This window comes from Lagopus muta, chromosome 8 (assembly GCF_023343835.1).
Source record: "Lagopus muta isolate bLagMut1 chromosome 8, bLagMut1 primary, whole genome shotgun sequence".
Lineage (NCBI taxonomy): Eukaryota > Metazoa > Chordata > Aves > Galliformes > Phasianidae > Lagopus > Lagopus muta.
In genome coordinates this window covers 8,178,733-8,322,911 of record NC_064440.1, presented here as the reverse complement: position 1 = coordinate 8,322,911, position 144,179 = coordinate 8,178,733, and the positions used below count along the sequence as shown (strand labels likewise).

At 40.8% G+C, this 144,179-nt stretch overlaps 1 protein-coding gene and 1 long non-coding RNA gene across 2 annotated transcripts; one reads left to right on the top strand and one right to left on the bottom strand.

The window, feature by feature from the left end:
- The first annotated feature begins 2,187 nt into the window (after positions 1 to 2,187).
- On the top strand, positions 2,188 to 4,758 carry EN1 (engrailed homeobox 1). Its single transcript, XM_048952930.1, is given in 4 exon segments — positions 2,188 to 2,695; positions 2,698 to 2,840; positions 2,842 to 2,872; positions 3,950 to 4,758. Coding segments are annotated over 4 exon segments (999 nt in total). The 3' UTR covers positions 4,267 to 4,758.
- A 23,527-nt stretch (positions 4,759 to 28,285) lies between these two features.
- LOC125696735 (uncharacterized) lies at positions 28,286 to 139,689 on the bottom strand. Its single transcript, XR_007378488.1, has 3 exons — positions 139,500 to 139,689; positions 37,460 to 37,516; positions 28,286 to 28,373 (listed from the first exon to the last, which is right to left on the bottom strand). It is a non-coding gene; the product is annotated as an uncharacterized LOC125696735 (long non-coding RNA).
- Positions 139,690 to 144,179: the final 4,490 nt, after the last annotated feature.

The following is a 144,179-nucleotide window of genomic DNA, read 5'->3' as shown; positions in this document are numbered from 1 at the left end:
GCCTCCCCTCCTCTCGTCATTGTTTTCTTTTGGGGGAAAATCGGCTCTTTTCGGGGCCGCCCCTTCCCGCAGGTGCCCGCAGGAGCCCCGCACGGAGTTGTGGCCACAGGGCGCTTGAAGCCGCTTGGAGCCCCCTCGGGGTCGTCGGGTGCCAGCGGAGAGAGCGCAGCAGCTGCGGCCCCGGGAGGCCGAGAGACACCAAATCCGGCCTTAGGGTTATGCATTATTCTTATTCTTTTCCATACACGTTAATGTTTAGGAACACAAAACACTGATAAACCACGCACCGGTCTCTCCATCCTTCCAAAACCCCTAATTTCCTTCCCGCAGCCCCGAGGTGTTCGCTCTGAGCTGAGAGCAGAGCACTGCGGGGTGGAGGGCCGCTCTCGGAGCCCGAACCCACAGACCGACCTCAGGCAGGCAGCTTTTCATCCCCCAAAATAGTACCAATGCCGCTCAGTGTGGAGCGAGGCAGCGCGGCAGCTGCAGGTTGGCCCTTTCCTTTCCCATTATTTATCGCTATATATTTTTAAAAACATGATTACTATTGTTTTCTAAAGGAATGAAAAACGAAAAGTTTCAACTCGAGGCCCTCTCCGTCTCTCCTTCCCCCGACATGGAAACACAAAATCAAAATTGAAAGAGGACGAGTTGAGAGCCTGCGGGGTTTACATGTATTTGGGAAAGTTGCAGGCTTTACTATTTGGGGAAAGCTTTACGATTTGGGGGCGCCCCAGATCATGGGCTCCCAGGGCCGGGGAGCGGGGAGGGCACTGCAGGCGGTAGGGGCGCTATAACGGGGGGCGCTAAAATGGGATGCTATGAGGGTGGAGACGCGAGGGGGGCGCTCTAATAGAGGCGGACTAAGGGGGCGCTATAATGGGCCTCTATAAGGGGCGCTATAATGGGGGCACTCTAACGGGGCTCTATAATGGGTCTCTATAATGGGAGCACTCTGAAGGGGCTCTATAATCGAGGTACTATAATGGAGTTCTATAATGAGGGCACTGTAAAGGGGCTCTATAATGGGTGCACTCTAAGGGGGCTCTATAATAGGGGTGCAGTAAAGAAGATGCTCGAAGGAGGTTCTATACTAGGGGCTCTACAGTGGCGCTTTATAGCGCGGGCATTCTAAGGGAGCTCTATAATGAATGGGGGGCTCCCACGGGCGTGCCCCCACCCCGTCGCGCCGCCACCACCGCCCCGTCCCGGCCCCACGCGGTATTTATCGCGGCGCCCCGTCGGGTTTGGCCATTGGGCGAAGAGCGGGGTGTCAGCGGCGGCGGCGGCGAACCATTGGCCGCCCCCACGTGCGGGGCCGCCTCACGTGCTTCCGGTGCGAGCGAAAAAAAAGTGTGGCCGAGGGATTTTTTTAGGGAGAGTTTGTTGCAAAGATCGGAGCTGTCAGAGATTGGCTTTTTTTTTTTTTTTCCTCCCCCCCAAAATTTTTTTTTGCGGGGGACAAAAAAAAAAAAAAAATACAAAACCAAATAATAATAATAAGGGAGGGGGGGTGGGTGGGAAGGAATTATTAAAAAAAGAATAAGAAAAGGAAAACAAGAGAAAAGGCGAAGGGAAAGCAGAGCCGCGCACGCCGCCGGGGAAGGGCTGCGGGGCCGCGGGCAGAGCGTGGCGGGCAGCGCGGGGCCATGCGCGGCTGCTAAGGGGTTCCGCGGGGGGCGGGCGCGGGGGGGGGCCGCGGTGCGGCTGCACGCGGGTTTGGTTTTTTTTTTTTTCCCTTTTTTTTTCCCCCTTTTTTTTTTTTTTTTTTTTTTTTTGCTGTTGGAAATATATAAGGGGGAAAGAAGCCCTCGAGTGTCTCCCGGTTTTGGATCCATCCGTGCGAGGGGGAGAGAGAGAGAAAAAAAAAAAGCTCAGCTCCGCTCCGGCCCAACAACGTGGATTTGGTGCTTTTTTTTTTTTTTTTTTTTTTTGGACTCGTTTTTTTCTTTTTTTTTTTTTTCTTCTTTTTTTTTTTTTTTTTCTTTTTTTTTTTTTTTTTGAAAATTTTTAACCCGCCACCCACCGCCAAAGCGGGGTGGGCGTAAAGTGGCTGTGTGTGGGGGCTGGGGGGGGGGCAAAAGGAGAAAAAAGAGGAAAAAAAAAAAAAAGCAGCAAGCGAACAGCGAGCAGCGAACGGCGAAGCGGCGATCTCCTCTCCGTCTCTCTCCGTGGCGGGGGCTGAGCATGGAAGAGCCGCCGGAGGGGCACGGCCACCACCGGGACGCGGCGCCGCCGGGGCCGGCGAACGGCGGAGGCGGCGGTGGAGGCGGCAGCGACGGCGACAGCGCTCCGGTGTCCCCCAGCCCCGCGCCCGCCTCCCCCGCCGCGCCCTGCCCCCTGCCCCTGCCCCGCCGCCGCCCCCCGCCGCCGCCGCCGCCCCGCACCACCAACTTCTTCATCGACAACATCCTCCGGCCAGACTTCGGCTGCAAGAAGGAGCTGCCCGCCGCCACCGGTGCTGCGACGGGAGGAGGAGGAGGAGGAGGAGGCGGCCGGGAACAGCGGGACGGAGCGCAGAGCGCAGGTAGAGAGAACGTCAACCCGCTGCTGGCCCGGCCGCCCCACGCGCCCTCCTCCGCGCTCCTCTGCCCGGACTCGAACTGCGCTCCCGACGGCTCCACGCCCGCCGGCACCGCCGCCAAAGCGAATCCCGGAACGGCCGCGGGAGCTGCGGGGTCTGCGGGGGCGGCCAAGCGCAGGGAGACGGCGGCGAGACTCCGGCGGCCAAGTACGGGGAGCACGGCAGCCCCGCCATCCTCCTCATGGGCTCTAATAATGGAGGAGCCGTGCTCAAGCCCGACTCGCAGCAGCCGCTGGTATGGCCCGCCTGGGTGTATCTGTACGCGGTACTCCGACCGGCCGTCCTCGGGTAAGGATAGCGCGGATCCCCCCCAGCTCTCCCCGTGCCCCTCTTCCCTCTGCCTCCCTCCTGTGGCTCTCAGCCCGGCGCGGGGAGGGTCCCGGTCCCCATCCTCCCTCCGAGAGCCCCGTTCGGATCTGCTCGGCGCCGGGGCCGTGCGGAGAGCCGGGTGCCCCGGGAGTCCGTTCCTTTTCCCCAGGCAAAGTGCCGTTTTTCGTGGGGGTCGCTCCAGCCCCGTGTAGTTGGGCCGTGAGGGCTGTTTTATGGGGAGGAGAAGGAAAGAAGGGCTGCAAACGGCGGCTGGAGGGGCCGAGCCAGGAGGGTCCCCCTGGAGCCGGGCCCGCAGCACTTCGTTTTTGCCACCGTCATTGGCAAATTAATTGCAAATTTTTTTTAATTTTTATTTTTTATTTTTAAGATGAGGGCTAGGAGATGACCCCCAGTAACACCCCGGTTTCTTCTCCCCCCCCCCCCCCCCCCCCCCCCCCACCCCTTCCCAATCCCCAGCGCGGTGCAGTAGGGCCGGGGCCGCTCCGCCGCCGTTATTGACACTTTCCATCGCCTTCAAACTCGGGAAAAGCCGCTTTGATTGACTGCGGTGATGGATTGAGCGATCGAGCTGTCAGGGCCCGCGGCTCCCGGCTCTTAGGGACCGTGCACTCGAGCTTTCCTTCCCTTCTTTTCTTCCTTCCTTCCTTCCTTCCTTCCTTCCCTTCCCTTTCCTCCGGGCCCGGGGAGGTATCCGCACGGCCGTGCCCCGATCCCCCGCCGCTCGGCTCGGCGCGGCCGCGCTCTTTGTGTAACCCGCAGCCGTCCGCGGGGCCTCTCCCAGCGCCGGGCCCGGGCGCTCCGAGCGCTGCGCGGTGCCGGGCTCAGACCGCTCCCGCTGCGGGGAAGGGAACGGCCGCGCCGGGAGCGCGGCTCCGGCCTACATCGAGGCTCGGCGGCAGCGGGCCGAGGGAGTTCCGCGGCCTCGGTCCTCCGGGGCCCGCTCTCCCCGGGCTGGGTCCCCCCCGTCGGGCCACGTTCCGTCGGGGCGGGCGGCGGCGGGGCCCAGCGCAGCGGTGTGTGTTGCCCTGCCCGCAGGACCCCGCACCAGGAAGCTGAAGAAGAAGAAGACGGAGAAGGAGGACAAACGGCCGCGCACCGCCTTCACGGCCGAGCAGCTGCAGCGGCTGAAGGCGGAGTTCCAGGCGAACCGCTACATCACGGAGCAGCGGCGGCAGAGCCTGGCCCAGGAGCTGAGCCTCAACGAGTCCCAGATCAAGATCTGGTTCCAGAACAAGCGGGCCAAGATCAAGAAGGCGACGGGCATCAAGAACGGGCTGGCGCTGCACCTCATGGCCCAGGGACTGTACAACCATTCCACCACCACGGTGCAGGACAAAGAGGAGAGCGAGTGACGGCCCCGCACCGACAGGTGCCAGGAACACAGAGCTATTGTCTATCCATAGTATAAGGACTGCGAACGAGAAAAAAAGAAATATGAACGCTTACAAAAAAAAAAAAAATCTCTATATAGCCAAACATATGACCTTGTATATATTTAATTTCAGGTAAGAAATATGTGTAGCGATCTCTATTTGCTGGACGGTTTCTCTCTCCCCTTCTCTCTCCCTCTCTCTTTTGTTCGTTTGTTGCTTTCCTTTCCTCCCCACGTCCGTCGCTCTTCGTTTTCGGTGTCCGCCTCCGCTCTTCCGTTCGATCCATATTTGTGTGTGTGTGTGAATTTCTGTCTCTCTCTCTCTCTCTCTCTCTTATTTTTATTTTTTTTTCCCGAGGAAAAAAAAAAATAAATCTGATCCACAGACTGCGAGGCTGAACGGCCGCTCCAAGCCAAAGATTTTATTATGTTCAGAAATCTGTAGTCTGAAATAAAGTGTAGGCTGTGCTCAGCACGCGGCTGCCGCGGCTCCTTCTTTCGGTGCGTGCGTGTGTGGCACAAACACATCTGTGCACGCACAGCGCTGCTGAGTTTTGTTTTTTGGTGGATCAGCGCAGTGAATTTTTAAAGCGATTCTCCTCTGTTTTAAAGCACTCCGACCTTTAATATTTTTCTTTCTTTTTTCTTTCTTTCTTTCTTTTAAATTTATTTTCCTATCATTTTATTTTTTTTATTCTGTTCGGGCATTATCCTCCCTTTTTCCTTTTTTTAACGAGGAACGAAGCTCTGTACGCAGAGCGGCATTCCCTCAGTCGGACGCTCGGAGCCAACGCGGCGTTGCCCCGCAGCTGCCCCGCTCCACACACGGCGGCTGCGGGAGGATCCGTGCCGCGGCCCGCTGCCTTTGCTCAGCCGCTGGGGATGCGCGGAGCTCATCACGCCTCGCTTCGGCTTCTCACCGCTTTTGAGGGCTTCCGAGGGCCGGGCTGTGCCGATCTGACGGGACACGAGACGGGGCTGCTGCTGCTTGCAGCTTCTCTGAACCCCCCTTCCCGAGGCCCTCAACCGGCGGACAGGAAGGGAGAAACGGGGAGAGCCGAGAGCGGAGCCCTTCTCCCGTGTGCGCTGCTCCCCGCGGCCCCTCCGAGGCCGTGCCCGGGCCGAGTGGGGCTGTGGGCTGTGGGGTGAGCTCAGAACGGGCTTACAGTGGGCCCGGTGTGGGCTCGGGGTGAGCTTAAGGGTGGGCGAGCTGTAGGCGCCCAGCACCTACAGGCGAGCGTGCGGCCCCCTCGGCCTCACCCCGTCGGAGGTTTTAGGGGTTTTCCCACAAGGCGAGGGGAAGGGACAGAGAGAAACGGCCTCTGGGATTTTTGTTTGATTTTTTTTTTTTTTTTTAAGCTATTTAAAAAAAAAAAAAAAAAAAAAAAGTTGTTATTATTATTTTCTTTCAAAACTATCTCTGCTCAGCGCCGCCGTCCCGCAGCGTGCTGTCACCGAGCTCGGCTGGAGGCTGCACTGCCTGGACAGACCCCCCTCCATCCTACCCCATTGCACCCCACCTCCTGGATCCCACCCCGTAATATCCCACCCTGCCGAGGTCCCCCTCTCCTCTCCGCAGGCCCAGGGGAAGGTTTGGAGGGTTTGTAGAAATGTTGCACAGCGCCATCTAAAGTTCTTCACTCTTTTCTCCCTTTCCATTTTCTCGATGAAACTGAAGCACAAACTTAATTTTTCTGCACAGAGCAAAGGGAAGAGCTCTCCCCAGAGGGACCGGGTTGGGGGCACTTCCAGAACCGGGTGATCCCACTCCTCACTCGCTGTCATCAGAGACAGGGGGGATGCAGAGAAATCGCCTTCCCCCATCCCAGCCCCGATTTAAATTCAGATCTCTGCCTTCGTCCTCCTTCCCGCACTTCCCTGGAGCTGCAGAGACCAAAACGTCAACTTCTCCTTAAAAACAGGGCGCCGGCCCTCCCAATGGATCTCTACCAGCTGCGGCCGTCGGATATTTCTGTGCGGTCGCAGAGCAGACGGGGAACCCGCACAGCGTGATTTCCCCGCCCAGAACGCGAGTGACATTTAGGTGACATTAAGGTGACACTAAGGTGACATTAAGGCTAGGGGTTCCCAGCATCCCCCTGCTCCCCACCCCGCCTACCTGCTGCCTCCTGGGCGCGGGATCGGCGTTTGACCAAGCTCGGCAGAGCCGGACCAGGCAGGGAGAAGGACGGTGGGAGGAATATAGAGCAGATTAAGGGGAGCCTAAAGAGGATTACTTAAGCAAATCAGGCTTGCTAGGATAATTATGCATTTAGGATTTCTCTGCGAGCGTTAGCAGAGCAAAGCAGACTAGGGAATCAGGTCTGGCCTCGTTGGGGACTGATGTACCCCGGGTGAGGCACAGCCACATGCGCCATCCCCAGCCCCACGAAAGGCAGACGAGTGGTGAGCGAGGCCGCCCCGTCCTCAGCGTCGGATGAGTCCGGCTGTGGCACGGAGCTGCGGTCAGAGAGCACCGCCCGCATAGGGGCTGGACGGGGCGTACAGAGCAACGTGCGAGCAGAAAAGCCCCGGAGGAAAACACATCGGAAATGATGGTCAGCTCCCCTCCACCACCCGCTCCCCGGAGGTAGCAGTAGGAGTCGTCCCCCTCCCTCCGCCACTCCCTGCCCGCGTCAGGCCCCACAGCAGCCCCGTTTCTCTCCGCTTCCAGGGCCTCCCGCCTGCCCCCGTCCCGCCGTCGGGGCGGCCCCGCGCCCGGCTGATTTGCATATGCAAATGAGGCAAGGGGGAGGGAGGCCACGTGCGGTTCCCCCCGTCGGTCCCCTCGGGCCGGATCGCAGATCCCGCTGCCTCCTGTCACGGAGCTTGTTCCTTTGTGCCGCCTTTCGAGGAATCAAAGCAGACACGGTTGTGACACGTAGCCCGGCGGGTCAGAGGTCAGCTTTCACAATCCCAATTACAATGATTTCTAATGATGTTTATCTTGAGGGCTCCGACGGCCGCGAGCTTTACAAGAGGGCTCCTTTCCCCTCCCCGCTGCTCTCAGGGCTGTGGGAGCTGCGCTGCCCGGCTCCGCGTTCCCCCCGTCGAAGGGCGCAGCGGCTGCGGGGCGGCTCAGAAGGGTTCCCCCGCGCGTCCCGGAACGATGAGAGCGGAGCTCCCGGTGTTGTACAGTGAACGTTAACACGCGCTGCACCTCTCCCTCCCCGTCGAGTCAGGTCCGAAGCGGCGCTAACCGTGCCCGAGCGGAGGTAGGAGCTCTGCTCGCCGAGCCGGCGCTCACGTTTGATTGTCCGGAGCAGCTATAATGTGGGGGTGGTGGGGCTGCAGGGACTCCCCGGGGCCGTGAGGTCTCGAATTGGGCGGTGGGGGGCAGAGGCGACTCCCGCCGGGGCTGCGGCGTCTCGGGGGTGAGTGCGGTTCAATCCCGTTTCATTCCGTCTTACAACTAAACTGCAGACGGACCGAAACGCTGCTCCAGAGCTCCCGATTTGATCTCAAACCGTTTGGGAAAAGCTTTGCCGGGCGGCAAAGGGGTGAAATTCGGAGCTAACAGAGGAGAGTTGTGAGTCGAGAAAAACAAACCCGTAACTTTTCACTGTCTGCCGGGTGCGGGGCACGGAGCGGCCTCGGGCGGCGCGTTGGGTTCACCTCTGTGCGCCGCATCCAATGCCTTAGGGAGATTTAAGGTGTATGTGGACTGTGTAACGCGGCTGTGCCCTATGGGGGGTAGTGGTGGTGGTGGGGATTCGGGAATCGGGCTGTGCTGTGCATTGAAGTCCTTTGCTCCGAGGTCTGATCTGTACGTGCACCAGGTGAGCAACCCCTGCACAAAGCAGAGCTCCGGTCGGTTTGTGTATGGTCACCGTCCACTCGGAGGGAACTGGGATCCGCAGAAAGCTTTTTTCCCTGCGTCACCGCCGGGCCGTCGGGGCTGGGGCGGAGGGGGAATGGAGGGACGGGGCTGCAGGGGTAAGCAGGGCCACGGGCACATTTCGGCTTTGTTTTGGTTTGGTTTAACTTTTATTTGTTTATTTGTTTATTTATTTTCTCATCCGCGCTCGGGCTGTTCGGAGCGCAGCGAGCAGCGAGTAGCAGCAGAACAGCCCCGGGGCGGGGGGTGGCAGTATCCCGGTGCCCCTCGGAGCACTTTCCCGATGTGCGGGACGAGACCGCACCGGGCAATGCGGGGCTTCTTCCCAGGAGAACACCGCAGGGACGCGGGGAGCTGCGGCAGTGACGGGGCAGATCCCTTGTTCCTTTTTTCCCCTCTCCTTTTTCCTTATTTCCCCCGCTTTTTACCAGACCCTCCCGTTTCCCCTCCGTTGTGAAAAGAGCATGAGAAGGAACTAACATTAACTTTAAGACCAGCCATAGTTTTTTTTTTTTGCTTCTTTTTTTTTTTCTTTTTTTCTTTTTTTTTTTTCCTCCTCCTCTCACCAGAGAACAATGCTCGCCTTATCTCCCCCCGAATAAATAAATCATAATTGCCCGACAGTTCCCCATTGCAGTAAACTTGACCAGCTCTTCCAATGATTAGTTCCGCGTTCTCCCCGCTCTGGTAAAAGTCTTGTTAAAAGTGATTAATGTTAAAATAAGCTACTCCTGAATGCATTTTCCAAGATCTTCATTGGCAAAGTGCGAGTATTTGAGCTTCTTAAGGAGACGAATCCATGAGGAAAGAGGATGGCTGCTGGCAGATAAGAGCAGAGGTAGTACTGCATTTTTGGGTACCAAATGAAACACCAATTACTCCTCTGCAGGTAGATCAGGTTGCTCAGAGCCCCATCCAGCTTGACCTTGGATGCCTCCAAGGATAGAGCATCCATCTCTTATAGATGGGAAACTGCAAGGGAAGAGCAGACCAGAAGAACCAATCCTCAGCACGCAGATAGCACAGGAGACATCCCCTCTGTGTTGGAACCATGGTAGACCTCATCACGCTTGAGAATCTTTAATTGGATTGGGAAAATGATCAGTAACTTTGATTTTTTTGGGGGTGGTTCCATGGAGTGGGCTGAGCTTTGCTTGGAATCTCCCCGAATGCACGTTCCTATGTCACTGAGCTGTGGTGGGAGCTCAGATGGGCAAACCAAGCAGAACTCAGGTCACTCTCCACACGTGCTGTGAATTAGGGTCAGGCTATGGGGTGGGCAGGGCAGTCCCCACCCATTGCTGCAGAGCAGAGCACAGAGAGCTTCACCTGAGCCAGGCTGAACCCACCTCCACACCAGCAGAGAGCACCAAGGAAGTCCTCATCCATTTCCAGCAGCACCCATTGCACAGGATGTGTGTATATATATATGTATATCATGGTGCTGCTCAGGTAGTGCCCCATCTTCCTCCAGTTTGTACTGCTGGAGCAGGTATGGATTTCACAGCACAGGGTCATGGCATGGAGCAATGGGTGAGCTAAACATCACAGCAGCAGCCAGGACAGTTCACACGCAGTTTTTACTTCTGCAGGTCCTTTTACAAACCGACTCACATACTTAAAGTGGATTTCTGGATTAATTTAAGGTTGTTTGGGGTTCTTTCTCTTAAGTGAAAACACAAGAGAGCTGTGTGTTCTTGTAGAAATGAGTGTAAATATGAATCTGTTTCTGCAGTGGTTTAGCATGCAGCTGAGTTTACCTCAGAACACATCTGTTATAGGATGTATCAAATAAATATATATGGAGTCACATTTTAGATACTGATCATGTCCTCCATAGATAATAATACCAGCTGGGGTTATTGCAGGTTCTGTGATGTAGCTGTTTCATATTTGACTCCTTAAAATATGTTTCACTTACTTGTGGACCACACAGGCACTACCAGGGCCACCTGGTATCTATTAGATTGCTTCAGCCCATGGAACAAAGCTAATCTGATAGCAGTGGAGAAGCTGGGAGCTCTGCCACGGCTTTCAGTGGCAGCAGGATGGGGCTCAGGAGGCTGAACTGTGAAAACACAGCTCCATATGACTGCATTCACATCCAGGAGCAAAACCCCACATGTACATGGCTGAACACGAATGACGTCATTAGTGTTATTACCACATATTAGGGGCTCAGTCCTGCTGGTGGTTTTCTTGTTTAAGAACTCCTTTATTTCAGCTTTTTCCTGCTCTAGCAGTAAGAATTCTGAGGATCAAAGTTACCCACAGATGTGCCCTTGGGTTCCATAGGAATTCTACACAAATGAAGCTGACAGTAAGGCAGGACTTCAGAATCTGCTTCCGAGCAGCTCAAAAGAGGCTTGGACATTCACTTAATTAGGACAGAGTGCGCTTACACTGAGAAATTGAGCACCTCAAATAAATACGGCTGCTCCCTATGCACAGAACGCAGATGGACTTGCAGACAACTCCTTGAGTCACCCAGCGCAGCTCCTGGCATCAAGCAGAGCAAAGGTGGTGCTAACCCAGCCCAAAACCTCTTGCCCTGATCTGGTGCATCTCTGATGCTGTGCTTTCATTATCCCAACGGGTGGCTGTGGTGCTTGCAGGGAGCAGCGATCAGCCCGAGTACCACAGCTCTTTTGTGTTGCTGTTTCTGCACAGGTTCTGCCCTTTAAAATGGGACCCAGGCGCAGTTTGGCGTGTTGCTGAGCTTATGAAAAAGTCGTGAACTAGTCACAGATTCACACAGCGATTCACAGGAATTATGTGAGCATTTCAGACAACACCAGAAGAGAGAAAACCTATAAAGGCAGAGTGTAGAGCTACCCCAATATCTGGAACCCTGCAGCTCCATGAAGCACAGCGTGGCCCTAAGCAGCACATCCTGCACTCCAGCATCTCCAGCAAACCAAAACAAAGGGCAGAAATGGGGGCAGGTCACGTCCTGTGCACAGCCATACTTCAGGCTCAGTGCTTTGCTTCACACTGGTGCAGGATCAGACTCCCTGCATGCTGCTTTCCCTTTTCCCTCCTTTTCTTTCTTTTCTCCTTTTCTTGCAGTTTTCAGCATCAGCCCCACAGTGCATCTTTGCTTCCTTTTTGCCATGTCACAGTTCCTGTCCAAAGCACATCGATGTGCCTAGACTGGGGGGTTTGCAATATTTCCAAAAGGGACGTTGCAGGAGGAAAGTTTAAAACCATAGGGCCCAATCCTGAACTCACTCAGAGCTGTTGCTTCAGTGGGAGCAGCCCTTGTGCTGCATGTGCAGGAGCTCTGAAGTTAAAAGGCGGCTGTTCAAAAGGCTGCTTTGTTTCTTGCTTGTACCGTGAGTTTCTCATGTAAAGTTCTATATATTCCTCCACAATAAATACATGAAACAGTTAATCCAATGTTATATTGTTTGGTAATATTTTACTTGCAAATGACCGTCGTTTCTTCCCTGCTCTGTTTGTTCTTCTGAATGTCTGTTTTACATTCTGGAAATGGAAGAGCCATTCTTTTAGTGCCCGTTGCTTTCTGATGATAATCGCTATCTCTGTGCCTCGCAGCCAGTCTATATTTTCGATCAGCAAATATTGAACCACGATGGTGAGGAAGGGCTGAGCTATGATACGGCCAAAACAAGCAAATAAAATCGGGCTCACTTTCCTTTTTCGTTGTTACATTTCTATTATTTTCTGGATGTTCCTTCCTTATGGGCTATGTCCTTCCATAGGCAGGATGGGGACATTGTGGCTGTCTTGTTGGGTGGCACCGCAGGGACAAGGGTTGGTGGCTGTACTGTGGGTTGGGGGCTGTAGGGGAGCCAGGACACATGGCTGGGGCTGTGGTAAATCTTCTTCTCTTGCCAGTGCGCAATTGCAGCGACAACCACTGGGCCAAACCCTCAGCACTCGCCCAGGCAAAATGCTGTTGACTTGAATGGGCGTTTGCAGGGAGATTTTGGGTAAGTCGATGTGGACTTTTGTCTGTGTGAGGACTGAAGGATTTGGTCTACAGTCTTTTACAGTATGAGGTTCATTAACATGCGGGAAATTCCCACACCCTGTGCAGGGCCCCTTTGTACCTCTGTTAGGCAGAAACTCCTGATAAATTGCTGCGTCCTCTGCTCAAAGCTGTGGGCGGGAGAGGAACTGAACAAACTCTGCATCGGCTAACAGCCTCTTCCCAGGAAAAGCTCACACAAAGCACAACCTGGGTCACCCAGCAGATCCAGGCAACGTAAGGGCCCCTACCCATCCATGTGCTCGAGCCCATTGGCATCATACTCCGAGGTCACTGAAATTATATGATCCCTTTAAAGCTGCTCTGTGCAACATGAGGGACACTCAGTTATGCTGGGCACTTGCTTGAGAGTGTCAATTAGGATCTCTTTGGGCACAATCATTTTTTAGAGATCTGTTTGGCATCAGTCCCTGTAGGAGATAGCTGGAGAGGCTGCTGCTGTCCAGGTGTCAGAATGAAACATTTGTTTTTGAGATGCCCTGTAAACCCGTCAGTGCAGGGCAGCCAGCTGGGTGCCGGGTCTTGGTTGGCCACCTTGGGAAGGGTCCAAGTATTGCAGAGAGCTGCAGTGCTCACTGCATGGTATCAGAAATGCAAACATTCGCCAGCGGGATGTATTGATATAGACACCACCTTATAAATAATCCATTTCACCTCTGGTGGTGGGAGATGCTGGAAATAATATTCTCTACCTTGGAAAGGTGTCATCCAAGAATTGGTTGGGGATTCGATGCTAGCCTGGTGTCACAACTACAAGAGGAAATAACCAGTCCAAATACAGCATTAACCCTCAGCCTTATCGCTCACAGATCCATCATGCCTTGCAATAATTTACCAATAAATATCCAGATGAACTGAGCAGTACAGAAAATGTAAAGGTGGTAAACATGCTCTCTGCTGAATTATTCCGTGATAGGCAAGTGGCTGGTGGCAGAGTTGAATTATTTAATGTTATTTTCCTGTATCACGTAAGCGAAGTATAAGCTTCATTTTTGGATTATGATTTGTATTATGAAATGCTTATCAAGTGTTTTCCAAAGATTAGTTTAGTTTTAATTAAATAAACCTTTCTCAGGAGAAAGCTCCCAACTACTCTTCATACCCAGAGGCGACCGTACTTGTTGTTTTTAATTATTTTTCACTGTTACCCAAACTGCTTTGGGTACTCCTGCCCAATTAAATCAAAGACACGGGCTTCTTATACACAATATGTTTAATATTTAATTTTAATTAAATTAATTAAATTGTTTATTTAATTTTATGTGCATTATTGTGTGCGGAGCAATGCAAAATTTATGATAGGGAGAATTTGTGGGAGCTTTCAAACAAGCTAATTACCGAGGTAAAAGGAGACTTCTGCTGTCTGCCCAGGGAGCAGGCGTTCGACCGTAAGGAAATAACCAAACAGACGTCGTTTGGATGAAACAAGAGGTGGTTGTGCAGCATTCAGAACTATTTGTTTTACTGTACTTTGCCTTGTAACCATCACTTGATTGTCTGCAACAGATATGACAACAGCCTGCTCCCACTCTCGGCGCAGGCAGGTGCTCAGGTGCTTAGCAGGGCCAGTAAACCTAACGCTGCAATAGCAATGGATGAGGAATATCGAAACCCAGCAGCTCGTGCCACACATGTACATTGTTGGTCACACCTGCAGCCTTTTTCCTCCCACTGCATTCATTTATCCCACAGGTAATATTTATGAGAGCTGCTGCTGTTCATTGAAAAGAACAGAAAACAGTCAACTGGCTTCATTCTTATCTCAAACTAGGTGTGTTTTTGGGTGGATTACATGTTGCCATAGATATTTTACAAAGGAAATTCTCTTTTTCACAATTTTCTCACTTGGTGGTGTGTTGTTCCGGGGAGTTCCATAGCATCACCTCCATTCTCACTATTCCTGGAGGAAGTTAATAGCCAAGAAAAAGAATTATTTTTTTACGATTTGCCTGACGTTAGCCTGCAGTCTGTGCAGGAACACAGCCCCAGATCAGCTGTACACAGTGGGGCTGTGCTGTAGGTAATGATGGGTTTGGAACAGGCCCTTGCAGCTGATTTTTTCACCCCAGAGAAGGCAAAACCCAAAACTGCATCCAACTGTATTCATGAGAAAGGCACATGGCAGTGTTTTGGCATTGCTGGGCATTGTTTTGGCATTGCTGGGAGTTGTTTTCCATGGAAAGGCAAAAGGAGTTAGGAGGATTCGTGACCAGGGTGAAGCAGTGATGGGCACTGTCCCTTTTTGCTTTCCAAGGGTTAAAAACGACTTCACAGAAAACATAACTTCTCTGAGCACTGTGACAATTAAAACAAATGTAAATAAATGCATTTGCAGGAATAATTCATAGAATAATTAACAGCTCCTGGGCCCCAAGAGCAGAATGGCTAAAAACAATCTTCCTTGAGCATCAGAGACATTCATAGAGCAATAGTTTTATTTCAGCAGATTAAATAGTATCATAAAAGTAGCTGATGATGCAGTAAATTAAAAATCAGACTGGGGCCGATTTTACAGCAGCTTTTTTTTTGGTCTAATACAATTACCCATTTCTGGCTAAACATTAGTTTTAAATCAACAGCGTTTGTCACAAAGAATTTTCTCTTGAAATTATGAGAAGAATTTAAAACAAGAGCAATATTACCAGATACAGAAAGCCTGGAGAGATCTTAATACTGAGGGAGCACACATCAGAATGGCTCCTCGAGATGCAGTGCTTTCCCTACTGCTTTCCCTGCTTTACCATGTGCTCGCATGGGCAGAGCACCCCCTGCACAACATACCTCATGTACGTGCAGACCGTACCAGGCACATCCTCTCCAGTTCAGAGAGATACTCCGTCAGCTCTGCTTGGTCAGACCTAAAAGAGGAGGGAACAAGCAATGAAGATGGGACTGAGCCAAGCAGGGGCTTGCTGTCAGCTGGCCACAGAGCCTCGTCCATCCTTTTCCTTCTTTGGGAACTTGTGAGAAGACACTGGAAAAAAGAACAAGTGAATCAAGCCAATGGGTTATGGTAGAGTGGGACATTTCAAGGTAGGAATGAATGGGTATGCCAGCAACCAAGACACACACAGCCTGCCCTGAGTGCTTGCAATAAAGCGGGGAGAAGCTTGAAAATAAGGTGTAAGGTGTAAATCAGGGCAGGCAACTTGTAAGGGAGAAGTGGCTGTCTGATTTACAGGGTAAATTATTGGCTTCACTAGATTTCATTATCTTCACCAAACTGTTCTTTATATTTCACCATGTTTATATTTTATTCAGAGAGTTTTTCTGAGAAGGAGACTGAGCACACACGCTGTCACCATTTCCTCCGATGCGTGCAGGGCTCCCGGAGTTATTTATAAAGGCAAACTTTGACTTTTATAGGCAGGGCAAGATTATTTTCCCTAGCTAAATATATGTTTTAGTAAGTGTGCTAAAGGTACTTTAATAAATGTGCATGCTATCCGATGAACTTACCGCAACAGCTGCTGCGTGTCCATGCTGGCATGCTGCTCTAAGATTGATGGTGGAGGACTGGTAGGAGACCCTATCTCAGCACCCTTAGCTTCCCCTGCACAGTGAATACATACCCACAGCACCATCTGTGCGCTCTACTTTTGATTTTTTCTGTTTCTGACCAAAACAGAGCCTTGCAAGAATTGGCTTTGGCTGATCCCACTGTTGTTACTTGTGGGGTCAGGGGAAAAGGCACATTGGGTGAGTTTTCGCCATGTTCATAACTTGGGTAGAGACCTCACCAAAAAAGAGGCAAACAGAAGGGAAAAGTGCAAGGATGGAGGTTTTGTCAGCAAAAACCTGATTCCTCAGCTTACAGCAAGGACAACCTGTCCCTTCCTGCTTGTCACTTCCATCAACATACCCACACCATGTGCTGATGTATATGCAATTTCTCATTAATCCAACACTAGTTATTTTTCCTGTCCTTGTTCATGTTATCAGCTGTGGCATTACCCAACGTCACCTGCCCTTTCTGCAAGATGTATTCCCAGGCTCTCCTGTGTCTGCAGCTTCACTCCCATAGTCATGGTTGTAGGAAGGGACATCTTAGAATCATAAAACCACAAAACAGCTTGAGTTGGAAGGGACATTTAACTGCAGTCTGGTCTAACTCCCTGGCAGTGAACAGGGACACCTACAGCTCCATTAGGTGCTCAGAGCCTGGTCCTGCCTAACCTTGAATGGTTCCAAGGACATGCCATCCATCACCTTTCTGGGCAACCTGTTCCACTTGTGCACCAGCTAACAGGAGCAACTTCCAAACCTGTGCCCCAGGTTTCATGGTACCCAACATTTGAGTCAGCACTGCGGGTCTTAAGACAGGGTAATTTCGACCTGATGGAGCAGAAACACTCCATGGTGTTTTTCAGATCCAGCAAGCAAATAGCACCTCTAGCATGGCCACCCCAAGCTGTCATGGCAAGGCTGTATGCTGCGCCACAAACTGTGCATGCAGTCTACACTACTTTTTAATAGGAAAATAAACCTTATTTATATTGTTTTAATAGAGGAATTGATTGCTTGGTGTCCTTTTAAAGCAAATAAATTTTAATTCTGGATTAAAATAGCACTTCTGCACTTGAAATCATAGTGAATTTACAGTGGCAACAAAGCTTTCCCTTTTAGCTCTTTATGGGTTTGTCCAGCAGATAATCTTCATGAAAGGCATTTCAGAGCATTTAACAGTGTATTTATCATTATGGCTGTGAGAATCAGAGCAACCTGATTGTTCCCACTTTATGGTGGTAGAGCTGAGGAAAAGAGAGCCAAATGATCTGCATAGAGTTGCATAAGGGATCTGTTACAGAGCTAGGGTCACCCCTGGGGCTTTCCTGTAAGACATGCTGAAGACTCAGTTTCATAGATGGGACATTTTGATATGCAAAATAACTAGTATAGGCTCTGGTTGAATGTGAAAACACTCAGAAATAGAGACTGAGATGAGCCTAAAAAGTGGGGAAATTGGTTGGTGAGGAGGGAGGCTGCTGATGAACTTCTTCCTTATGGGTCCCTTCCAGCTCAGGATATTTTATGATTCCACATACTTAGCTGTCCGAAACATGTTCTTTATATTCCCTGCAATGCATAGGATTTGGACTATAAGCAGAAGTCTTGTACACCAGGTGTAAGTCTAGAAGCAATTTTGCTTTGTTCGCAGTAGTGTTATTAAGCTCTTGCAGTAGGGGCTTACAGCTGATGTGCTGACAGGCTTAATTTCAGGAGCAATGTGATTAGGGCAATGGGAATGGCAGTGCTATGCCAGCCCTTGCTTTTACTGGCTGTGACGTTGAGGCAAAAACAAAGCCAAGTCCAAGAAACAAACTTTCTCCATCTGCAGACAACTTTTGATTTTGGAGGTGTGCACCAGACGAACCACAATGACAAGCCAATTCCAAACCAGTGGAGGTCCGCAAGTGCTTTTGCTAATATTTATTTTATGACACATTATAACCACTGTGTGCTGCTGTTGCTAGGACCCCTTGGGAAATAAAACTGGAGAGTGCAGTTGTGAGAGCCAAGAGGCCACAACTTTATTAAATGTGATGCAAACCGTGCACGTAGGGGCTCTCTGTCCTGGCTGAGGGCGGGCAGAAGTGGGGCTGGGTCCTTCACTCTTGATAAGAGAGGAAAACTCAAATGTAATGAGTTTGTGCAGCCTGAGTTCCAACCTCGTTAAAGTGCCATTTCCTTCTCCTTGTAGATCCATACCTGCTCTGGTCCTTTCCTAAATATTAATCATTTGTCTGCTGGGACCATGCTCATTTTCCATTTTGTTCCACCAGCATTTTTAGGGACTGAATAATTGCTCTCTGGAAGCAATTATAAACCTGGTTAACTCTTTCCTTTCACATCTTCTCTTCCAATCACATTGCTATGCACTGTTTTTAAGGGACATGGGAGGCTGATTCTTCATTCTCTCACTGTCTGATGGATCTTGGAGGTTATACAGAAAACAAAAACAAAAACAAAAAAACAAAAAAAAAAGAAAAAGAGGAAAGAATATTGATTCCTTCTCAGACTTTTTTGAAATCAGTGGGTTTTTTTTGTTTGTTTGTTTTAGTTTCTATGAGCGATTGAAAGTGTGTGCAAGGACTCAATGGTTGGCCTAGTGGCCTCTTACTGATGCTTATTTCTAGATAGGTTCCGACAGCTCTCCATAGATGATACATTCATCTCTTTCCTTTTATTTTTATTTTTATTTTTATTTTTATTTTTATTTATATTTTTATTTATATTTATATTTATATTTATATTTATATTTTATTTTTATTTTTAATCTACCACATAAGGGAATGGAGCTATGCACCTTTTCTAACTTAGTGGATTTTTCATTCAAATCCACTTGTGGGAAATGCCTATTTCTTCAAGTTTCAGTTACAAGAGGATGAGTCAGAATTCCTGTTTGAACAAAATACATGGCCAGAACAAAGTCCTAGCCTCCATCCTCCTGCCTTAAATTTTTACTCCTAATATAGGCATTCCCCAAAGTTTCAAGAGAAAAGCAACATGAAAGATGATTTTGAAGCAGAGCTCTTCGCCTGACTGATGCCAGTAACATGGCAAAGCCATGTGTTGATTGTAAATGTGTGGAGAAAAATGCCTGAAGTGAAGAAGTGTGCAGCAAAAAGCACTCTGAAAGTTCTGGTTCTTCAGGGGTCAGATCTTAGAAGCCCAAATTCAGATCCAGTAAAAGGAATTGAAGATCTCAATACTAATGAACTATTGCAGGATGCAACAGCCAGCTCCGGGGGTCCTGCTATCCTAGGGCATCAAAGGATGTTATGGAGCTACTGCTTCAGCTTGTCCTCCCATTAGAGGAAGGATATCTTTGCACTGACAGTGAACTCTTTGGATATTTTGATAAGTTCTGTAATCATCTCTTGCCACTCATTGCCATTATGATCCCTAAATGTCCTCTTCTGTGATTTTCTCCTTCTCAGAGGTTTCTGTGGCATTCAGTCATCTCTCCCTGACAAAGTGGGAGAACAGAGCATTTGTAGAGGTAACCTGACTCCACAGATTGGAGTGATGGTCACACAAAGGGCTCTGAGAACAATGTGAAGCCCTTAGGAACAACGCCAAGCATGGCTGCCATGCCCTTCACCATGGTGTCAGCAGAGCTGTGTGCAGCTGAGTGCTGTGCGCTGTAAACAACCTGGCAAATCACAGCTCCTCACACCATGACAGCTGAGTGTCTCTCACTGTGAGTTTTTTTTATTCCAATTACTGTCCTGATATGATCATTCAGATCCACAACAATTTGTACTTTCTGGAGGTGGAGTAAATTCTTGAGGGTTGAATGCTGTCCCTACCATGACTGCAGTCCATATGTTCTGTTGTTGGTCAGGCAATACCTGGGACACCAAAACTCTACCTCAGCCTGAGCCCCATGCAGGCGTCTTGCAGACCTTCTACTTGCCACTGATTTCCTTCAAGGAAGCAGCTGCTGAAGTCTTTCCATTCAACCACCTTTCCTGGCCACCTTGGAAATTTTCAGCTTTCAAGAAGACTTTTGAGAAGATTGTAGCAAAATAACTGGATGCATTTTGGCTCCAACTGCTACTGACAGGTTAACTTGGCAACAAGGCAGTAGGTAAAACCAAGCTGCTCTCTTTTGTTGAAGGCTTCTTCCTTGACAGAAGAAGAGTTTCTTCTTCTATTCTTCTGGCTGTGGCATTTCCAGCCAGCAGAGCAGAAGTCAGCTGTGAGATCCAGCTGTCATACTCCCAGCTCTTGCCAGCAAAGCCTGATGTCAGAAATATAGATGAAGGTATTAGGCATGCTTAATGGACTTGCTAGTCCCAGGAGAGATTTTGCAGCTCAATTGAGGACTTCTACCTGGTCTCTTTTCTTGTCTAGGTGGCACTATCTAGTGTGCACTGAAGAGGTTTTTGGCTATTGTAGTAGCCAGCTGTTCTTGTTATTTGTGCAAGGCAACAATACTGCATCCTTTTCTTTTGCATGTGAACCCTATCCTTAATCAGAGTTTGGCTTGACTACTCATACATTTATTTCCTTAAAACAGACATTTTGTATGAGGATCACTCTCTTAACTATTGAGGCTTTGTGAAGAGTTTGTGATATGCTGTCGTACTTCCTGAACCAGTTCACATGTAAGCAGAACCATACCAGCTGTTGGTGTAGTTTGAAGAGCTTTGGTGGTGAGTGGTGCAGACAGCAATGCAGGAGGTTTGGTCTGCTGGCTGGTAGCTGGGGTGACTTGAAGTATTTGGTCAGTCTGCTTCAATGAGTGCCATTAAGCATAAATGTAATGTCAAAGACAAGTTAAACATTGACCTTCTTGTTCACTTCTTAAAAATTGTTTTTCAGATCACTTCAGATTTCTTGTTTACATAAATCCAATCATTTCATGGCTGTTAAAGAAAACAATGAGCAATGCTGGCATATTGTGTTATGAAACAGATCTGCGTGGATCATCTTTTGGACACAGAGAATGTTTCAGTCTCTGCACCCATTCAGACTTTGTCTTCACTGCAGGATTTAGAAGATCCCAAATGTTGGTTCTGCACACAATAACTTATTCATAACTTCTTTATATGCTGCTATTCTTCCTCATAAATATACTAATAAAACTCATTATAGAAATCAAAGCCAGCTAATACAATATATCTGATGGACAGCTGTCTCTGGATGCATGAATTATAATTACATGAAGCAAGATGGTCTTATTATGCCAGGGCATCTTTGCTCTGAATAAATTTCTATTGCTGGTGTGTAATCCTTTGACTCAGACCAAATAGGCACTTGCCCAGACAAGTCCAACACAATATTATTATTGAGCTAAGCTTTCATTTTGTAGAATTAAATTAGAGAAGTGATGCTGCAAGTTGTGTCTTTGTGTGAGTGTGGCCTGTGCAGGCTGAGGGCTGGGGGGAATGAGAAGCATTCATCCTCCGAATGGGTCTTACCATCCCAGCCTGCTTCCAGGCTATAACTTAATGCCATACGCTGATTTAGATGTAGCACTTGTCAGCCAGGAATAAGACTATAAGACACAGACATCCTAGGACTTGACCCATACTTTATTGTGAATACGTGATTGAACTCTGAGCTGAAAGACAGACAGAGACAGCCATTAGTGTGGGAAGGAGAATTTGTTCTGCCATGTAAGATTCCCAAATATCTTAAACTCTGCTCTGTAATTTAATCTTAGGACTCTCTTAGCAAATTTCTCAATAGTATATGCCGAGAGACTTTTCCCAACTTATTTTCCCCCCAGTGCCTTTGCTTTAGCAATCTGCTAATAAAAATGGCTGCACCTATTTTTGAAACACCTCTTGGGACAGTCTCTTTGTGACTGTTTTTAGTTGGAGGGATTTCTCTTTTTACTCTTCTGATATTCATATTAACCAGAACAAACTGATAGTGAAAGCTGAAGCCACAATCCCATGGTAGGTCTCTTTATTTGAAAGGGATCGTCGTTAGGTTTGAATCAAGTTAGCAGCATTTACATGACAGCAATGGAATAGCAGTCCTCTACTTAGGCTGATCTCCAAGGGCAAACCATTGGTGAGTAGTTGCAATTCATTCGCATGAAGTGTTCTGACCCTTCACCAGGAAGCCACAATTATAACTGAGCAATGGCAACATGAGGGGCATGAAGGAAAGATTTGTGTCCTCAAGAAATTTAGAGAGCACCTACAAGCAGAAAGCTTTATAGCTGGGCATCACAGCTATCATACCAAAAGACAAGAGAAAAAGAGCATCTCTCCCTTGTTTACTGTGGGATTGTTTTGAGTAGCAGGCAGAAGCAAGATTCTGAACTTATGAAATATCCAGAGAATGAAACAAAACACTGGAAGAAAAAAAACATTTATTGACTTTACGAATGGAGATTTTTTTTTTTTTAATAAAATCCCAATACCTCAATTCCTACTAATAAAAAATGAATAGGCCAACATTATAGTTAGCAATAATTAAGTATCAAATGCACAGTGAGAAGCCTATACCTCCATTTACTATATGTAAGACTTAATTTAAATGATTTCTGCTTCACAAACATACTTAATATCAACAAGAACACTATTTACACTGATTTTTTAATTAAAGGAATTTAGTAATCTTTTATGCTTGCAGTTTGCCTGCAAGCAGATTTTTTCCCCCTTCAAATTTATTCTGTCAAAATAGTTAGACAAATTGTTCCTGCAAACATATTTGAATTACGGATTATTTGCCACTTGTGCCAGCAAGGTGTTTCTGCAGCTAGTTAAAAGTTGAGGATATATCTACCTTTGTCTTCTGAGCACCTTCCATTATCAAGTGGAGAGAAACTGGTGTCTCAAAAAGGTGTTTTTCATCCTATGACAACATATCTCCATTTATTCCCTATGGAAAACCCCTTACAGGCCTTGAGCCTGAAGTTTAGATGGCTGAGGATCTCAGATATTTCGTGACTGGTTGTGTTGGCTCTGGTACCATTTGAGGTCCTTACCAAGCTGATTTAGCATGTATGAACTCATGCTGCTTCTGTCCCAAAGAAATGTCATCTCTTGACTGAACTAATTTCAACTTTAGAGTAAAATTTACCATTTGTGAGCATTTGTATGAATGTATTTTAGGAAGCTTGTGTTGTGGAAAAGAAAGGTAATGAATAAAACATATTCTGGCTTGTAGTTTGGTGCTAGATTTGTGAATACAGTAATCCAGCAATTCTAGTGGAATGTGATGCTGTGCTTGAAGGGTGCAATACACTGATGCAGCAGACAACATTGGAAATTGTGTTGCAGTGAGGAATTAAAAAAGAAAATAAAAAAGTAAGAAAATCTCAAAAAGCTGTTTGATGTGGGAAATGTATATTGATACTCTGCATATACATTACTCTTTAAGGAAAAGAAGGAAGAAAGTAAGGGAAGAAGGGATGAAGAGAAGGAAGGGAAGAAAGAAGTATGGAAGGAAGGGGGAAAGGAAGTGAGAAAGGAAGAAGGAAGGAAAAAAGAAAGGGAGAAGGGAATGAAAAGGGGAAGGATACAGGAAAAGCTATGGTGATAGGTGAAAGGGGATCACTACGAATTGCATAAATTGTATTCTATGTAGGGCAAGAACCAGACCGGAGAGTGTGCAAAGCCCAGGAGTCATGAGCTCTGCCCTGGCCTTGCCTGCAGGCAGGATGTTACCGAGCTGCTGCTCCCAGGATCGCAATGTAAAGCACAGAACAGAGAAGGTGTTTTACATGCTTTTAAACACAGGGACTACCGATGCTGTCACTGCCTGGGTTTGCCGACAAACAACGCACCCAGCTGAGTAATTTATTCTCAGCGTATAATCTTTGACGGCTGAAGAGCAGAAAAGCTGTTTGATTCGTTTGAAAATCAGTGCCGCTGCAAGGTGCGAGAGCGGTATTTAGTATCTATTTTGAAACTGATACTGGAGACAGCTGATAAACTGCCAGAAGATGGGGATTGCAACACACAAAGCTAAAATGTGAAGGGCTAACAAACACTGAGGAAAGCCACTCGTAGGGGAATAGAAATGCGGTGGAGTTTGGACTCAATTTATTTTGCCCTTGTAGCCGTTTGAGTTCCGTAAATCTTGTGGGTCAACAGGTGTAGGCTGAACATTTCACAAGGGTGGGAAATTTTGTGCACATCCTCTGCCAGGTGGATTGCTGAAGATGGGGCTCCAGTGCCCTGATTTTGAAGGAATATGGAACAATTAAGAAGTAAAGATAATGGCAAATAAAGAACTGAAATTTTATGAGGCTCAAACTAAGCTGTGTTTGGTTGTGACTGAAGCTGAAGCCTTGGTCAGTGTTGCCAATAGTCACTATTTTCTTATTCATTATCCATTTTTGGAGACAAGGAAAGAAAGGCTTAAAGTTATCCATTTAAAAAGCATCAGTGCTCAAAGTGCCATTTTCACAGTCAGCTTTGCTTTGGTAGGATTGGCATTTCATCAAGCATAAGATGAAGAATAAACAAATAACTAATAGGTTAGTATGGAAAAAAAAGACAGTTTAAATGTCTCAGATATTTGGAAACCAGGACATAGTGGTGAGTATGCCGACAGTCTTGAGCAGCAATAAGAAACACATAATGAGGAAATTTGCCATCTGTCTAAGGATAGAGCTTGAGGTTGACCCAAAGGCTCTGAAGTAAAGGACAAACTCAACCAGAGGCTGGGCATGAGCTGTAGAACAAGAAACAGTGAAGATAGGAAGATTTTTATATTTTTTAAATAAAGAAATGAAGCTTTATACTAACTATATTTCCCAAAGATTAATGAAGGGATGGGCTTAGAAAGTGTTTTTTAAGTGATAAGGAAGCTCTGCACATACAGATGGAAATCCACATACAGATGGATTATTTTACTGTTGTGGAGATGAAAAGTGAATTTTTACTGCTGAACACAGCTGAGTCAATAGTCAACCTCCTCAGGAAGAGTATTTCTAGTACTGATGCAGACTGACATCGTCAGTGCATGAGCACCAGCCAGGTACCACAGTCCCGCTGAGGACTTTTTCATGTGAGGCATTATCTGAACATTTATCCAGGGGCTGTCTCTGCCCCTGCCACCAATGTCTCCACTTATGTGCCAGCCCAAGCCATGCTCTTGTTGTTGTCCATAACAATCTATGCATAGGCTTACAATTCAACATGCATGTGAGCGCTTCTAACATCCTCTATTAATATGAACAGCTGCAAAATTCAGACAGAATGAGTGAATGGGTGATGGGAAAGAGGAAAAAGGAAATTATGATAGAAAGCAGACAGCTGTGAAGACTAGCGACGTGCCCAGCTGATGGTATCACAATCAGTATTTCTGAAATGTGTAATAAGGGATAAATAAGTCAATAAATAAAATCGACCTCGAAAGGCCACTTGGGAAAGGTGCATAGTCTTGATTACCTAATTACAGCAGGAATATTACAGACATGGAAATAGTACAACAAAGTCCCACAGCGACTTTGTAGATCGGAGGCTCCAAAATGGTTAGTGAAACTAGGTCTGTAACCCTCAAAAAAGGAAAAGATTAAGAGGGGACCGGGAGGAGCTGTGCAGGGCTCTGTGGGGAATGGCAGAGAGCAGAGCTGTGGTTATTAGAGCTAATGTCAGACATGAGAATGAGGGGCAGAGTTCTAGCGAGGTCTTGCCCTGTACAAATGTAATATGTTTCTTTTTTTCTTCCAGAGGGTATATATTATAAGCTACCAGATGCTGCTCTAGAAGCAACCAATCTGACCACATTTCAGATAGAGAAGGAAGCATATGGAGGGAGAGGGGGAGAAGCGCTCTGTCGTGGGGAACAACTGTTTGCTGGAGGAGAGGGCAGGCCCAGCCTGGCCCCCTGCCATCGCCAGCATTTCTCATATCCCTGTGTAATCTTCTGACTTTTGATTTAGATGTTTCCTAAAAATGTGGCCCAGTGGTTGGTACGTACTAGACATTAGCCCAAGAAAAGAATGAAAAAACAAAACAAAACAAAACACCAACCAAAAACACAACACAACTGTACTGTATCTCATTAAAGAATTTTTAAAGGGAGACTCGGAGGCGCCATTTGCTTCTTGTTACTCATCTCTTGTCTCCCAGGGCTCCGTCCCGATGCACGGCCCAAGGGAGCCTCGCATGGAGGGGATGGTGGAGGTGGGCACCGGGGAACAGACGCTGCCCATAGGCACTGGCAGGTGAAGGGACGCAGCTCTGAGAGCCAGGATTGGGCCCGTGCTCGGCAGGCTTATGGCTCAATGAACAGCATTTTTTCCCATAAAACAATTTAAAAGAAAACAGAATTTATCTGTAATTATTTCTTGTTTTCTCCAACCAAACATTCCAACACCGATATTGCTGTAGGCGCAGGCAGCGCCAAACATTGGGAAGTGGATTTTGTAAACAATTTCTCAAAGCACTACAAAGTTTAAATATTAATTTGGCTGTAATTGGCAGAGAAGCAATTAAAAAGGCTATGAAGCCGACTTTCTCCCTCCTTTACTTTCTCCTCCCTTTTCATTTAACCACAGTATAGAAAGTAGATGTAAAACAATAGGACCCTGAGCTGTACAGCGTTCTAAGCCTCGCTTGCCTTAAAGCTACAATATGGATTTAATTTATATGCAAATGTAAGCAATAAAAAGCCAGGCACTGTAGAAATTACAGTATTTTTCATAGATGCTCCACCAGCACACAAGGCTGCCTTGATTTCCAACATGGAGCTAATTATTGCTGGTCACTGAGCTACCTTTTTCTTTTAATATCTCACTCTTTCTCTCCCTCTCCTTTTAAAGAATGTGTAAATTATTTTCCCGAGACGGAGAGAAAGAGAGAGAGAGAGAAAGAGCCAAAGATTGGGGACAAGTGAATGAAAACAGCCAGAAATATCTCCTGTGAGATTCAACATCAGGATAATTTCACAGTCTCGCTTTTTGACTGCTGTGTCCCGAAGCTGACCAGCACCATGCAAGGCTGATCAAAGGCCATCGGAAACATCAAGTAAGCCTAAATGGGGCTAAAGTATGCTAATAGAGAAGCTAAATGTACTTTAATCCCGGTATAATACAAGGTAACTCGGAGGCAGAGAAGGGCCTTGTTGCCTTTCCCTACTGGTCCCGGACCCCTGCGAGCCCTGAATAGAAGCCGCTTCCTATTCTTCGCCCGCCGGGGCGCGGGTCCTCAGATGCACACCCGTCCCCTCCTCCTCCGTTTACCCAGCGTCAACAGTCGGCTGAGCAAGCCTCCTCCGCTCCTTAGATCAGCACCCTGTGACCTTCCACATTTAAGCACAGGCCATTAAGCTAAGCTTTCCAGCTGTTGCCTGAATTATGAAGGATTTTTTTTTTTTTTTAGGGGAGGGCAGAGCTTAGTGGAACACTAGGCAACAGCCCCATGCCTGCACCCACCGCCACCCAGCTCGCTGCAGCCCGAAATAGGTTTTCTGGGTGAGGAGAGGGGCTGCTTTGAAACCGCTGCTACCCGTGGTTGTCTGGCTCTGTCCTCATTGTGCCCTGATCTCATTTTAGGGAGAGGAAAGGGAGCTGATGGACCTGGGGCTGAGATCTTGTGAGAATCCTCCTGATTGCAGGGCAACTTTCCTCTTAATTCTTCTGATTCATTTTTAGATGCTGACTTCAGTCCTTGCTGCGGGAGGAAAAAGGGTGGTGGTTCTGCCCGTGAAATGCCGTGCTTTGGTGGGTGCTTGCAAAACTACCACTTGCAAACCCCAGATTAAAAAGAAAACTGATGTAATTTTAAAGCCCGCCAACTGCCTTAGTGACTGTATCAGAAGATTAAAAACAAAGGTTTCATTGAAGCGCTACCTCCCACTGTGCAGCTGAAAGTCTTATGGCGGAGGCAAATGGTCCTAAATATCTCTCTGCTAAGTACAAATTACATACTGGATATATTAAGTTGTAATGGTGCATTTTCGGGAGTCACTTTGCTTGTGTGAGAGCATCAGTTAAGACTCCAAAAATGCTGACTGCGTGGCACATGGACACAAAAAGGAATTTGACTTTCACAAAAAATGTTTTGTTCATATTAAATGCTTTTTGCCTCTGCCTCCCCCCATCCCCCAGCTCAGCCTGGAGTCTCAAATGCCAGACCCAGTGTGTACAGTAACTCTCTCTGAAATCTGTGGCAGAGAAATAGTATCCTGGCCTGGCAAACTACTGTCTGCGCTTGCATTCCTACTCTTCGCCCCTCTGTGCTAGGGCTTGTAAGAACCCTTCAGATCAGCTGAAATGTAACTGAATAAAGATGCTCCAGAAAATGTCCTTTTAATGTGGAGTTATTTTCCATTTGCATAGGCAACATCCCTTAACTCAGTACACGTGCTGTAAAGCTTCACTTAATAGAAACATTCGCATAAAACTTAATGATTAGCCTTCATTCTGCTCCCAAATGATCAATAAAATGCTAAGTTAATACTGAAAGTGCAAAAGTGTCTATGAGTGTGCATAAACTTGCCTTACTGTGTTGGATGTAGGTAAATAGTATCTGTGGAAGCAGAGGAGAGCAGAGCTCACAGCTGGATGTGGGGGTGCCACTGGCAGTCCCAGCGGCCCTGTGCCCCTCAGCAGCTCTCCCTGTGTTGCACACACCCTGCTACAGCTCTGAAGATGTGCTCATACACACACTTCTGCATCACATAACAGTGGGATGGAGTAGAAAAATTACAAATGAAAATCTACCTACCTGCAACAGTCTCCTTTCATACCACTGTGATGGACTGCTTAGCAAATGGTGAGGTGGTGCAATTCTTCCGTAGGAATCATTTGCAACTAATAAAGAAGATAAAAATAGCATACATGAAAACAACGGATAAAAGTTTATCTAACATAACAATACAGTTTTGCCCAGACCCCTTTAGGTCTTTCTCATGCAAGTTACATAGAAGACCTAATTTTAGAAAATAAAATGTGTAGGATCCAGCAGGCCATGTTTGGTCATTATAGAGTTAATATTGGAAAGATGTGCTTGACAGGGAGCTCCTGCTAAAATAATTCAGCTCAATTCTGCTCCTTCTTACCTTTGTGGGAATAAATTCCCCATTTTTTGGTGCCTATATCTACATACCCACCCACCCACCCACCCAGCAGGGACATTACCTCCTGTCCTCCTCTAGGATGAACTGAACTGCAGTTGTGTTGTAATTAGCAACAGACTTGGAAAAGAAAAGCATTTACAGGACTCTCTTCTGTTCAGCTATAATTTTTTGAACTCTTTTTTAATTAACAGAGATTCTTCCCAACACCGATGAATCTGGACTGAAATCTTTTCACAAAGACCCAAGTGCTCTTCTCAATGCACAATACATTTTCAAGTCTATTTCTCCACTGCTCTTTTAAAAATAAAAACTTAGAAAAAAATTAAATGGTCAATGGAGAACGGGTGATTTCAGTCCCAAACAGTTCTAGTGGTACTCTTTGAAGTTACTGAAAAGCCACTAATTCAGAGGTATCAAATTAAAAGATATGAGGAGTCCATCCCCCGTACATTTCAAACCAAATTGAAGGAATTAATTTTTGTATGCTGCCGCAATTTACAAGATAACAATCATCTGAGGTCCAGTGGACAACTCAAATACATTTCTACTGAAACCAGTAAGCAAGTGCAGAGCTCACTGGCAGGCAAGGTGCAGCCTTCTATTACAGCAGGAAGTTATAAACCCTATTGAGTGACAGTAATTGTGAGAGCACATAGCAAAGCTAATAAAAAGAGTCTGTCATTAGTGTTTGTTAAACCATATGCACTTTAATAACAGAGACAGGGTAGGTGTGCTGTGCATGCAATCTAATCTATGGTTAATACACACACAAAGCAGACGATGTGGTGGACATTGTGCTTAGTGACTGCTAAGTTTTCCCACATTCAGCATTTTCATTCTAGAAAGATCATTGCAAATATAAAGAAGAGCTGAGATAAGGTTGTGCCCAAAAATCCCCTTCCCTCTGCTGTGACTTACAATGTACAAATCTGAGTCTTATACTTGAAATCTTTTGTTCCACTAACATTTCCTAGGCCTATTTTGGGCTTGTTTGGCATTCCTTTCTCCAACAAGATGAGGCAGCTTTACTCCACAAAGAGGTGGCAACGTTTCTTCTCATTCTGAGAAGTGAACACTCCCAAAATGCAATTCTGCATGCTGTAATATATGGAATTGTATATGCTTTATCAATATAACCTTATTCTGATATTAAAAAAGCAGGGAAGAAAGCCACCCAGTAACACTAAACTGGTTTACTTCTCTGAGCCACTACTCTGTGGCTCAGATGGGATGTTTACAATTTAGGTGGGTGGCAAATTCTGAGAGGAAGTACCAGTTGATTATTTCTCTGAATCATTCTTGGCCCCATGTCTGAAACCAATAGCTATTTGCCTGCAGAGCAACTAATTAGAACAATTAATCTGAGTAGTAGGACAAGCTGTGAGACTATAACCTGACCCAGGCACACCCTCCACTAACTCAAATTTTGATCAATGCTCAAAATACCATGGAAGGAGGTAGAGAAGCATTGGGGTATGCATGGGGCTGGCACTCTGGTTCTGTTTCTGCAGGGCTGTTGCTGTGACGTGCAGTGAGACCTCAGGCAACCCATTTTCCCCTCGTCTCTGAAGCAGGCCAATGATATTCGCTGCCTTGCTGAGCTTTGTGGATGTCAGCAGCATGTTGTGAATGAAAAGTTAAGTACCTTTCAAAGCCGGCCAAGAGAAGAATTGCATTTTTCTTCCTAATATCTATTAGCTCGGAGCAACAGAAGAATTCGCCTTGCCACTGGCTCTCTTGTCTTGTTTGGAGATGTGGAGCCAGCCCGATCGTACCCACTAGATATTTGTTTTCAGCGTCGCATGAAAGTACAGCAAAAGAAAGATCTTTTGTGGGGGTGACATGCCTGGAAATATACTTGTCCAAAGCAAACAGCTCTTGTTCTTTCTTCAACTAATTCACAGGAAAGATATTATTTTAGTCAAGAGAACGGTATCTATACTCCTCCATTTAGAAAGGGCGGTGACAGGTTTCCCATGTTGATTTGCGGAAGGTATAATTTCAACAGGAGCATCTGGCTCCTTTGTGAGCTTCAGAAGCAATTGTGTGGCGCTGGCTTTAGGTCGGTGGCTGGTTGAGTCATGTGGGCAGCCTTTGACGTGTCTGCGCTGCTTTCCTGCTCCACTTGGTTTTGTTTTGACTCCCTTTTGAGCTTCCTAAATATGCAGCCTTGTTCCACAGATTCCTTGGGACAGTTTCATTCATAGGTACTGACAAGGACTGCTGTTTCGCCAGGGCTAATGGATCCATTCTTACAGTGGTGCTGTGTGTTACATTAGCCGACAGCTGCTTTCGGCACGTTTTTTTTTTTAGAAATCCTCTTAGGGACAGGAGAAGAAGGATCTCTATGTAGAGGAGCTTTCAATCTTCACAACATACCATGCCAGGTTGTTTGAGAATTTACAACCACTTGTGAGCCTCCCTGGTACAATAACGCGTAGTGTGTTGCTTCTTCCTTCTTTAGACTGCCAAATCCTGGCTCTTATCTTCCAGCTATATTTATAGTTAAATAACCTGAACTCATTTTCTCTCTTGTCTGGTATTGAGTGATTTGACTTTTTTTTAAACTCAGTTTACATGAATGAATTCGCAGCAATTGTTTTTTCACCGAGGTGGTGTTAGCTTACTGCACTTGATGTGAGAGAGTGGTTCAAGGGTGTCAGCTACTTTGTCTCCTGCTCAACAAAATCTCTGGATCCATTGGGCACCATGCATCAGATGTGTGCTGTTACCCCTACCTCTGTGAGCAGCAGAGCTTGTCTACTTCCTTAGGTGTACCAAGAGGGGACCGTGACTGAAGTATATTTAAAGAGATAACCGGGAGACCATGGCATTGCCATGTTTAGTGTTCTGGTTATCTTTGGTAAGAAAAGAGACACACAGTGCAACTAGAGAAGGAAAGGGTATGCATGGGATAAGATACAAGAGGAGTCTATAACTTTAGTAAAATAACAGCAGCACCAAAACCATCAAAATATTATGGTACTACTGAGAAATACAAAATAATACATGGGGGGAAGCAACAGCCCAAGTACAGTATATCTGATCTTTTAATGTAGTTGGAAAGGAAAAACAAAACAACTGGCTCATTTGCAGCTAGAAAGTTGAAGAGCTATTACCAGGCTCTTTCCAAGTGATGATAGCTTCCCCAAAGTACTTTCTCAATTAAGCATCTCTAAAGCCATCCCAGCTGTTTCTTTGCAGACTGGAGCCACTGCTGTTGTGAGATCCATGTAACAGAGTGAGTTGTCTTACTCAGTAATGGAAATGCTATCAATCAAATATAGATGCTCTCTCACTCCTCAGATCCCTCCCACTGGCACAGAGTTTGGTTTCACATCGCCTAAATTGCTCTAATTAATGTAATCAGTTAAAAACATTCTGTTCCAATGTCACCAATGCCTTCCAGACTATACTGCCCAGTTAAATACATTAATTTTATTGACTAAGACAGTTTCTTGAGGTAAATCTAAATGAATATTAGAATCATTTTTAAAAATGATTAGCAGAGTAACATGTAAGAAAAAGTTTACAGGCAGTAATGAGATAATTGTAAAGAATGAAGACTAACAAAACCTATTGCTAGAACTGGACCTATTGCCAGACTCAGAACCTACGAACAAATCAAATAGACTTGTTTGCCCAAAACCAATGTGTCATGGCAAGGTGAATAAATGTGATGATGCTCATTTTATTACCATTCTGGAGCCTATATCCAGTTGCTGGAAGATAAAACAGATGAAAGAACAGATACTTATGATCCATTTCAATGTGCCACAGTGAAGGAAGTCACTCCCTAAGTCTGCTTACTTGGCTCAAGGTGTGCTTTACAGAAAGAAGCGGATGGAATCTACGATGAAGACTTTGGCATTGTGCTTAAACCATCATAAAGCACTATGGCCAGATGCAAAGTAAAAGCCAGATGAACGTTTTTTATCTGCTACTGAACTGTTTTGTTTAGAATCCAAAGAGCATATAATCTTCATCTTCACAAAAGCAATAGACATCTCAAACATGAAGCTACTATAAATAATGATCATTTAAACACATCCAGTCTGCCTTTGCCTCTGGAAAGTTGGAGATACAGGTGCAGGAGATCTCTGTGAATGTTTACTGGTTTGGTATGATAAGAGTGCTGACCCTCAGGAGGTCCATGGGAATCCAAAGGGTACTGATCTGGATAGAAAAAAGATGCATGGGACTTGAATCACATCAGTTTAAAACTGTACTTTCATTGAGATGTGTGGGAATAAAGAGACTCACAGGACAAGATGAGTATTGTATAGCCCTCCAAGAACAGTAGATACATCTGCTCATTTTTGTAATACATAATTGCCTACAGTATCACATTAGGAATACTAAGTATCCAATGAATCTTGGTCATCTACTTAGCAAAAATAGATATGAAAAACAATTTTTGTGTGTTGGGGCTTGAACAAAACCACATAAACACAGAAACTTGTAGGCCATTTCACAAACACAGAGTTATCTTTGCCCCCCACAGTGAGACCAAGTATCAAAAGACAAAGTAAGTACTCAGTACTTTTGCCATGCCACCATTCGCTATTCTCACAAGATGGAAGGAGACATGAAATGCCTGCTAACGAAAGTCAGGGTGGAAGCAAACCAAGACATCTGAATTTGGTCACCAGGAGGATTCTACTGTATCACTGACCAGACTTAGAATTTGTCTCCAGACAGTTTATAGCCACCAAAGCACATTATACTTCAAGCTCTAAATATATTCAAGTTAGTCATGTTGCAAAACCATCTTAAGTTGAATCTCTGAACGTTTGTAATGAAATCTGTCCTCTCTCTGAACTAAAAAATCAATTCTCTGGCATAGTATTACAACCAGCTTTGAGATAGATATCTGGTTGCTGTAGAATAGCAAATATTCAGGACATCCTAAATTTATGTTCCCAGTAAGCTGGATAATTATTTTCTTCTGTAGGTGTGTGACTCTAGCAATCTTGATGAAGATTTCATAATAACACAAGAGTTCAATTATAGATATTTACTTATTTCCAACAGCAGTGTTCAGATTAATATCAATCAGACTTGCTCAAAGTAGAGGTAAAAACAGCTTCCGGGGATAATGGGCTGTACACAGCAGGCTCTAAGTTTGCTAAAAAAGCTAATTCTGAAGTTGTGTTAGCAGTAGGAAGTTTTACAAGAGAGGTATACTGTAAATAAGCCATCACTATTCTAACTGAAAGTATAGGCAACTAGGTCTAGGAAGAAATGTTCTTCCTAAACATTACTGCAGTATTAAATGATTATTTGGCTTTTGTTAATTTCCAGCATACTACAAATAACGCTGCATTTTATTTCCATCATAAAGCACCCTAAAATCTGAGCTTATTTTCATCCTACAAAAATGCCAAAGATTCTTTGAAGCATTCATTTTGTAACCATGACTCAACTTTCCATCAATTATGTCATATGAAAAAATTCTGGAGAATACTTCAACAATGTCCTCAGAGCTTTTAAATACTCCTTGTGCCTATGAGACTCAGCTAAGAGCAATCTCATACACTCAGTGCATGCCAGTAGATTAATTTTGCAACCTTAACAGTATTGAAATAGGAACAGATAAAGGACAGTTGAGTAGCATATTGCAAGTGAGTGAAACTTGCAGAAGAGAGGGGCAGTGAGGTGAACTTGTTGGTCAAACGATGAAAGAAATGACTGAGGAAGGAATGGGTTTTAGCCACTGGAGTTTGTTGGGCTTATTCTTGGAAGCAGAGGGCTTCCAGGAAAGGCTGCTCCTGCACAGTGAGGGTACGTGCATTTTGAGCAGCTCTACACACACAGAGGAGTTACGCTGCTCTGCTGCACCTCACATCCCAAATCTGGTACTGCTCTCGCTGTGGGCTCTGAATCCTACAGACCCTGTCCAAATCCAGTACTGGAGCTTTCTCCATTGCTTTTACCACTGTTTCAGCAAGAGCTGAAGCCAAGAGATCATCTAGGTGACATGACCCCACATATGCTGCTCATTGAGGTGGGTGCAGGCCAGCATTTAGATTGATTTAGGTATAGTTTGGGTAAATACAAGTCATCAGGCTCAATACAGGAGATACTGGAGGAAGTTTTATGGCTTGACTTGTGCTGGAGGTTGGATCGGATGATCTAATGGTTCCCACTGGATTTAAAATCCACACGTGACAAAAAAGTGCTTGCACTAATCTTGATGATCTTACATTTTTCTTTCAGTTGTGCTGGCACCATGGGTGTCTGTGTGACTGTGATGTTGGGAAAACCTATCCTGAAGGATATGTGGATCTGTAGAAACTGAACTTTGGATTCTGATATCTTCAGCGGTTTGCAGAATTGCAGAATTCATCTTTTTCTTTCTCTTCTCTTCTCTTCTCTTCTCTTCTCTTCTCTTCTCTTCTCTTCTCTTCTCTTCTCTTCTCTTCTCTTCTCTTCTCTTCTCTTCTCTTCTCTTCTCTTCTCTTCTCTTCTCTTCTCTTCTCTTCTCTTCTTTTCTTTTCTTTTCTTTTCTTTTCTTTTCTTTTCTTTTCTTTTCTTTTCTTTTCTTTTCTTTTCTTTTCTTTTCTTTTCTTTTCTTTTCTTTTCTTTTCTTTTCTTCAAATACCTGCAGCAGCCACACTGAGTTTATCCAGCTTGGGGCTGGGCATAGCCTCGCGTGTGATCCTGAGTTAATAGCTTTCTTTTTCTTTTTCTTTTTCTTTCTTTCTTTCTTTCTTTCTTTCTTTCTTTTTTTTTTTTTTTTTTTTTTTTTTTTTTTTGCTAACTTGCAGCAAAGTTGGAAAGAAAAAAAAAAAAAGAAAAAAAAACAGCCCCCAAAACCACAAGATAAATCTGAATAATACATACATTTTGGGAAATGGTGAACTGTTCATGGAACAGACATGAGCAGAAAAACAAGCTAAATTAGTCAGATGATTTATTCATTGTGTATGATTCACTGCATTGCTAGCTGCTTCCTTCTCAAGCCATAGAAGCTAGTGTATAAACTGATACAGGAAGAGTGGGATCGATAGAGAGAAGCCTCTCCCTCCTCTCCAAGGAAAATAGGTCACCTGTCCCTGCTACACTACTCTCCAAGTGCAAGGCACATCTCAATAGACCAAGCCTTCATTTCCAGCTAATGAAGTTTGTGTTTTTCAGGGCAAAATTTGCACAAGGAGTGTTTCCTTCCTTCCGATCGGCTCTCAAACCCCTGCTCGCTTTGCCCTATTCCCTTCCCCCATCCTGACAGCTCTCATTGTTCCCAGATGATGGCTGTTTGCCGGTCCAGGCGAAAAAGATTTTGTGGTCTAAATTCAGTGTCCCCAAGACAGCTGGTGCTGTAGCGGAAGGAAAGCTCCCTGCAGCCTGGGGTGATGCTCAGCATGGGATGGCTGCTCCCAAACAGACCAGGCTGGAGGTGTCATTTATGACTGAGATGGACACGGCACTGATAACCAAGATGGAGGTGGACCATCCAGGTCAATGGGGCTGGTGGTCAAAGCAGAGGGATGATGTAGAAGCACATTTACAGAGACCTGCCCTTGTTCTACCTGATCTGCATAAAACTACAGAGATTGGAAGCATCTCTGAGGCCCCTTTTACCTCCTAAACAAGGAATGATATATTCTGTGGCCATGTCTCTGCTGAATTTCTTGCACACAGCACAACCCACTGTTTATCATGTGACTATTTATAAACTGCTGTGGAAAATTCAGAAATAGCTTGTTCTCATCATACAGATCTGAGTGGAACAGCTGGAAATACTGACCAAGCTGGATCTGCACAGAAATTACGCACAAAGCTCCTGTGGATGGTATTTATTAGGAAGCTGGTGGGGAAGAGTTGCCAGCTCTGGATGATAAATATATTGAAAACTTGGGAGAGTGGGGTTTATTTACTGGCCCATCTTTAACTAATTAGGGAAGACAAACAATTATGGGAAGATGCTGCTGGCTGGACTACCTGACTCACAGTGCAGTCAATGGGCTAATGGAGATGTTTGCTTCTGCACTGCTGGTCTGTGGTGCCCTTCCCCTGTGATGACTCTTCCATGGCTCACATGAGGCCAGGCACCTGTGTGGTGTTTGCCATCCAGCCTTTAGCAAGGGATTTGGAAAATAAAAGCAAAGCAGGAATCAGTGAGCCTACTAAGCAGCAGCCATTCCAAGTGGGGAGGTAAAGAGCAGATGGGGCTCATCAAGGCAAACTGCTCCCCAAGGGTGGTTTGGTCACTCCAGACTCTGGAGAGAGCAAAATACCTCTTGGGTCAATACTTTGGTCATGAAGTCAGATCTTCAGGGCTAATATTCTGGAGCAAATACTCAACTGCATCTGAGGGCTGCGCTTTGTCTACTAGAGGACATTTGTTATTATTAAATCACGGCTCAGGTGGAATTTACTTCAGGAGACCCACAGTAAACATTTGAACCTGCTGCGGAAGTTCAGGAAAGAAGGCTCATCTGTTGCAAGGATCTTCAATTATGCTCAGCTTGAATGAGATCCAGGCCCAAACTGATAGCTTACCTCCTAGCCTTTTGAGAAAATTGAAATCCAGAGTTTTGTGGCCAGCATGACATTCACACTTAAAAGATTTCTGCAAATCCTTCAAAAATCTACTCCAAAAATACATTCCTTATAGAATAATCATTTCCCTCAAGTTTGGCTAAAACTGAAGAAACAAATGAGAAGCATAAGCCATTATGCACATCAGAATTTTCTTTTCTTTGTTTTAAGCAAGCTCTTAATTATGTAGTTAACAAAAGCAGATGTAGTCAACAGGTGGATGGAGTCAAAGTGCCATACAGGCAGACCAACACAATTCTTGAAGTCCCCAGTTACCTGCAACCATGCAGTGATCTGTTGTGAGTGTGCACCTTGGTATGGAGGCTCCTCAGTCTGGGGAGAAGAGAAAGAAGAAAGAAGGAAAATGTTAAAATATGATTTTTCCTCTCTTCTACTTTCCTTCCCTTTAAAAAAAAAAAAAAATATATATATATGGTAAAATGTGGGCAGAACAGAAATATGAATTTATAATGCATGACAATTCAGCAGAATGGCAGACTATGTCAGCTATTGTGGTACCATATATATTTGTTCTATTTCATTGGGAAAATATGTATCATTCAAGTAACAAATCATTTGGACAAATGCAGCTACATGGAAAACACCCATTGCATGAAGACACTCATTTACAATGAACTGCGCACAGAGAGATGGCAAGATTTCCTGGTGTAGTTGGTGACAAAGGGCTGCCATGTGATTGTTTCTCTGGAGCTTACTTGTTGGTTTAAGTCACAGTCAGAAACCACTTCTTGTATACAAAGTTATGGGACAGAACTGACTCCTTTTCTGTAACAGTATTCTGAAGCAGTGGAAAAAAACATCACACTTGACAAATCAAGATGGGCAGCAGAAGGCTTAGCACCTGGGAGGAGGGATATGTAGGAAAGGATGGAGTAAGGCTTAAAATCACATCCAAATAATTTTGCTCGGTACTAGAGTAGCTTCCCAGCAACACATGTTGAGCATCCTTGAACATATCAGAGTTTTTTGAAAATAGGATATTAGCCAAAAATGCACTTTGATTATCTTACATTGTCTTTGAAACTAAAACTGAATTATTTTGAGTGGTCTGGCTGAAGAGATTTGGGAGAGAAAAAAGAAGAATCAAATAAGGAGTTGCCTATTAAATCGGGCAAATCTTTTACTTCATAGCCCAAATACAGAGACAAGGAAGGGAGATTTCTATTCCTTCCTCTCCTTGTGGGTCACAAACCTCTGAGCTTTGCTCCTGGGGGAACTCCTGAGCCCAAAGTCAGAGATAGTGCTGCTCCCAACTACCTCAACCAATTTTCTCTTTTGCATAAGCTATTAAACATCTCTGGATACAGGCAGCTGAATGGCAGACTCTTCACTGTGGATAGGCTGGTCAAAGATGGAGCTTTTCTCTTGTTGATGAGGCTTGTTTTGAGTAGGATGTTGAGAAGATGCTTAGCAATAGGCTGAAAAAAATCTCTAAATACTGAAATATGAGACATGAGAATTTTATCCTGGGAGGGTGACACTTTTCTTCCTCACTTTTCCTCCCCAGCTGACACTGGCAAGGGAGTATAAATCAAATCACGTAATTCCTTTAACAATTTTGGCCTTCTGTCTTCATTTACTTTCTTATGCTTTTATTAAAAAATAGTCACAGTGATGATCACTTTTGTATGCTGAGAGATATCCATGAGTTGTGAACTACTGAGTTTAATACAGCACGACCACTGAAGTCTGTATATACTTTCAGAGCTTCCTATCCAGCACTGTACACAAGACATCAGCTATTTTGCCCTTTCAGTATAAACTACTTTTTTTTTTTTTTTTGGCTCTTGCAATATATTATTAAAAATTGGGAATAAAATTAATTTATTTTTCAGGCAATAAATTAAATAGTGATGACTCTGGAGAAAATGTTGCGCATTACTTTAACCACAAAATAAATCCCAATGAAGATGACATGTTCTCATGTCCCAGCATGTACACTAGTCAGCGTATCTAAAAATGCACCTCATCTTTTAATTATATCTAGGCTTGGAGTTGTCATCTCTTTAATGGCAATCAAAATATTTCCACACGCAGAAAGAAAAGCTCACAGCCTTTGAAAATGTTTTTTTTTTTTTTTTTCTGTGAACATGAGGTGAGCAGATAGCCCAAGCCCTAGGATCAGTGATGCAAAGGCAGCGGCGGAGCAGGGGGTGGCTCTGGGAGGAGAGGGCTGCAGGGAGGGTTGGAGCTGCAGAAGGAAGCGCGGAGGTAAAGTTTCCCTTGTCTCCTTTGCATATTCATGGCATGGACCCGGCTGTTGAATCATAGTTTTCCTTTGCTTTCTTAACAGATTTCTCTGTGTTAATTAGATGGAAAATGTGGTAGTGGTTTATATAGCGCACATCCAAACTCACCGCTGGTAATAAATTAAAAATTCTTTAAGTGTGCCATTATTTTGTCAGTTCCAAGAAAAGGTTCAAAGGTAAATGTTGATTTTAGTACAGTGGTGGCGATTCTGCAAGTTTTGCCCGCAGAATACCAACATATCTTTCAGTGAATACTTATGAGCTATCGATTAAAAGAAAGAAGTTGCAGAGCTTGCGGTGCAAGGCATGATGCATGTTTGGGAAGCTGCGCAAATGTCTCTATATTAAATGTATTCGCCCGATCTCAAAAGATCATGCTGGAACTGTAAATTGTAACCCCTAGCAAAAGTGTAATGTTGATTCAAAGCAGGCATCTTTCTATTAGACTGTTTGAACAGATCTCCTTAGACAATGATCATAACCTCCCTCTCTGTTCCTTCACACATAGGTTATGATATCTATACTCTTCTCCCTGCACGTGACTCCACTTTTATGAGCTGTCTCGGGCTCTCCTCTGATTTTATGCTTGAAGCCAACAGGGATAACACGAAGCCCTGAACATAATGACAGCCTTTGCATTCAATCACTCCTTGCAGCAAAGCAGGGACACGGGAGGGATGTGAGGGATGCTGACTGGCTGAGGGGGAGCTGGACAGTGCCGGACGGGACTGAGATTGCTGGGATCCGTGTTTATAGGGCAATGCAGCGCAGATCAGCACCATGCCTCACTCCTAGGAATGTCCCCTCAGTGCACATCAGTCCCATCGAAACGAGCCCCGCTGTGTTGCTGGGCAGCCCACGTGCTGCCAAAGTGAATTACACTCGGTACAAAGCCACCTATAGAAAGAGACCTGTGTTTTTTTTTTTTTTTTTTTCCCGTGTAGAAATAGAAATGCACACTGATTTCTCATGCACGGTTTGGAATCTTTGCTTTTGAAAATGTGGCTTGCGGCTTGCTAATGTAAACATTTGCATTTTTGCACTCTGGATCTAAAAGCAGACATTTTCCAAAATATTGCTGGGCAGGAAAACTTCATCTTAAATTTGCATGCCAGGTTTCTTTTAATTTATTTTTAAACGACAATCCCTTATGTCTGTAATTGCGTATAACTCATACCAATTATAGAGGAGAGGCTGAAACTGCATCTAAGCTGCGTGCAATGCCAAAGCCGAGCCCACAAAATAATTCAGTGAAAAGTTCAGACTTTAGGTTGGTCACCAATAGCTGTTCCTAACGCTGTAAAACAGCTGCCGCCTAAAGTATGACCAACGAAAAATCTCCCCTCAGCATCATGATGGACAGATTTTAATACTTCAGTTATTAAAAATTAATAATGTTGCCCTTTAAAATATATTTAGGGACATACAAGCAAGTTTGTGAGGAAAAACATATTCAGACAAGAAGAAATGCCTCAGAAAGGGGGGTAAAAAAGAGCTCAGTCTGCACTTCTCTGTGCCTATGGGAGAGGCATGTAGGAGCGGGATCCACAGCCCAGCAGTTCCCCCACTTGCCGTGTGCTTGGTGAAACACAAGGGCAGCAATGACACTGTTGTGCTCCTGAGACCTCACATCCTCTTCTATCTCGGTTCTCGTGCTGTGTTCTCATCACTGGGGTTTTGCACCTAAGAAGGGCTAATAGGTACTAATTATGATTATAGTGCAGCTATTTTTGCTATACTTAGTACGGTCCCATATGCTTAGGGTTCTGGAAGACAAAGGAGACAAACTGAATGATTTTGGATGTGAAATTCATTTGCAGCGCTATAATTCCTTAATCTAAGATGAAAGGGTGTATTGGATGGGCTGGCCTATGAATGAACACACACTGAAACTCCCGGGTATTTTGTTTTATGTTATCTGACCCCCAAACTGAAGAAAATAGCAGAATCTAGATTTTTAAATTTATTTCCCTCCCTCCCCCCCCACACACTCTTGTATTTTTTCCTGCAGAGTTAACTATGCATTTGCAATCTTTTCAGCACACGCAGGGCAATGAGAGGCAGGCACAACACTGTGGCACGTTTGAAAAATGCTCACAGTGGTGAAGAATCAAATTTTTTGCTGCAATAACTCTGCTGAAGGCAGGGAGTCAGCTGGGGGGGCACTGAGCTGCCAGGAACTTGAGCAGAGCCGCCAAAGTTTGGGACAGACATAGAGCACAGCTTACCAAGGGAAATCTCCTCCCTCTGACCAAATTGCTCACGCAGTTTACTTTTAGCAAAAACTTTTCCTGCATCCTAGGAAGAGTTTAGCAGGAAAGTTTTGAAATTTCTTCGACTGTGGCACATAAATAGGAATGCAGTGCTTCTTCGAACATGAAAATAAATAGGTTAATAAATCTAGAATGATTCTGCGACTAATTCTGAATGAAGGCATAATTCAGAAAAAATATTTTGCTGGGATCAAACTAAGCCAAGGTTTTGTCCTTTTGTACAGTTCCAATTTCTCTGTTTCTTTCTCCCTTTTTTTTGCTGCGGGCCCAGGCATAATCTTACAGTCCCAATAAATGAAAAATATGCGTTGAGGGAATCAATACAGTGATTGCAGGATTTTTTTTTGAGCAAGGCTCTTTCAGTGGTGGCTGATTAATTTGTGTTTTATCTAACATAAAATTGTCTTTAGGTTTCACTCAGAAGTAAATCGTTCTTTTAAGACGTTCGATTTTGTTTTTAAATAATTAACAGAGAGAAAGGAGCTTTGAAACAGTTCAATTAATTTAACAACAATAGCCTTTGGAGGTATAGATACAACTGCATGCTCCACTCAAGCAATAAAATTAGCAATAAGTGCACACTGCGGAATAGGATTAGTGCATATCTCAACAGAGGGACGTGGCAGCCTCAGTGCAGAAGGAAAGTGCTCACACTCACTGAATCCCAGGAATATTCACGTTTCCTCAACAGCCTGTGTTGCTGAGCAATAATTTAAACTGCAAGTAGCTGTTAAAAATAGCGAATGAAATGTGGAAAACGCTCCACTTGGGAGTGAGGAGAACAGAATGCAAAGTTTTCTTTCACAAATCAGGTTGTGTTTATTTACCTTTCCCTCTCGCCCGCATGTTTCTATGGAATATATGTATCACAGCTATTTAAAAGTTTGACAGTAGGAGCACAAATGTCAACCAATGGGCATTATTCAGCATGAAACATCTGCAGCAAGTTGTGAAATCATCGTAATACTGTAAGGAATACGTTGAGCAAAAATTCCTGTGTCTAATATTGTTACACAATTTTATGTGATAAATGGGCAGAACAAATGCTCCTCAGAATTACATTTTTGTTCTACGTTATTCTGCAAAACTAATTGGTGGATGACCTTAGGATGGATGATTTGTTAATTTGCAGATGCCTCGCTGCTTTCCCCTCTGTCTCTGCTGCTTCAGGGGAGCGCACGGTCACAAACTCTGTGCGTACACAAAGCCTCTCTCGTAGGCATTTCTCAATCACTCATCAGACCATGTTTAAGCGCTAAATATATTTATTAGGCACACACATGCCCACCCACAAATGCAAGATACATATACATATCTACTTGCTAGACATTCAATTAAATATGTATTGTAAAAGGCAAAAGTGATTTCAAAGATTTGAAGACAACCGTGATGACAGTATATATTACTGTTAAACTCACCACGGCACATCTGCCAAGCAGACTGGGGACTTCTCCGTACATCTTTGCTGGGAAGCTGAAGGTAAACATCATTTGTTTGCCAGAACAGCGTGGAAAATATTTATGATTTTTAGGAACAGTCAGTGAGACATTGCTAAGGGAGCAATACATTTGGTTTTTAAATGAACTCATCTCCAGCAATCAGCTCTTAGCTAAATGAACTACGCCACCGAACACCTCAAGCCATCATTTTGGGTGTGAACGCTGACACCACAGAGGATACCTTTTAAGTACAATGCATTTATGAACTCATTTTTTTTTTCCCCGAGGTTTAAAAGCATAATTTTTATGCACAGCATCAGTGGCCTTGTTTAATAAATCTCCTCGCTGCCGCAGCTCACCTTTAGGAACGATGGAGAGTTTAACCACATGTGGGTAAAGTTTGAGCCCTTGGGGTTTTATGAGAGCAATATTCCTTTCCAGGGCACTGTCCGCAGAAACAGATCTTAACCTTTCCCTGCAGACAAGCAAGCAGAGAAGTGCAGAACTGAAGCAAGCTATGTTTAGCAGAATTTTACATACCATAATCTCTTTACCATGGTCAGACAAGGCTGGAATTTTCGAGATGATCTCTTATGGCACGGATCCATTCCAGGACAGAGCTGATTTACAGCTTAGCGCCATTCTCCACCCTTCACTGAGAGTAAGTTAAATGACCCAAGAATAACATTAATATGTACTATAACTAGATAGAATGGTGGTCTAAAGGGTGGTCCGAGGCATTAGCTTTCACCCTAGGAAACTCAAGCTCATATATTGCCCAGAAATACTAATAAGGGTCAAGTATCATTACTATTTAAAGAGGGCGACAATGCTGTGAGTTATGGGGATGTGAGGGAAGCAGGGCTCCTCTTCTGCCTTCCACCAGCCCCTTGTCTCTGCCCTGAAATGCTTTGAACAAACTTTGGGTGAATGCAGACTCATGTTTTGCGTGCTGTTTTGTGCCTGTTCTGGTTTAAAAATACCCACAGACCAATTGTTTTACTTGGTTGGGCAGATCTAATTAACCTCATCTGAGTCTGTGACAACCCTTTTCTCCCAATTCCCCCTTTCATCAGGGCAATGGTTTCAAAGTGAAAAAGCTGAGAGAAGCTGAAACTGAAAGTTTAAAATTACGTTAGTCGGGGCATGAAAATATTTCCAGAGAAACAAGAGAGATCAGACAAAACAATAAGTAGAAAAGTAAGATGTTGAAATTATTTTAAGACAGATGCCTTTTTAAAGTGTATTAAGAACACCTATCAGGGAGCCCGGCTCCAGCAGTTCCTCGCACAGGAGGCATTTTATCTCCACAACATCTGGCACTGTCAAGGAGGTACAGTTGTAGACCTTACCAGATGCAGACACTCCATACATAAAAGTGCACTAACAAATCATACCGTTAACAGCAGCACAACACAAGTGTTTCTTATACATCCATGAAGAAAACCGTTCCATGGCTATGGGAGAGCGTAAAGAAAAAATGCCACTTAAAAAAAAAAAAAAATCCTTAAAAAACAACCAACAAAAGAAAGCCAAAAACCCCTAACAGAAATTTCCTATATATCCTAAAACATGAAAATAACTCAGAGAGCTTTATTTTCAGGTTTTTTTTTCTTTTTTTTTTTTTCTTTTTTTTTCCTTTCCTAGATGACTGACAAGAAAGCTTCTTTCTTCAGGGTGAAAAACTCCTTGTCCCATAAATCTGTGTGGTTGACATATCTAGGTAAATTTGTATCCTTGCTCAAAGGGATCACTGATTTTATTCTCTATGGATTTTTCACTCACTCTATTGTGGAAAGTGAGTTGAGGCAGAAAAAAAACCTGCTTGATATTTGAAGGGAGGTTTACATTATTTTATATCATCCACACTGTTATGTTGTCACTCAGCTTCTTTTATGAACTGCTTAAAACATGATACTATACTACACAAACTGTGCCCATTTCTGAGTATGCCGTGTATTCCATATATTGAGGGTCGTGAGCCCAGTGCTCCTGTCTGTTAGATGAACGTGACTGCCTTCATCCCAGCATAAAGCATGGAGATATTTGGAAGTTATTTATTACATTTCTAGAAAACATAATCTATGTTTCTTACTTTATTTAATCTTTTTATCGTCATTATTATTGTTAATCATGGTTTCTCTGGAATTCTTTCGTTATTATAAATGAACATCTATGTATCAAGGCAGCCTCACCTGAGGTAAATCAGAACATCACTGACAATACCGTAATTGCCACAAACCAAGGATTTTGTTTGTTTGTATCCCTCCTTATGCCTTCAAAAAGCAGATGATGCGCTGTAGGACTTAGTCCTATATACAGTCCTGACAAAAAGTAAGGCAGAATTTCTATTTTTGATTAATTTCTCTGCCTGTGAACAATCCCCCCACCCTTTTAGTAGATGATTAATACAACAAGTAGGTCCCATCTAAGTATCCTTTTAAGATAAAAGCACAGCTCGATGTTTTGTACGGCATTATCACAACAAAATGCAGCAGCATGCTGCAACCTGGAGGAATTCCTTCAGTGCACCCAGTAGCACTCCTCTCAGAGCTGGAGCCATAACACGCTGTCAAGAGTTTGTTTTCTGTTCCTACAATAGGCTTCAAAATTTAATTTTCTACGAAATGTGTGGTGCCTCCTGGAACATCAGCGATTTTAGCTGCATGTGCTCTGTTATGACAGCAGTGATGGCGGTGGTGCATGCTAGGAGCAGGGATTAGATATGGGTCAAATGTTGAACCATCTGGATTTACCATGAAGTATCCCTTATTTTTGATACCTCTGTTTAGGCTCACTGCAAAGCGACTTCCCCTTCTCTCAAAAGTTTCTCCTTTCTTTTCTTGGCTGGTGTGTGCGGAGCTGCACTACTTCTACCACCCTGTGGCAATTCCATGCCATGACATATGTGTTGTGCAGCCGGGCTGCGGGCAGGCTGGGAAAGAACGTTGTACACAATTGTTTGTCTCCTCGGCTTTAATTCTAGGGGCAATTAAATTGTTTTGTTGGTTTGATGCACATAAGGTGCAGAGTGATGAGTAGATTCTTTAAAAGAGATTCCTACTGCTAAAGTGCTTTTGGATGTGTAACTCAAACAGTGTTAAAATACCCCCTAAAAGCTGCAAGGAATGGACTTTGGTTTTGTACCTGAAGTGCTAATGCATTACAGAGATAGAAAACCTTACAGACAACTAGTAGGCAGTACATCAGACACATATATCTGCTTCACTTAACATGTCAGGAGATGGTGGGTACAAAAAGTGAAGTTATCTCGATCAAAAAAGAAAGGCTAATGCAATTAAAATTTTCTCGCTGCATGCACATTTCACAAATTCCCTGAATTTTATATGGAGCAGATGGTGTTCAAGCAAATCAAGAAGCTGAAGCTGGGGAAAAAAAAAAAACCAAAAAAAAAACCACACAACCCAAAAAAAAACCAAAAAAAACCCACACCAATGGAGGAACTCATATATTTCTTCAAACGATAAGATGAACTGCAGATGTTTGTTGAGGAGTGGTGCTGACGCAGACGACCTAAGCAGCAGCAGCTTAAAAAGAAGAGTCCATTTGCGTTCAGCACTGGCCAACCACATTAGCTGTCACCGTGTGATTTATTAAGGCCACTTGCTAGATTTTATGTCGACAGAGAAATTGCGACTAAAAAACTCTAACCTGTGTTAATAGGGAACATAGCAAAATAATAGCTGCAGTGTACTCTGCACCCTGCTCGCACGTTTAGCTCTTTTGGATGGACAGAGATATTTAAGCAGCGTAGCTCACTTCCATCAATCTTTCAAAGTTTTGACCAAAATGCCTTCATGCTTCTTCATTTTGTCCACATGGTTCTCGGTAGTGCTGCTAAAATACTGTGCTTATCTGACACCTGCAGTCAAATTAATCCCTGGTTAAGCCTGACAAAGTCACTGAAAAGAAAACAGTTGTCTGCTTAAGAACTTGTGATTCAAACACAAAACCAGCTGCTTGTTAAGTGGTTAAAAAACATTACTGAGCGTTTAAAAAATAATTTCAAGATTATACTTGATAACATTTACAAAACCTACAATTAACTCAGTGTTTTACTGGGGGAAAGTCGCACCCTGATGCGCCAGTGTTTCAGAAAATCACATCTTCTCAGAACTTGTTGTAACTTGGCGGTAAATATTTACTCTAGACAGCAGCTTAGTATACAAAGTTTCAGCCCAAAAGCAAATATTTCATACCAAGTTTCAAATATATGGATTTTCCCATTTGTGAATGATTCAGGCAGCCTTTCTCCTCCCTTAGAACAGCGAACTCAATCTATAAACATAAATATACCATTTCAGAGGAGCAAGGATGCAAATTACACATCAGTGCAGCAGTCCTCAGGGAGTTTATTATGGGGTAATTGGACCAAACAAGGGCCAACTTCTGGCCTGATTTACAGTCTCAACATGCCTATTGACATCAGTGGAGTACACAAAGTCTAAGACAAGGAAGAATTTGGCTTTAAGGGGTTGGAAAGAGTTTTAAATTATTCCAGCTTAGCCTCCCTGGGCGAACTTCTGCTCTGAAGGGGCACCATTATAAACACAACTCACAGGCAGCTCGACTTGCTGCCTTCAGATGGGTGTAACTCTGATGCTTACTCATCAATCCTGAATTTGGCTCCTATAAACGATTATAGCTCTCTGCAGCTATTGAGTAACATCACTGTGTGGTTTTCTTATGTAATTCTTTGGGCTTGTTGCAATGCAAAGCTTCAGGCTGGAGGCCAAGACACACAGGGTACGAGCGGCTTCAGAAATAACCACCATTCAGGTTTGTTTGCTGCAAGGAGCTCGAGACGGAAACCACTAACTTAAGAAAGATGAAATAAGTAACAACCTCATGTGCAGCTCAGCTTTTATAAATCCTGCCTGAAATTACTCCAGTTTTCACGCAGTTAGGAAGAGAGTACAGGGACAGGTTGATATAGCTGTTGTGTTGGGGTCTTTGCTGTGTTGCATATGCTGCAATCAGACAAAGACTGCACTTCTCAGCAAGCATCTCAGATGTCATAAGACATGCATAGGAATGGGAGGTCAAGGCTACAGTTGTCAGAGGGCTGTGGCTGGTGCTGGGGTAAACACACTCTGGCCATGACCAAAGGCATGGGAGCAGAAGGCAAAGCCCCTACTCTAATGCCTATAGGTGGCTTTTGGTCCGACAAGGAACATACTTTTGGATACAGCTCAACCTGGAAATGACCCAAAGTGACTCCTTCACAGTCCATGGCAAGCTGCTAGGAAGCTTCTGTGCATGTGACCATTGTACATTGTCCACATACGTCCACATACATGTATACATGTGTACAATACATATGTGTGTATTATCATTGCCAATTGTCCACGCGTTTCAGGTCACCTTTTTTGTGGTCCTAGAATATGTAAGAGATGCTGAACTGCAACTCAACTCAAGGCCGATATGAAGTAATTAGGGGCATTAGGTCTATCTTTTGAATTAATGCATAGGTCAATGCCTATGAAATTACAGAGAGGATTTTTCTCATTTAGTACTGTGTTTAATTGCCAGTGGTATTTCTTCAGACCTCTTCCAGTAGCTACTCCCAGCTATTGTGTGCTACTGTGATTTTCACTGAGTTTGTTGTGGAAACAAAAGCTGACAGTTGAGTCTGAGTCAGATTTAGGTTCTGCCAACCAAAGAGTTTGTTAAGGTACCAATGACTCAGTCTTCTGCAGTTCTTGGGATGTGCCATCAGAAAGGTGAGATGTTTACAGTGTAGTTATGGATATTGCTAAACACAGGACATATCTGCAAGCATAGCTTAAGAACTCTTGAAGGATGCCTGGCTGTACCCCACAGATGGGCTGGTTCCGTCAGTCAGTAGCAATTACACGAAAGCTGGGTCTGTGTTCAGCTTCTGTGGCTGTTCACTGGCAGCAGTGGGAACCTCTGTGGATGGACAGGAGAGGGGCTTTTAATGGATTCTATTGTGCAATGGGACCCCCTGACTTGCTTTTGGATAAATTTGATATCAAGTTAAAAGCCAGAACTCATTCAAGAAAATGCTCAACACCAGAGGACTGGAATTTTTGCTGTGCGCTTTTGTGTTTGCCTACCAGGAAATTTTCCTTCACTGTAACATGTCCATCTGTGGGTGCCTCTTTGTGCCTTTCTTTCTACCTCATCAGGGGAATGGATTACTTTCAGATACCTGTTTGCACAGGACCTGAGAGAATGGGACGCCGATCTAGTCTGAAGGATAGTGCTTATTCTGCCAAGGCTATGGAAGACATTACAGGGGATACGGCAACACCAAAAAGGTATCAAAACTGACCTCCCTGAAATGCAAAATATACAAAAGAAAAAAAAAAAAAAGACTTAGATTCAACCACAGGTCTGGGTATCCTATCCTCACCCTTTTTTGTGCTGGTGACCACGATGCCAAGTTGTATTTTTGCCAAACTTTACAAACTCTTGTAATCTTTGGCAGTGCCATATCTTTGATGTCATTGCATCAGATAGATTCCTTGCCTGAATGTTGTGTGTCATTAAATAATTTATTAAGAAAAGTCATAAACGTAATTTAAATAAGTTTGCTATCTCAGCAAGCTGCATGTTCAGTCCCCATAAGCGTTCACATAATAAACAGTGCTGTAAAACTATTGTTGGTAATGCCTGTGTTATTCCTGCTCTTGCTAAATGCACTATGGAAATAAAGTAGCTCTCCTAGTGTTAATGATTGGTTAATTAAAGAAAACTTCCTAGTTAACATTTGGTAACAATGTAATAAGTAACTTTCAATTAAAATTTTCTATGTATGGAGAAAATGTATAATGAATAAATCAGTAAAGGCTGCATAATGGAAGCATATTAGTGGGGTGAATATATTCTTGTAACTCAAATTTCTATAGCACTTTAGTATTATCTTCTATCAGAAGAGAATGTACAATTACCAATTTTATCTTATCTTAGACTTATTATGAAAGAGTAGTAAAGGAAACTTCATTCCAGAAGCTATAATGTGATTTTTGATTAATAGTGGGATTTTTATGTAACAAGAATATTTCTCCTAGGCAAAGTATGCACATGTAGCTTTGCCTGAACTGACTTGTTTCTGGCAGGCTTTTCCCTGACAGAAGTTTTGCTTCTCTATAAGTGTACGTATTTGTCTGCATGTAGAGATGATTTAAGCATACAAGATCTAAAACATTCTGAATCTGAGCTACCTGAAAGGACTCACACCTTTATTTCATATTTTCATCCATTTAACAAGACTCACTAAACAACACCTTCTGCTTATCTTATGAAATGTCAAAGATGCAAAGAGAAATGTTACAAACCTGAACAAAATTAATCATCACCTGAAGTCTTCTAAGGGGGTCTCATTTGCCTGTACATGCATTAGAGGCTGCTACTGGGATCCATGTGTGCATGATGGTGGGTGTCCAAGAGACTATCTAAAATAATGCAATGCAGCCCTGCAGCACCACCCAGCTCCCCTCTGCCACAGGAAGGAGATGGTTCTGAGCATGGCAGAAATGGGAGTTTTGCTCAGTGCAATGTGCCCTGCATTTCACTTGTCCTTGCAAAGAAAGCTCTTGCTTGACCTGGGTGCATCCTGTGTCCTTCACAGCTCAGTATCTTTGGCCAGAATGGATTAAGTGTAAGTCGACAAGCTCACTGTGCTGTGCTGGCTCTCAAGGTAATGAGAAACAAATCTCCTACAGACTCATTCCAATACGTGACTTGATGCTCTAGCAATTTTGCCTTGGCCATCTTTCTTCTTTCTTTTTAAGAGAGACTGTTTCCATTTCTAGCTTCAACTGCTCTAAAAGCATTCAATTTTATTTTTAGCCGGAGTTAAGGGAGTTGTTCCGGATTTGAGCGAAAGAACCAAAATAACTAAATTTTGCCCGGCTTCCCCTCCAAACCCACCATTTTTTAAAATTTGTTTATTTTTTTTCCTGGTTGTTGTTGTTGTAGTTTTTCGTAACTGCATTTTTTTTTTCTTTTTTTTTCTTTTTTTTCCCTTTCTGTTAGTGTACATGAAGGACCATTTATCCTGCTTTTATTTCTCCCTGTATGTCTCAAGAACCAACCAGAATTGTTTACTGTTTTCTGGATTCTCCTTAATTTTCCTTCAGGTTGCCCAGAGAGGTGGTGAAAGCCTATTCCTGGAGACATTCAAGGTCAGGCTGGATGGGGCTCTGAGCACCTGACGGAGCTGTCGATGTCCCTGCTCATCGCAGGGGGTTTGGATCAGATGGCCTTTAAGGGTCGCTTTCAACTCTAAGGATTCTATAATTCTATAACTAATTCCAAAAATACTACAGGTTACTTTGATTTCACTTTCAATATGCTTTGTTTCCAAATGTGCCCCTGCTTTTATACCATAAATGCATGTCTATATGTTTATATATACGTATTCATACATATATTATGTCATATATAAAGATACTTAGGTATTTAAATGATAACTTTGGACTGCCTCATTTCTAATCAGCACTATAATAAACTGGCACTGCTTGGCATGTTATTATTTCCTATATATTTTTTCAGTCTCCATTGCCAATATTGCCAATATTCATCAGTTGCTGAGAATACATTAGGTCCTAATGTTGCTATTTAAATATAAGGTACTGCACTAAATATAAGGTTTGATTCAAATTCTACATTGATCATGGACATTCTACTGCTGTAAACAAGCATTTGTGTCAGATGAGATATACATGTGATGCCTGGTACTCTTTCTTTTGAACAAAATAGAGGTGTTTTTGCTCATCATTTCAAATATAAATAGGTTTGCTTTGAAGTGACCTTTTTATACTGTTTTAATGGCTTAAGATTTGTTTCCATCCTTGAAAATAAAAGCAGATAACCACAGTCATGTTCACACTCTTTTCACTCCATAAAACCAGCAGAATCAAACATGATCTGTCTGTACAACCAAATGGTGTTCTCTGCCAAACTGTATGGAAGTAATATCATTTCAGGTTGTACCAAAATTGGCTGAGTAATCACAGCCAGCAGTTCTTGGACATTAACGTTATAGCATACAAAACTGATGGTGATAGCATACAAAACTGATTCACTAGCTTCCCTGCTGCACTCTCCAAAGCATCTTTAAACATGGACAACATATGAAACACCTTCTTAAGGTGAAACACCTTACAGCCCAAGGATCCGCTGCTGCCATTTGGAAGCCACCAGCACCGCACAGCATCTATCAAACCCGAAAGGTGACCTTTGCCATTCAAGTTTCCAGTAATGCTGTGAACGTAGCGCAGATGCTCATGAACTTTTTCAGAAAATCAAAAGAAAATTGGGCCCCTCAGTTAGTACAAGAAAGATGATGGCATAATTTGAGATGTCTGTTATCTCACTTGGAATATAAAGAATCATTTCCAGCTTCCCCACCACAAATCTTTAAACAAATACAAACAAAACCAGTAGCAGATCATAGCTACTATGTAATTTCTTCTTTTCCTTCCACTGAAAGCATATAGAGTCCTCTAATTGTAAATTTTGTTTTAAAACAGACAGCCCCTTTAGATCTGGTATCTTGTTTTCAATAGCGCCTGCAAGGAAACCAACGCTGCTGGTTGCCACAAGAACAAAAGGCCAACATGGAATGGAAGATGACATCTTCACTTTTTTTATAGGTATCTGCAAATAGATTCAATAAGCTGCTCTCATTTTCTCTTTAACACCTCACCAAGAGTTTTCCACCGTGCCTCCCAGATCCCTGTTGTTCCCTAAGTTCTCCTCTCCCTCTCCTGGTCCCATTGGTTTGTGCTTTGACTCCATCCCAGGCTGGCACCCCTACCCTGCATGCACGGGGAGTCTGAGCAATACCCAGGTGGCACCGGTTGCCCCTATGTTAAATTAGCCTTAAAAAACAATTGACTTAATGACAGAATTGCAGACTTGTAGCTTGAGAGGAAGGGATGCTGAGTGGGGTCTTGTTGTTCAAACTCCCTGCACAGTGGTTTGCAAGCAGAAAGAAAAGGATGTAGACAGAAATAACAAATACTTCTGAATGTCACTGTTTGGCTAGTGGCTCAGAAGTAGAGTCCCACAGAAAGTTTCTGCTAAATGAACATTTGCCTTCAAGGAAATGAGAACAAATGACTCCCCCGACCTTTTCAATGTTTTGTCATGCTGCCCTTAGCTTCATTAATGTTTACATTTTCAACAAATTATTGAGTAGATAAAAATGCTGCAGCTCCTTATGCTCCATTTTGAGGCATCCTTACAGTGAATCAATGACCCTGGTAATGATGGGCCTGGTATAAAAAGCTCGTACATCTGCTGAATTAAAAGTTGAAAGAGCTCAAGAGATAGATTGAGCAAAAAGCAAATTCTGGGAACAACCCTCACCTAATAGAAAGTGCTAGTAAGTAAAGATTGTATTTTGAAAATAATGTTCACACTTTTCTTTCTTTTCTTTTCCACCCTTATTCTAACACAAGCCACATTCCACCAGGATTTTTTGTTTATGCTTCCTTTAATGTCAACTGTTGTGTTCACAGACAAAGCTCATCAGCAATATACACAAGTGTGAAAATCTCTGCAAGAATTTGAATGTTTATGACTTACTGTGGAAAAAAAATCATGTCCAGTTTGAAAAATGAGAATGTTTTTAATGTGGATAGAAAATAAAAGCCCAAGCAATCTGCAGTCTGTAGTTCAGACCTGTGCCTATTCCCTGCATGCATGGTACCTTGTACACCTGTGGGGCGATGAAGTACAACAGCAAATAGTCACGACGTGGGATTTCAAAATCAAGTATGAAGGCACAGATGTGAAAACAGACCACAAAGCCTGTGAGATATTACACTTGGTGTGATCTTTCTCTGGCTTAGAACTGATATAGGACTGATACAGACCTGATGTGGTGTAGATTCAATCCCTATTGGAATAAATGGAGCTAGACAGGAACAAAACATGAGGCAAAGGAGTGGAAAATTAAGATGATTATCTTAGAGTTATGAAAACACCATTTATTTGCAGAATTGACATACTTTGTGGTTTCTGTTGCTTGACTCTCCAAACATTTCCTTATGCTGAAAACGCACTTGAAAACAAGTACTTGCAATTAATTGTGATGACTGTTTATTTTGGAACTCTTCTTGTATGTTTTAGGATGAAGAAGGAAGCTTGCTGCCAGGCAAGAGGGAATCTTTGTTTTACTTCTTTATAATTTGTGGCCATGTCACCAGCTGATGCATGAAGTTACAGGAATAGCTGCTATTTCTTTTTCCTTGTGCAAATACACCAGGCATTTTCTAGCCCTGAGTTATTCATTATTTTTTCCCCCTCTCAAGACTTTGGCATCTGTTGCTGTCAGATAATTTGTAGCATGGCCCACTTGACCCTTAGTTCATAGGTCATCAGAATCTATATGAAGAAGGTTATTCTCCACTATTGTCGGTCAAGGGATTTACATCCTAACTCCTATTAATGCCTGTAAATCTCTCATGCATCAATGACAAAAGAGGGCCTAAATTAGAATCATATTTGCTTATGAATACTACTGGTGTACTGACACAATCCAAGCAGGTGTGGAAGAGGAATATCTCAAGCATATGAAGTTTCATGAAAAGTCTAAGAGGAATCCAACCCTGCAACCTTACAGGAGTAAAATTAGAGAGATATCTAGCAATATATTATTAATTATTCTGAGAAAAAAAAAAGTTTGGAGAGGTGTTGCAGCCTTGAGGCAACCAAGACATACAATGCAGAAGCAGTTGACTGACCAGTTATGCGCTAATAGAGAGAACTGTGCTGAGTATTGGAGTGGCTGATGTCAGGCAGAGGGATTCTGAGAGTAACTCAACATCACAGGCAGTGCAGCAGTTCATAACACAGGCAGAGTGGAGGGCTTATTATATGGAAATATCCGAAGCTAGCTCCTCCTTAACTTGAAGAGGGTATAAATACAACTGTTTAGTAGAGGTCTGGGCATATCCTACTCCAATACCTGCTAATAAAAACAATTTTATTCCTCCAAGTAAGGTAAATTAATGCATTACATGAAATCAGATGTACCTGTGTATTAAATGTAGTAAGTGTTGTTATTAAAGTGACTTCTTCAGAGGGGAACGAATCCCATGACAAATACGTTATACACTGTCTTTATTCAGTTGTCATTAAAACCAAATTCCTCTTGCCTCGTGAGAGTCTGTGTAGAGGAAGGAGTTCAAAATTTGGATGACAGTCACCCTAAATGCAGAAAAGTTCTTGGTAGCCACAGAGATAATTGAACTTAACATGCAACAAGCCAGAACTCAACCTTGAGTCAACCTTCAATCTTTGCCAGTTCTTCAGATAATTATAAACATTTGTACTCAGTTTTTTAAAAATGTCAAAGTCAAAGACAGTACAGTCAGTTAACTTGCAATTAAAAACAGTGCATACAAATAAATTCAGCCTTTTCCATGATAAAAATTAAGATATCTCATGACTACACAAATCAGAAGAGAACTCACAATTTTATCTCTAGCTTTATCTCGTCAGGATTATTTACTGCTTTTTTATCCTGGAAGAGCACACCTGCACATACTCTACGTTTTCCTAGATGGGATATAAAAGATATTCTTCTCAGGTTACTAAACTGAGGCACTAAGTGCCTTAAGAAGCAATCCTGACCTATGCAAGTAGTGCTTACATAGGTATTACGTAAGAAAATTGTTTTTAAATGATTCATTTATTTATTTCTTAGCTGGAGACTTACAGATATTTTCAGATAAACATTTGGATAGAGTGTCCCTTAACATATGATTTATCTATTTCAGTTTAGGTGTCAATTTTCTGAATATTTCAGAGGGAAAAAAGATAAAAATTACCTATCAACTTGAGTAGCAAAGTCTGGACCTGTTGAGGATGCCCTGTCCTATTCTTTATGTATGATGAATAACACGGTGCCTATGTAAGTATCTGTGTACATATATATAAAATATTCTGCATCATGGGATACATGATTTGGCCAATACAGACATAGAGAACAAATAAGGGATCCTCAAAAACCTATAAAATAAGTGCTGTACAAGATGTATACATGGGTTTAAGGATATGTCCATTTTTTATAATTATAACCCATCCTTTAATCTCCAGGTTAAATATTAGAACAAATCACTCTTTTGCAGGAAATAATAGAAAAACAAGGAAATGTAACTTAAGCACAATTCAATTAGATGCAAGGGAATTGAGCACCTCAATTCTTAATGAAATTAATGATCTTTCATAATCACAAATGGCCAGACCTTAATTTTACTTGCTATTTAAAAGATGACACCTAGAGTAAAGTCATGTCCCATAAACCATTACGTGTCTCTGGGATTCAGAATAGACTGTCCCTTCCTGAGTTAGTGAGAGAGTGTCTTGACACACCTTTAATGCTTCCAATACCAAGACAGCTCAATTATGACTAAAAGGTTTTGATTAAAAGGTAAGTGGAGCATCCCAAAGCCAAATGAGATCAAGCAAAGGATATTCATTAGCTATGCTGGAATATGGCATCAACCTGGAAATCTTATCAAAAGCTGTTGTTAAGTGCGACTACTTTGCATTTCTGCTAATTTAGTTCAAAGTATATCCAAGGCAGCAGAGGTTTTAGATTCTCTTAAATTTAGAGAAACACTGAGAAAGTTTTTCCTATTTTGACAAAATCTATAGGTTTTCTCCAATCTCATAACTTCTTTGTGCTAACCACCTGAATAATAGCTTATTTTCTTCTTTTTTGAAACTATATTTTAGGAATTTGAATTCAACTATCTAATTTACTTAGGGGTTTGAAAGAATCTGAAATAACGTATTGCAGTAGCCTGTTCTAGGTATCTTCAAACCAGATATCCCTCCAGCAACAGCCAATGGAGTTGGCATTGCTTTGAAAAGAAAAGAATCTCCCAGAGATAAAGGAAAACAACCTTCCACTATCTGGTTATAATCTATGAAAGATATTCAGATGAGAAAGTCACCCCAAATTTTTAATTACTGAAGTTGAGAGGATAAGGATCCTTGTGCAATATAGGATTGCAGAAAATGAAGAGGCCAAATGTCCTGGGATTCTGGTCTGACACAAATAGTTGCAGCCTGACTTTTGGCACTGAATTCCAAGATTGTATGAAAGGCATAAAATGAAAAAATGAATGAATCAACATTAAAAATGGCAGTGGATCACAGGCTGAACTACAGCAATATTCAGAGATGACCTTTACCCTATTTTGTGAACCCTGTAAGATTACCAAACTGAGGAATAATAACTATTTCTTCATATCCTTTCATTATACCTGTCTTCCAAATAGTTCTTGACAGCATCATTTCTCCAAACTTCTAGAAAAGGAAAAATTGTATGTACTGTAAGACTTCTGCTCCTTCCATGTGACCTTCACATTATAACCAGATGGTAAACTGCTGCATTTTTCTCTTAAAGGGCTGGGAAGATGCAGCCCATACTAACTTAATCTGAGGCTGATGAAGTGGTTTGCATTTGAGACAAAAAGATTAGATTATTGCACTATATTATTTTAAAGTCTTTCTGACAGTGTCTTGTGTTACTTGCTATTAAACTATGAATCATCTCTGCATACATACCATGGGACAGACTCTCCCCTGGCATAAAATGATACAACTCCATTGATGTCCATGGAGCCGCCCTTGCCAATGCCAGCTGAGGATCTGGCCCTTATCACACAATACACTATTGAAATGTCAGTCTTTGGAGCAATTCACCAGCTTGAACTACCTCACCAGTCCTGGTTAGTCATGCCCTGGGGGTAGCTGTGATAATCTCCATTCAATCTGTACTTGTGGAATGGAATTGTTTGGAAATAATGCTTTCAGCTGCACACCTTGCATTTGGGAAGTTTGCCAAGAGGCTTCTTGCTCTGTTTTGAAATAAAGACTCACATCTCTACTGAGATTTTGGCTCTATTCCCTATTGCTGAATTTTCAGTAAGTTATTAGGTGCATCATTACCCCATTTCATTTCCTGGCTGATCTGACTACCATCCCAGTGCCTGTACGCTGAAACCGACAAGATCCTTTCCTCAGACTTGTTCTTAAGTGCATCATCCAAATCCTGCACGATTCTATTCAAAGTTTCCCAGAAAACTTACTCAGATTCCCAAGAGAAAATAATGGAAGACATCTAAAGTGTTTGATCATTGAGCCTTTCATGTCGCTGGTGGGGATGCTGAAGTGGAGCAGTTGGGAGCAACAGGGGGCCTGGATTTTCATTCCTGCAATCTCATCTGTGGACTTTTTGTCTGTCCTCATACCTGAAGGAAAATTATCTGTTGTGGAGGATACACTTATTTATTTCTCTTGGATCATATAGCTTGCTGCAATTAATGAACAGTGGACTACACTGGCATCTTTTTATAGATTCCTTGTGTCTGCGTTTTTCAAGTGGAGGGAAGACTTTGAAGCTGTGAAATATCAATCGGTGGGTCCCTCCATTTTTTGTGGATCTCTTTGGTTCATCTGTAATATCCCAGAGCAGCATATCACGCTGATTCATATTTCTGCATTATTTGTGCTCAGCGTCATAGAGTTTTGCCTTAGGATCTTAGAAAAAGAAAATATAAACACATTGTCAGTTTTCCCTGAATACTGCACAGTGTTCCTCCTTTGAATTTAAACAGCTGGCTAAAAGCTGAGATTTATCTAGGAGTTTCGGACTGTTTTTTTTTTTTTTTTTTTTTAACATATTTGCATATTTTTTGAAGTCTCATTAAGTCTAATTCTCCTGAATGCAAGAAATCAAGCAGTATTAGCTTCCCTTAGCCCACACTTGTAGCGCTGGCAAATAATCTCAATCCCTCTGTCCAGACTTTGCGTTTACCTTCTGCTCCTTCTCCGTACACGATCTGTATCCCTCTTCAACCTATAGAGCCTTTATATCTGCACAGCTCAGATTCCTGACTGACCAGACATGTGCCTTTGAGTTTTGTGCGATGACATGTTTCTTGGGTTTGATTTGGAGACTGCTATAGTTTCATAAGTGAGTTTAACTGCTTCTTTATGGCCATCTGAAATGAAGGACAGCTGTTACACCTCAGGCTTCAATAACGTTTTGTCTTGCCAACAACAACTTCTTCATCACCTCATTGAACCAGCACTGGTCCTAAACACTCTCCCAGTTGGCTTGTTCTCTGGACACTAATACGCTTCTGTATCTGCTGTTTTCCTCTCCTCCAACTGCTCTGGTATTTCAGAGCAACAGACACAAAAGCGCTCGTGAATGATGTCAGTGAAATCCCCTCCAGTGCTTGTCTTTCCTTTGAGTTGTAAAAAATGTGTGCTTGCTGTTGCTTCAGCTGTTTTGTTCCGTAAAGGAGCTTTGCTGCTACTAATATCAACTATTTTAAGCATAGGAAAATCATTACTTCTGTCCAAGAAATTGACTTGGATTTGTTTTGGTGTTTTTGCACATATAGCCTAAATGCTTCATGGTTGGACTAGATGATCTCAGTTATCTTTTCCAACCTTAATGATTCTATAATTCTACAGCTGCTGCATTCTGAACAAGTGATTCACCAACCTGCCCTTTGTGACACCATGTTATCTCCAAAGTTATTCTTATCAGGAAAGGCCTTTGGTGAAGCACTTTAAAAAAAAAGATGGCAAAATGAGCATCATCACAAATCATGAGTGTCCAGTTCAACTGGCTTCACTGCTGTGCATCTGAAATGCAGCTTGTTTTTAAGTGCTGCAGAAGCACATGACTAAAGGTTAGTTGAAATTTTTTGCTCTGACTATATGGGGAACTGTAGGAGAACACATAAGAGAAAGCAGAGACAAAGGGCAGGAGGATAAGAAGTATGGGAGGTATGGGTAAAATTCCAATCTTGCCAGGTCTTTTATGGGGAATTGCACTGATTAGGAAAAGAAATGTAGGATGTTTCCATTGCTTACAAGCATTTGAAAAGGTTAATTGGACACTTCTGATTTCCTTTTAGTTGGCTGAAGGAGACCTAGTGACAAATATGACAGTGTGTTAACACATGGCATGGATCCAACAAAAGCCCTTCAAAGACCTTGCAGACCTTGTGTGGCTGCTGGCAGAGACCTGGCATGGTCCTAAGATGATTCTTTAGGTCTCCTTGCAGTTCTGGAGATTTGAGTGTTTACCAGAGCCTCATCCCTGATAAGTCAGTCGGGAATCTTCATGCTGACCTCACTGAGAAGTGGACACAATCATAACAGAGATGTTCAGATTTTTCAGCACAATATCAGTAACAGGTTTGCTTCAGTCCTGGGAAATGAGACACTCAGCACCAACACATTCAATATTAATCTTGTCATGCGCTATGCTACCTTGCTGTTCTTTGAGTTGTTCATACAAAATATGCCCTATTAAGCTAGTGCTGACATCTCTCAAATGATGACCAGGTAGTGGAATATACACAAAATACAAAATACTCTTTCTTCAGAACACAGAAGGATTTTTGACTTGCTGTCCATAGATAAAATGGCACTATACAATCAATGTGTATCTATATATACATTGCAATATGTATCGTGCACCTACGAAAATTAACTTGGAAAAATCAAAGAAAATAACAAAAACACACCCCAAGTGTAAATGAACTTCCATTATCTACGAACATTCATTTTTGCACGGGATACTGTCAAAGCATCAAACTATTTGAACACTAACAGTTTGGACTACTGGAAGGATTAGGGGACTTCATCAGGGTTATTTCAAGCTCTTCACAGGCATTAATTAAAACTGTGAGAAACTCTGTGCTCTTGGTATTACTTACACCTATTTAACACTAGCTCACATGCCATATCTAAGGTCAAGCAGCAAAGCAGTAACAAAGCAGCAGAACTGTGATACCAGTACTCCTGAGACCTGCTTGAGCTCTTGGATATTATCTCCTACCAGACTACACTATCAGTTATAGAAAATAGCTTTTGATCTCTCGGAGAATGATCTGGCTTCGGTAGCTATTATTATCATTGCTATAAGCCTGCGTGAACTTCAGCAAATGGCTTTAAGAACAGATAAATCCAAACTGAAGAAAAAACCCAAACCTGTGAAAATGCTATCAACAGGCAATTTTGTTAAATCTGGTTTCACTTTATTTGGGTTATATAGTTCATTTCATAAAAACCTTATCATAAAGGTCTAAATCTGTGAAGAATGACATTAAGCAATACTTTATTACCTCTGCTGGTCCATTAAAATAAATTACATCTATCCCTTCCCCTATTATTTCAGGGAGTGCAAAGACTTTGATGTATTTTGGTGTAATTGCTTGGGTAGCAAAGGTTTATTCTCTAATTGCTGTTGTGTAAATGAGACATTTAAGGAGCAATCAGCTCATCAGCCCATCATCATACTACATAAGCAATACATACCCTGCACATTTTGTAATGCATGACTTTTCAACAATTTTATTGGCACTTTTTTTGGATAAAGACAGCTGTCAGATTGCAGCTGGTTTTTCCATACACCATAAGGTGGTCCCTGACTTCCTAGTTTATTAACAATGGTGATTCATTACAGTGACAACTGAGACAAACAAATTACTTAGAAATTATGATGAGGTAATTCTGCTTCTTGGAACCTTGGTAATGAATCACTGTTATCCCTCCCTCCCTTGACCCAATTTCAAAATCTTTTACCTGTATAAAATACTGTGATGAGAATTGTGTCTAATTATCTCCTAAATTTTTCTTTTAATTGCTAGAAGGATGCCCATTCTTGAATGAGGAAGGTACCCATGATGTAATAGTGTTAGAGAGTCCTTGAAATCTAGATTAATTATTAGTTGTGTGGACTTCTGAGAGTTTTTGATGTGTTCATTTGCATTCACAAAGATGGCTTTTTAATTAAAGAGAGTTTTTGAACTTATACAAATCAGCCTTTTGCGAACGTCCCTAGAAACGTGAAAAGTGTTAAAAGTGAGAAGAAGTGCAGTTTTTCTGAAACACTGCCACAGTTACCAGCACTGAATAACCAATAACACTTGAAATATTAGAGCTCGTGCTAGCAGCTCTAGCTGGTCTGTGATATAAAGTAGAATCATTAAAGCTTGTATTTGTGTACTAGAAGTGCCTGGCTTCCTAATCCTATAGAAATGTATCTGTAGAAAAGAGGGATACGAGAATGTTCGATTTTCATGTTCATTGATTTTCATTTTGAGCTTCCACTCTGGTGTATATGTTTACCTTTACCTGAATGCTTGATTTTTCCTCTTTCTAAATTGAAGCCTTATTCCCAATGACTCCAATTTTAAACACTTCCTCCCTATAGCTCTTGTGATTTCTTGTTGCCACCTGAGACTTTTTTTTTTTTCCTTTTTTCCTTCTTTGAGATCTAGCAAACAAACAGAAAGCTTTCTGCATCCATGTCTGTGTCACAGGTTTTCAAATGGTAGCATACTTTCCATGTTACTGCCATCCAACTCCTTCCTAATATCTACTTCACAGTTTAGACGGCTGCTGCACACTGAGTTCAAGCAGATGTCTTTACTGAGCATTCCACACTGATGCCTAAATCATCTCCCTTGGAAGTTCACAACAAATTCAGTTCCCAGAAGTGTGTGCAAATATTGTCATTTCTAAAGTAAACTATTTTGTAAGTAATTGCATTTTTATCTGCCAGAATACTGTCTGATTTCCTCATTTTGTGAGATCCAACCAATGCCACGCATACACATCCTGGCCATTGCTGGTCTCCCACTTCCCTTTTCAGCATGTGAGAAGCACCAGCCCTTCTCTGCACCCACGGTCCTGTTTCAGCAGAGAGCCACGGTGAGATGGCCCTCTAAACCACTCACATTCCTGTCTCCTTCACTGATCTTAGTTGCACGCTATCTGATAACTTGATTGATATCTTGCTCTTAACTGGGTCTTTTGAGGAACTCCAGGATCTCTTTAAAACATACACAAAAACAGTCTTCCTGCACCTCCTTATTTTTAAGCCTTTTCAAAGAGCTTAGCCAGAGAACAATAAATTAATTTATTTTAAATCAGTAATACTCATATTCATATAGCAGGATTGAACCACGCTTATTTACATTTATTTCCTTCTATTTTTTCCTTCAAGATAAACTTATTCAGGATGCTCACCATTATCATGGTCTTTTTTTTTTCTTCTTTTTTTTTTCTAATACATTTAAACCAGACATGATAACCAGCTATCTGGCCAACTAGCGCAGTCACTTAGAGCACATCTACTTCATAATTCATTTCTGTAAGACATTTACGGGTAAAATCTGCAACCTACTCTAGGCAGTCTGCTTTAGCAGCGCGTTGGACTTGATGGTCCTCAGTTCTGTGAGATTCTGTTACCTTTGATCTTAATTTTCTCAGAGTCAACTACAGATTTGACTGGAAAATGACATTCCCTGTTTGTACTGTAAGATCCTCTTACATTTCCTCCGTGCATGATATAGTATCTGAACTTCATGACTACACAGTACTCGTCTTCCAGCCTGATGGCAAATGACCTTGTACACTACTCTGGTTCTCATATCATTTCTGTATTTCTTCATGTTTTCATTTTACAAATTTATTTTCTATTCTAAAGAACTCAAAAAACTTACTTGAGCAACTGGTTACTTGTTTTTCTGGCTTTCTTGCAATTCTCAGAGACAGCCCCGAATAATGCCACCATCCAGAATTCTTTCCTTCTTGGCCTTACTTGGCATTGATTGACCTTTGAAATGAATAAACTTTTGCACCTTGGTGTTTGCCTATTTCTTTCCTGGTAGACTTCCTGCTCTGTAATTTTAATTGGAGGTGAAATGCGATCACTATCCACAGTTCCGTGACTATTTCTTAAAATATACTCCAAGCTGAATTATTTTCTTTAATTTTCCCTTCTGTAGATTTCTAAGAAAAGAAACACTTGAATATCTTTCTTTAATTTTACCTGTGCACACATCCAGTTTTAAGCTGCAAAAATCCCCAAGTCATACTTATTTATACTATGATCCCACTGTTACTTTCTCCTTCATTTTGTTTGGAATAGAAGTAAGAGTTCAGTAGTATAAAATGCAAGCAAGTTAATGACCACTGCTGTCTTCACTATTTTCTCTCTAACTTCCTAGTAAAAGAAGGATATCAAACAGACATTTTTCCGTATAAGATTTTGCTTTATACAAAATAGACTCAATTGGGAACATGAAGCAATCTGTAATTTTCTCTAAAATCACAGCGCCGATCAGCCCCCCTTTTTTTGACATCTTTGTGTAAGTATTTCAGTGCTGGGGCTGGAGCTGCTGAATGCAGCTGGGGACATGGAGAGTGGAGGGACAAGGTTGGCACGACGCCCCCAGCCCTGGCTGCCCACTCTTCCTTTTTTCTGCCTCTGTCTCTCCACGGAGAGATTCAGACCATCTGTGGAAGCCAAACCTTCCCCCTTGTTAGGAAGTGTCTGCCCTCAGCCTTGGAAGAAATGTTGCTTCCCCACTGGATTGTAGACGTTTACCTGGCCTGACTTTAAATAGAGATTTTACCTATATGATTAGAGTCACAGTTTGTGCTGAATCTGATTACTTGATCTAGCACCTTCATTGTATATAGACTTCATCTGGTTTTAACATTTCCTCAAATCTTTGGTTTAAATAAATCTTCCTCAAATATTCATGCTCTTCCTTGAAGGCAGTCTGTTTTCATGTTCCTTAAAATGTAAACCATCCGTGCAATGTAAATGTGAACCTCCAGGCAATTCATTTTCTAATTTGTTTTCTCCCGCATTGGAAACTCAAGAACATGTACTTCATTTACATCTATTATTACTATATTATAGATATTGTTATTATTATTAACATTACTATTATTATTTACTCTGGGGGTGATGTGTTCCCTCAGGCAGATAAATTTTAGATTGAAACCAGATGTCCAACGAGTTGATGCCACGTAAATTTTTAAGCAGGACTGAAATCTTTCCCCCAAATTCACAACACTACTGACAAACTTATGCGACCTTACGTGACAAACTGGTTACTGGCCATGGCAAGTCTGAGTAACATTAAATATCTCTTTGTGATTGGACTAAAAAAACCTTTTCTTGCCACAATTTTAAGTTATTTAAATACAGAGTGAAATCAGTAACAAAACAAGTATAGAAGGGAAGAGGCTACAGCAAGATCAGAGAATAGAAAGGTACATTCGGAAGCCATTAACAGCCCAATGCTACTAAGTAAATCTAGCTTTAAGATACTCCCTCCAGGGAGGATACTTCAAAGATACTCAGATGAAAAAAAGGCAATTTATTGGCTAAACGATCTTCTTAGAGGCCCCCAAATTTCCTACCCAGCCCATTTGTTTTTCATTCCACTTAAATTTTAAAGTCACCTTTGCAATTGCTCAAGATCTTTAAGGAATTTTTTTTAGAAATTACACTAATTGGCCTATTTTTACTCCCCTCTCTTTGCCCTCAAAGACTACGAAGCTTGGTGCCTAAAAATAAGTCGGAGTGAGCTGAAGTCTGTGATCTCCAGATGGCTATCAGCAAGAGACTCCGCTTTACACCCGTGCTGCGTGCAGGTACCTGTGCTTCCCCACAGCAGCAAGTTTAACCATTGCAGCATCACTCTCAGAAAAGAGCAATACTGGAATGTAGGACACAAGCCAGCTCCTCGCCGTGGCTATTTCCTACTGTCATGAGAGACTGAGGGCTTCAAAGTCTCACATTAGCCCTCCTTGCTTTGATTTCGTTCAGATCTGCCGTGCAAAGCAGAATGTTTCAGCGGTTTAAAGAAGAACCAAACAAATCCCTCTGCAAAGATCTCATAGCAAGCCAGGCTATTTTTTGTGCTCCAGTAGAAATGAAAAGGCAGACTTTGGAAGTAAGATAAATGCCAAATAAGATAAATAAGAAATGCAGAAAGATAGTTTCAGTAACGAAGAGATTGATACTATCCCAACAAGCTACCATTATTTTATGCATTTTTGTCAATAGTTTGTATAGCACTGCTGAAAATATTGTAGTTAGTAGCTAATTCACTGCTGAAGAAATACGGCAAATTACACCATGTGAAGATGGAGGGCTATCTCTGTGTCCCCATGTTTGGGTATTGAGAGACACCCAAAGCATGTTCAGATGCTGAGTCAGCAGAGGGGCTCTGACAGACCCAAAATGTCATCATCTCAGCAAGCACACCAACCTGTGCTTATGTGATTCGGTTGATATTCCGCTTTCCCTAAGTGGCCTTTGTACTGTGAAATGGAGGAGACAAAAGGCATGACCTACAGCTGGCAAGAAGGTGAGGACCAAGTCACACCCATTAGAAAAACAAGTGTGGGCTTAATGTTACCTATGTTAATCTCACTAAATTTGTCTGTGTTATGTGGGGACTTTTTCATAGGGCTAATAAACAAATCAGGAGCGGAAAGCTCTCAGCATGTACACTTCTGTTCTTCATGGAAATGTTTGTTCATTTGTAGTTGTATGAACAGAAAATGGAGAAATGCATTAATGGAACTTTTAAAAATTATTATTTAGCACTACAGTTCTTCCAAAACATGCAAATGGGCTAAGCTTGAATCATGTGCTGAGGATATAAACAAATACAAGTTAGGAACCTAGAACAGAGGGAAATGGTTTCAAATTAACAGATGGGAGATTTAGGTTGCATATAAGGAAGAAGGTTTTCACAGTAAGTGTGGTGAGGCACTGGCACAGGTTACCCAGAGAGGGGACATTTGTAGGTCAAGCTGGATGGAGCTCTGAGCACCTGATGGAGCTGTAAATGTCCCTGTTAACTGCAGAGGGGGTAGACTAGAAGACCTTTAAAGGTCTCTTCCAGCTCAAACGATTCTATAATGTTGGTATTCCTCTTAAAGAACCTTGACGACTTTAGTATGATTTTGAATATCATATGGAGGACAGCACTGTCAGGAGAAGTGTTTACCTGCTTCACCTATGTAACATAGCTCTATTCCCATCTCAGCCCTCCCATATTTAGTGAGAAATGGGTTTTTAAATATTCAACCAATTTGCTATCAAAGTGAGGATTTAACATGTGATGAACTAACATGGTGCATACCTGTAGCAGAAGAGAGTTTCTGGCAACCAAGTATTAAAACTGTGGTGGGTGAAGCCCTGTTTGTTTCCTAGGTATCACAGCTTCTCAGCTTATGCTGAACACTTCCTCTGTGCTCAGCCTCATGTTAATTTTTAGTCATTTGCAGTCCTATAGAGATCAAAGTCTTCTGTCAAAATGCAGTTTGCACTGAAGTAGCCATTTAGCAAACACAGAGACATTTTTCTCCTCCAATGTCTTGCAGTTTAAAACTAGCCTGAAAATGATTTGTGAGAAAAACTATCCTACAGATTTCTGCCTTTTGATTGCCTGAATTCTTAATAGAATTATACTAAAACCATCAATTTTCTGTGTATACATCTATAAAATGCACTCCATAATCAATGCCCTGCAGAGTAATTGAGCAACAAGAAATAAGCATAGGAATACTAACTAAGAAATGATTATAGAAATAATCAGTGAAGAGGTTCAAAAGATCTGAGTTATCAACTCATTATCAAATACCATTCCCTTCTCCAGCTAGAAGACATTTTACTAGATAGAAAATAATTTTGTGTCAGTTTGGGTGAAATAAAAGAGTTGCTTCAAATCTTATTAAGAAACCAGGCAAAAATTCCAAAACATGGTGTCTAAGAACGGAGGAACAGCTGAAAGCAGTCAGCAGCACAGCCCTCAGGTGTGTATTTCTGTGTTTGCATGAAGGTCAGATCACGGCAGGGTGGCAGCAAGGAACTGCAGCCTCAAGAGAAGGGACTCTGTCCTCCCTGCGTCAAAGAGAAATATTACTTGATCTATCAGTGCTTCAAGTCTCTCTGCCTTTCAAATAAATTCTTCCCTGTTTTGTTTGTTTGTTTTTAAATACGAAAATGGTAATACGTAAATTTCAAAACCCAAGTTACTTTGGTTTTCAAGCCAAAAAGGACTGATCTGTACAGACAGCGATCTGTGATATTGTTGAAATATTTCAGAGAGATTGCATGCCTGTTTGCCTAAAAAAAACCCCACCAACAAACAAGAAGAAAACAGAGGGGTTCTGTTCTCTCTAGAAGATTTTTCCTTCAAAATTAGATTTGTGTCACCCCCTGAGAGATGCTGACTCCAAACTCTACCAATGGAAAGGTCTGCAACCTGTAGCACTGGCAGCACATAGGATGTCCCTTTACACTCATCATCAGTGGCAGTGGCAGCAGTGGGAAATGGGGCACCCCGCAGCCCTTCTCCATCAGACAGCAGCACATCCCACTCTTCGTTGCCCTACGTGCTCCTCAGAAGCCCACACTCATCCCTTGCAAACATATTTGCTACTTCAAATCTGCTTTCCCCAGGGGCTATTTTCTTTATCGCAACAACATCTTTGCATTTCCTCGGCTGCCACATATCATCCTGGCATTTTATTCAGCCTGGGAGAAGAGAGACAACACCTCCACCTTTCCCTTTCAGTTCCTTATTTCTCAATCTGGAGCCTTCTGAAAAAATTCCCCATGAGAACTGTGCGCTTATTGCTGCCGTATATTTTTATCTTGCCATTTTATACACAACGAAGCACAGATCCCTCCTGTACCACATGTTCTCACCTCTGGCCAATGCTTCTTTCCATTTTTAATTACCATCTCGTTTACTTGTTATGACTCTATGCAGAATCACTGACACTAGAAAACACACTGCACATTGCTCTCCTGTCATTGAGATGCTGGCTAGACTGACTGTTGTCTTGGCCATGGGGATGGGATTCTATCCAGAGACCCTAAGCAATTATCTTTCTCCTTCCCCATGGAGCTTGGAGCATAGTATTGGTAATTAAATTCATACTTCTGTTTGTTGTGATTTTTTTTTCTTTCCTATATGTTCCCATTTCCCAGAAACCTTCAGTAAGCCATTTACTGCCAAGATGGGGAAACAGGAGCTGAGGCTGGTTTGGTTAAGATCAGGAACTCAATCTGGATTTAATAGTTACGTGGCAAATCATTATGTAATTTTATTTATGTACTTGCAAAGAAAAAAAAAGTGTTCTAGATGTCTTGCCGAGAAGCTGAGAGTTTATTAAGCCACATTCACAGTTTGCTACTTGCAAACTTGCGTGGAATGTGTTATTTTTAGGGAAAGGTACTCAAAAAGCCAAAAAATGGACTGCCAGCAGTTGAGGAGAGGAAAGGGAAGTCCCCAGGGAAAACAGAACAGTGTTTCTGATCCTTTCTGATCCTTGCTTGCTGCACATGCTACAAAAACAAGCAAACAAATCTCGCACTCGGCATTTTTGAGTCACTTGCCAAACTCCACTGCTGCTGGCTGCCAACCCCTATCTTGGTTTTCAACTGCCCAGGCCCTCTCCTTTCTGCCAGAACTCTTTTTCTTTACAGCTGTGCCATCTACTTCCACCAGCTCCAAATTTGTTTCTCTCCCAAACCCGTTTATTATTTCTCCATTTCATTTCACTAAAGAAGATCTGATTCAAGGCCCATTGAAATCCTTCCATTGATTTCAATGGGCTTTGAATTGATCCCAATGTTTTTGTTTCTTGCAGGCATCCTCAGCTGCTTCTCACTCAATCTTTCTTGTTTTCATGCAAAGTTCCTTTTATCCCTTTTCATCCAGCAATGCAATATGCCACAAAAACCCCTCTCCTGCTCACTCCACATTGGTGATGGTGGTCAGAGTGTTAATGTGCAAGAGGAACTGGGGAAGGCACTGGCATCACTGCACAAAATCCTTGGCTGGCATTACAACCACCATCCAAAAGGCTGCACATTTTCAATTTAAAGACAGCTACCATGTTCTGCATTATTTCCTGTTTCTTCAATAGCTGTACAGAAAATGACAAGATTATCAGCTGCATAGGAGACGCTGGAGATAGAGTAGAGAAGCCAAAGTACTGGAAGTGGAGCAGGGAATTTTGTGCGTGTACTGGGGAGTGGATAGTCAGACCTTTGCACATCATACACAGCACAAAAATCAAAGGGAGATATATAGCTTGTATACTTGTCCCTGAAAATACAAACATATGTAAATAAATTTTCCTGAGTCACACAAGCGATTGTTATATCTCTTTCAGTAGAGTAAAACCCCAGATGCAGGAACTGTTTTTGGCCTATCTCCATGAAGCATACTTAAGGATTTTCTCCTCTGGTAAATGTTTTTTGTTTTTCTGCTACATTTTTCCCTTATGCAGAAGACCTACCTGCCTTGCAAGGACTTCTGTCATTGCAGCTGTTTGCTTGTTTGAAAAAAAGATCAGCTTTTAGCGGCTAACCAAAGCCTTTGTGCTAAATTCCAGTGTAATCACTTTCCTCACATACTGTTAGGACAGCGCTGTACATCATTTAGACCCAAGCCTACCTCCTGCCCTCTACAGCCAGGGCTGGTCCACATTGCTGGGAGCTGAGACACAAGTGCTGTGCGCACTTGCATGATGTACAGCCACACAGAGCAGACCCCATCAAAGAGCAAAGTTCACCCCATTTGTAACGCTTTCTCTGCAGTCTGAAAGGTGGGGGCTGGCTGAATGTTGTGGAGGCGTTGATAATTTGAAGTGTTAATTTAATAATTCTTGCAAGTAGTTAGGTTGCCCATGATCCAGTAAACACCCTCTGAGTTTGTGGCTGCTCCAAACCCATTGAAATCAGCAGGAGTCTCTCTGAACTATTGAATTACAGACTTTCCTCGGGGTTGTGTACAATGCCACAGACTTAATTACCATGTTCCTGGCTGGGATAAATATGCAAATGGACTTTTCAGCTGGAGGGCCCCAAAATACAGGTTGGACACATGGCAACTAATGACTTGATTTGGGCTATATGCAAACATTTGTCAGCTGAAGGCCTGAGCCTATTCCCATGGAAGCAAAAGGCACAATTATTACCAGCTCCAGGGAGAGCAGGACTCAGATGCCTCCTTTAAATAGTGGCCAGCATTTCCATGCAGCTCAAATCTGTCAGCTGCCTTTCCTCAGCCCTTCCTCTTTCTCCTCTCCCTGATCTACTCTGATAAGAAAACGTCCACAACACAGATTTTATCATAAATGCTGGAGATTTATGCACCCACAATGTTTCACTGCTGCAGGGCAGGCCTCTTACTGCACACACAGCTCCAGCCATACCCAATGCAGTGGTGTACAAATAAAGAATGAGGAGCTGCAAATCAGCATCTTGAATCTCCTAGCACTCTCCTTGGTGTCCCCTGCCCAGCACCACTCTGTTACGGTGCTGAGCAGGAATTCTGACTCTCTAGTTATCCAAGCCTTCTCATATGGCTGATGATGAAGGGTGGGAGAAGATGCGGTCCCACAAATACAGCATGCTGACTCAGCTCGGTGGGGCTCCAGGGCCAGCTGCAAGCAGCCTTGTTCAATCAGCTGCTGTTATGGGACAAGAACATCTGCTGGAAACATGATGTCCCTAATAATTCACAATTCCCCTACTGTGTTTATTTACATCCATTCTGTGACTTTGTTCTATCAAAGAGTTAATAAGTACCATTTCAGCCCTAGGCTTTTGAGAACAGTTACATCTAGAGATACAAACCATGATGCACGTTACTTCAGTAGTTTAATGTGGGATTTTTCATCAGTGTAAGAAAATCTGGAGTATGTGCCAGGAGCTGGACACAATGATCCTTATGGGTCCCTTCCAATTTGGGTTATTCTATTACTCTATGTGCAAGTAACATTTTTTACACTAACTTCTCATCAAGGGGCAACAAAGCCATGCAGAAACCTACGGCAAAGCAGCATGAGCAATTAGAAAATGCTACATTTCTGTTAGGTCAGGTGTAGCACTGTAGTTTAAAACAAACCATTTTGTGCTATATTTGGTATCTTATTTTTCCATTTACCCACTGCCAAACACAAAGGCTTCCTATGTCAGAAAAATAACCTGTGCTTGGATAACAGAATGTGAAGATGTTCAAAATGAAATATATTCAGTCTGTTTTACTAGAAGCTTAAAGGAAAAAGGGGTTCCTGGTTCTGTTCCATTCACTCCAGCAAATAGATAATTAACTGAGAAGAATAAAAAATAAAAAAATCACTTATTTGTAAGTTGCCATTTAAATTACTTCAATTTGTGTTAGCAAAGACATCTAAAAATGGAGATTTGAAAATGTGATGGCAATAATATTACAGCAACAATGCAGCACTCATTCCAAAGAAGTCACAAAACATTACTGCACTATCTGACACTGCAAAAATATCCTATAAAGGGAGAAAAAGAGGTTCAGTGGGGAGAGCAGAAGACAATATGAAGGAATCAGGAAAAACAACTGACCTCTATTAACTCCACTTCTCTTGAGTACATATATATACGCATTTACTCCAAAGCAGCATATAACACTAGTCAGAGAAACAGGGGTACTGGCAAGCAGAATAATTTGAGAGATACAGAGATAAAAAAAAAGAAACTTACAGCACAAACACAAAGTAATAACGTGCATGAATGTGTGTGTTAGTATAAGGACATGATTTTCCTACAATCATCTAAGATTCTGTAATTTATACCCTATTGATCAGAAGAGGAAATCTAAAGCTAGCTGGAAGTTTGGTTCAGTTTTCTGAAGTTATCGAGGACAGAACAGGATGCCTGCCATGCATTAGCCTGTTTGGATGAAGATTCACAGCAGGTTGCTTCAGTATATTGGTGTCCTCTGCAAATCATCTGGACAGCTGGGACCATGAAATTTACCCAGATCCCAAAAAAGTTGACCCTCACCAAACCTCAGTGCCCTCTAAGGCCATATGTGCAGACCACTTCACATTTTGCACTTGTTTTGCCACTGTGGAATGACAAAAATGCTCTTGTCAAGTGGACATGAGATTTTCAGGTCCTTCCACACAGAAAACATGTCAGCAGAACTTGTCAGATGTTTTTAAAGCTACAGCATTAGAGACATTTTCCCTTTGTTTTCAGCATCATCTTCTGTACTTTGAAGCAAATAAATAAATGGGAAAATCCTATTTGACTCAGTTTCGCGTTTCTGAACCAAGTATAATCCCATCAGTTTGGTTCCATCATTTGTAGTAAACTATTCGCTAATCTAAGACAGGTGCCTCTGGGTGTTAACATTTAGTCTTCCAGTAGAAAAGTGGGTGCAAAGTCAAACCACATGTTCTACTTAAAAATAAGTGAGGTGTGATTAGGCAAGGTCTTTAAAATGTGCACTCAGATGCACACACAGGCACACACGGTTCGCAGGGAAAAGATGATGACACTTGCAGGCTGTACTGTGTAGTTATGGTCTGCACTTAACTCTTTGCCAGGTGGATTGTTCTGTAGAAATCTGAGGGGCAAAAGGTTATGTAGAGCTCATTACTGCAGACAGCTTTTAAAACAGAAGTGGTAATAGGGACATTCCTAGGATGATGTGTTTCATTAATATTTCCCCACTGCGAGAACGTGCAAAGAGCCTGGCTCAAAGGAAGCCTTACAGCATGTTAGTGATATCTGCTGGAATAGTAGATTAGCTATGGATGGCTTCATATACCCAGTTACAAATATGTATGCTTATTTTTATGAACTATCTCTAATCTGTTGAATTGTATTGACAGGAGGAAATGGTCTAGGAAAATTTTGTTGACTCTTTTTGACCAAGTGTTTTTAATGTCACTTCAAATTGAAAAAGAGATCTAGATGCCTAAAACATGGAGTGAAAATTCCAGAAACGCAGAAATTCAAGACCTAAATTCAGTGCATTCTGCTTACTTTTGTGAAAAATGACTGTCAAAGTTCTGAATTTTGCCTTTGTTCAGAAGAAGATTGAAGCAAGGTAATACTGCCTGAATTACAGAGTAGTAAAGATTCAAGGCAAACATATCACAGTACATCTGTGACACGAGCCAGTTTCCAAAATACAAAGGGTCGGACTACTCTTGTGTTTGAATTAATTACTGAATACTATACATCATCATTTGGAGAGGCACAGGAAACATAAGCTACCATTTCTGTAAGAATGCATTTGAGGCTTAAGTGGCAAATGTTTTTCAAGAAGGTAGGAAATCAGATCTTTTAAAAATTGAAAACAGTTACTGCAGTACTGCTAGTAGCTTTAAAGTCTGAACCATCGTAGATCTAAACCTCTTCAAACGTTGGCAAAAGAGCAGGGGAAAATTAATGATGCGGTATTTCAACAGAGATGTTCACATCATCCATTATTTGAGGATCACAGCATTCCAGGGAAATGGATAGCTCATAACCTATTCAACAAACAAGAAGACAGGGAATCTCCATGACTCACCTACCACCATACAGCCTTGTGGTGACATCGCCATGGGTAGAGCTGCTTAATATCTGCCTTCATGTCTACCTATACAAATTCTAGGCACACTACTAACTATTAGCAGCACACTGGAGGCCTTCAAGAGCTGAATTATTTACATCTGTGCTTGAAGCCTTGTTTCAAAATAAAGCTATTAGAATTTAAATGTTCTCTCACTCCATAGAAGTATGTACCATATCTATAAATGTGTAAATGCAAGGAGAAACTTCACTTCTTTGTGAAGTCAAGCACGTGTTCTCATACTGTTTCATTACTAAACAAGAGAGAGTTCATTAGTAAACAAGAGAGATCTAGGAAAGAAGATGAAGATGGCTTTTTGTTTGTTTGTTTTTTAGCAGTAGTGAATAGCAGTGCCCTTCAAGAATAACAAAAGTTATTAAAAATGGAAGATTTCAATCAGATTACACCAGATGTAGCACATCAGTAATATGGTTCTGGAAAGCTTCACAGGTAAGTGTAGAAAGTAAAATAAAATTGTTAAATCAAAATTGTGAAATGAAAATTGACTAAAACTGATCTTTTTCAGAGTTCATTTTCACTGGAAATTGAAAACATATTTGCCTTTGTTCCAAACCTGAAACACACCTATCAGAAAGTCAAGCTGTCTCATGAAATTCAAATGTAAGCATCATTACTTTTCCATCCTCACTATGTGCACTGAAGACTTTGGAGCACCTCTGCTTGACAAAAGAAAGGTTTCTCCCTCCCTAAAAGAGGAGAATGCAGTGCAGCTTCCCTCCACAGCTCTGAGATGGGGTAGGATGGCCCACAAGGCTCCCTAACAGAATTTCACTCAGAGAGTGCAAATGAAGCACAAGCAAGACCTATGAAATATGAATCTTTTACAGATGGCTGTTTTTCTTCCAAGCATGGATTCTGATTTTCACCTCTCTCCTCCTCCTATCATATGTTGCTTGTTTCAGTGGCTGGCAGGAGGGAGGGGGAGAGGAACTAACAACATATGTGCCTATCATCACCCTGACCACTGCACTTGTATGTCTAACTCGCTCTCCTTTGCTTCGTCTGCTTTTTGTCTTTATCCTGCTTGATCCTGTGAGCACTCACGTGCATACAGCTGAACTACTCATCAGAGTAAAGCTGCAAACATAATGCATAGAGCTCTTTGGTTGTTTCTTTGAGAGAGTCTTGCCTGTAATTAGGCTGATGCAAAAAGAACAGAAGCAAAAGTAACCTTCTGCCCAGCCCTCTTCAAGACCCAACAAAACTCTCTCTCTTCCTTATAACATATCATTACAGGAGGTACCCCTCCTGAAATGCAATGGTTTTGGAGACAGGGTAGAAAGAAGAAGAAAACACATGGAGGAGCAGAGATTGGAGACAGATTCCCTATATTGCAGCTTTCAGGATTTCTATCACCCAAAACTGCAATGAGAGGGAAGTTCAAGTGGCTCTCCAGGTGGCTGATGCCTTTTCTGGGAACATTGCTGCGAGACACACAGGAGCAACTTGCATCAGATTTTCCCTCTTCCCTTAGCCATAAGAGCACAGCTTGTTTCAAGATCCCCTACAAAGAAAAGGCATCTGAGAACAACTGTGCAACAGCCCATCATAATGGAACTGTGAGATAACACAAGAAGAGCTAATATGAGGCTAGCATCTATTTAATTGACACAAGATTGATCTAATCCTCTGTTACACCCTAATTTAAAAGCAGCCCATCAGGCATGCACTCTAAAAATAAGTGTACAACACTTTTTGGAGAAGCTTGCACTGAGGGTGAAGATGTCCTTTCTTACACATTACAATTAATCATCTGGATACTAAAAATCTTCCAACTGATTTAATCTGCATAAAAATATTGTATTTTATCCCAAATTACTTCATCAAAAAAGTGAAAAGAAATGTGAAAAGAAATGACTGTTGGAAAAATAAACACTCAGAGCCAGGAGTTTTAGATTTCATACTAATTTCTCCAAATAAACCCAACTACAGTTCAGATGACCATTAACAAATTCATGGTTCCCTGTCCTGATTTACTTCTTCTCTATAGCATATGGCAAAATAGTATCAGGATGCTTCCCAGCATTTTTCAGGTAGGACCTGGGAGGCCTCTGCTGATGTGCTCAATAGGAAAGGTTTAATTGGCCAAATGTGGTGGGTTAGTGACAGAGAACACAAGATCTGGACTATTCAAAAGACACACATTTTAGTAAAATTTCACATAGCTAGTAAGCACAGGATAAACAGGCCTAGATTACTTTTTCAAAATGTATCAAAAACCTTAAAAGACATGGAAACTAATTAATCAAACCTAAGCTTTCAGCACAGGCCCATAGGTAAAACGTCAGCAAGGTCATTGGCTCGAAGAGGAAGGATGAGGAGATAGGAGTTGGAATTACTTCAGGGGCAATAATACAAAGACTTGCATCCCCTAGAAACTGCAAGGTGATTCTGGATGTCTACCTACACAGGCTCCAGCAGGTTTGTCCCTGAGCCCCACAGGAGCTGAATTAAGTGCAGGATGAACACAGAAACTAGAAGGGAAGCATAGGACTTGTGTCCCAGCTGTTCTTGTGATTAGACAGGAATACTTTACTGCCTGAGGGACTGAAACTGAAGCATAACACCCACAGCTGTCCTTCCTGTGCATCAGCCTAGAGAGAGAAACAGAACTGGCTGAAGGATTCAACCATCTAGGGCTAACATTTATATGTACTGGTTAGCAAGCTGTTGGCAGACGTGTAGAAGAAATGCATGTCCATCTTTAAAAGAAAAAAAAAATAAAAATGGACTGCTGGGGGTTTTCAGCATGCTTTCAAGAAACCATCCCTAACACGCTGCCCCTAGTGTCAGGCTGAGCTGGCCCTGCGTTTTGACTTCACAGACAGCTCAGCTGTGGAAGCCCACAGCGAAAACCACAGGGTTCTTGCTCTGTAGCTGTTACATAAAGACCCAGTTCCTATATCACTATAAATGCAAATGATTATGAGAGGATACTCAGTATTGGGTTGTTCAGTAATAATTCAAATCACAAATCCTTTTGCCATGCAACTCATATTATATGATTTTTTTATTTTTATTTTTCAAATGGAAGCCTTTCTTCCCTTCCAGAAGGCATTAAATTGTTACTCACATTTCAGGTGAAAAGATCCAGGAAGTGTATTAGAAGACCAACAGTGATAGCAAGACAGTCAAGCCTTGTGAGTGTGCCTCACTCCTACTGTAGCAAATACTCCTGCTCTAGAAATACAAAAAGGAAGTCAACGGAACAGTGTGAAAATGGAATTAAACATGGAATTAAAAAGATCAGCCTCCAGAAGTACAACAGCATTTTTAAAGCAAGAATGTGTAACTGCAACAAATACAGCTGAAGGCAAGAATCAGCACCATATGCATAATCACATAAATCGGGATAAATAAAGTTGGTAGAATTACACACAATGGATTTTGCTTTGAAGAACAGTGAACTAGATAAACAAGGATGTCTTTCTGGGCTTAGCACAGATTGCTATAGCGATTGGCAGCACTTCTTGTGCTTTTTAAATGCATTACTTCAGATAATAATCATGATACAAGAATCAGAGCTACTGAAACTCCAGCTACATAGCTCTTCTGGTAGCCATCAATGTATGCAGGTGCAAGGGGAGGCATATTACTCTTAAACAGCTCATTCATTTTAAGTCTCAGTCCATTTGCTACTGAAAATATGAAAGCAGTACACTGGAGAGAAAAGCTCTGCTAATATGTGTATCCCAGCTCTCCAACAAGCAGACTTCTTTTGAAAGCTTATTCATGCGGTTTGAAAGACAGCAAAGTTTTAGCCTGGATTCTTCATAAATATAATTTTTTGTTTGTTTGTTTTTTCAAACATGCTAGTTCATTTATTCCTCCAAAATGTGAATTTTCATGTAGCTTTTGATCCTGAACTTGACCTAACGAATCCAGAAGTGTTCAATAAATGCAAAATGAGATCATTAATGTAAGAGTGGAGAGTGAGAAGCTGACATACTCGTAAACAATTCACTGCCAGAAGAGGAACTGAGCTCCTCAAATAAAGCGTGTCAGGGTCTACACCAAGCAAGTAGCATCATGTTGTAGAAGAAGGAGAGCAAAGAGAAAGAGTTGGTTGTCAGTTCACAGCAGGGTCTCAAAGGTTTTGCTTTCGACCACCTCTGGGAATTGAGCACTCACCAGCCCTAGGTTGTAGCAGCAGGTAGAATCACATCCCTCAGCTGGCATTCTAGGGACTGCCAATGCCATGACAGTACAGTAAGGGAGGGAAAACAAGATTTGATTCTAAAATGTGCCCTGGATACAAATTAAAATGCCACCTGAAGGGAATTCTAGATTTCTTTCACTTGGAAGTTACAGGTGATGAAGAGTTGGAAAGACAAAGATCATTTAGGTAGGAACATTCTAGTTATGTTTCTTCTATGTGACTATTGAGAAAAGACTTAACAAAAGAATCAGGTGCATAAAGCATGACACAATGGCAGAGCTCTGTTGATAGGGACATCTCCAAATTGATCTGATTTAGGTGAGGTCTCTTCCAGCTGTCAGAGAACGGTTCTTATCCAGGAATCTGCTTTTTTATAAGGACAATATCAGTATCTCAAAGTTCTATTCTAGAAAAGTACAGCTGTCACACTCATTAACAAAATCATCACAACTTTTTAAGCCTACTGTTGCCTCTTCAGAACAAGCTACCTACAACATTATTAATGCTTTCTTTCAGCCTCGTGAACTTTAAGAATTAGAATAAGAATTGAGATATTGCTCCTGTGAAGCTAAATGCTGAAATCCAGCTTACCCAGCCTCTAACATTTTCAGCAGTCAACTACTTCAGGCAATAGGAAAAAAGCCTCTTCCTGATGCAGTGCATTGGGTTTGGCTGGGGTTGTTGGAGGAGTTCCCTCCATGTCTTGCTTTCCCTTCACTGTACAATTGTCAGAAATAAAGAAGGAAAAAAGGAAAGAAAAGACACAGAAGCACTGAGATAAGAGGCAGAGCTCAGCTTTTCTTTGATCTCACTGGTGCAGGCAGAGCAGATCAAAGTGAAGAGGCATAACAGAAAGCACGTGAGAATAGGATGCCTGCAAGAGTTTGTCATGCTGTCTACATTCTACATTTGGGGAACATGGCGACCTGATGAATAGTAACCTCATCTCTGTGAGAGAGCTGTGGTGAACTGCCAGGACAGGTCTTCTTTTCTCTCAGAATAGAAAAGTTTGCCCTGGCAAACCTTCTATCTACGTGGCATAGACAACGGGTGAGCAGGATCTTTGCTGCAAATCTGCAACAGAATTATGCTTAATTTACATGGGCATAATTCAATTTAGGTCTGGGCTTGGAGGGTTTTGCTGGAGTACAAATATCCAATCATTATGCTGCATAAGCCATTTGTAGCAACAAAGCTCCACTTTCAATACAGTAATTTTTCCTCAATCCCACTGAATGAAGTGAAAATGGCAACTTTTTTTTACCTGTTTACCTGCAGCCACACTGAAAGCTTTTGCTCATGCCAGTCACAGATCATACCACATTCTACCCTTGAATGATACAATTATGCCAGAAAAGTCACCTGTGCAAGCTTAGGAGGGAAAATGTGGTTCCATTTTATCACATTGGAGTTTTCTCATTAAACTTATTTGGACTGGGATTAGGCTATTAGAGAAATTTTAACCCCAAATGATTGGAATGGAGAGGAAACCAAATTAAAATATTCTCATATGTTACAAAGGAAACAGCCCCCAAAGAAATTATAGAAAATATAAAAATGTATAGATTTATATGGGGGAAGGAGGTAAAGCCATAGAATATAATTCAATAAGCTATCCTAGTCAAAATAGCATTACCTGGAACAAAAAAAAAAAACAAAAACAAAAAAAAAACCAAAAAAACACCTTTTTAACAAAATTGAGTACTTTCCCTACTCAGATAATGCTTCTTTTATTGCTAGGAACTGTACCATTCATCTTTAACAATCCACAAGATTGAGTCAATTGGCTTGTTTGTGTAGCCAGGTAGTGTAGCCTAGGTTTTAACAAGACATTATTACCACATATAAATGAGATTAAGGATGAAAATGATGTTATTACACCGGAATTAAATGTATATATGGGGTCATAACCAGTGTGGGATTTAAATTTATTTCAACTTTTAACTCCCAAGTATGTATACGAGTCCAGAATCCTTGATTGTTCAGTGTTTTGCAGTGAATTCAAAAAGCTCCTTTAAAATCTTCTCTTCCCTCAAACTTTTGTTTGAACTGAACATTGCAGATGCTTATAGATGCTGCATAGTCTTTAGGCTGGGTGATATACAGTTGGCAGAATAGGGATTAAAAAGTCAAAACAGTTCTGTAGACACAGATCTTTCTTAAAGCCCAAGGACAACCATTTTGTACGGGGCACAGCCATGGTGGCTGGAGTTCTGAGCACTACGAAGAGCCCAGGGGCATAGCTGCTTCAGGCACTCATTGTTTCCTAAGCTTTCACTCTCTTTCTTTTTTCAGCCTTTCTTCCATGCTTTTGTGTTTTCTTTTGATGGCTCTTTTTTTTTTTTTTTTTAAAAAGCTTCTCCTAAACTCTTTTATCTTATTTTATCTAGTCTGTTTTTACTTCATTCCTTCCCCTTGCTTCTCCACACTGTCATAATCCTCCTCGCTCCACTATTTTTTCCCTATGTTCCCCAAATTTGGAGCATTGTCCTGTTTCTAATTTAACATTCCTGCCTGCTCACCAATGCATTGGATGGACCTTTATGCCTACCCACTAATTCCTAAATTATTCCTGTGAGCAAACTGCAGTTACACAGTGTAGACTGCACCAGCCAGAACAAGAATAAAACTATAGGTTTACCCTCAAAGGTAGGAGAAGTGACAAACTTCTATATCCATCCCTATCACACCTCTGTGACACAAGCTGGGTGCCCATATATGGCTTTGATTTCCTCTATTCAGCAAATGTAATACAAAGCTGGATGTTTTCTGTCCATGAACTGCTGAGATATTGCATCTTGTATTTGATTTCCAGCTGATGTAGAAGACTGAAGTGGAGCAAAAAAAATGGGCCAGGCACAGGATTAACCTCTCTTGGGTTCTACTCTAAAGGACACATAAAATTATCAGGAAACACCAATAATTTCATCCACATTCCAGCTCTAAATCTCACTAAGCTGTGGTTTGGCAAGTGGTCAGTAGGGTCATTAACTACTTCTGTGCTACTGATGCTGTTTTCTTGTATTTGGACACCAGAACCATGCTACACAGAGGCTGGACTCCCAGATAATGTTCACTGCTCTTGGATTCAGACTGCTTAACATCTTTGAAAAACTGGTCTCAACATAATAAATTGAATGTGCAGCTGAAGCAACTTCTGGATGAAGAAGTTAATCCTTTCTACTATTGAAATGAAAAATATTGCTAACAGAGGCAATGTATTGGTCAAATAGAAAAAAAACAGAGCTGGGAAGAAATAAATCCAAGCTGCAGAATTTTGGTGTATTATGGAGCTGTTTAGACACTGTGTTGATTTTTCAAAGAGTATAAACTAGCAGCCCTTTTGGCTTTGAAATGTTTTAAGTAGCTTTTTATATGACAGTGCCATGAGATATTCATTTGTCTGCAGCAGGCTGAAGGAAGGAATGACTGGATCTCCCAGACAGGAAGACATAAACAGACCTTGAAGAGGTCAGATGAATTCATGTTTCATAACAGCCAGAAAGGAGCAGTTGGAGAGAGGTTAAAGCTGGTTAAGCACTTTTCCCTACGGATCCAGAGCAGAAGTTTAAGTTTCACTCCAGGCTTGTGTCAGAGGTTTCCCTAATCAACCCAGATGTAAATGACTATTCAGTACTTTAACTGGGAAGTCGAAGACAGGAGGACATGGCACTAGCTGTATCACTGCTTGCCTGCTGTTGACAGAGAGCTGACTTTCTGGTCGCATTGTATTGCTGTTTAGCACCGGTGCTATTAGCCAGAGCCCTAAGAGACTGCTACACTTATACACATGGGTACCTTAGCAGCATAAAGTGCATATGATACTGTAGAGCCCAACTGCTATTTCTGATGGCTAGGGAGTGTTCCTCCAGTGCATAACTCAATCAGTTGAGGCTAATGAGTGATGAAATAATGTTTTCATAGATTTATTGCAGGTTGGAAGAGAAAGGACAGTCAACAGACAGACTGCCAATACTTGTAACAAATCAAATCCACATTTTGGCTTAACATATTCAAATATTTATGAATACTAGTTTTCTGCCTCTTAATTCTGTAAGAGGTTTCTAAAGAGCAAGAAAAAAATGAAATTATCTTATAATGCCAGCAAACAATTGTAACAAATCTTGTCTTGCTTAAGTATACTCTCGGTTTTGCTTCCTGGGACTGCTTCAGAGTTTTTCCCAACATAGAGGTTTTAGCCATGAAGCAGAAAATACAGACTATTTTGTGGTAGAAAACATGCTAAAGGCAAGCAGCTTTGGCAATTTCAAACTATTTTCAAATACAGCCATCTTGCTGCTGTATATGCAGTTCAACACATTTGACAATTTAAAGTTCCCTGCTCAATTGAGTATGCAATTTGTTTCCCTCCCAGCAGCAGCACAGCATGCTCAAAGCCACCTTCAGCATGCTTCCAAAACAAAGCACTAGCAAAGACTCAGGCTGAAAGAAGAAATGATTTCCTCCTTGCACAAATTTATCCTGCAAGTCATAGGTTGCCTAACCAAACCTGCTAATTATTACCTCCACGTGGTTTTCAATTTGATAGTGCTTACATGGTTCAAACTACTGCCAACTTCAGTAGCAGTGCAGTCGCTGATAAACTTGTAAATGTGCACACCAAATTTGGTTAAAAAGAAAAAAGTAAAATAAATCAGATTCATTGATACATTCCCTGCATCTGCTGTCCTTATGTTTGTGTTGAAAGTGGACCTGAGGCTAAAAGATGAGCATGAAAGGAAATAATTATAAATTATCTGCATAAAATCTGCAACAAATTACCTATAAAACTATAACTATCTAAACAGGATGACATTTACTTTATAGGTTCATGACTTCCTTTCTTTAAAGTTAGCTAAGAAGAGAGTAAAGTAATTACAATTCCCTTTTGATTGATTAAACATGACATATATGCTAATATGAAAGTAATTTCTGTCCTTTGTTACCCAAGCTTCTGGTTTAAAGCAATTTTGAAGATAACAGATACAATCTCATCAGTACTGCCATTTCTAACCTATATGCCAAGGGTATAATTCTTCTGCTTTTTTTTTTTTTTTTTTAAAAACCAGCAGAAAAAGCATATGTTGTCCTTCATATTTTAAATTTTGGATACAGAAGTCAGATGATATTACAACCATAAATCCCATTTCTTTGCTGTTATACATCAGGAAATGTCTGTGCCACTAGTAGAATAAATAGTGCTGCCTTGTACAAAGGTTGTCCCACTGATCTGAGGAAGATTTGACTGAATGAGGTTGATGTGAAATAGCCAAGCAGGGAAAAAAGAAGCACTGGCTAAGTTTCACTTGGAAGCACTCTGTGCTGCACCCACCAGCTTCACTTTCACATTGGTCTGGCTCCTGTATCAAGAATTGTTCTCTGCAACTGAGGTTTGTGGGACTGAACCTCCATAAAGCTTTTACCCCTTTTTCAGTCATCCTCTAAGTCTTCACCTTCATGCCTCTAGAGAATCTCATTTGTTTTTCTTTAATACATAACATAATATGCTTATATTTAAGGAGTACAGATATTTACCCTCTTTGCCACTACTCCTGTAAATGATACAGATTCAGTTTCTCCAAATGCTTGGAGACTCTCCTTAACAAATACACCCTCAGCTCCCCAGTCATTTACTTCCGTCCCTTATTATTTTCTGCCCCAATCTTGACTTCTGCAACTGTTGAGACCAAAACAGGCATGACATTCTAGTCAGCATTAGCGTGACCACAACTAAAAATGCCCTCTCTCAACTGAATCTGTTCCAAAAACAAACACATTCACCAAACGGCTATGTGCATTCTGCCCATCCCCCCAGCACAGCATCATATTTGGTCCACCCAGTAGACCAAATTCCTCCCTGCATAAAGCTTAGCAATGACTGTAGAGATCAATAAGAGAAAATTTGGACAAGTTTCTCTTCCTAAAGAAATGCTCTCACACTGATTATTAAAAACTTTGCTGCAGCTTATTAACTGCAAATAGAAACCTGGTGAAAATGCCACCCTACTACTCAAATTCCTTGAATCTCCAAACAAATGCACACATACCTCTCTGGCAGAAGCCTGTCCAGTTTCTGTTCACACCCCCCTTCACAGAGACTCCCAATACTTGGTCTACAGCAGAGCATCACCACCATGCAGTGAAAATGGAATCTTTCATCATGTTGGTTTTGGAGATGATGACCCTCAGTGCAGAGTACAAGAAGTTGATTAAACCTGGCTCATTTTCTGTGACATTTATAAATCCTCACAAAGGGAGACTAGACTCAAGCACTGCCCTACATCAGACATTTCCTAAACACTGTTGCAGAAGTACCAGACCAGCTCGCACTATTTTGGAGCCCTCTTTTTGGCTCCCTCCCTCTGAATTGCCAGTTCCCTTCACTGTTTCTCCTTGCTAGCATTGCCGTGCTTTTAGGCTGGAAAGGTATAACCAAGGCACAGCCTAACTTTATTGCTTGGAGGACTGCAAACTACTGAGGCTTCCAAAGAATAAAAGCCCATGTTTGAAGTAGGCACTTGTTACTGAAGGAGGACAAAAGACTAAAAAGTTAAAAGGTCTTTCAGCATCTATACCTCCATCCCTCTTATTTCCTAAAGTACAAGCACAAGTTGCTTAAAAGAATTTAAGCAAAATGCAGCAATCACAGTACACTTAGGTCCGTAGACTTGGGGGTTAAAGCTTTCATAAATAAGACCATTTTAGTGAAGACCTTTTAGATGATCTGCTTTATATAACTCTTAAGATCTGTAACATTTACAAATGATGCTAGAATGATAGTACCACAGAAACATGGGGTTGAATCCCTGACTTTTGTACAGTATTGTATCACCTCAGGTTTTCTTGGCACGGTGCTAATTTGCACTAGTTAAAGATCCAGACCAGAACAGTTTTCAGGAGGAGATGACTGATTCATGAAGTCTAAGTGACTGAATACAGAAGTAATTCATTAGCTCCATGCTACATACAAACACTTGATCAGAGATGTCTGCAAAGGACAGCGTACATAGGCTAAAAAATAAAAAGAAAGCTAAAGACAGAATGAGATTTAAGAAAGTTCAGTGCTAATCTGCCTCAAGTTTAATAGTACAGTTGCAACTTAATTTTGGCACAATAAAAGCAATATGTGAGAAAGAAATGCAGCAGTCCAGCACTGACTATGCATCTTGGTTTTCTGGAAGAAGTTTTTTTTTTTTTTTTTTAAAACCAGCTTTACTTTTCTCATCCATTGTCCAAATAAATTATCTTAGTCACATGCTCATTTCCACTTACTCTGATGCAGAACACACATCTGTTTTCTGTGCTATTTTATATTTAGCTGTAGTTCCTTTTGACCACTAGTAACAAGGAGAAAGTCTTGAAGTCAGATACATCCATGGGCAAAGAAAGTCATGACACACCCCAGCTCAGTTTGGATCCAGTGACACATCTGCTTCTTACATCCACATTTAATAGTAATACTCTAAATTCAAAGTCTTCATTATTATGCAATTTATTTCTACTTAAAGTAGAAGAGCAGGCACAAACAGGGTAGGTAGAGCATCCACCACACCCACTACTTTGTCCTTGACAGTGCCAAACAGCACGTGCTCAGGAAAATAACGCAGAGACTGCATAAGCATAGAATGACCTTTCCTTGCCATATCTTAACTTCTCCAGGTTTCTGGAAATCTGAGTGATTTACTGAGCACATTGCTTAGAAACATCCTTCCCCATTCATGTCTGCATTGGTGAAACATTAACCCATCTCCGAATTGTTCACTAAATATATTCAAAGGGACTTGAGCAGAAACCAACAGTATACTGCATGAGGTCCACAAGTACATGAGTTGCTAGTGTCTAATCTTCAAAATAATTTATCTTTAGGTGGATGGTTGGACTGGATGATCTTGCAGGTCTTTTCCAACCTTGGTGTTTCTGTGATTCTTTTTATCTGACCACTTCTCAATAGTCTTTTTCAGAATGCTGTCAGAGATGTTTTAAGTTATTTTCTCTTGGCAAGCAATGTGTCTGAAAAACTCTAATAGATTAGTGAGGCATGTTTTTCTTTCCTAGACATACTCTGTTTTTGTTCTATTATGATTTTCATTTATTTTTGCTTCACAGTACCCCTGATATTAAAGAAAGATATTGGTGTTCAGTTTCCAGGATCATCTATAAATCTCCTATTAAAGATGGCCACTGGTGATCAGGCATAATAGTGGATTTTAATGAGTCTGAATTTTAAGGTTCATAGCAATTCAACTATTTGATCCTGGAACTTCTGGAAATATGCTCTTCTACTTTAATAAACTTCTGCTTACTCTACGATTTTTTCCTTCTGTTCTAGTATATCCTATATTGATATAGCAGCTTCTGACAGTACCTCATCTTTATTTTCAGAAAAGAGATGTGTCACCCAGCATCCTCTACTGTAAAGAGAACGAAATTTCCTGCAATGTCTTTGTATTTCTTAATTGCTCTCATTAATCCCTGGTAGGACAACACACGCATTTTTCCCAACAACTTTCTGGGCAATCTATCAAAAAACATTAAAATATTGCTTTAGGTAAGATACACATTATGATTTGACATATGTTTTCACATTTTTCATAAGTAACTTGCTGCAACCTAGGTAAATCATTTTGCACAGACTGATACTTAACTGGTCTACTTTGTTTTCAGACCAAGTTATCTCTTGTCACAATTGCTTCTAGATATTCCTGCTATTTATAACATTCAACATTTCTCAACTGGTGATTTCAAGGCTTGTTTTTTTTTTTTTTTTTTTTTTTTTTAAAAACAGATACTAGAAATAATAATGTCTATCCATTTTAGAGATAGAAAAACAAGCCAGAAGAGTTACCCACAACTTGGGTGAGAACCCTTCCATAAATCCTTGTCCTATTGATATCGTCAGGAAACTCTCCCTGCCTACACCAGACCTATGAGATTTCATTACATCCCAGTCTTTAGATCTAGCCCATGCTTTCTTAGGTCATTACAATAGTCTGACAACATGGCCATGTATTTCTGAAAGACAACTCTTTTTAAACAATGAAGATGAGTTTCATATTTTTTTCTTAGTAAGCAGTAAAAATATTTTTCCCCTAGACAATTATTAAGAATTTGTAGACAGCATGGGAAAAATGGATGACTACTAGACTGTAGTCATAAATTACATGAAGTACATTTCATTATAAAGCAGTACATTTTTTTTCTAACCCTTTATGAATTCTCTCCATTTGCCCTGGGGGATTGCAACGTAAACTGACATCTTACTCCCTTCTCAAAAAAAGAAAAAAAAAAAAACAAAACACTTGCATTCTCTTAGAACATTTTGATTAGGAATACAATCAAGCAAATAAAAGCAATGTGATGTACAACAGAAAGACAATTCTTTTTATTAAAAGTAGCACCATGCCACCTATATCATCATGACTGAGAAGTTTAAGCTTCATATGTACCCAAGGAAACATGTCCATCCACTTATCTATTAAGGCCTACAAAAAGAGGTATCTATATGTTAGAGTGATACATGTCTCCCTTCAAGAATGAGGAGTATGCTAAAAGTATTAAATTCATACTATTTATATACAGTGGGTAATACTGTTATGATTAACACTGCCTGACAACAAAATAAAACTCATTTTTCTTTGCTCAAATCATTGTAAGAGTTTTCATCTTTTCTTCATATTTGAATAAGTTAAGCAGCTGAAAGGCAACTTTCTCCTCATCTAGGTTTGAATAACAGAAAATGGGCTTTATATCCCTGGGCTACTTAGATTTAATATCAAATTCTTACCTTGCACAAGGTCAGAGAAAAAAATAAAGCCTATAAAATTGGACTCATATGAAGAATGAGTTTCTATCTTTTAATACTACCAAACAATCTGCAAATTATTTAAATTAAGACAACCAGCACTCCAACATCTGCAAGCAAAATGCTTAAATGCCAAATGCAACTTTACTGGCATAAGAAAATAATAAGTGGAGTTCAATTTGTGTCAGCATAGCTCAGGAAAATAAGATATCATGTCTTGCTGTCTGCTTGATGTCAGCTTCTCAGATTCAAACCCTAATGCCTCATCTTAGGCTGTCCTTACTGGAGGCTGCCAAATAGTAAGGTTCAGCCAGAGTTCATGCAGCTACTACAAAATAGCTTTTTTCTTCCTTCTCCTTTTTCAATCATTATGAACCTTCTGCTTTATATTGTACACACTTGATTATATCTACCCTTGAAATACATACAACTCTATTAGCCTCTTCTCCTATTCTTTTAACATACTGTAAATTCCTTTCTGTGCTTAGTTTGTTTTATAGCTTACAGAATTAGGCTTTTAAACTTTCACTGCACAGAGGGGATCAAGTTGTGTGATTGGCTATGAGAAGAAAACAAAGGAACAGCAATCTATATTAAATACAGTAAAGAAACAAAAATATGAATACTTTTCCCATGTTGTAGACTCGTCCCACATGCCATTAAAATAATTAGACACCTTCATAATCAGGTGACAAAACAGCTAGAAGCCAGTTCTTCCTAGAAAGGAAAGATTAGCACCTTTTTAAAATGCCCCTTTTTTATCATAAGAAGTCTGAATCTCTACAGGCCCAAAATATCATCTCTTATTGATAACAATATTGCTATTCCAACAGATACATGGTGCAAACTTAAAATGAGCATCTCTTACTGTTATAAATTGCTTTAAGTTGGTTACATATGATATAATCCAATGGAAGTTCGGGGACAGATAAGCCAAATATTTTATGGCAATATTATATGGTTTAATACTCTCAAGATTTCCAGGCATACACAATGGACTTTCAAGGAACGCTGAGAGCCTGTTGTAATTCCTTTCTAGTAAAAACCAGAAAACACCACCACATGCAGGCTACAGCATTAAAATCACAATATCCTAACACCCATGATCTCCCCTAAAGCAATGATCGAGTATTCTGAATACCTCAAACACAGTAAATACACAGACACACAGATGCATCTATAGACACAGGGAAGCTTATACAGAGCACCACAATTTTCAGTATGTCAGAGTGCTGGAAACAGTTAACTTTCAACAACTTTAACTTCTTAAACATTATGAAAAGCAATTGCCTGAATATCTTCTGAAAAAATGATGATTTTATGGAATGTTTGGCTTAGTCATATTTTCTTCCATTTTTGACTTTAAGGGAGGCAAGTTTCTTCACTTAGGCTCATTCACTCTAAACCTATCTGGTATGAATTACTGAAATAGATTTGCAATATTCAACATCTGAACAGATGAAACACTTTAATACCTTAGATGGCTCATTTCTGGAACCAGCCAGAGTGGCATGTTCCCCCAACTTTAAAATATTTTTTACAAAATTCAAAGGCGATCAAGATTAAAATTCCCAAATGTGTATTCTGGAATCCTTCCAAAAACATTCAGTCATTATTGGATATTGTCTTGATTAAAATTCCTGTTGGTTTGTTCTATGGTTAAAGAGTAATCTTGTATCTTAGCTTTTGGAATGTGTTCATATCATGTGACATCTCTGAAGTCCAAATTAATATAAAGAGATCTCTCTCACTACACAGCATGGGAAAAGCTTTAAAACCTTCAGATTTCAACAAAAGCAGTTTGCAGAGAACGTTTTCTACTAACATCCCCATTTAACTGCTTCTAAGCCTCCTTTAGAAACATGAAGTTTGTCTGTAATGATCTTATAAACACATTTTCAGAAGAGAATAATCGAGTCACATGCAGACAAGCATTATTCCTTCAGCTTTCTACAATTACGCCTTCCACAGAAGCATCACTTACCAGAAGGAACCTGCAGCCACCCTTTTCTTAACAGAATCACTATGCTTAGAACTTAAGAAGTTAAAGAAAAGAAAGTCCAGAGATGCCCTCATTCTCAAGATTTCCTTCCCATTACCTCCCAAGGAAGAGCTCCACAACTAAAAACAAACAAGCAAACAAACAAAACAAAACCAAACCCACACACCACAATCCACATAATTCTACCACTCTGTAAAATTATTTCAGATTTCATTTCAAGACAAGAACAGGATAACATTCCTATGACTATTACACTGAGTACCTTCATCTCCCAGTGCATCTCAGAAGGAAGTCCTGTGAACAGACACCTCTATAGAATAGATCCTCCATTGATATTGTCACATCTAAAGCTTTGCCTTTAAGCAGTATTTAATGACTTAATTTCTTTCAGGTGTTTCTTATTCATCCCTGATGCTTCTTTAACTAACAAAGAAGGAATCCTTAACTTGAGTCTGGTGTTTCAGTGTTGAGGAGAGATTTTATTTTATTTTTATTTTTTTTTCCCAAGTCTCCTAGAACTATTAAATCTGGAAATTCTTTTTGGGATTTCACCCTTGTAAAATTTTTATCAACATTTGCAACCACAGCTACTGTTTGGAAAAAGTCAGTATTCTTTTCCCTACAGCTTTTCATTTAGAATGCCCCCATCAGATCTTCAGGTCAAAATTCTTTAGAACTCTGTCTAAACATTATAACATATATGTTATAAAACAACAACAACAACAACAATGTTTTACAGCAGAAAATGGGTAAAAAAGAAATATTTCTTTAGGGTCCTTGATGTACTATATTAAAGGCATATAGACAATCTGAAATAATTGAGTTGTGTGACAAGTTACCTAAAACCTGAGAGACTTACGTTAGAGTGAATTAGAAGTCTCAGCATATTTCTTTAGACTTAATTTGTGGCATGAAAATTACTTGGTGCTTTCTGAGAAGTCCTTATGCTGTCTATATTTTTCTACTGAATGAAATATTTTAACAAAGCCAATGTATGCTTGTTCAATGCTTACAATTGCCCATATGTTCAGATATCCACTTTATGCCCACAATACTGTGTCTGCAGTTAGCTCTTAGTACTGTAAGTGATAGGTGCTTTCTTGAGAGGAGCACAATATGGAAAGCTAGTTTTGAAATTTGGTCTCTATGCAGTAATTTTATTTGCTCAGACAGCTAAAATGCAATATGAAGAACACATGAAAAACTCAAGCTAAGTTAAGTATCTTACCTAGATTTAGCTGCCCTTGAACTTTATGTAAACCCATTTGTCAGCCTAAAAAGTGACTCATATATGCCAGAAAACATGACAGACAGCAAGTGTGTCAAATTCTGTGTTTTATAATCTTCTCCTCCTCCCCCTCTTAGGTATGTTTTGAGATTGTCTCTTGCCTTTTTCCAGTCTGTCTGCCTATTTATCTAATTACAGTGCTCTATTTTTGACCACTATGTCACAGATGGCATATTGCCCCAGAGGAGTTTTCCCATTTCTAATATGTCATGTACTCAAGATCTCTGAGATTGAACAGATAGGACTCTCACCTGGGAAGGAGACAGAGGGCTGAGTGGAGACAGAATTCCCACCTTATCTTTGAAATAATGCTAGTGTCTCTTTCTGACCCAACAGTATACAATCCAATCATGTAAAAACTCAGTGCTCACTGCAGGGCAGCTGCATTTTATTTATTTATTTTTTTTCCAAGTGTTGCAAATGAAAGAGCTGAGGGGATATGGCAATGTTAAAAGTTACCCTAATAATCTAGGGCTCTAACTTTTGGGATTCAAACTATGAATTTAGGTTACTCGTTTTGGTCACAGCTGCTCATGCAGCTTGGTTTTATGGACTTCAGTGATAACAGTCCTGTGAGATTTTCTCCAGGCTCTATTTTGTCTAATTGTTTGTAAACTTCTTGTGATATTCTAGAGCAATTTTAAAAACCTTTGGGATATGGTGTTTTATAATATGATTAATTATTGTTGTTAATTATTGTATTGTACTCAAGGCAAGTTGGATGGAGCCCTGGTCAGCCTGATCTGTTAAATTGCAGCTAGTCCAGGGCAGGGGATTAGAGCTGAGTGGGCTTTAAGGTCCCTTCCAACGCAACTGTTCCATGATTTTATGTTTCTATGAGACTACTGCTAAGTATTTTGTTGCTACACTCTCACAGAACGTGCAACTAGTTAAACAGTTATGGCTTTGTTTTAAATACTATTGCGTTCAAGCCTTCGGGGAGATGAAATGTATGTTCTGATTCCAACCATAGTCAAGAAGCAGCTGGTGACTAGTTCAGAAAGTGGAGATGCTGGTCAAGAGTTACGAGTGCACTGAATTAGGAACTAAATCCTGGGTGTTCCTTGAGTGGTACACAGAAACAGCTGATGGCGATGAAATCACTAAAGCCTGGACACTGTCTCCTTTTCTGACAGCCAATACTCTAATTGCTGACTGTTTAGCATGAGAGAGATACAGTATAGTGGGAATGCACCTCAAAATGCAAAGAATCTATAGCTGGAACAGGCTCTAATCTCAGCAGAGAGGGTGCTCACAATTAGATGGCAAACCTGGCTTTAGATTTTTCATTGTAAATCTCAGGATTTATGAAAGTTTGGTACTCTACTACTTTTCCTACAGGAACTGTGGTTTGCAAGAACACAAAAACAACTGCACTAGGCCAAATGATGTAAATCTGTAGCATCTGGTTTTGGCTGAGGCAAGGAGTTCCCAAGGCTTCTCCACCCATTTTATGAAGGACCATTGTTTATTTTGAAGCAGCTAGTTTTGGCTTCCTCTGGAGCATTTGAAAATACCATGCACAAATATCTTCTATTTATCCTTCCCAGATCTCCATAAGCTAATAGACCTCAGCCACTTTTTTTTCTTTTTTTCTTTTTTCTTTTTCTTATTTTTTGTTTTCAAATTAAAAATCCCTTCTCTATAGTCATTCCATAATTCTGGTCATTGCTTCTCTATTTCTTTGAACCTTCTCCAGTTCTAGGATAATATTTTCTCAAATGAAAGTGATGGGGATAAGGCAATAGAGTCATATAAAATGTTTATGGTTTGGAAGCACAGTGCTCACAGAGGCAAAATGATAGTGCATGTCACATTGTCTTTTCCCTAATAATTCCCAGCATTTGTTTTGCTGCTTGGCTCTTGAATGACGAGCTGACCCTTTCGCAGAGTTTCTGTTCCTTGGCTCCTGATTGCTAATGACCAGTGAGAGACCACCAATGATTTTGTACAGACAAAATTATTTTTTCCAAACATACATTCACACTTATGTACAATGAAAGTAATCCACTATTTCATCAGCCTGTCATTCAGCACCATACGTGTATTTTGCATTTCTGGCTATGGACCTTTCTGTTTATTGACATAATGCTCAGCAACATTTCTGTTACACCTTCACCATCCATCTCCAAACCTTCAGTATAGTGTTCCGTGCAGGTACTCTCCTCCATTGCTTATGTGCAAAATGTTTTCTTCACTGAGCAATTCATTTTAGTGGAAAAGTATCCTAACACAATAAAAGTGCTTGCTGTAAATTTTGACTTTGTTTTGAATTTACTTATTTCTTCTCTCTTGCCTACACACATAAGGTTGGTTCAGTTTGTTTATGAAGAGCCCAAATATTGTGGAGTCTGTTAGTTGTGTTCTCTAAACACTTAATGTAATGGATAAAATAAAGCAACGAGAAAATATATTACCCTTATGACAAAGCAGTAATTCCATATAAGTACTTTGCCACTAATATTAGGAATGTATTTGTGTATTTTTAGCTGTTGCTAGGAAGAAAAGAGTTTTGATCTTTTCTAGAAAAAAAAAGATTAAGCATTCTGTCTACATTTGATTTTCATTTCATCTTCCCCATATATTCTATTTCTTTCCCTGGAAGTCAGCCAGCAAGCCAGCCCCATGTAACTACCTTCTTCCTTCCAGGCCTCTAAAAGGATTTTCTTTGAAAAAGATGTTTATGGTGCTCATACTGGTTATTTTCAGTTCTTCTTTCTGCTCCATTGTCTCTTTAGGCTGTGAGTTATTACTGCGTGTTTGTACAGAGCTTGGTCCTGCACTGGTATAGGTACCACACTAATAAGAGTGATTTTAATTACAATAAATAACAATGCTATTCGCTATAAACAATTTAATTTAAACTCCAAATTGTAAAAGCTTTCAAGTTTTACATCGCAGGTGCTGATATGCTTGCAAGTTCAGAGGGATTCAATCTGAATACTTCTTGTAGAACAGGATCAACATTTAGAGCCTTGTTTTCTGAGATTTTTGCTCAAAGTGGTACAAATCAAAGAAACATATGTGAACCTGAAGCCTACAAACTTACTGTTCATTTAAGAAATAAACACACAAGCTTGAAGGATGTTTTTCTTCATTCATTTCAATCCCACACTGGTAGGTTACCATTGGAAGAGGACCTCTTCCTGGATATCACATGATCTCTTCAAGGTCAGTTTTCTGTCTTTACTATTTCAAAAACGACTCTTGAAAGGTCTGACAATCTTAAGTGGAATCACTGCTTTTAAATTATGGACAGCACATGATGTCCTACACTGGAAGACAATAAAAACTGACTCACAAAAACAATTTCTTTAGTCAGCACTTAAGCTTGTAATATAACATAGTCAAACTGCAAATTTTCAGTTGTTTTCCCAATGTTGTCACTTGGTAAGACAAAAGAGAACCAGATCACTTTCTGTACTTCTATGAGTTGAAAATAATATTGGTTGTGATCCCATATTTTGTAAGTACTCTGGATGTTTTGAATCAGATTTGCAGAGTTGGTCTCTGTACATTCCTGTTGATTCTTTTTTTTTAAGTCATGTTTTTAGAAGCATGCCTCATTTATAAATCTGGCATTTATTACTCTCTGTTCAGCTATGTTGAACTACATATCCAGATTTGAATCCTGTGTGATGACTTTAATCAATTAAAAGGAAAATAATTATTTTTAAAAGCATGCATGTTTGGAATTCCCTTTGGCTATGGACTATTTTTGAAGTTATGATTCTCATCACTGACATAAAAAGTTATGCATTTATTTTCAAAAATTCATTAAAGGAATATTACATAAACAGCTTCATTGAACAGTTGGTTTGCCTTGTGAATTTTGTGAACAAGAAGGATTAAAGTCCAAATTCATATAACTTACAAGCCTCGAGCACATGCATGAAGTACATATGTAGATACTCCAATCCTGGAAAATCCTATAGCTGGAAAAGATTTTAATGTAAAAAGTTTAAAAATTAAAATTTAAGGGGGAATTTAAATGAAATGTTAGCTTTTTCTATCTATTTTAAATTTCCTATCTATAGTAATTGCAAAGAACATAAGCGGGAGAAAAATGAAATGAAAAAGCCCTAAAGTTGTAGAAAAAAAGAAACAACAATATTTTTCTGAGTAGCTATTTGAATTTATGAAGTTGTTAAGACAAACTTTGGTCTTTCAAGCACACAGTTACAACTGGATTTAAAATCTTCACTAAAAATATTTGCTTACATAGTTATTTCTGTGTGGGAAGGGAAGGGAAGGGAAGGGAAGGGAAGGGAAGGGAAGGGAAGGGAAGGGAAGGGAAGGGAAGGGAAGGGAAGGGAAGGGAAGGGAAGGGAAGGGAAGGGAAGGGAAGGGAAGGGAAGGGAAGGGAAGGGAAGGGAAGGGAAAAACCTGAGACAGTAGGAAGAGTATTCTACAACATAAAGAAGAGACTCTCAAATTATATCCAGTTTGCATAGACCACAGGTAGTGAGAAGCAAAGGTAACTGCCATACAGTGTGTGACATGTTTCCAATTCAGTACCCCATCACTGCTGCAACCTGCAGTTTCTCTAGCTTGTTACTAATGGCAGGCAGTTATGGAAGCCTAGGAGCTAGCGTTATTGTATTTTCTTTTCTGGGAATACATCCATAAGAGAAATCTTCTCCAGTGCAGAAAACCCATAAAACCCCCATTGCATTAACCTCTGAAAGGTTAACCTCTTAAAGCACTGCTGGGTAAATCTCAGCAGCTTACAAGTGATTCTGTCCAGCTGTATGGAGAATCCTGTTCATCTTTCCCTGAAACACTCAAATAAATGCACCATTGCATTGGTTTTCAACCTCTGGGATAGAGCCAGGTTTCAAGAGCAGTTCTGCAGCTCCTTTCCAGCCCGCATAGGATGACACCTCCTCTGCTTCCTGATACCATGTCTCCCAAAGAGTGGGACACTTTTGGATGAGAAGGCGTAAGCACAAGTTAGATCTGTCTGCATTACAGTGGGACTGCTAGATACTGGCAACAAAGTACAAAAGCTGGCCCATGAAGAGATCTCTTAACAGCAGACATAGCTACAGATGGTGCTTTAAGCACGGAATACCACTGAGGTAAGGAAAACAGTCTGCAGTTCAGCCTCAAATACACAAGTTCAGAATGGCTCCTCTATCTCTGCAAAATCTTCAGCTACTTCAATTCCAGAAGGTGACTTGGTGAAGACAAAGAAGTCGTATTTAAAAGGTTGTGTTGCAAAACTGGCATCCAGAATTTTTGAAATGCCTGACACTAACTAACACTGTTCAAAGGGATGTTAAAAATCATTACACTTAAAACACACCACAACACTGTGTGTATGCACACTGACATGACACAGATGCAATGGCCTTGGAAACATTAGTATTTTCCAAAGATCCTACACAGTGATCATGGAATTCACTTACTTGCTAAGCGAGGAACATCGCATTTCTCTGTTTTAACTTAGATGCTATTTTTTAGCAATAAATGTATTATAAGTAGGTTTGTTATTGTATTATCATCCTGTGGTATTCACAGAAGTTGGAACATTTCCTAATTCCTGTCTAGTAACAACAACAATTTGGATCAAAGGTGATGCATACAGATTTGATATTCACAGTGTCTTCATGCCTATGAAGAAAAGGAAAAGTGATATGGCTGTATATAAAATAGAATTATGGCATTTTCAAGGATCAATTACCTAAATACTCAACATGCATGTATATAGAGGTTTAAGTAGCTGCTTATTAAAATATGTAGTAAAATATGAGAGCCTACTAGCAGTAAATAGATTACAGGTCTATTAATCTATCTTAAGAACCAAAATATTTCAGATGCAGGCACTATTAGATGGTTGGTTTTAGCACATACATATGTATCACTGTTTTAGAACCGCATTTGCTAGGTTTTAATCATGAGCCATACTTCCGCTACAGTAGCCATTTTGCGTAAATGAACAGCAGGAATTAATAAACACTCAGTCCCGACAGTGTTTAGATATCAAAATGTGGGTGACTGATAATTGAAAAACACATTCATCAGTCTCTGCAAACACCAAAATATGAACAGATAATTGGGAAGCAGAGACATCTGATACCTTTAATGTATGTCGGCAGGATGCCTGTGCCAGAAATCCAGATGAAGGGTTTGCTAGGGTTTAAGACAAATACTGTCCCATCATCAGTGCATCAAGGTAGAGAAATACTCAGAAAAAAGATCAAAAGAAAGCCGTGGGTTGGGTCTATAATCAGAGTACTAAAATCAATGTTGACGAGGATCAAAGTTGGCTACAATTCAAGCTCATGTTAGGCAGATGGTTTTTATTTATTTATTTTTTTTTTATTTTGCTTTTCTTTCTCACTGGTGTATAAGAGCAAATCTGGTGCTCTTCCAGAAGCAAGAGGGAAAAACAAGAAATACCCAGGGCAAAACTACAAAAAGGCTTTTCTCTGGGAGGTCAGGTAAGAGACAAATCACCCACACTGGGGCAAAGACTCAGTCGAGTGCTATTGAAATGGAGCTTGTTTCTATGAGTAAAGGCTACCAGCACAGCTGTGGATGGGTGTCTATGCTGCTCTTGCCTCGACTAAAGCAGAGACAGAAACACCCTAAAAATTGCTTTGCTACCGAATAGTGTGGGGATCTACTACACACAAAGAGGAGGAATGCAAAGACTTTTATATCTCATTCCAGAGCAAATTCCACTCCCAGCTAGAGAGCCTCTGTAATGATCATCAGATTGGTTCCAATGAGAACAATTCATATTAAGGAAATGAGTTCCTGAAAGCTGTTCAGGGACTGTTCTCTGTGCAGGCACTACAACAGGAATACAATGTTCATATAGAACATGGATAGTTTTGTTCAATTCAGAAATGCTCTGCTAAAAATGGTCCCTGAAGATCCTTTAGAAGAACTTACCTTGAACATACTTGCTGTAGCCAACCTTATGTTTTGAGAATACTTTATCTTTTTTTTATATTCAGTTTATTGACTACATAAAGAATTGTTTTCCAGGTGCTAAACTTTCCCTCCACAGTTTCAATCCCAAGGAGAACATACTGTTTTACTGACTTTCCATTCTGGTAGTTTCCTCTTCTAGCCGTGGAAATAATCTTTATCGTGCCATCATTGCCATCATGTGTTCTTTTGGTCAGATAGAGAAGGTGGACCCCACTCTATATTTGGGGATCAGACAGCAACATATAGATTCATATAGTGCATCACAAAACTATACAAATGATGGGAGTAATATCTATGGAAACTTGTGGAGAAACATGAGGAGATACTGAGCTCCGCTGTGCTGAGGTCTAATGGCATTCAGAACTTGATTTGTTCAGCTGAATGCTCATCTTTGATTGAATCTAACATGAGATGGGAAGATGCTGGGATAAAGTAAGTAAAAGAGCAGTTTAATTATGAAATGGATGGCTAGCTTAAAACAAACAGTCTGCACTTGCCTTACATGTCTGTTTCTGAGTTTTGAGAGCAGCGTGGTCTTTTGATCCTCAACAGACATGCTCTTGCTGTTCTTCAAATAAAAAAATGTCTTTTGTCTGAATGGAGAGAAGGAATAAATAAATACTTCTGCTCCCCACAAGCATGTAAGGGACCATGTCTTTCTTCCCTGCCTTTAAATTAGACATAGGGTATTGAACATGAGAAACTGTAAGCAAGTTAAAATCTAAATGCCTTAGCTGAATTTAAAAACACATCTCTGCCTCCTGCATGCTTGATTCTCTAGTGTGTTAAACAGCTTTCAAAGTTTTCTCTGGACAGGTCCATATCCTGCAAAGGGATGGACTGACACACCAAGGACTGCAGTTTCCACACGTCTGAGGCTGTCACTGAGCCCCAGCATGATCTGACTGTAGGTCTGTGCCCACTCCTCAGCAGTCTTCCATTTTACAGTGGAGTGAAACGTCATACAGTGCCGTGGTAGTGCTGGTTTGACCCCTTCTCACTCTGTATACAGTTAATTAAATCTTTGAAGCTGTTTTGACAGATATTTTCTTGAATGTGTATAATTAAGTTTTAAATTCTTTCATTCCAGTACATGTTTTCACTGGGGTCTCACAAATCATCTGGTCAGTTCTAGGGTTCTGATTAGGATCTTTCAAGGGAGTGGAGTAAAATGCAGGGAGGAAAGAAAATGGTACACATTTTTCTCCGAGGTATAAAAAGTACTCCTTCTCTCCACCCTCCCATCCTCCACCTTATTTCTTTTCTTTTCACTTTTATTTCTAAAAGTGTGTTTAAAGCCTATGACTCCCACTGGAGAAAAACAAATATGAAAAATCTATCTTCAGATTTAGTGTGAACTAAACTAAAAGTTGACCATACTTGAACTAAAACCAGGAAATCCATTAGTATTAGTGGTACCAGCTGTTCTGTGCATCAATCCAAACTCTGCAAGGGGACACTGTAAGTCCTGCAGCACAAGGTCAGTACAGAATGGAGAACTTTTATTTAAAATCAGTGAGACAAAGAACAAAAAGAAGTCCCAGAGAAGCAAAGTCCTGTGCTTGTAACTCTTGTAACAGCAGAGTTTTTAAATAGATTTGTAGAAACTGCTGGAGTAGCACTGCCCTTTTGCTTTTGGGGATTATGCCGGCTGCGTGTCTCAGTCAAGTTCCTTCTGCCCTACTGGGACAGTTCAAAGATCCTACAAAATCCTATAATAGTATTTTATAATAAAGTTCTGTTAGAAAAGACCAAAATCTCAAATTGCTGGCTAAAGTTGTGTTGTAGGTGAGAGTTGGTGAAAATCTGAGTAATGCAGGGAAAAAAAGAAAGGAAAAATAACTTGCAATTGTCCCACAAGAAGAAGCACTTGAGGAGAAGCCAGCAATCCCACCTTATGAGAGTAAAGAGCAGAAAAATCCGGTAATTAAAAACTTTCACCTGTTCCAATGACAATTTATGTCACTTCCAAGCCCAGATTCACACATGAAACTCATCTCTTTGTTGTTTGTATTTGGTGTCCTATTTTATCAGGCGTAAGTAGTATCTTCAGATCTCAAGTTTCGCAGAACTAGATGCTGGATTTAGTGCTCTAATTCAGCCTTGGCTCTCCTAATTTGTTAGATATGTTGAAGAAGCTGAACTGATGTGTTGCAAGCAAGATTAAAGACATTTCACTTCCCATTTAGTTTAAATGCCTGCTAGTAAATAGTGCTGATAAGTAAAGATACAGCCTAAAGCAACACTCAGATGACTAAAATGTTTCGTTATCTTCAGAAGCTCCCACTGTGGTGTCTTAATTTACATTTTGCAGTAAGAGTTTTGAATACTATGCTGTTGTAAATGTACAGGAGTAAAATTCACACAAGGGAAGGAAATATTGGCATCTAACTTTACAAGTTGGACGGCACAGTGATAAATAAAATCGTCTATTTTCTGCAAATTGAATATTAACAGATTTCCCCATAGTCCCTCCTCATAAATAGATTGTTGATATAAACACCCCTGGAGTTCTTTCTTACAAAAAATGCATGAGGATTCAGGCATGTCCACATGTGCTCGACATATTTCACATGTGTAATTTATGTAGCTCCCAGAGTCTTGGGGCAGAACACATGTGTTTCACACATGGACTGCACAGTCCGTATTAGCCACGGTCCAAGTAGGTTATAAGAAGTGGGCAGGTTGTAGATGCAGGGTTATTTGCTGAGAGAAGCGAATGGGAAACTTTATTGCTATTACAATTGGTAAAACTCTGCAAAGGCTTCAAAACAAGCACCTGGATGTAGGTCTCCTTTGTGGATGTGTGTCTGTGGGTGTGTGTAAGGATGCCTTTCAGATACTCTGTTCTTGTCACTTCCCTAGGAGTGCTTTTCTGGCAATATTCTCACTTTTCAAACTGTAATTGATTAATTGTTGGGCAAAAGTCAGAGGTCACCTGAGCAGAAAGAGGAGGGAGAGCCTGCCCTGTGAGTTCTGGAGTGCAAATATCTTGGCTCTGGGAAAGAAGAATGTTGTTTCATCATAGGACAGAAGAGACACTGAGTGGTCTTCTGAACTTTTCCCCACCTCAAGGCATGATTAGAGCAAGCTTTTTGCAATTCCTGATGGTGTTTGTCTAGTCAGGTTTTAGAGACTTTCCAGGAAGGATGACACAGTCTTCCTGGGCTTCATTATCCTTAGTGCTGCAAAGCTTTCACATAATCACAGAAACACTGAAACACCAAGATTGGAAAAGACCTACAAGACCATCCAGTCTAACCATCCAACTATCACTAATAGCTCTCACTAAACCATGTCCCTCAACACAACGTCCAAACGTTCCTTGAACATCTCCAGGGTCGGTGACTCCACCACCTCCTTGGGCAGCCCATTCCAGTGCCTTTTAGTAACACCTAACTGGATAACTAAACTAGAAGCCCATTACCTCTTGCCTGGCTCACAATGCATATGAAGAGTAGCTTATTTTATTCCTTTGTGCAATCGTGAAGACTGTATTCCTGGTCACCTGACCACTTTTTTCTTAAGGATAAACACCCTCAGCCCTTTCCAGAATATGTATTTTGGGCCTCATTAGGAAGCATTTTCATTCCATAATCATCCATCAGCAACCTTGGTTTTAAAGAGTGAAAAAGTGCTCTCATAATTCTGTTAGATTATGGGAAGGCTTATGAAAATTAGTGAGGATTTTTGCTCATTGTGAATATTGTTATTGTTTGGACATTAGACATAATGCAGTGAAAGCATTGCTGAAAATACTTACCATGCCAAACTCCCAGACTAAAGGGAAAATTTTTGTTTAAATTTAAGGAATTTTGGTTTAATTCCCCTGCAGAAAAAAATAAAGTGCTTGAATACATTAGCAGTGTAATACTGAAAGGTATTTATAGGCGTTATCAAATGGGGCTTTGATCTATAAACAAGTACAGAAAATCCCAAGAAACAGTTTTTTTTCAGACCCAACTGAAGAAACATCTACATGCTCTCTTGTAGAGAGAACTGTCTTACAGTTCACATAATTCTCTGAAAAGATTTTGCAAAGACCAATGACGGGGCCAATGAATTCATTTAACTGCAGTATCTGAGCATGTGAGGGAGAAAGTGTGAAAAACAGCAAGAGAAGTAGCTGTGAGGTTTGTCTGAGGAAGGAGCAGGGAGACAGGGACCTCTGAACATCTTACAGCTTTCTGGTCAAACATGTTAGATACTACTGACAGTTCTTGTTTGTTGAAGAAGACAGGATTTATATACTATCCTTGTAAATAAAGCAAACTGCATAAAAGAAAGGTACTTTTGCTTGTGTCTTTCTAAGGGAAGAATCCTGCTTAGTCATTTAAAGGAGCAATAAAGAGAAAAGTGATCTTGTGTTCCAGTTTCTCTCAAGCCATTTTTTTTATGGCTGAGATCATAAAGAAACAAGGAATCCAGATATCTGGTTATGCTGGTACCAGGAAAAGGAGAGCTAACTTGTTAACTGCATCGACAGAACGTGCCATTCCAAGAGGGCATAATATCACAGTGGCTACAATACATCAGGGAAGAGCGTTGGTATATTGCACTAGGTGCCAAACCATCCTGCCATCTCTTCCCTTCAAAGGGATATTGTCTCTGCTTGCCCTAGCTGACATTTTTACTGGAGGCTTTATGAAGATTTCACTTCTAATGTGAATGAGATGAGACTGAGAGTCATCTCAAGGTCTGCTTGATTGGCATTTGGAGTGAGGACCTCCACTACAGACTTTGCAATACTCAGTTCAGATAAGCAGGTACCAGCAGCTTTCTAATGGGCCTTGCCTCTGGGTTTTACACACGTGTAAGCTTTATTTCTATATTCTATTTGTTGCTATCAACCTCCCTCTCTGCTGCTCAATAATATCTCTTGCTGGTTCATGTGACCGTGGGCAAATAAGAGATTCCTTACTACTTGTTAACAAGAGTTAGCAAATGGCATTTTTTCCAAGCGAATTGGTGGAAATCCCCTGTCAGCTGTGAACTGTACTATTTAAATTATAGTACTGTGCTGACAGATTCAGATTTGCTACTAATCATGATTGCAAGAAAAACTTAGGCATGGTAGAAAATTATTTCTTACAAGCAATGCTTTACCTTGGAACAACTATAGAGAAAGGCTTTTGGCTCTGTGAATTAGAAGTTTCAGTGACTTTTTGCTTCATCTATGATTATCCACTTGCATAAACCATGAGTGTCTTTAAACTTTCCACACTGCCCATGAACTGAAAAATGAACATCACATGGGTAGAGTTTGCTGGATGGCTTTTCAGGGTGATAACAGCTTGATCCCTACACCAGTAGAGTGAATCACAGTTTGCATGCTGACTTCAGTGTCCTTTGGAGGACATGGGAGGCTGCTAGGTATATCAGCTGCTATGGCCACCTGCAGAAGAAATACCCATTGGCCAGGCTGCCAATTTTTGTCTCTTAATACACTGAGAGAGATGTGGGATGAGGAGAAATAATCACAGTGCTTAAGTTATGCTTGTACAGTCAGCACAACTCCTTCACACTGTTGAGTGTGCAGAAGCCAGAATCTGGCAGCTGTAGACACTAGGTGGTCTCAATTGCTCATTACCCTCTTGAACTTAGGTGCGATAGCAGGCTCTTAATCTTGGATGCTGTAGTTGGCAGCTTGAATAGGGCCCTTATATCCTGCAGCTTAAGGAAAGACTGTAAGAATGAAAAGTGGTATAATGTAATCCACAAAGAGGGAATAGGAACAAATATTTAGGAATCAATCTTCTTTATTTCATAAGTAGTATCAAGTAACCAAGAAGAACTCAGCAGAAACTGACCATGGAAGCACCAGAGAAATGCTCAGTGCTCGACTGTAATTTAATTAGCTTTCAATAGCTTTCAGAAAAAAAAATCTCTAAACCTGCATATATTTAAGATAAGCCTTTTGTTCCATTTGTAACCCACAAACTGACAGGCAATCTAAGCCCCTTCCCCCTTCACAGACTCCATGCTCTTATTTTGTTCCCCAAGTTGCAGAACTCGATGCTTCTATTTTTTTTCCCCTGCAGTACTTTTCTTTGACCTCATTCCCCCCTCCAAGTAATTCTATCCTGTGCTGCTATGTTCATGCCCAGCCAAACCTTTATAGATGGCTTAATTATTTTCTTTTCTCCAAGAAAATTCAATCTGATCCCCAATACGCATAGGATAAAATAAAATGAATCAACTGGGAAGCTGCAGTATAAAGGGGGAGGGGTAAAAGATGTTATGTAAAATTTCATGTCGCTGTCAGACTGTTTTCATAGAATTTGTGTTTGAGATTAAATTAAATCCCTAAAACTGCTTTGATAGCTTCATACTTTGGGTGAAACGAAGCAGATGCATTTTAGCCCAGTACCATGCTTCTCATCTCCCCTCGCAGAGAGAGAATGAACTGCTTTGTGGAACAGTTCTATATACTTACAGTATTAAGCAATTCTTCTTTTCCCCTGGCATTGGTATTCTTTTATTCAATTTATCTGTACTATAGCTTGGATAATATTTACCAGATGTTAAATAAATAATTTAAGATAACACAGTCCTGCATGACAGTTGTAACATTTTGGGTCACCTTTTTATTCAATTTTTTTTTTAAATCACTTCGGTTCAAGATTTCAATATAGTTCAACTCCGTGGTGACACTTAATACTTTTTCCTCTCCTTTAATTTGAAAGTAGTGCTCCCCAAATAGTTCATTTGCCATATTGTTTTTATCTTCAACAAGATAAAATAGACGTAGTGGGTTTACTATTTCAGCCCGATGCCGACAAATATGAAACCAAAGAATATGAAGAGCCAATGTTTTGTAAAAGCCAGTGTTATATAATGAAACCAAATGCACGGCTTGGAATTTAAAAAGAAATCCTAGTGTGAAGATAAAAGGACATGAAAGATAGTAAATGCTGAAATGATACACCACATAATGGTATACTGTCAAGAAAGAAAGATAACATGATAACTTACAGAGCCATCTCAAAGCCTACATAGGTACTTGACCTATAGTTTGCAAGGAAACAATCTTTTTGTTTCATCTGGCTCACATTAAAAATAGGAAAAACAAAACCCTTATTTTTTTCCACTCTCACACATATGGTTTAAAATCCATGCAATTTTTAACTGTCTAAAATTCTTTTAAGCAATTTAAGACAGAAAGAATTATTAAATCACTTTTCCATTTCATTTAATGAAAAACTGCACCACCACCGTTAGTTTATGTACTATCAATTTTAAAGGTAGTGGGGCTTCAATTGGTCCTATGTGCAATCCATCACAAGTGGCATTAGATTTGTATTGCACAAGTTGGGTGCTGGTGAGGATAGAACTGAGTAAAACCAACCCAACACGTAAGATAATTTCCAGTAAAGCTTAAAATACTTCTATTTTCTCCAGGTTTTCTCCAGAAAGAGCTATCAAAGGTATTTGTTTTTTTACTAGAGGAGAAGAGGCCACCTACCAACTTACATATCCGTTTTCCAGAAACTGCAGGTTAAGATACTATTAGATTGAAGTACACCTTTAATTTATCCAGTGTATACCATTTTAAACAGTTGTGGTCTTATAAATGCTCATGGGTCTGCATTGTAGCTGAGACTACTTGAAGTCTTCCGTCAACTGTTTGTTTTGTTGTTTTTTTTTTATAGCAAATTGGATTTTAAGCTTAATCTAACTTCTGGATACTCTCATCTACATTTTAGGAAGTGTCCATAAAGCAAGAAGAATAACTCAAAATCTTTCTACAGATTATTTTGAACTCAGCCATGTCTGGTATCAAGATTTTGCTTCTCAGCTGAAGGCACTGATTTTCATCTTCTGCTGGAAAATCTTTATTAGATGTTATCAGCTAAGGATCTTTAATCTCCAGTCAAAATATCCATGACTACAGATATTTAAGACAACAAGGCTTCGTCTGTCCTGCAAGTCAAGTCTTTCAAAAAGCACTCTTGTAAGACAAGTTCCAGTGAGCATGGTGGTGGTGGTGGGTTGACAGTTGGACTAGATGACCTCACGTTCTCTTCCAAGCTTAATGATTCAATAATTCTATGATTCTAAGATGAGTTTCTCCCCGATTCTCTTGCTGTCAGGCTCATTTTCATTATAACTCTTCAGAAGGTTATTTCTCAGAGGCACAGTTTTTCTCCTTTTCTACAGCCTAGGCTGAATTTTATACTCTTGCCTCTCATTCTTCACAATGGCAAAAAGTAGCCATGTCACTTCACGGAAAACACACTTACATGAGTAATAATTAGAGGAAAAGACAAATTATTTGTGCAAGAATACACTCTATAGTGGGAGATGAAGGTGCTAAAAGTCTTTTGAAGCCTTCTGAGTTTACCTGTGAATCCTTTTTCAAAGTGTTATTAGTGACCCTACTACTAGAGAATATAAATCTCTGTCCTGAATAGATTACTTGCTTGTTAACTGGGATGGCTGCCAAGGAATAGATTCAGCACAATGCATTTCAAGGACTAAACAATAGTGGGTAATTGCTCACTTAATTGAGAATTATGTGTGTAGCTGCTAAATGTGGTACCTGAGGGCCCAGTCGCAGTTGTTCACAGGTGTGCTTTAGTATGATTGTGCATGTATTTCTTGCTGTCTGACCCAATGTTAGCTTCTGGTTACTGCCTGGCTTTGCAGCTCAGGGTTCTTGGGAGGGAGGGAGCAAAGAAAGTGTTGCTCAGTGCTCATTGTTAAAGCAATTCAGGAAATAAAAGTGAATGTCTCTCAGCACAATATATTCCTGGGAGCCTAATCTGAATGAGCAATTCATTGGCATGTTTCTATTTCCAGCAGGGGCTGTGCCAATTAAGAGGACTGCATATAAACCCTTTTAGTGATGTACAGTGGGAGGTAAAAATAATGATAAAGTATGGATTTATTTTTTTAAGCTATTACTTTAGTAGTAGTGGGAATGGAGCAAAGTGAGCCTGGTTGACCTCTCTTCTTTCACAGGCTGTTTCTCTAAGTATGAGGCCAGCGAAGAAGTAAATTCTCACTTGGAAGTGCAAAGAGGGTTTTGTTTTACTTCTTTGCATCCAGATGGGAAAATAAATACTCCATTGCAGTCAAGATTTATTCTTGTGCTTAGAGAATTGAAAGAAACTCTTTGCAATTGGAGTGTTTTAGCTAAGCATCTTTTGCTGGCTATGAAAAGGTGAGGTGGATGGAAGGACACCAGTGACATTAAGAGATGAGCAACTCTGGGATCCTCTCTTTGCTACTGCATGTAGAGCTGCAGAACTGCTGTTTTATGCATCCAGATATAGTTTTACACTTTTTCCTTTGCTGTTTCATGGCTGTAATAATGCTGTCACTCCATGATCCTTCAAGGGAAGATTTCAGCTGCCATGTGGGGAAAAGTTCTCCCTGCCTGGGAACAGGGGGAGTTTGCTCTCAACTGAGCAAGAGACAGAAATGTAAAAAACAACATATTTTGGACAATATGGTACCCGAAGCTTTCCAATGAGTGTATCCCAAATCATCAAAGACATTGGTAATGGCCTCAAGTTGTGCCAGGGGACCTTCAGGTTGGATATTAGGAAGAGTTTTTTCTCAGAAATAGTGGTGATGCAGTGGAACAGACTGCCCAGGGAGATGAGGGTGTCACTGTCCCCAAAAGTGTTAAAGAGCTGTGGAGATGTGGCACTGAGGGATGTGGTCAGTGGGCATGGTGGGGATGGATTGGGGTTGAACTAGATGATCTTAGATATCTCTACCAACCTTAATGATTTTACAATACTATGATTCTGTGATTGATTGCTCCCAAACTTGAGAGACTTGCTGGGTCTCTGGCATTGTAGGAGCCACTGGGAGCTGTGGCCATGGACCCTGCCTGTGTTGTGGTGGCCACTGCACAAGCATAGTGTCATTGTTCCTCAAGCTGAAGGCTGACCAGAAAAAATAAATACATTCCACTTTTCTGGAATATTTTGAAATTCAAGCTCTTGTTTTCACTGTAATGCAGAATGAACTTGAGACCTTTGGCAATTTTCAGTAAAAAAAGCAAACAGATGGTTTTTGCACTACTCTAGTGCAGTAAGTGACTCTCATTCAAAAACTTGCTTTAAGGACTTAATTGGAAGTTTTTTCCGCTTAAAGGCAGGTGCCAAACCACAAAACTGTTGGGTGTCTAGGAATGGGAAGGCAGCAAAAAGGAGCTCTCCTTACAGAAGCTGTATGAAAAAATATTATAGCTCTGGCCAGAAAGAACATCACAAAATCTTCTTTAGACACAGAGCTGAGAAGTAGGAGAGACCCTTGAGGCTGCTATGTATCACAGATTGCCCGACCTGCGTGTGTCTTAGGTGCTGAGCAGGCTTGCACAAAAAATATTTAAAGAAACATTTTTTTAAAGTACCAAAGGAGGAAAACAAAGTAGTCTTTGGATGACCTCTTGTTTCTCTTGACTAGCAGTAGCATTCATTAATTGGCTGCATATGATAAAGTCAAGTGTTCAGCTGGCTCCTAGTAAACTAGACTACTTTAATTGACACAGTCCCTGCCATCTAAGAATTTGCTTCACTTTTTCATATCATGCTAAAAGACTAAATAAAATCCAATCTTCTGGAGCAATATTGAGATATTACATCCAGATGAAGGGTGGGTGTCAGAAGAGAACGGGCTGCTAGCAATATTCTCTAGGCTTCTTGCCATCAGCTTGGGTTAAAGTAGTGAAGCTGAGGTAAAATGTAAAGCAGTTTTTATTCCTGCTGACATACAAAAAAAGAGGAGAAGGCACTGCGTTGAGGGTTTTTTTTGTTTGTTTCATTTTGTTATTTTTTGTTATATGATTATTGTCCTGGGAGTAAAATGTTTTTTGCATTCTTTGTTTCCTAATTCAAGACTTGTTTTGTCTTAGGAAATACTGTGTTCTAGATAGTAAATATCCATGTTTTAAGATGAAGGAAGAGAAAAAAATAATTCAGATTCGTGCTCACATCAGATTCCAAATGTCCATGAGTATGTGTAATAGAAGGTGGAAATTTTGTATTTCTCCTCTGTTAATTTCATCAGGATGTGACTGAACTATCTGTTCTGCTTTTCAGAGTGTGTTAGTCCTGCCTGAAAAAGCTTTCATATTATGTAATGGCAGAATGTTGTCCCTACTGTGCTGGGTTATTGAAATAAGAAGCACAGTTACTGCAGTTAAATAAATGCAAACCTTTGTACCACACTGACAATAGCATTTCCATCTCTCTTCCAAGAATGCAAAGACATTTACACCGCATGAAAGCTATAAGGCATTAATTGAACATTTAAATGATGAACTGCACAAAGAAGTGACAACCTGGTCAGCTGGCACTGCAGTGGTTTTTGACAAGAAGGCAAAGAAGGGACAGGTGATACTTCAAACCAGTTACAAAAAATGGATTCACTTTAAAATGAGTCTTGCCTCACCACAACCAGACCCAGCTTTGGCAGGGGTGAGAGCTGGGGGTCCTGTAACCGTATAGGTCATATAGACCATAATGTCCCTACAGCATCCACTGTATGGTGCAGTTTTGCCCAGGGAATTGTTTTCCCAATGGCCCCAGCCTCATGAATAACTGATCAGTTTTAGTTTCTCTCCTGTCACTGTTGTTATGTTTTCTGTTCTGCTGTTCCCCTCCCTATGCAGAGGGGACTTTTGTAACACAAGAGATACCCAGGGAATACTGAAGCAATAGTAACTAAGGCACACTGTGGAAGCTGAGGGCTAACCGTGTGCTTACATCTTTGTGCAGCAGAAATATTCTGTATATCGTTAGCTTCGTCTTGTCCTAACCTTAATACTCCCTTCAGGGCTTTCTTCCCTGGCATACAGTGCAGCAAATACCTAGGGAATATTGCAAAAACGGAGGGAACATTATCTAGTTACCTAAGGCAACTGAAAAGTTTTCAAACTGACCAGCATAGTTGTGTTTCACCAATTCCATTTAATAGACAATGCCTGTCTCTCAAAATATCCACATGGAAATGCAGAGACAACTGTGGAATTTGAGTATGTGTGTGTGTCCTGCCTGCTTCCAATTTACAGACAAACTGTTTGAAAGTGATCAAATGGAATGAATCAATTTAGAAATTAATTGGTTTTACTATCTTTTTTCTTTTTTTCTTTTTTTTTTTTCTTTTTTTTTTTTTTTTTCTGAAAGAGAGCAGTTTTTAAGCTTTTGAAGGCTAACACCATTCCCTTGGGAAAATGTCATCTTTATTCCTATTTATTATTTGTGTTGGATTTGGGCTTTCTTGACACAGTAAGGAATATTCTGCCATACAGAACAAAATGCCCTTCTCTGAAAGAATCTGGATCCTGAATATGAGCCATAAACTACAGCTAACTACAAAGAAATAATGAGATGTTCAACATGTTCTGCTTAATTCCTTTAGCTTCACCTCTGTGATCAGCTTTATTCTTCATGAGCTGTCCTCCAAGAGATGCCATACATTTGCATTTCTTCATACCTTAAGGAATGATAAATTAGCTAACTACATGTCTGTTTAAAACAGCACGCTCCTCATTGGATTGAGCGTATACAGAACTTGGAAGCCACATTTGTGTGTCAGGGATGTTGTTTCAGACTCTGCAAACTCTGCTAACCAACTGGTTACATTTTAGCCATGTCTCCAAGGGTGGGTTTTAATTTTTTTCCTGGAACTAGAACAGCTGCATTTTAAATTGAAACCTCAGGAAAATTAATTAACAAGTTGAGTCTTTACAGTCAACTGTATTATATGTGTGTTCCTCTTGCAGTTACAGATACTGTATCTGGTAGTAATTTGCACTCTCAACAGTTCTATTTATTTTTGATTTAGCCAAACAATTCTGTTTAGTTACTAAAGTCATAAACGCAGATTAAAACATCAATCCAATGAAATATAATGAAGTGAGCATTTAATTTTATGCATGTGATTGCTTCTATTGACTTCCATTTCTCCATTTCAAAAGAAGGAAATGCTTAAGGATTATAACACTGTGTTTTTAGTACAGACAACACAGCCAATGAAATTTCACTAGTAATGAATTTGACCCACTGGATTGAGAAGAAGGTGAGAAATGCTTTTAAGTATTCAAGGAGATTCAAGACTTCTCAACTCAATCAACAGATTGCTCAACATATGCCCTGAGCCAACTTCAGTGTAGTACTACTGTTCACTACTCACTGTCCTCTTTTGTGTGTTTCATCCCAGCTCAAAGGATGACCCAGACATCTTTCTGCTTATGACGGAAATAAAAAGTAATGGAAATCAAAGGGGAATAAGGGATATTTAATCATCTACAGTCACAATGTGGATATGTCACACTTTGCTTTGGTGAAATGGCCACTTTAATAAAAAGCCAAGACCCTTCCAGATTTTCAGAACCTATTTTTCCAGAAGCAGAACTGTAGCTTCTGTGATGTTTCTTTCCAATGCCTATATAGCTATTGGAGAATATGTCATAATTAAATATGTATAATAGGAAAACATCATGTTACATACATATTCAAGAGCAAATGTTAATTGATGGGCATAAGGGAATTCCTAGTGCAGAATGTGACCCTCAGAGGTGCTGTCTTTGAGAACAAGCTATCTAGATACTCATATTACTCCCAGCACTATGATATCTGGGGGCCTTGCAAACGTTAATGAACTTATCCTCACTACTACCTTGTGAGGCTGCGAAGTTTTAGCGTCGACTTTAAGGGAGTACAACCAGGCCCTAGGCATGCAGTAGCAGCCACAGAGGAGCTCAGAAGGAATCATGCTTGCTTCAAACAACATTAACTACTTGTTGGATAATAGCTGGGGATAATGGCACATACAGCGTCTGGTGGATTGCCCCTCTCCCATAAATAATTTGGAAAAGAGAGCCTATGGAGCTCCAGTGAGAGAGGTTTGGCAAGGAATTAGGGGAAATAATACTGCTGAGCTATTGATTCCCCTCTCTCATGCCTTCCCATCATGAAAGCCTGATGGCTTTCAGTCACTTGCAGCACTAGAGTTATGTGCGTGTGCGCACGTGTGCAAGTGTGTGCAAGTGCTTAGAAATGAGGAGTGACATCAAGGAGGGAAAAAAGAGTATCAGACATATTTCCTATACGCTCAGACAGACGGTTCTGAATACAATGAAGATGCAATAGATATGTTTTGACTTGTTTTGTGCAGTTTCAGTTGCATTGCCCACTGCAGTAGCCATTAAAATGAAATCTGTCAATTCTAGCATGTATAAGGACTCAACCCACAAATGAACAATATGTAGCCACATGAAATTCCTGAGTGCAGGAACATGGCCAGGTGGGAATTGCACAGGCACCTTGAGCTATTTTTCTCCATCAGAAGGTCACATATCCTTTACAGGTGTGGCATACTGTTTGAAGGAGAAATGATTTTTGCACATATCCAGTTCACCTTTTGGGATGTAATTTAAGAAAGGATTTTTTGTAAGACATATCACATATTTGGGCACAGGAGAGGAATCACCCTGACACGTGGAACAAAGCGGAGAATGTAAAACCAGGGAACTTGTAAAGCATAAGCAGGCTTCATAAATTCCAGCTGTTGTCAGTCAGTGTGGGAGAGAAATAACGGGAAATATCTGTTCCAAGCAGGCATCTTTGCGTTTTTGTTTCTTCCTGGCAGTCTAAGGCAGGCTTGTGTTTAACCCTGTTCACTGTGAAAGGACACTGGCCCAACTCACAGGGATCTGGGAACCTAATGTGAATAAGCAGTAAATAGCCTCAAATCAGGAGGAAGCCCCTGCAAAGTGGAGGCTGGGAAAGTCCTCTGGGGAAGGGACTTCTGTGCTCATCACAGCAGCCCCTTGTATTCAGCGGGATCACCACCTCCAAGGAGGTCCAATATCGTCCCCCTGCTGTAGAGTGAACAGCAGGAAATATGACCAGCCAGGTTGATTAAGCTTTCGTTGAGCTTTACAGCATCTCCCTGTCCTTCTCATGATGCCAGTCCCTAAGTGAGAAGGAATTATTCTCTACTCTTCCCTGTGCGCTGTCTTAGGGACAAAGACAACAGCCACTGTACTTAGGTGTGGGGAAAGGGCTGGTGGAAAATATGAATGTTAAAGGCTTTCCTGAATAAAAGATTAAGTGCTGTTTTCCTGGGGATATTTTCATTAAATAGACTTCATATTTGTCCCTACAATTCTGAGAATGTAGATTGGAGAATATTAATTCAGTTTCAAATCTTTCAGGAAGAGGATTTTGTTTGTCTTGTCTTCTACTGTCTATGCAACAACTAGCACACTAAAGAGTACAATTTCAGGTGAAAACCAACCAACCAAGCAAAAGCCAAGCCAAACAAACAACCAACAGCACCACCGACAAAACCAAGAAAACAACAAAAACAGCCTTCAAATAACTAGAGAAAAATAAGACAATGGTGATAACTCTGAAGCCAGAGAAAGAAATAGGCAGAACAAGATCCAAGGTCCTCTCAAAGGAAATTTGGGAATCTTACTTAGAGAATGATTAAAAAACATTAGCTCAGCACTTGTGAAACATTGAAGTATTTCTAAATGGAGTTGATATACAACAACAGTACACAACAGAGGGGTTTTACGTATGCTCAAAGATAAATCATAAACTAACAACCTTTTCTTTCTTTGATGGGAGCCAAAATGTTGTTACTTGTCTTTGTTATTACATAGTTTCATTTCCCTGACTCAAACATTTTTGCCACTGTTTAGCGCATCGCAAACAGCAGCCCATGGTAGACCAGGATATTCAATCTAGAAGTTTATATATCAGAGTCACGTTGTTAAAACAAAATCTGACTGACTGTCTGATGATTTCAATATTGGATTAAATCAACCATTAGTTCCTAAAGAAGTAGAAAGGCAAGCTCTATCTCTGTTAAATACACGCAAGCATATGAAATTATTGCCATATTGTTCTGCAGTGAATTTGTGATTGATTACACCCTTTATTTTTTTGGAGCCGAGAGAAAGGTTTTAGTTTGCACTAGCTTAAATCTCCAGAGTATACAATATTAATGAACTTGCAAACAAGTTTTGCTTACAAAACTGCACTGTTAGGTGGTTTGAAATGGAACTCAATCTCTACCCAGATTAATATGGTAAAAGCAAGCTTGCTCAAAACACAACACAGATTCATTTAATTCTTATTCATAACAAAGGGTTCACATTAATGCTGACCATTTTTTTGTTTTCTGTGATAAAAATGCAGATTTAGCAGTACTGAAGTGCTTTCTAAATTCACTGTAGATTTGCCAAATTGTCTGGAACAAAAACATAATGTTGAAAATGCTGTAATATTTTATTTCATCATTTTGAAATCAGAATGCTTGAAATCTAAATGACTTTCTGTTTTGAAATTTCCTTTAATATGCTTAAAAATAAAGCTGCCTTGAAAACAAAATTAAATTTGGAAGGATTTGTTTGATGTGAAACATTTTTTGAGACTGCAAAACTGTTTGCAAACCACAAACGTTGGTTGTTCAGGAAGCTTCATTTCATCTGCTCTAATGAGAAACGAGTTTTGCATTTAGAGGATAAAAGGTGCGTTTCTAACTCTCATTAGTATGAAAGCCTTAATAAAGATAAGGCATTTTCTAGGCGCGACTTTAGCAGCTCCAAATAAAGACAATGTGAGAACCCAGGAATCTTCTTGACCTGCAAATTTATATGAAAACTATCTTCACTGGGATTTTAGCTAAAGAATTTTATAATTGTTTTTATCTTCACAAGGACTAGGCCATATATAACAAGCTTAATTTATGTATGTATGTATGTATGTATGTATGTATGTATGTATGTATGTATTTATGTATTTATTTCTTTATCTTTGGTCTCAAGAATTGGGCTAAATTTAAAAGTTTTGCTTTAAGTCCATATTTCAAACCTTTTGAGTCTTAAGCAAGAGATGGATATTCTTTCATTAACTAAAACCTTCCTTATTTATTCTGGTCCTCTTGGTCTCCACCTCCCTGTCAATCTGACATCACCAGCAGCTTTATTAGGTCCAGTCTCCTTTTTCTTTGCTGTTTTTTGCTGTGCTTTTTTTCTGTTCATCTGCTACATGGCAGCATTTCATTTTCTTGGTAGGGTTTGTCTCCATCTCTATCTCCATCACCGTTTTTGTTTTCCATTTAGGTTGTTACTGAACTGAATAATTTCTCTGAGTGTGATAAGATGCTGCTAGAGCACTCCTACTTTCAGGGAATGGCACTTCCTAATTATTTTTTTCATCACAGTCCTCATAGGAATGAAAAGGTATGGATCAAGCATCCTAGCTGCTTTTTATCATTTGCATATACGACCAATATGTCAATTTAACTACAAAGGAATCAACGATTATAGATCTCCTGATCTACAAAGCAGGGGAACAAGACTAAAAGCAGGGTGAAAAAGAACGAGGCCAGGCAAATTTTTGAAGACTGTAATTGTTAAAATAGCATCTGAAGAATATATAGACCAGGGTTGTAACTACAATCTCAGCTAAAAATAGGAGGCATTCAGCCAGATCTTGGGCTGATGTAAATCTGCACAATGTACAAAAATCATTAACACAGAGAAGGAGCTGGCCAAGAGCCTTCCGCTTGAGGCACAGTATTCATGATTTAGTAATCTCTGCTCTCAGTGGTGGAGCTGGGCTGATATTCACCAGGTGAGAATTCAAGCCCTCATCTCAAAATCAGGATGGCTAATGCATACCTAGAGTACATTCTGTGCAATCATTGCTTGGAAATAAACCAGCATTTATTGATTGCTATTCTTCCATTTTTACCTCAAATTAAAGAGTATAAATCTGTCTGTTTGTTCTAGGCTGGGCCTTCAGAAAGCTTGGTGTACTGGTGTGTGAGTGGTTAGCTGTTCTCTTCTTGAACCACTGTTTGAAGTTTTACTGACCACCCAGAAGGGTAATAAAGCAAAAGATGTGCTGATGCTAAAATACAACTCAGAAATAGCATTTTGGCGTCTGTACATGTCTGGATGTGCACACGTGTGTGTTTACAGAGAAAGCTTTGCAACAAGCATATTAAGCATAACTGAACCTGAAAGACAGAACTGTGATTTCAGCTAAGGGTTCATCATTTTTTTCCACGGTTTGGATTCATGCTGAATTAGAGCAAAGCAATAATCCTCTAGTTGGGAAAAGGCTGCTCAGATTTCAGAAGCTCACAACACTATTTTCTAAGCAGCCCAAGCTGCCTGCATCCTTCTGATGCTCAGTACAAGTCTCAGAAAAGTCAATCTGGACAAAGCAGCATCAGGCTCTAGATTCGCTGCACCTCAAACCTGGGTCCTACCTGAGAAGGGCTGGGATACAGCCTGACTCCACGGGAAATTCTCAGAGCTTCTTGGGTCCTAGTGCTGGAAATATTTTAATATATTATTTATAAAAATATATTTTATATACATTTATATATTTTGGGCATATTTCTATATATGGAATATATATATGGAATATATATATATATATATATATATATAAATACCTTGGATACTCTATAGCACTGTATATATGTTGGTAACCAGAATTCTGAATCAGATCCTCAGGTTGGGCAAGATTTCTCTGGACCTAGCAGACACCATGAGCATTGTTATTTCTATTAAATTTCATCTTTTTCTCTGAAACTTGGTTTCATGAGGTTTCTAACCAGCCTTTATAATAGCCAAAAACAGATTCTGACAAGCTTTGGCCACTTTAAATAACATTTTGACATATTTTGCTCAAATATTTTCATCTCTATGTAGGACAGTATCTTCAAATATACTTTGCTTGGAACATTTCCAACAAAATACGTTTCACCAACAGTCTCATTCTCATGCAGATTTGAATAAAACTGCTATAGAGAAAATACAAAATTTAGGATATGCAGTCAAGTGATAACCATGTTATCACTCAGATAGATATATAGAAGACATATGAAAGCATTCTTATTTAATTTGAAATTTTCTCTATTCAGGGTCAGCTTTAAAATCTGGGACCACTTTGGGTGCTCCTGTGCTGAACTGGAGCCCCGGGGAGCACAGAGTGGTAGGGGCTGCTAATATAGGTCCTGTGAATATTCAGTACACTTTAACCTTTGTCAGTGGATTTAAAGACAGTTTGTAAATCAGCTTCCAATTCCGGGACTTCCATGGCCAAGTCCAGTTTAGTCCAGGCAAAACTTCCAAAACCAAAAGATACCAGTGACTTTTTCTCAGTATTTCAATGTTAAATAAGAGATGAAAATTAAATCTAAATGGTTGAAAAAAGAATCTGCTGTTTATCTCGATGTACAGGCTGTGAATGAATGAGAACAAGAGAGGCAAAATCAGACATTCAATGTATCAAATGTAATAAATCCTCTGAGGCTAATCAGCCTTCCTTCCCCCACTAACCTCAGCCTCACGCTATGCCAAATAGTGAAAGCAGATGTCTTATGAGCAGGTAAGAAACAATCTGAATTCCCATTCCCCACAACTGAAACAAAATGTAGGGCTCGGGTTTTTGATTTGGGAAGATTCCAAACTGAACTGCATGAGACATTTCATCCAGAGCCCTTCAAAGAAACAGCCCAAAAAGAGGAATTCAATTTAGCTGGCACAAGGAGAGAAGATCTATGGTAATATGGAAGAGATTCAAACACTATAGGAGAGCAAAATGACAACTCAAATTGCTGTGATTTATCTTGCCTTGCTCACCTATATTTCTTCAAAATATCAAGCTAAAAAACCCTGCTGTAGTGCTTAATACACAGCACAGAAATCCTCCCATTTCCCTCTGGTTTTCTTTAAGGAATTGCAACTAAAAATGCCCTATCTCTGGGCTTAGAAAACAAAATCTTTCCTCTAGAGTATACTAGGATCTTCAAATTATTGCTCTTAGCATTAATCTGTGCACAATGAACATCTTTTTAATACGCTTTACTCCTCAAGAGAATGTAAATGGAATAAAAGTAGTTGAGACAAGAATGTTTTGTGTCCTCATGTGTGAATATTACAGGTTCATTTTCCTGACTGAATACTTCAGAAGCCTACAGTTGTGATTTATGTCCATCACAACGATGAGGGGTAACACAACATCACTCCCCACCCTCTGACTTAAAGCCTGAATCGAGGTGAGTCACATCCAACAAGCTGATACTTTCAGTAGCATTGTACCTATTTATACCAGCAAACGAAACTGGATAGAAAGAATTGTTACCATCTTCTGGCTTCTTGGTGGCTGGTATGAAATTAATAATCTCAACTGACTACCAATTAGCCAGATACATATAGCAATTGTCTTCTAGGCTGGTTTGAGTCTGACAGTCTTCTATTTGCATAGGTCAGTCTCCAGTGTGCCAGACATGAAACTTTTGTTGCAGACCTTGGCAGACTGAAAACATGTATTGCAGTGCCATCCATGGGCAACTGGCATCCCTCGTGTAAAGATCAATGGCAACGTCTGTGCAATGTGCTCCTGCCCCTTCTGGGAGAGCAAGAATACCAGGTGAGACTGACAATCTCTGTTTAAGCTTAAGTCAGCCTGAAGGCTTGGACTGAAATAATGCTTCCAGGGAAGTGATACCCTAAAGTTCCAAACCACATAGTCAGACAAAGCTAAGGAGATGACTGCACCATTCCCAGCCCATTGTAGGGCTGTGGAACCTTGATTTGGTATTAATAGAGTTCTGCAAAAGGGATGTTGAAGGTATTTTCAGACAACAGCTGAGAATAATGTTTTTTTTTTTCCCCTTCCTTCTGCTTCTAATGCTTGTACCACTGAAACAGCCCTCATCGCTGGAGCGGGTCTCATACCTGCATCCGTACAATTGTCTCCTCAATGCCTTCTGTTGTTTGGGGATCTGCAGGGGAGATAGTAGCAGGAAAGGAATCTGATCTCAGTAGGTCTTTGTGAGAGTTTTGATGCAACCTTTAGCTAATTAGTTTCATTTAATATAAATTCTCATGGCTGTTGTTCTCTAGAGACAGGAAGACTGATCTATGAAAGGAAAAAACTTATATCCTTAAAGCAGTACTTGTGAATGCTCCATCTTGGGGTAAAAGGGGTAAGGGCCACGAAAAGTCACAGTTGCCAGACCACAGGTGGAGAGCTGGGTTTTGTGCAGTCATTCCTGTGTGATATGAGAAACTGATTTGTAAAATGTGTACCCATAACATTTGAATCAATTCATAGAGCAAACTGAAATAACTTGCACCATAGAAATTCCACCCAAATGAATTGATGATGCACTGTAGTCAAATTTTCAAATCAAATGGACCTTAGCATTCCTACGAAGAGTTTCCCCATTGTGGCTTCCCTTCACCACAGACCTTGCAGTCAAGGAACCAGTCCAGAAACAGAGACAAGCCTTGAAGCGAAGCCCTGAGAAATCAGATCTGTGGCAGGAGATGCAGGGAGCTGGAGAACTGAGGGGCATCCCTGTAGATAACTGTGCTGCTTAGCCTCAGATCCAGCATGTCAGCTGTTTCAGACGAGCCCTAGGAGCAGCAACCTGGACATGTTTATGTAGTATAGGTAAAGGAAAAACAGAGAACCACATTCCTGTCTGATGCTCAGAATATAAATCTGTCAGAAGAGACTTCGGAAGAGATTTTGGCCAGGGAGTAATGAAGTGAAGGATCTATAGGTGAGTACAGATGACTTAGTAAACTAACATAATGGCTGATTGGGGAATTAACAGCACTAGGGAAGTTTGGACTGAAACATACTCTGAACTTTCTATGTGACTATGCCACTTGAGTTTTCAGAACATTAATATTTCCTTGGAATTAAGATATATAAGAGAGAAAATTATTGTTTGCATTTTGGTATTTTTTGCCTCACTCACAAATATTTTCCCCTCTTGTTTCCAGTCTTGGGGAGTGAGAATTGTTTTTGCTGTCTGCAGTGTGCCCCATGTGCAGCTGCAGTGGGGTAGAGTGAGAAAGGGACAAAGAGACAGGTCCTTCTTTCTCCACCAGAACTCAGTCTGCATTCAAGGAGAGCTGGCACAGGGCCGCCAAGGGGTAAACAGTGCTCAACAAAACCTGCAGCAGATTGGAAAGCCAGAGCCTGAAACACAGAAACAGGCCAATTTTCTACTGAGATTCCTCTGCTCCAAAGAACCAGGATTTAAACAATTTAAAGCACAGCTGGATTTACTTAGTTATAAACGAAGCTGGTTTGTAACTGCTTGAGAAGTTAATCTTTGTGATAGTAAGATAAACTGAAAAAGAGATGGCAAAGATGTCACTCTGCTTCCTAATGCCTGAGCTTTTCATGCTGATACACAGAGCAGTGCAGAAGAACATTTTGTATTACATTGCTCAAACCTTTTCCAATAATTTAAAACAAGAAAATGGACACTGACTTTCCAAAAACTAACACTGTGTTATAATTTTCTTTTTGAGAGGCTGTTTATCTCTGTTTCTTTCCACCACATTTTCAGCTCATCTCCATATCTTGTCATTCTTCTTTTCCCATCTTCTTTTCACTCATTTCCTTAATCCTACACCATTGAGTCCCTCTGTTCATTTTTCTTCTCCTTTACTGTTAAAATTTTTCCCCATCCAACAGTTGCTTGAGTTAACTATTCTGGTTAAGCGACAGGATTGGAAAAGCCAGTACTTATTTTGAGAAGAACTTAAGGGGAAAGAAGATTCATACAGTAATCTCAGGTGAGGGTCTAAACATTTCCCAAATTCTCTGACCCCTAAATATGAATATCATTTGACTTTGAATAATGAGCTATTCGTTCATCTCTATATAAAACCTCATGTATCCTGACAGTTCCCTATTGCCTTCCTGTCTGAAGTGGCTCAGGAGTATAAATTATTTTAGCGAAGGTTGGCAGTAATTTATGCTCAATAAATTGACTATAGATCTGCTTGTTTCAGTAGGCAGCATGGGAAGGACTTATACATATTGCTAAATTCCCTCATTTGTTCTCGGACAGGCTACTCTCCTTCCTGGAGCTGATCACGACTCTCAAACTGCCACGACAAACAGCTACTCATGCACCTCAAGTAAAAGTGCTCCTGTGAGTGGCAAGTTACCAATGCAAAGAAGAGACAGCCAGTTTAGACTTGTAAAAGTCATTGGTTCAACAATGTAGAAATTGGAAGTTGTATTTTGTAAGATATTTAATGGTCTACTGAAAAATGAAGATTTAACAATGGCTGTTCTTAAAAAAATCCCTCTGGCTTATGTTGGTAGAAATTTACTGCATCTTTTCAGGCTGATTTTTACCAAAAGACCATAAAACAGGCCTTGCACGTTTTTATTTTATTTTATGTAAAATGTGCCATTTCCTTTGTTGAACTTCTGCAAAAGAGGTTGATATGATCCTTTTGACCAAGATAGGAAAGACAAAGGAATTCATCTTCCTCAAAATGCAGTTTATTATGGGTCAGGGAAAGAGGTTTCACTCATGATCATTACGTTTAGCAGTGTAGATACTGGACACTCTGAACCAATGAGGCTTATTGAATGTCATAATCAAAACAGACTTTCTTTCGTGTCTGCTGTCATTTTCTCTCTCTCTGAATTTGGACACTGACCACCATTTCTGAAATACAGACATGTTGCATCATCATTCTTTGCAAATAAATTGCCACCAGATATTTTAAATCAGTAATGGAAATGATCATTGTTCTGAAGTTTGATGCAGGATTTGAAGCCATGTTCCCAGGCTGTGTAGGGGCAGTGGGAGCAGCTCCACGTGGCTGGTCACCAGTATGCCTATTTTCCTCCCACTAGTGCCTACAGCTGTTATAGCTAAACTAGCGCAAAGCTGTGGGCCAGGCAGATGCATCTCATGGTCTGTGTTTGCTCAGTCAGCTCCAGGCTACTAATCTTGCATTAGAAAAATGTGCAGAAATTCTGGGCCATATCCTGCTACGAACACTGTATGGGTGCATCCCTATTCCATATCACTGCAGGAATCTGCATGCAAGTCAGAACTTGGTTTATAACAACCAGTATAATTAAGGGGCCAGCCCTGCATTGCAGTGCAATTCTGGCTCCGCTCGGTCAATGAAAGTGCAGCCGTTGAATTGAATGAATCCACAGGGCCGCCTCTTCCATTAGTCCAGTTACACAAAGAATTTAGTTTTGGTTTGCTTAGCAGTTTTTTAAACTTTACTATTAGCATACTGTCTGGGTGCTTCACCAGCTGACAGCTCTGCAGCAAACTGTGATGTTCACGGTGAGCCTCACTGAGACAAACGGAAGAGCAAAACACAGCACTGGGGGTTTTTGCTGACAATATGATTTCAGCACTTGTCAGCTGTACAAACTCAGGCACCATCAGCTCCAGGTATCTCAGCCAGCCCAGAGTACTGTGCAGCTATGGCAGAGACAGATTCTCTGACACCTAAGAGCTAAATTTTACAGATTAGTATTGAAATCTCTAGGTTTCCCCAAAGACAAAGAGAAGTACAGACTTTGCTGCACTAGATGCCTCTGTGAGTCCGCATCACTAAGCCCAGTGAATAATTTTCCAGCAGTGGCTAGGTCTCTCTATGCACACACATACACACACATCTATATTGATTAATATATACATTTATATGCCCTTAACTTATGTGAAGACAAAGCCTGGTAGGACAACAGCACTGCATCCATTCTCCAATAAGAGCAATCAACATTTAGAACAAAATGAACACCAGTTCTGCTAAACATAAAATCAGGCTGCAGGCTTTTTATAGAGTGAATCACCTTTTTCTCTCCTCTTCTCCCTCTTTCTTTTCTCCATCCCAAGCAACTCACACAGGCTCAACACATAGTGTTTTGCTGTTAGCTGCTCTTGGGAGTGGTTCTAAAAGCCTGCCCATTGTCACATATGGGATTTGTACTGCTTTTGTATAGGCTCTAAATTCAGTCCTCATCTATAAGGACTAATCCCATATATACTGAAGTACCCCTGTGCAGATAGTACAGATTCACACAATGTCACTTGCCCACTGAGCCATGCCAAAAGGGCTCGATTTACTCCCCAAACCATCTTTACATTGTTTACATGCTAGCTCAGAGTCTGTGATTCTTTGACATTTCCTCTTGATGATTATCTTTTTGTGCCTCTAATTGTCAAACAAACATCAACATGTTTTCACATGTTTTTCCAAATAGTCAGTCAGAGACTCATATAAAGTATTATCAAAAACTCCTTCAATGAATGGGCAGGGAGACTGGGGAAAGGAACTGTTGAGAGTGCAAAGGGGGAGAAGAACAATGACAAGTTGCTATCCTTCAAACTAGTATCAGATAAGGATGTCTCCTAAGGAAAAACGTCTAAACTGGAACAGAAGCGGAAGTATCATATGTTTAATTGCAGAGGCTACTGGTCTTTCATGAAGGAGCCTCTAATCAAGGCCTTTGATTATAAGGGACACTGTTAAGATAAAAATCTTATACAGCATTTTGGAAAGAAAAATACCTCAACCTGGTCTTTTAAGAACACATTAGGTAGTACAAGCCACAACTGTGTTATGAATCAAGTTCACTGTTGCTTTGCTTAAACTAAAATGTGACAGTGACAGTGTCCAGTCTGTAGAAAATACAGTTCATCCAAACACTGGCATGGGAAAATGCTTAAAAAACAAACTAAGAACACCCTCCTCCCCTTCCCCCTCTAGCCCCCCCCAAAAAAAAGAAAAAAAAAGAAAAAAAAAAACAACCATAAAGAAAGGCCATTAGGATGAACTCATGTGTTTGAATGAGGCAGACATTAAACTCACTGCTGAAGTAGACTCGTTATTCTGGAGTCCACGTCCTTAAAGAAGCAAATTCTCTTAAGCCAAAACATGAGGAAATATCCCAAGTGACATCTGTAAATAACAAGTGCATAGTGTTCTTCCATTGTAGCTTGTATTTCCATTTGCTTTTCCTCCTTTTCAATAGAAGATTTCAACTTGTGGTCTCTTAAATCCTTCTGTAACTTCACACATATAAATTGTGTCACTCTAGAATGTAGGTCTATTCATCTGGAGAAAGTTGTTGAAGTGTTCAAAAATTGGTGGGATTCTTACAGAAATTTAGAAAGTCAGTAAGCTCATAGGGAATTTGTACAGCACGAGGGATTTCCACATGTGGCTGGTATCCATATGTGTTACTGTAAAATATTATGAAATTGAAAAAATTGAGTTGTCTTTCAATGAAATGTAATGCGTCTATACCTAATTTTTCTTTCTTTCTTTCTTTTGTATTACTTTTGTGTGATACTTGGGAATATTCAGAAAGGAGCAACACAGAATATTTGCAAATATAGTAATGCATATTTGAGAACAAATCAAAACAAGGTTAGAACCTATAACTACTATGCAGGTCTATTTAAAAAACAAGCTATGGACCAAAGTCTGGACTGGGATCAGTCTAATCATTTAAACTTTAAATTAAAGAACTGTTATCCATCTGTAATCTATTTCGTGATCCTTATCCTTGCCTAAATGTGAAGGTCTCAATCACATCCACTTCCTTTGCTATTCCAGCTATATTCCAGCTGCAATTTGAAGAGTTTAGCCTATCTTCAGAGCTTTTTCATCAGTTTCAGCTTCATTTTCTTGAACCCAGATTCATGTGGCTTGTGTATGTGTATTGTTAGGATCACCAGTCCAGACACTGAAAAGCTTGGTAATCAGTTTCCTATCACCCTACAATTTGTGCCCAAGTGCTGAAAGTGGTTTGTGCCTAAGTGATGAAAGAAACGTGTTTGAGCTTGAATGAAATCCAGCCTTTTGCTTCCAGCTCAGCACAAGGTAAATTCTGGAAAACTTGAATGCTAGAGTGAAAGTTAAGTCTTGCGCAGCTGTAAAGCTGACCCTTGGTCTGATGATTAATTGCTTCCATTTGGGGTTTGACCCAGGCTGAGTGAGCTCAGTGGGACCCTTTCCAGTGGAAATTAATTGTGGACTGATTTCAGGAGGTGACTGCCTGGTTGTCACCATGTATCTGTTTCATGAATCAGAACACAGGATGGTTCCCACTGCTTTCAGTGCCATTTATCTGTGCGTATATTGGAGCTCAGAAGAGAACTGAGAGAACTGTTGTCTAGATACTTTAGTTCATTTATACCCATTGCTAGCATTACTCTTTGTATTTGCATGAACATGCAGCTGTAGTTAGTAAAATATTGACTCAACAGACCCATTCATTGTGGATACTCATTTAAATTATGCCATACCTACTGAATTTCCTGATAAAAATATGGTTTTACTACTGTACTTAGCATAGTGCAGCCCAGCTAATGGAAAGGGAGTGGAACTCTCTTCCATCATCAACAAATGTCTGCTCCAGCTGCCCAGTCCTTACTACAGGTGATGAAGTGTGAATCAGACAGAGAGCAGCTCAACTTTCACATGCAGGATTAGTTGGCAGAGTTGCTGGGTAGAAAAATAATCTTTTCGCCATTAAAATGAGCAAATTTGATCTGAGTCAAAGGAGCACCCTACAATGCCATTTTTCACAGAGTAGCATTTTAGCACAGGAGCACGTTTAAGTCCATTTCCTAGTTGTTAATGGAGAACAATTCTGTTATTCCTTTTGATATGTAACAACAGACTGGTCTGTTATATTTTTTTACCAGTTTGTTGGTAATTTTAGAAAGGACAGTTGCACTAACTTTTTTCTTTCTTCCACTTTAGTAATCCATTGCATGAAAAGTGGTTTTCTCTGCTGAGATGGCTATGTGTTGAGTTGCCTGCAGTAAATATTCAATACCAATATAAACTATTAAAATTGGAATCCTTTTATCCAGTTTCAACAGGGGCTCCTGGAAAAAAATGAAGAAATTGGAAGATGTTTGGAAGAAACATTTGAATATATCAGGCCAAATTCTGCTACGAGTTCCTCAAAAAGAGGGCATCAAGTCTTGATTTAGCAAATACAAAACCAACCACCCCTCTTCTCAAGCCACTCCAGACAAGTAAGACTTTCATTATTAGCATGTGAACAACTCTTTTTGCCCTTCTCGTAAAGGCGAAAATATGCCTGTAGAACTGCTTCCATGCTGCAATTTAACTGCGTGCCTGTGGTCTTTGCTGGGAAGCTATATTTGGACTAAAATCCAGAGAAGTCTTCATCAAGGAAACCTGTTTGATTCCAGTGGTTTTTAGCCAAGGATTTTAAATATTCTTTAGAACCAGATTGAAACCATCAAATATCTTGACTAATGTACTGGTTCAGGGTTGGTTTTCTTTCTCATTAGCCTAAGCAATTAAAGGTAGAGACAATCAGCCTCAGACTCTTTCACACTGTTTGCATTACAAAAATCTTTATCAGAACAAAAAGCAACAAAACCTATCCTAATCCTGACTCAGCTACTCCATTATTCTCTAAGGAGCAATTTCAGGCCTGATTCTGGCTTTGAATGTGAAGCTCATAGCACAGCACGAGGACAGTAGCTGGGTTTTGACCAGAGAAATGTCAGACGCCTCTGCAAATCTGAACATCATAGATGTTAAATGTGAAAAGAGGTAATATATAAGCAAAGTAGGCACAGCTACTTAAAAATATTACAGTACCCATGAGAAAAAGCCCAAAGTCCTCTCTATGGCACTTTATGTGGTACAGAGAAGACTGGGCTTCTCTTGTGATCGTTAATGAACTATCTCCACATTTTCAGCTTATTTGCCTAAGCTTCCCTTTTCCTTCAGTTTGTTACTGATAATAGTCCATACCAACTGAAACAGATATCTGATAAAGCCAAATAGTTGTTTACTCTTTGTCTCTATTTGTTTTCCCTCAAGGATGTGCTGTACGCCTTTTCAGAAGGCAAGACTGTATATATATGGCCAGTTGCTCCCCACTTGGATTTTTTGCCTGTGGCTTATCCCACTTTACGCATCTATTTGGCATAAGCGCTTCATGTGACAATATTAGGTGGGCCAGCTAAAAATCCACTGTTTTGATGAAATGCATGGAAATCTTTTAGAGAGAAAAAAAACAATCATTACACAACCAGCCCATGTCTACTGACCCAAGCTATAGTGAGTCATTCTCATCACAGCTCCAGGACTTGAGATAAAAATTCAGATTCCTTTCCCTGTTCCACCATTATGAACTCCCGCCTGATTGAGATGGTTCATTATTTCAGCATGTCTGTTCTACAGTCCGCAGTTCAAGACCTCTTTTTCTTCCTCTGCATAACTGCATAACAAAAGAGTTGAAAGAAACAAATGAATAAATACACCCAGAGAAAAAATAAAAGAAAATGAATGACCATATGATAATAATTATAACCAGATAAAGTCCTAAAGAAAGTAGATTTCTATGGATGGTTAGGATGATGTAATGAAGACTACAGGAGACTTTTTGTCACTATGAATTTTAAAGAGTATGTGGGAGGACACTGTATTAGTAGAGGATAAACCATATAATATAGAGATAAAAATCTCCCATAGTAACATTAATAATAAAGATAAGCCTGCATCAAACCTACCAAACTTTGGATGTCCCTGAGTTTGTGGAGGATGGTGGGCATGTCCTGAATGTGACTTAGTAATTTGGTGTCCTGCCTGACACTTTCCAGACCTGATCATGCACATGCCATGACTACAAGGTCTAGTGCTGAGATTCATTCTGTACAGACCCCTTCTCTGAACAAAACACTGCATTATAAACTCAAAAAGGACTTGCCTCAACCACAGGAGGAGTTGGCTGACATAGAAAATCAGGGTATGCTGTTTATGATAACTGCTGTTATAATTTGATTATGTGATAGAGTTCACCAGGACATATTCAAGTAAGTTCATTATAGCAAGCTGAGGTTCAAAAAACAAATTCCTTCTACAGCTGTAAAAATGGCACATCCTCTTAACACCAGAGCATAGCGTGCTCATGCTGTCTAAGAGATATGTCTGACTCATAGCAGGAAATACCTCCTGATGCAATGAGATCCTTCCAGGGAACTTGCTGCAACTGGGGATTACTAAATTCACCTGAAATTGTTGAATAAACATCTCACGTCTCATTGGCAACAAAAGCATATAGCATGCTCTTATGCTATATATGATAAAATTGCTGAGAGGAATCTCTTAGTAGCAGCACCTGGAAGGACTAGAAGTTGAGCACAGTATATCACTGATTTTCTCTGACTTAGAAAGGAAGACATATTTAATTCTAATTAAATTCATATTTAATTCTAATTAAATTCTAAGAAATAATACTTAGCTACCATCAAACAAGATTATTTTATGGGGTTTCACATGAATCCATTCTAGCATTAATTGTATCCTCTTTTCATTGAGGTAGTGAAAATAGAAGCAAAAACTATTTGCCAATGAACTGCATAGATTATGCAAAGATTGGTGGAATAGAAAATGTTAATGAGAAGGTAGTCACTGGAAGGAATCACGCAAACTAGGAAATCCCAGCAAAACAGACATCGACAGAACCAAAGACAGAGATTTGAGGACAAGAAATAAAGGCTGTGCTTGCAGTAATAGGGACCTGTGCTGGGGAAAGTGGAGATTCTGAGAAGTTTCTTGGGTAATAAATAACACATAAGGAGTTCAACCTGAGCTTCTAATTCAATCCTGTGGCACAGAGGGCTAGGGCAATCTTTGGGTGAATAAGCTAGCTCATACAGAGGGAGGGGCATGCCTCTTTACAGTGACTTGATTTCTTAAATGCAGCAGTAAAACTCTTTTATGAGAAAGATATTGCAATATCACCTATGAAATACTGCCTTGTGCCTCTAGAGCCTTGAGCTCTGGTGCCCACATTTTTCAAAGGATGCTGGAAAATAAACTGATTATAGAAGGAGTATGAGAAAGTATTAAAGCCTGGAAAAAAATGCTGAATGACAGACTATATTGTTTGACGATTAACTAATCATTTAATTGTAATATCTAAAATATCTGGGAATCTCAGGATTCCTAATTTACCATAGAAAGACATATGAAAGATCAATGATTAACTGATCTTTATATTAACTTTTATCTTAATTGGTATTATAAAAAGAAAGATAAACAGGCAAATCTTCCTGTCAGTGAGAGCCAGGAGAACTGAGGGACTCTACATTTCTTGATATCTACAAAACAAAACTCTGTTCCTTCCTGCAAAAATTTTACAAAAAAAAAATTGTGTTCATCAGGCTCAAGTGACTGGTTTCAATGGAAGAATAATGGGATTAAATTCTATCTGATATGATACTTAGAGGAATAAACCCTAATGGCACTTCAGCCCATATTTCCATCAGTCTACATACAATTCAGGATCATGAAAATGCAGTCAGATTCTGCTTTTGCTTTGCTTTTGAGGTATGTTCAACAATTTCTTTTGCACTAAGTCAAAATATGTGAGATCAAATGAATCACCAAATTTCCTCTAGTTTCCTGATGCCACCCACAACCTGTAGACTTAGATACCAACTGTCTCACATTCACTTTAAATATGTACTTTTTTTTTTTTTTTTACTTTAGTGTATTTTAACAAGCTTTATGTAAGTTTGCAAAGAAACTTGTTCCTGTCAATATTCAGTACGTGCAGCTTTCAAAGTGCTGCTTTTCATTGCATCTGCTGTCATCATGTCTTACAACTGGAAACTGGGCTTCTGGATACTATAATAATACACGTTATTATAAAAATAAAGAGCAAAATAGGAAGTTTTGGGTCACAGCTGCAAGGCTGTTGCCAAATCACTAACCTCCCCCCACCAAAACAGCAATAAAAATCATCTCTGGAGATTCCTGCACTGAAGGAACGAAGTACAGAAGTTACATTTTGAGATGGAATCCAGAAGCTGCCAAAATGAAGATATGCAATCTCCACTAGGGAAGAGGCGATGAAAACCCGAGTACGTAGTCTGACAAGTGAATCATGTCAACCAAAAGAAAGCAACAAAAATCAACTTGTAAAAAGCATCGCTGTGTGTCAAATTGTTCAAAGCAGTGGACACATTGCTGAAACGAGTTCAGCAAAGATGAACATCTCATCATAGCTTTCAAGAATTGAAGCTGCATACCAGAAAGGGAATGAAATTCCATATCACACTGCAGCTGGTAACGTAGGGGTGATCACAGTATGGGAACACTGCCTGCACTGGATCATCATCCTCTGCACTCAGGAGAGCCATTATGTTTGATAGCCAAGGCACTGGAATCAAATGTGTTTATTTTTCTAAGTGCACTGAGGAGCAAATATCACACACACAGATGTGGGAGTCATGCAGATTGGTGGCTTGTAACAATGGTGGGAAAGACAGTGGGGTTTCCAAAACCCCGTTGCAGACTGGTATGACTTCTGCAAAGCAGCTCAGTTTGGTGACTTCACTATAGGGCCACATCTGCAATTCCTGCAAATCCCATGGTGGGCAGCCACAAAAGTCCTGCTCATCTAAAGTCCTGAGCAGGTTATTGGAGCTGTGGGGAGCAGGGCCTTTTATTGGAAAATAGCCCAGTTTCCAGTTGTAAGACACGATGACAGCAGATGCAATGAAAAGCAGCACTTTGAAAGCTGCACGTACTGAATATTGACAGGAACAAGTTTCTTTGCAAACTTACATAAATATAAACCTATATGCCTTGAGACTACTGTGCGTTAAAAGTCTTTGCTGTAAGACAGCTTCTTTTTACTCTAAATGACATTTTCAGTGAAGTAAGCAGCAGAGGACTCAGTTCTCAGTAGTCCTGCACAGAACCTAGTGGATGGTGAATGTATTACACATTATCAAGAACTTTGAAGAATCCCATTGTAAAAAGGGGGAGAAAAAAAAGAAAAAAGTGGCAGTTCCTTCTAAAGGATGTGGTGTAATGGAGTAATGGACACAACTCATCCATCAAGCAACTGCGTTGCCTTCTGTTTTCTTGCTTCCAAAAGTAAGTAGATGCAAGAAGGTGTAAGGATCTGAGAAATACAACTAAAGAAAGATGTAGTAGATACAGACAAAACCCAAAGATTAGGCTCAATGTATCTGAACAGTGATTTTAGACAGAATTACAACATATTATTGTTCACATGAATATTTTCACGTTTCAAATGTAACTTGAGTGTTCAACTGAACTTGGATTACTGACCTAAGTGGTGCCAGTTCTTAGTAAGCTTTCATATGATTTATTCTGTCAGTATCACTGAACTTTCACAGAAAAATATGAGAATGCAAATTATTAGAAATTATGTAAAGGGGGCTGATCAAATTACAGATAATACGGAAAAACACATCAGAACTTAATTAACTGTAAGCAGGCCAAAGGTGAAACTATTTCATATTAAAAACAACAACCAACAGCTCACCAGTGAAAAGAAATACATTTTCAGTTGACACACATGAAGGAAAAAATACGGCTCGTAATTAAAACCTCTTCTTAGCAATGCTTTTGCAAGTACTGTTTTCTATAGCTGCCATGTTATGAAATGATTCATATGGGAGATTTGGTGTGGTGCATTTAACACACGGTGCTGGAAACCCTGGGCAGAGCACTCTGTGAGCAGTGCTGGGTGCCTGGTCCTGCCAAGCCACGTGGAGGCACATCAAGATGGCACTGAGCCCAGCCGGGGCTTTCTGCCTACCAAACAACATGAGCGCGATGGGAACACGGCCAATTCAAACACTCTGTGTTTCTACTGAAGGAATAAAAGCAAATGAGAATTTGTTGCTCCTATTATTCTCTTATTGCTGCACATTATGCAGAGGACAAAGTATTCTGTTTTACTGCTGTTGCATTGAAAATATATGTACATACACTACTAGTGGCTGTGGTTCTGAGTCATGCAGTTTCTTCAGCACATTCCTGAGAGCCTAAATAGCCCCAGCTGAAACGGAACTATTTATCCCTTTAAAAGCATGCACAGCGTTAGCATCTTTACCAAAATGAGGTACTGATTCCCATTTTTATTTTTATTTTTGGTGGCTCAGTTATTTTCTCTGTTATTCTCCTTTTTATTCAAATAAACTATTTCTATGTAAATCGGAGTTACGCTCGTCAAAACTCCATGTCCCAAAATGTGCAACTTTCTCACTCAGAAGTCACTGTAACTCGCATGAATGGTCCCGCGTGACTTCAGCATTTTATAAGGCAAGTCTGTAAGAGGCAAAACGTAAGTCTGGGGAACTCTGCCTGTCAACTGCAATTTAGTCACTGATATTGATAACTGATGCACTCACGGAATAAGAAAGCAAAAATGGTAAACAACAACAACAACAAAAAATAAACACGGCACTATTTCCATAATGAGCTAAAAGCTGGGTGCAAAAGGTCAAAATCTAGACAGAAGGAAGATTAATATTTTCTCTGTGTCCTTCTGTTGTCTGTATCACCTGGAGCAGGCAGACCTGGACTTTGTTACAGGTAAATAATTACAGTTGTATCTGCCATAAATATCCACTTGAAGGGGCTACTGCAAAAAAATTGAGATTGTATCTCCAAGCAACTGTCAAATGGCTAGAATAAATTTAGAGGACTTGAAATACTGATGTACACTTTCTATCATAGATATCTCTTGGTCTAGACTTTCAGGCTGCGTTTTGACAGAACACATTGGATGACTGAGAAATTAAGGACTCAGGACCAAAAAAAATTACATAGTGCTGGCACTTGTGGTTTGCGTCTTCTTTACCTGTGGTGCTAGCAAACAGGAAGTCATTGGTTCACAGCAGACCCAGAAATATTAACAGGACATATCCTTTTGCATTTAAAACACAGAAGGCAATAAATCGTAGACCGTGATGGCAAACCTAAAGAGGTCACTGAGTAATGGTAAGCATAATATCTGTTCTTTTCAGTGCTATAATAAATCTGACAGTGCTCTTTTTTAAAGTTGGGATGCTTCTGTACAGACTGAAGATCAAAAGTTTCTTTGCCCCCAAAAAGGAAAAAAAAAGAAAAAAAAAAAAGCACACACACACATGCACTTCAATCACCTGTTTTTCATTTTACATATTCAGTGGAATATGGAACAATAGAGAGTGAAATAATATGCCTGTCTGTTTTCGTGTCGGTGATATTCTCATAAGCCTGGACTGAATGAGAAAAATCTGTCCCTTATTTATAAGAAGAGATAGGAAAGTCATTCAAACTTTGAACTTGCTCGTATGTTTACTCCCCTCCTCTGCTTTCCCAAACACACACTAAAGCATCTTTATTGGGGCTGGGCTGACTGAAAAGCTCTAATTTCAGGTTGGACCCTGGCCCCAGCAGGCAGCACTGACCTCCCCGTGGCCATATCTGACCATACCAGTTTTCAGGCTCACTCAAAGCCTGTAACAGAGGACTACATTTCTCAGATCAGATCTTTGGGTTACAGTCTAAGGCATTAAGGCTTCAGGGGCTCCAGATTGGAAAACTTTTCCTTAATATGTAACACATGCAGAAATACTGCGTTCTTCAGAACAAACACATTGCAGACACATAACAGTTCTACCAAGCAGACGTATTTCCACCTGTGCTTTCAATGCTGCTTTCTGCTCCCCCTGAGGCTGAACTTAGCTGCCTGACAGTGCAAAGCTCTCTGCTTCTATAACAGCTACTATAAGAGTAAGTAGTGAGAAGCGTACATTGATTTTTTTTCTTTCTTTGTGCATATCATTATGGCTCCAACCAAACTCCAGAGACTCCCTCGTTGTGCTAAGCTCAAATAAGAGCTATGTAAATAAAACATAAATGTAAAACGATGGGAGCACTGTTAAAAAAAAAAAAAAAAAGGCAGCCATGTAACATCCTGTGAGATATTCCTTTTCTCTTTATTTTGCCAGTTGTCATGGCTCTTCCCCAAGCCATGGCTTACCTGGCTTACTGGTTAGGCCACATGTTACTGCTTAGAAGAATAATCCAAGAATGTTCAGCAGAACAAGCTGAGAAAAGCAGCATCACTGAGCTGCCAACTACAGAGGGTACTGAGAAAGAGGGAAAGAAGACCAGCAGATGAAATGGACAGTGGTCACTGGACTTAGGACCAGCTTTGGACCTAGGCAACGGGTGTTTTCCAGCATCTGAAGCAAAAATGCAGCCTGAGAGTTGCCTGCCAAGCCACTGTGTCATCATCTGTGAGACTGAAGATGCAGAGATGCATGATACAGGTTTTTGTCTGCAGCCTTTATCTAGATATTGGGAACTATTTAAACTGCTTGCTTCCATTAATCTTTCCCCACTTCTGTGTTACAACAAGCAAAAATAGCTTGTTGTAGGGAACCATATGTGTCAAAGATTCTCACAAGAGCAAGCTGTAACCCATCGTTGTGGCTCATTTTTTGCACTGATGTCTAGTAAAGCAAATTCAGTCCCTTCGGCTCTGATGACTGCTGAATAACGTGCCCTCTTCTCTGGCCAAGTCCTGCAGCCCAGTCGTCACCTCTCCTGCTCTGAAACATCTGCTTCTGCCAGCGCTCTGATCCTGGTACAAATGTTCATTCTTCAGTGTTCCAGCAATTATCTGAGCACTTTTTCTCATGCTACCATTTCTGTGAAGAAGGAGCTCCCTGGGAACAACCACCAAGCCACTAAATCTGTCTTCATGACACTTTACTATCTGCAGATGGTCTGTGACAGACTCTGCTTTTCCAAATGAGCATATAATCTTTGGGAAATTGTTTTGACTGCATCTATGCACTATAATCATTATCCCCCCACTATGAACAGAATACAGATTTAAGATTTTATCTTAAGGACTGAAATTCACAATCAACCATTCAGTATAAATAATATAAGAATACTTGCTTTGATACTGGTCAAATAACAGCTTCAAAGGGCACTGGTATCAAGGGAAAGATTCCTGGGGGTATCATGCAAGGTCAATAGATTCTAGATCCAAGTCATGATCTAAATTGGTACAATTTTTCTTTTTTTTTTTTTTTTTTTTTTTTTTTTTTTTTTAACATATGAATTTAGATTGACAGTGTTTATACATCACTCTTTTGCCCCTGCAAAAAGGTCTGTATACCAACAGGACAACACTTTTTTCACCAAGCACTGATTGTGTCTTCTGAATCTTATCCGTGACTTCGGAGCCTGAAGCTGGATGTTCAAAGATTCCCAAATCAGTTAGCAACTGTTGCAGCTGCTGTTTGCACTGAATTTTGAAAAGAACATTATTAATTCAGTCCAGGGCTTCAATGAAGGTTAGTAACACTGTAGATGAAAATACGTGAATTATTTTAAAACTGCAGTTGTAGTCTCTGTATTTTTCAAGAAGGTTTCCATCTAGTGAGTGTAATCAAACTAAGAGGTTTGATTCCCCTCTCTCCTACCAGGAATGATACACAGTGTAATGTATGAATACAAATGTAACAGAAGATACAAACAGGCCCAACTGCTTATTTAGATTTGTCAGGCAGCAAGGAGGCAGATTAAATTCTCTCTATCACTAACAGAAAGGCTGATAGAAGAAACTCAACCAAAAGAAGCATAAGACCAAGACACAGCTTAAATCCTCCCCCTCTACTCTGCCCTGGTAAGGCCTCATCTGGAGTACTGCATCCAGTTCTGGGCTTCCCAGTACAAAAAAGACAAGGATCTCTTGGAAAGAGTCCAGCGGAGGGCCACGAAGATGGTGAAGGGCCTGGAGCATCTCCCCTATGAGGAAAGGCTGAGTGAACTGGGTCTGTTCAGCCTTGAGAAAAGGAGACTGAGAGGGGACCTGATCCAGGTCTATAAATATCTAAGGTGTGGGGGGCAGAATGGCGAGGCCGGACTCTTTTCAGTGGTGAGTGGAGACAGGACAAGGGGAAACGGCCAGAAACTGGAGCATAGGAAGTTCCGCACAAACATGCGCAAGAACTTCTTTACAGTGAGGGTGACGGAGCACTGGAACAGGCTGCCCAGGGAGGTGGTGGAGTCTCCTTCTCTGGAGACGTTCAAGACCTGCCTGGATGCCTACCTGTGCGACCTGCTGTAGGGAACCTGCTTTGGCAGGGGGGTTGGACTCGATGATCTCTGGAGGTCCCTTCCAACCCCTACAATTCTGTGATTCTGTGAAATGCTATTCTTTGCCACTTTCAAGTCAGAAAGCTAGAAATTCTTCAGGGGGACTCTGGTGCACCAAATCAAGGATGCAAATTTTCAGATTTAGACCTTTGTATGTGGAAATGGCAAAGTCGAACAAGCTTCTGTCAAGACCACAGCTGATGTAGGTTATATTAGCACTTGTAAACATACAAATATTAACAGATTACCAAATCACATCTCTAAATATTGCCTGATGGTGGTATGTTGATAATGAACATTTATACTAGTCCAAATCTATCTATTTATATGAAGCTTTGTGTGCCTAAAAAAAGCTTTAAGCATTTCATCTAGAAGCTCTTGACTGCCTGGTGCAGACTGACCACACATACCAGAACCCTGCCTGGTGCCCATTGTGAAGGAGAGAAAGGAGATCTGCAGTGTATCACAGGAGTCCCCATACAGGGAAGGCTATCTGTCTAGGAGAGCTAGAAAAGAAAGTGAAGGGAATTCCTCAAATGTTGCATATTCACCTGCTGAAGAGCAGCTAACAGATTCAGCTCTCTTGTTACTCTTTCTAGAAATAAAGTTTAGAATGAGAGCTGATGGCCTTCAGTTGTGCCAGGGAAGGTTCAGATTGGTTATTAGGAAAAAAGTATTCTGTGAAAGAGTGGTGATGCAGCAGCACAGCTGCCCAGAGAGGTGGTGGAATCACCATCCCTGGAGGTGTTCAAGAACCATGTGGCACTGAGGGACGTGTTCAGTGGCATGGTGGGGGGAGGAGGGGAGCAATGGTTGGACTAGATGATTTTAGAGGTCTTTTCCAACTTAAAGATACTGTGATTCTATGGCACTGATTTTCATAAAATGAACAATTCTAGTTATGGAAGAAGCTACAGGAAGATATGGAAAATACAGTGTGTCTGATAGCTGGTGACATCTATCTTTCGCAGTAAATAATCACCTCTAGTACAAGTAGAGGTATCTTGATAATACTTCAAAAACAAGTTCTAGAGACAACAGCTGTTTGAATGCACACACCATTTTTCATCCAGGATCTGCAAAACACTTTATCACTGTGATGGATATCATTTTCCAAGTCAGAAACTATTGGACAGAATATTCAAGACCTATGCTTGTACTTATATGGACAGGGGGTAATGGAATTGGGAATAAACTCCATTTCCCAGTTCAGAGTTGTTTCATGAGTTGTTTCAGACATCCCTACAACAGGAGGGAAAAGAGCTTCCCAAGTTTATGCCCTGGTTACATTTTTGTCATTAAATACTTAAAAAGCCCACATGTGCAATAGCTGGCAGAAATGCTGGCAGAAGTACAGACTCTGAAGTGGTCATCCCAGGCTTGCTCAGATAAGTCGTGTTCCTATTCCATGAAATTAGCACGCTTGTAAGTTAGGCACTTTTGTTTGTCAGCATTTTTCCTTAGCATGCATGTTCCAGATTTCCACTACATCATTCAGAGGTTGGCAGGAAAGAAAATTAAACTCTTGTTGTTGTTTTCACCACCATATAACTTGCAAAGTCATTTTTCATCAAATTTAACAGGTTATCCGGGAAAAGACCAATAAATGGTGTTTTCTTTGACTTTCCCTTATCAGAGCTCATTGTTCTGATAACAAGTGATCTAATTTTTGCAACAGAATTCCTATCTCATTTAAAACTTCAGCTACAAGCGTTTTCCTGTTACATATTGCAAACAGACATATACAGCGACTCAAAAGCTTGGATCGGGTTGTGCAGTCAATATAGTTTTTGGCAAAAGACTGGGAAGACTTCTTATGGCTGAAAGCTAAGAATGATAAAAATAGGTCCTGATTTTACAGCCACTGCGACAAACTAGTTTCAAAAAGCTTCACAACAGCACAAAGGGAACAAACTGGCAAAAGAGAAACGTGCTGGACATATTTTTTTCCCAGCAAGACTTGGGTTGACCACCTTTTGAGGTTTTTAGTCAGCTTATATCACTGTATATGGCATGCACTGCACAATGGAAACCAAGAAGTCAGCTAAGCTTGCAAGCAGCCATTCTTTTCCAAAGATTTTCTGTGAGCTCAACACATTTAATTCACAATCACTTATAGAGCTTATACACCCCCATAAAATAACCTACTCTCCTGAATCATCTCTTACCTACCAGATATAATTTTCATTATCTTATTTTTGTCACTTGATCTCATTTTTCTTGGGGTTCTAAAGGATTTAACAACGAAAGATAAGAATGAGATTATCAGCACAAAAATAGACAATAATTAAATGTCAGTCATGTCTGTGACAGAACAAATGCAATTCTGTATCTCACTACTTTTGTTGCTGCCTGGTGCAATACTCATTAAATATTTTTACCGTTAATGCTGATAGTTTTGCAGTTACTCTGAACAGCTGAAATACATTTCGCTTACCTACCTTTCATTCTTCCTCCTCTGCAAATAAGTTTTTCCAGTGAAAGATTAGCACAGTTGGTACCAGGAATTTCAAATGGGATTGTTTATGCATCAAAGAGTAAGTATTAATAACAAAAATGCACTCGCAGTGTGATTGCATTGTGATGATTAGAATATAAATTGTTAGTTCTATATATACAGACACACACACACATACTGAATTATATGCCTCACGATGGTATGTCTTTTGCATTCCTCTAACATCTGATAGTCAGATGCCATGTCGCACACATTCTTGTCAATTTGTTTTATCACTGAGAAGTCTGTCTATGATGCTGCATGGAGCTGACGACACAGCACACATAGAGCTCACCTGAAAACACGTTACCCAAAGACATATCTTGCAGTCATGGGAAAAAGGGGGAAGGAGACTGCCTCTTCCCTGAGAACAAGCAAGTGAAAGCATCAGCTTCAAACAGAAAACCAGCTTTCTCATCACTGATGATGAGAAGTACGCATCAAGCAATAAATTAAATGAGCACAGTCAGTGGTGGCCTGAAATTCCTTTCTGCAGGCTCCGCTCCACCACTTATGAGTTATGGGGTCATCCCTAACTTGTGAAAATAACTCACATATCACACTCTCCCCCTCTTTACTTTTCTTACCACTCCTGTGCAGAAGTTAGTCAAGAATCCAGCAGAGAGAGGGCAAGCGTTTGGCAATGCACAGCTCCGTAGGGCTTGTTGGACTCAGGAACACCCACTGCTCATACCTCTCCTTCTGCACTTTGTCATTTCTGCCTTCCATGTCAGCAGAGAAGGGGTAATGTAGGGCTTACATAGGACTGGAGAGGGGCTGAGGCTCCACCTGTGCTGCGTCTCTTGTCAGAGCCTCAAGTGACCTTCAGAGGAGCAGGAATTTCCCAAGAAAACAGTGAGCAAAACAACCAGATAAACAACCAAGCTGACCGTGAAAAGCATGGGAATAAATAACACGGTGTTAAGCACAGGCTAGGCTAACTATGTGAACCTTCAGTCAGAGTTTTGACTTCAGCTTTTGTAGACATACCCGAGCTCCCTTTAATTGCCTGGTTTGCATGCTGGAAGGCAGGCAGCTGCAGCACACAGGGCTCCAAAGGGGCAGCTCGTAGGCAAAATAATGAACTGCAGCCCTCAGAATTACCCAGCTAGTGACTCCGGGCTGCAAGAAATGTCACGGAAAGGAAAACTGACTTTGGTGGGGTGCACAGCTTCCCAGCAAGGTCCTGGGATGGCCTGGGTCTGGCTTTGATCAATTCCACTGTTCCTCAGCATGTGAAGCAGTGTTTGACGTCCTTCTCACTCTTTTAGAAAAGAGGGCCGCCTTTATCCATGAAGTAAAATCATATTTATTATCATGTTAATTAATACATTTCTAATAAGAGGCTGTTTCTCCAGTTTTCACAGAGCCAAAGTGAAAATTGAATTGATTTTGCTAATTTAAAAATAAATTATTTAAGAAATAAGGAAGGAAGACATTTCCAAGAGCCAAACAAAAGGAAAAATATTGGAGCTAATGAGATGTTGGTTAATTATCCCTTTGTTAATACTTTTATATCTTTTCCCCATTTTTAATTGTTTCATCTAATTAGATTATAACTACATACAGCAAGAAATTTTTTTTACTCTACTTGTATTGCATACGGGATCCTCATAACACAATGGAAATAACTAATAACAATAATAGTAATAATAAAGAAGATTTGTACTGTGAGTCTTTCCATGCCAGAGAGCCCAGCATGGGAGTGGCATCCAAATATGACCCTTTTCTGTGTTCGGCTTGATCAAGGATGGAGGGATAAAGTAAAGGACCACAGACTTGGCTGTTTTCACTTCTCCATCTCAGGCCAACTTTCTCAAACTCTAGATTACCATTCTCAGACCTAGGATCTCAAAGCAACTGCTCTCTTTAGGTCAACTCTCCTCTACTTTGGTATTTGCTGAACGGAGTGTGTTGAATTAGGCAGCATTGGCTGCTGTCTTCAGTCTTCCCACTCCTTTCTGACGTGGTCCAACAAGAGTATTGTCTGTGTGACTTCTACATCACCAATAACCATTCAGATCTGGGAGAACAGTGAAATCACTGAATTTCTGCTACTAAAATGCAATGCACGGGGTCTTCTCCATGCTTAGTTTCTTCTAGAAAGAACAGCAGTCCTTCCCAGTTCTTCAAACTCCTTCTCCCAGGCAGCTCAGCATTACATAATATTCTTGTTGACTAACAGAATAAGTTATTTGTTCCCATTACAGAATGACACAGTTGCTCCAAAAGAGGCTGAGGGCTCACTAGGGTAGTGGCTCTACACACTCACAGTCAGAGGCCGTAAAGAGCTAACAGAAGACAGATAACAACATTTCCTTTCTGCCACCTGTTAATTCTTTTTAACAGATGGAGAACTGGAGAATGGAGAGATTAAAAGCTCTGATACAGGAAACCATATTTTTTTTCAAGACAGTGCTTAAACACATGCTTCTGCAAGCACAGGCTTCTGCCCCAGTGAAGTTGGGCACACGCTTAAATCGTTTTCTGAATCAGGATCTAAGTGACTCTTTCAAGGTTGTAAAAGCAATGGAATGAGCTGTGCTTGAAACTCACAATTCACATTGCAGCCTTTGTCCTTTCCTCATACAGACTTTTTCCAAACTGCATCTCTGGAGAGCTCTAATAACCTTTTGGATGTAGGCTTGCGAGCAGGTCTCTGTATCAACGACTGAGGTAGAAATGTTGCTTTAAGCTTGGGCATAAGATGCAGAAGTAAAATCAGGTAAAGATAAGAAAAATAAAAATAATAGTGAATGGAGTTAAATTTCAACTCTCCAACAGATTAAGCTGATGTAAATAAGAAAACAGTGGGGTTTACCTGTGCTTCTAATGTAAGCCAGAAGAGAATCAGATCCATCAGCAATTAAAATATTAACCTCTGAGGCTTGCATACTTATAATTAGTAATATTTTACTAGTTATAAAGTGATGAGTGGTCATTATAGTTATAAATGTATATATAATATATATATAATATATATATATTATATAAAGTCACTAGTTATAAAGTGACTGGTCATTATAGCATTTCATGTCTTCATTCATATACAACGAAAATAATAAGTTGTTTAGAATTGAATACTAGTTTTCAATAGATTGTTAGCTAAGTAGGCAAAAAAATTCATTGTGAAGCTGAAAAAGACACTCTTAGGGAAATGACATGGGATTGGCATTAGGGAATGGTCTCCCCCAGAAGCTGCTGCTTTCACCTTGAGCACAATCTGTAATTCTTCCGTGTCTCAGTCTCCCATTTGTGCATTTGGATAAACGATACTTGCTTCTTCCCAGGATTTGGCAGCCTTGCCTTCAAACTTTTAGAAATGCAAGGTTAATGCTGAAACAACCCTTCTTCCTTATCACAAATCATATGCTTCCAGAATAGCACTTAATCCAGCTCTGCCAGAAAGCCTGTTACAGCACCATAACAGCTGCATGCAAAATCTGCAGTAAGGTCTGGACAGTTTTCTTGTGTGCCATACACTCTATTGCAGTATGATAAACAACTAAGGCACACATTGCAGTTACTATAAAAATAATCCACAGGGCTTTCAGAAGGCATAAGCAGCTACAAAGAGATTTTAAACTGAGATAGGGAGTGCCACAGCCTGTACCTGTGCCCTTCCAGATGCGCAGCCTTGCTCTCCATTCCTTCTTCATGTGATGCCCATGCTCCCATCCTACTTTATTTCTTTTTCTCTAGCACAAAGGCTGCCAGGAGAAAAGGGTGTTTGCCATGTTGCCCCTTGCAAAAAGGACATGATGTTTGCAGGGGACATTCTTGCCCTTGCTGTAAACGGAGCAGAAAGCATCTTCCATTTTACTTCCAAAAATACCTCTTTGTTACTGTACAAACACTCAAAAATTACAAAGCACAAAAGATTTTTTTAATTAACTCCCACATACATATTGGAAAAGTAAAGCAGATGCTATGAAAGTTTAAGAAGGTTAAGTAGCAGAGAAAAACACTTCAGTTATCAAAGTGATGCTCTTTGGCTTCTTACTCCATTGAAACCTGTATCTGTGTTTTCATGGAGACAGTTTTGCTATCACATGCAAATTCCTTGTTTTCAAGGAAAGCTTTACATAACCTGCCTATTTGGCCTTTGTTAGTCATGCTACAAAGCTTTAAAAGCTTTGAAGATTGTCTTAAGTAAAAAGAGCCACAAGAACAACAATGCACTTTCTTCCAGTCACTGATCAGGTTTCTAAGCAGTAAGTAATGATGTGGATTTTAAAGAGAAAAAGGCAGCAAGAAAATATTTAATAGTACAACTAACAGTGCAGCATACCTTCTGCAGAAACCTGTCTGCTTTACTTTTCTTTTATCAATATTGCCAAGAAAGTAAATTTGTCACTGCACAGTTGAGAGTCCCTCAAAGATCTACTTTAATGTTTCATGCTACGTTTGCAAAACAAGAGTAATAAAAATAATGACACCATTATTACTCTTCCCTCTTTGTTTTCAGTTCATCACTTGCATATTTGAATAATGAATTATATTCACATTATCTCTACACTTTTGCTCTTGACTTCCTCTGCTGGCTGAAAGTAAAGCTATTATCCAGTTGTCAGCTCTGAAGAGCCATTCAACGCAGCAGCCAATGATCCTGACACATAGATATACTACTATGCAAAATTATCTAGAGTACAATTTCAAGCTATATACGAGAAAATTACCAGCCAGCGTAAAAATGAATCCTCAGCTTAGGTGAAATATTAAAAATTTCATCAGGGCCACTTTAGAACATAAATAAGTAGACAACAGAACTAGTTGTGAATTAGACACAAAAGCCTAATTAACACTATTGTATCATCTTGATTGACTTAAAGTCTATTAAATCACTATTTATTGTTTGAATCTCTGAACCTTACAGGATAAATAGAACCTTCTTCTATTAAGAGGCCTCTGTTCATTCTCAGATTTGCAGCTTTTGACTGAATTTCATTAAGACTCATTCCACTAACCAATACTTGGCATATGTAATTTCCTGATAAAGGAATGATTATTTACATCAGCTGATTTATACAGCTTTTTTATTAAGTGCCATGTTAAGTTATAAACAAATCATGTTAAAAAAAAAAAAGCACAATTTTTCTTTACTGTCACATCCCTTCATTTAATTAGAAATATAGCTGGAGCTTCAGATGTAGTTAGATTTACATGAAGCAGTGAGGGGCAAAGGCAGCCTAGGAGCAAACACTCTCAAGGGCAAAGACTTTCTTCTCTTCATGCTCCAGTATTTATGTCAGGAAAGAAGAGCTGGA